The sequence below is a fragment of the Nilaparvata lugens genome, chromosome 3 (genome assembly GCF_014356525.2).
Source record: "Nilaparvata lugens isolate BPH chromosome 3, ASM1435652v1, whole genome shotgun sequence".
NCBI lineage: Eukaryota > Metazoa > Arthropoda > Insecta > Hemiptera > Delphacidae > Nilaparvata > Nilaparvata lugens.
Window position 1 is genome coordinate 79,868,629 of NC_052506.1, and position 121,896 is coordinate 79,990,524.

Here is a 121,896-nt window from a genome sequence, read left to right on the forward strand (position 1 = left end):
CCCCAAAAATTGCTCCCCAATCAAAACAATAGAAAATACATCAATTTCTTAAAAATATATATTTTAACACAATAAATAAAATATACTCCTGAAAATAATAAAAATAACAAAAAAGCAAACTACAAAACTGAATAAAGTTATAAAACTAAGCGTGATAAACTAAAAAAAAAAAAAAATTAACTAATAAACTAAAAACTAATAAAATGAAATAAAAATAATAAAATGATAATCAAAATCTGAATAATATAATGCGAATTTAGATAAAATTAATTGAAAAAAAGAGATGCAAAAATAAAATCATTACTAATAAGAGGAAATTTATATAAATTTTATGAGAGATGAAGATGCTGATGATGATGATGATGATGATGATGCTGGAGATGATTCTGACAATGAAGATGATGATGATGACTATAGAGACCAGGGTGAAGAGAAAAGAAGATTCAAAAAAAAGATAATAACCTACATAGAATTACCGGCGGAAAGATGGTGGGTATAGGGCTGCACAAGCTTTCTTGAACTGCAAAGTTGACAAATGAAATGGATCAAGATGAGCTCCACAAAGATTAAAAAGACACATCATACGATTAACTGGAGAATTATAGTGATTATTGGTTCTGCACTGAGGAAGCTGGAACCTAAAACTGGAACGCCGAGCCACTTGGGGGACATAGATGGTAAGCGAAGAAAGAAGGTAAGAAGAATCAATCCTTCCATTTAAAAGATTATACAGGAATACAAGCAATCTGCAGTTACGCGATGCCCCAAGGGATTGCATTTGAAACATTACTCTCAGATCAGAAGTTGGGTAATTGAAAGGACAAACTGCATTGAAGTGTTTAAAGTACAAAAATCTTAAAAATTTATTCTGGATTTTCTCAATCTCCACACTCTGAGAAACTAGATAAGGATGCCACACCTCGGAGCAATAATTGAGCAAACTTTTAACAAGTGAGTTGTACAACAGAATAAGAACTGAAATTTCATTGAAATGAGAGCAAGTTCTGCGAATAAATCCTATTTGCTGGCACGCCTTGGAGCATAAATTCCTCAAATGAAAATGAAACTTAAGCTCAGAATCAAAATACACTCCAAGGTCCTTAAATTGATCAACACGCTTGACTACTAGATTATTGATAGTATAAACAGGAACCTGGGGGTCTCTCTGCCTTGTGAAAGTTACAGTAGCGCATTTATCAATGTTGATCTTCAGCTGGTTTTCACTGCACCAGCAAAATAAGCCATCCACATCACTCTGAAGCATTCGACAATCATCCTCCGACTCAATCACCTTGTAGATTTTTACATCATCGGCATAGAGAAGGCAAGAAGAATGCTTTAGGACTCCAGGCAAATCATTTATGAATAGCAGGAAGAGTAGAGGACCCAGATTAGAACCCTGCGGAACGCCTGACGAACTAGTATAGAATTTAGACTGGTTACCACCAAAAGAAACAGATTGAACTCGGTCAGACAGATACGAGGAGATAAGCCCAACACTTGGAATGGAAAATCCAAAGAGTGACAATTTATTGCACAACACCTTGTGGCTCAGAGTGTCAAAAGCTTTAGAAAAATCAGTGTACACAGTATCAACACGCAAACCCCTATCAAGATAGGCTGATACCTCACTTCGGAAATGCAACAAATTGGTGATAGTAGATCTCCCAGGCAAAAACCCATGCTGATGTTCAGTCAGTAATGGTTTAACATGACCAAAGATTCTCTTATAAATACATTTTTCAAAAACTTTAGCAAAACAGTTTATTATAGAAATGGGCCTGTAGTTATTGATAGCTTGTCTACTACCAGCTTTGAAAATTGGAATTACTTTGGCCTGCTTCCACAGATCTGGGAACGTAGATGTCTTTAGTGCTAAATTGAAAATGAATTTAAGTGGTTCCAAAAACAATTCACAGCAACCCTTGACAATATAAGGTGGGATACCATACAATGATGAGCTAGTATAAACTACTATGATTCTAGGAAGAATCAATCTACATGCTATGACGTCATTAATTAGTTGTGGGGCCTGATGTAGTAGTAGGTATTGGTAATACAGGGCCTGTATTACAGGACTTATAAATTAAAATTTACAATCCTGTAAAATAATTATGTTTCATAAAAATAATTCTACACTTGTAAAATCACCTGTAATATTCCTAATAATATTGTAATAATACCTGAAAATTGTTTATGAAACACAAACTTCTAAATTTTACACTTCTAATTTTTTTGACTTGTAACTTTTTTGAAACAGGCCCCAGCTCACAAATCTTCTCCCTTAAGGATTGAATGTAAACTTTGATGGACCGTAGGAAAGAATCCTGAAGTCGGATTATAAATTTGATAGGCCATAAACTTGGTCCTGAACATAACCAAAACAACTGAAAAAATCATCAAATTTGGTGCACACATAAAAAAGTTATTGAATGCCAAAATTTGAGGCTCGATTTTTATTTATATAGATTTAGTGGTTTCCATGACACCATGACAGTTTTTCATTGAAAATTTCATGATATGGATCAATATACCTAGAATACAATGTATTCTAGGTACCTTGATATGAATTGAAGCTCCAATCCTAATACGTTGAGATCCCTCGATTCTAGATATTACCAAAGAGAAACAATAGCATAAATTACGCTTTTGTTTCTCTATGATATTACTCTATCACTCTAATAGATATAACACTTTTATCATTGAACACCTTCTTCAGCTAATCCAACATCTACATCCCATAAATTCGTGTATATTTTATTGGTGTGAATGTATATTAACATTGGCGCGTTATCTGTGTGGTCTAATTGCGGGACCAGCGTAGCCTGCTCATATCTTTGAGTGCACACTGGTCCGATGAAATTAAAAATCAACACACAGCAGCCGGAAGTGGAGCAAAAACCGGAAGCGGAGAGCGATCAACGCGACCAGGAATTAGTTTTTGCAGCGTCGCTACGATATTTGCACAAGCGATTTATTTGCGGAGTGGACCGTCGAGATAGCGTCCGCTGATTTTTCGTCCCACTGCTTTCTGCGCGTCGCATCTTGCAAAATCTCCGAAAACAAACGGATGTCTGTAGTAAGCTTCAATTCAAACTGTCAGTATAGCCCGTAAGTGAAATCGATCATCACACATTCAACCCATGCTGACACTTTCTTACTAAACACTTTCTGCTGATAGTCAATGCTTCACTTTTTGTAACATGTTTTTCCTTTTCTCTCTAAAAATGACATTCATGTTATGAAGTCTGTGGAAATGATAGGAGCTCATTGTTACCTCTTTTCTTCCGTTTCCGCCGCCTTCTATAGTACAACATTAGCTGTGATTCAAGCTATCTTATTGGTATATCTGATCTAATATAAATTGTTGATTTTTGTCAATAATGATTAATTCTATTTCAAACTTAATATTATATTCATCGAGAATATATATTATTCATTCATGATGCAATAAAACATTTTTATGGTCAAGATTGAATATTCTGGTGAAATTGTTCATAGCCTGAAACGATTTGACAATATTTTTATCCCTTGAAAAGGATGGAGCTATCTCCTTCGTCTGATGGAAGACAAGGATAGCAAAATTATGTTAATCATTAATAAAACATTATCATAATTCAGTTATTGAGATTGAATTTGTGATCTTCTTCATAGCCTGAAATGATTTGACAATATTTATCCCTTGAAGAGGATGGAGCTATCTCCTTCGTCTGATGAAAGACAAGGATAGCAAACTAATGTTAATCATGTATTTATTTCGAGTTTTTCTCATCCATAAGAGGCTGATCATGAAATGTTTTTCACAATGTAAAATCCACTAGAGCAATAATATTGCTCTATACAACTTGTATGATATGTAAACATAATAAACATATATGTTTCATGTACAGTGACAGTTAAGTTGTAATCTATATGGTATTGTTGATGGACTGCAAATATATTGGTAATTTGATAAGTATAAGGAACTGGTAATTGGATAATTGGATATATTGGTAATTTTGTAGAATTAAACTTGGTATAGTAAGTAATTTTTCGTACTTTACATTCACATTATTTTGTGCTTCATTACTGTTTACATTATTTTATTGTACTGTGTAGTTAACTTGAAAAAATTCTTTCTGTTCCAATTTTGTGAATAGTTTAAGCAATAGTTTTGATCTTCAATTGTTGTTTAAGTTCATATTAATTGATAGATAGAAACTCGAGAATTGATTCATAAAACTGAATTCTTCAAATAATTGTTCAATGTGTAGCTAAGGTACAGATTGCACAGAATAGTATTTTGATTTCATTAATAAATAAATCTTATTATAAAAATAAATTACTTGGAAATTTTCCAAGTAAACTACACAATAGAACAAAATAAAGTAAAGTGTAGTGAAGCACAAATTAATGTAAATTTAAAGAACAAAAAATTACCATACGAAGTTTTATTCAACAGAATTATCAATAAACCCAAAACTTACGGTACCAAATTACCAACATTTGCAGTCCATCAACAATACCATATAGCTCGAAACTTGACTGTCACTGTACATGATAGAATAAATTAATAAATTTGACCTGAGCCAGCCAGGTCACTCGATATTATTATATTATTTATAAATCAGAATTAGTACCTAATGCTTGAAAAGCCACATTAAGATATTGAAATAATAGTGGAAAACGTTATATTACAAGAAAGTTATATCCAAGTTAAGAAAATGTGTATAATGCAAGTAGTAAAAATCTTTGAAATTGTTTGAATAAAGCTTTCATTTTGGTTTAATGCAATATCATATTATTGATAGCTATAACTTATCATACATTCATGTTCAATGGCTACAATATATTTGTAGATGGAAATCTCCAATATCAAAAACAATAAATTGTTACCGTAGTTATTTCTCATGAATTCATGAAACTGTTGTATCAGGAGTTCCTATATACCAGGTAGTATATAGGAGGTCCTGGTTGTATTCAAGGTACCTGTTGTATTCTAGGTACATTGGTTGTATTGATACAGCTGAAGAAAACTTTTCCAAATTTGGAAGAACTCAATATTATTTTTTTAAATGAAAATAAGTAGCCCTGAATTGATAGTTACATTATTTCAAGAAGATTTGGAAGAACTCATTAAGGGCCGTTTCCACAGTGAAAGCTTAAACTGAATTCAATCAGCTGTTGGCTTAAACTCAAAACGAATCACATTAAAACAAATGATACTTGATACGGATTTAACCCAGTTTAAGATGAAATTCAGTTTAAACTGTCACTGTACAAACGGCCCTATGTTGAGTTGAGTTAGCCACAACATGTGAAATAAAACATAATGAATTTTTATTATTAAACCAAAATCCCAATTTCCATCTGTAGACATGATGAATTCCTGCGTTTTATGCTACATAATTAAGGTTGTAATAATATAGGCAACTCTGGATAATATAAGCTTGACCAATATCATTTTTTCACAATTTCCCACTTTAATATTCTTAGTGATTTTAAACATTTACATTTCATGAGAAGATTGAAATCCCGTACAATTCAACAAAACTGATATTTTCTCCAAGTCTCAACTCATTTTTCTCTAGATTTCTTTTATTGATCTCTATAATACTGTAACTCCAATTCCAATGGGAATTATTGCATCGAATTAATGCCAATAGAATGAGAATAATGGGTTGAAGTTTCTTGATATTAATACAAAATTGATACTATTATTCTATTGAATATTGAATCCTGACTGTTACCGGTCAGTGCCGATCAGAAACAAAAAATGATTGTTTAAAATCTAAAAATCTAAACTTCATTCCTTATTGAGAAGGATACTAGAATGCGCTAATGGCTTGCCATTTCCTCAATATAATGCTTTTTCTCTAAAAAGCTTCTCAATAGCCTACTGTACTTGGAGGAAAAATCCAGTGATCCAGAGTCACAACGGATTATGTGATTAGTCTTGAAATTGTAGCTTTCACACGGTGTTAATGTGATTAACTTGGTAGTATTTTTTCTCATTTCCTCTTAATAAACTGAGAGCTTTTAATCTCATTTCCTCTTTGGAAACAGAGTACTCTACATTGCTGGCCAGTAGTGCTTTTATGCTTTTTTGATGTAAATAATATGTTACAGCTAGGATAGCTATGTCCAGCTAGAACAGTAAGTAGGAATGTAGGTCATTTTCAAAAATATCATAAATAGGAAATAGGAATTGATTAGAAAATAGAATAGATCATGGATAATAAAATTGAGCATGAAATAGAGAATAGATAAAATGGAAAATACTTATTATCATCTTTTTATGTTACCTTATCTGTGTATCATCATGATTATTTATTTTCTTTTTAAAGCTCCACATGTGGATCATCTCGGGCTCACATTATATTTATTTTGAGTATTTATTGTATTGTCTCAACAAATATCGGTATAAAAAGTGTGTTTTTATTCAATAAAATTTGAATTTAATTTATTATTCTTTTTTTTTCAAAGCCCCACAAGTGGATCATTTAGGGCTCATTATATTATCTCTTTCGAATATTTCTTGTATTGGATTATTAAATACCGGTATATAAAGTGTGTTTTTATTCAATAAAATGTGAATTTAATTTATTATTCATTTTCTTTTCAAAGCACCACAAGTGGATCATTTAGGGCTCATTATATTATCTCTTTCGAATATTTCTTGTATTGGATTGTTAAATACCGGTATATAAAGTGTGTTTATATTCAATAAAATTTGAATTTGAGTTCTAATATTTGAATAATGAGTTGCAGACAATAGAATAACTTTTTTATTTGATGACTTTGTGTAGTTTACACATTTGTAAAGTGATGTCCACTTCAATAAATATATAGTGAACACGATGATAGATAGTGGAAAAGAACAGCCATATAGATTGACTGGAAACTCTATGTTTTGTTGAAATTTTATTCATTTTATGCAATCATTCAAGATTTTATAGCGGACTAAGAATAGAATAACTTCTTTATTTGATGACTTTGTGTAGTTTACACATTTGTAAAGTGATGTCCACTTCAATAAATATAGTGAACATGATGATAGATAGTGGAAAAGAACAGTCATATAGAATGACTGAAAACTCTTTGTTTTGTTGAAATTCTATTCATTTTATGCAATTATTCAAGACTTTAGCGGACTTTCAACACAGTTTTACTGCTCACAATGTTCCCACAAGTTTTATCCAGGTTGGCGTTGAAGTAGCCTCAGAGACACATCATAAATCAAGTATTCAGTCCTGAAGAAGCAGCATCTTGCTGATTTGAATTTACAATTGACGGGTTTGTGTTTGACTCGGTGGATGTGACTGCTTCCAGTCACTGGTTGAGAGTCTTTGATCTACAAAAGCTCTCTAATTGATATCAGGATGAAAAAAATAATGAGATGAATTAGCATTCCATTAGTCCTATGGCACGGCACCAATATAGACTATGAGATAGCTAACCCAAGTCTCAACAGTTCTTTCCTTCATGAGAAACTCCTTCATTATACAGTTTGAGCTGATCTTGTGAAGAGTTATTAGTTATTATAACTTGTTAATTTGTAAGTTAAGAGCTTTAAAATGAGATTTTATACCGTATTACTTTGACAATTATTATTCTGAACTGCATTCTTTTACTTTCAATAATGTAGGTAGGTTGTGGAAAGTGGAATGATTCTAAAGAAAGAAGTATTTTCTTTTTACAAGAAGCTGTAATTGAATATTCAAGATTCCCTCTTGAAGATGAATAATAATGATCATGGATTATGTTCTATTGAATCATTATCCATTATGAAGAGCTTTTTTATGCTGTTCGATGCTGTTTTCCATGAAGAAACACTATTTATAATATTTTTGTAGTAGATTAGACACTGTGAATCTTTGGGAATATTTAGAAAATACTTACTTGTTGTTATGAGGTGAGGAATGCATTTCATTCATGAGGAGGAAATAATGTTTTTCATGGCTTTTTTCCTAATTTTTTATGGCTGATTTTTATAAATGCTTTTTTTCATATGGGATTGTATAATACCTGACTTTCAATTCAATTCAACTCAATTTATTAAAAACACACAAAACAAGACAAAACAAAATAACAAAGAATTACAATACAAATGAAATACAATGAAATGTTACAAATATAAAAAACTTTGTGATTGGGTGTGTTGGAGAAGAGAAAAAAGAGAGGAAGATACCTAGTCAACTATGGTTTCCCATGTAATAGACAGGCAAAGAAGAGAAGAGAGAAGTGATGAGGAAAAAAGGGAAGGGAGAAATGGTGGGAAGGAAGAAAACAAAGGACTAATGAAACAAAAAAAGAAAGAAATAAAAAAAGAAAGAAAGAAAGAAAAAAGAAAAAAGGAAGAAACAAATAAAGAAACAAAAAATAATGAAAAAACAATGCTGGAGCAGAAATCTCGAGTCATCTATCTAAATGGAAGAAGAAATTACTGTATGTCCAGTTTTTTATATCCAGTTTAATTTTCCGCTGATCTTATTGTCCATGAGAAAGTGATTTGGAATGAGGTTTATTATTTTAGTACCTATGTAAATTAACTGCCTCCTTATACATTTAATATTACACATCATTTTCAGATGGTTCTTATAAGGAATAATTATTATTATATTATTTCTAACTTATTCTATTATTTCAAAATTCACAATTTAATCTATTCAATTTTGAAAACAATCAAATTTCAATACATGAGCTTGTGATACCAATGTAGCAATAGTATAGAATCAAATTTCGAATCGATACCAGTTTCATTTCTGTTGCTGTCATGTTTCTCATGTCTGGTTGTCATGTTAGTGGGTTCAAATAGTCACGCGATGTGATTGATAGCCTTTTTCAAATTCTCATCTCATCTAATCGACGAATTTCAATTTCCCATAAATATTACAGAGCAGCATACATACAAACGTTGTTGATATTGAGTAGTTCTGTAGCTGTATAATATTTTTGAAGATATTGGAACAATAAATATTTATCTACTTAAACTAAAAAGTTAGAGAATATGTTAGAAAATAGAGTTATTAGAATATACATTGGATATCGCAGTGAGAATTTGTGTGTATTTTTGGCTTCAAAATTCATAAAATAACTTAATTAATACAATGTGCAGTGATAATTAAGTGTAATATTTAACTATAATTTGGTGATTTAATTTTTCTAAATTTAAAATTTGCATCTCATATTTATTTTTGGACGAAAGTTGAGCTTAAACTTCTCACAGAAGAAACATAACCTATTTTGCTCGCAATCGACAGATAAGATTAAGCAGGGAACGTTTCTTTTGTATGCATGCGCGAGTGAAACGGATTGCATGAAACAAGTTTCATGAAAGAGGGCTTCACGAAATGCGTTTCTCCGGTTTGCATCCCGCCTAACATTTCATGATCAGCCTCTTATGGATGAGAAAAACTCGAAATAAATTGGATTCAGTGGCGTATCCAGGGGGGAAAAGGGGATGTATCACCCTCCGAAATGAAATCTGATTTTTTGTGGCTGGATCAGCCACAATAATTAGCATCTAGTATCATATTTACGTTATATTGCACTATGTAAGTCGAGAAATATTTAAGGGATGAGAGAATAGCACTGCAATAGCAATGATAATAATAATGAGCTTTTTTCTTATAGACTGTGACGAGTGGTCTAGTGCGTAGGGACTATCTAGTCCCTAGGGGATAGAGAAACTAGAGATAGCACTTCAAAGTTAGATCACTTTTTACCATCTATTATAATAAAGAAATGCAATATATAGCTTATATTGCTATAGTTGATTATAGTTTATTCAGTTCCATGCATATCCTAAAAGAAAGCTCAAGCAGCTTCTTCTAGAGTACACCCGAAAATTTCAGTTATGATGAACGCGAGAGTAGTTTCTGGGAGGTTGACAGGTTTCTTCAGTTGACAGGAGGGACACATCCCTCTAATATTTGAGAAAAAATGTTTATCCTCCCCCAAAACAAATCAAATAAAAATCAGGTACCGTAAATTTAAAAAAAATGTTAATCAAGTTAAAACCAAGCCTACTAGTAGTTCTGTGAACAGTAGACCTCACGCAGTATTCTCATCCACAAGTACCTGATTGAAACTATAGACCTTATGGAAATACATCAATAGACTGGCTTCTCCACACATCTGTGTAATCACTTGTCAGCTGATTTAAGATGAATAATCCTATAGTCTGATTTTTACTCTAATATTGGCGTATGAAGGAGGCTCCTTTTTCCTTTTATATTATTCTTGAAATGCAAAATTTCCAAAAACCTTGTATGTACGTCGACGCGCAATTAAAAAAGGAACATACCTGCCAAATTCCATGAAAATCTATTACCGAATTTCGCCGTAAATGCGCAACATATAAACATATAAACATTAAGAGAAATGCCAAACGGTCGACTTGAATCTTAGACCTTACTTCGCTCGGTCAATAAAGTTGGTTGAAATGATGCTTTGCAACTAATTTACAGAGTATGCTAATCTGTATCATCTGAATAGAGTAATAACAACGTTCTCCTCTGAGGAAATACTCCTGAATGATCTCAGATATTTGAATAAGAAAAAATTGATCTCACATGAGATTGCTGCTTCCAACATTTGAGTTTAGAAATTTTAGAACTGGAGAATCCTCAGCAGAAATTGTTGGGATTTCAACTGCTCTTTTCTCTCTATTATTAACAGATGAAACAAGTAGGATAGCTTTTCTTCAAGACGTCGATACCGGAATTTCAAACCCTCAAGGCTTGCAGTATTAGAACATTCCTCAACCACTGGTGGAAGGACTCTTCAGTTGTTTAAGAGGGCGATCCAAGACAGTTTGTTTTTCATTATTATTGAATTCATTTTTTGATCAGAATGTTCTGTGAACCCTCTGCTTCTAATAATAATATTGATTTTGTACTGTATTTGTACTATTTAGAACATGAACAGAGTTTATTCACTTGGAAATGTACGTTATGATTGTTTGCAAGTCAAACCTCTATTTATTTTGACTTACTTGTTTTATCTTTTCATTAAAATTCAGGAACCAGATAGAATTAATTACTCCCCAATTACTCTCAGCCTTGTTTGATGCTTGTTATGATGTGGAAAAATTATAGTTATCGTACACAATGTTGAAGATCTATTCTTCATTATTTTATCATGACTTGCAGTTAACTTTTCATGAAAACTCAGGAACCAGATAGGAATAACCACTCCCCAATTATTCTCAGCCTTGTTTGATGCCTGTTATGATGTGGAAAAATTATAGGTAGCCTACACTAATGTTGAAGACCTATTCTGATTTAACTGTTGGATAATGAATTTTGTAACAAATCTTCAGAAAGTATTTTACAGTGAGTGCAAATTTTTTTATTATGAGTTGAACAATTGAAAGTGTGTAAAGAATACATCATTACAAGTTAAATAATGATAAAGTGTGTAATAATCAATTACTTATTATAAGGTAAAAAATTGGAAATCTGCATCTCATATTTATTTTTGGACGAAAGTTGAGCTTAAACTTCTCACAGAAGAAACATAACCTATTTTGCTCGCAATCGACAGATAAGATTAAGCAGGGAACGTTTCTTTTGTATGCATGCGCGAGTGAAACGGATTGCATGAAACAAGTTTCATGAAAGAGGGCTTCACGAAATGCGTTTCTCCGGTTTGCATCCCGCCTAACATTTCATGATCAGCCTCTTATGGATGAGAAAAACTCGAAATAAATTGGATTCAGTGGCGTATCCAGGGGGGAAAAGGGGATGTATCACCCCCCGAAATGAAATCTGATTTTTTGTGGCTGGATCAGCCACAAAAATTAGCATCTAGTATCTGTTAATAGGACAAGCATGAGTGTTGATAAATTTGGATGTCATTTGAGTAGAAAACAAGAGGCTGAAGAATTATATTACAGAATATAGTTGAGTTTAGCAAAAATATTTTTATACCACAGAATGCTGATCTAAATAATATGAAACGATGGATGTATTTAACTGATTCAAACTTACTCCACCCTCTTCAACAAATAAATTCAAATTTTGGTATGAATTAAACCGATAAGAGTGTTCAAGAGAATTTTTTACACCTAGGTAAGTCCTACATTCCTTCTGAAATGTATTATCAACTGGAACTGGAAAATTCTCAGATTTGTAATCCAATCAAGAATACAAATTTTTGGTTGAAATTCATTTTCAAATTAATAAAAAACTTGTAAAAAAGTACTGATCTTAATTAGTCATAGTAGTTTACAAAATTATAATACAATTATAAAACAAACATTTTTCCCTACTGGAATCTAAGGTTATAAAGATCAACTGTTAGTTCTTTCTTACCAAGAAAATCAATAAGTTCAGTTTGAATTTTGATGAGTAGTTTTGTTCAACTGTTCAATGAAATTCAGAAGTTGTTTCAAAGAGTCAAAAAACTATTTATACTGTGGGGACTCGAACCTGGAGCTTCAAATTGATAAGCTGCATCAGACCACAAAAACTTGCTTGAGAACATGTTGATCAAAACAAACTCATAAGTTTGCTATCACTAAATCCATCACTTTAAATCATTTTATAAATAATTGGATTGAACTTACAATGAAAATATTATCCAATAACTGCAAACTATTAATAGCAAGCAATGCAATAACAAGCAATTGGTTGGGCCAAGAATGAAGATTTGAAAATAATGAAAACAATATCAAATTCACAATGCCTTATTGGGAGATTAATTTAAAATATCCACATTACTCAAAGTAGCTCTTGGTAATCTATCACAACATAATGATAATTACTAATTTTGGTGAAGTTGTAACTTATTATCTATTCTTGTGAAGCAAATTTATGAGTTCGTTTTGATCAACATTTCCCCAAGCAAATAATAGTGATGTAGTTGATAGCGTTGCAAACTCTAATCTGGAGTCTTGTGTTCATATCCCAGTGATTAGAGAAATTTTTCTGTAACTTGAAAATCCAATATTACACAAATATAATTATGATAAACATAATTATTGTTAAATAATTGAATAGAATACTGATGTAAATAGTTGTTAAATAATTAAATTATAAATAAATCAATTGGTTTTAATCATATTATTATATAAAGTGGAACAATTGAATTAGGCCACACCCCCTGGGGGGGGAATGAATTAAACCACACCTCTTTGGGTGGGGGCGAATTGAATTAGGCCACGCCCCCCCCCTAATAAAAATATTTTCCTCAGTGTTTAATAGAAATTCTTGCTGTAAACATCTCCTCCCTGGCCTATAAATACAGAGCTCATTCCAACAGAGAATTCAGTTGGGGTGGGGTGGCGGTTGAGATAACATCTCTCAACCTTGACCTTAACCTGACCTTGACCTTGAATTTGACCTTGACCTTGGATTCGACCTTAACCTTGAATTTGACCTTGAATTTTACCTTGACCTAGAATTTGACCTTGACCTTGAATTCGACCTTGACCTTGAATTTGACCTTAAATTTGACCTCAATCCTGTTCTGTATAACATTATCAATTAATTTCCACAGACCTGTTCAAACATGTCTGTTATCAATTCTCTCAATTTTCACAGACCTGTTCAAACATGTCTTTTATCAGTTCACTAGATTTTCACAGACCTGTTCAAACATGTTTGTGGAACTGGATAAAATTACTATAAATACTGGGCCCATTCCAACAGAGAATTCAGTGGTTGGGGGGTGGTGGTTGAGATAGCATCTCTCAACCTTGACCTGACCTTGACCTTGACCTGACCTTGACCTTGAATTCGACCTTGACCTTGAATTCGACCTTGACCTTGAATTCGACCTTGAATTTGACCTTGACCTTGAATTTGACCTTGACCTTGAATTTGACCTTGAATTCGACCTTGACCTTGAATTCGACCTTGACCTTGACCTTGACCTTCGTGTTAAATTGATGCTCAATCGGCACAAATACCCTACTACTATGTAAGTCGAGGAATGTATAATAAGGGATGAGAGAATATCACTGTAATAGCAATGATAATAATAATGAGCTATTTTCTTATTGACAGTGACGAGTGGTCTAGTGCGTGGGGACTATCTAGTCTCTAGGGGATAGAGAAACTAAAGATAGCACTTCAAAGATAGATCACTTTTTACCATCTATTGTTATAAAGAAATGCAATATATAGCTTATATTGCTCTAGTTGATTATAGTTTATTCAGTTCCATGCATATCCTAAAACAAAGCTCCAGCAGCTTCTTCTAGAGTACACCCGAAAATTTCAGTTATGATGAACGCGAGAGTAGTTTCTGGGAGGTTGACAGGTTTCTTCAGTTGACAGGAGGGACACATCCCTCTAATATTTGAGAAAAAATGTTTATCCTCCCCCCAAAACAAATCAAATAAAAATCAAGTACCGCAAATTTAAAAAAAATGTTAATCAAGTTAAAACCAAGCCTACTAGTAGTTCTGTGAACAGTAGACCTCACGCAGTACTCTCATCCACAAGTACCTGATTGAAACTATAGACCTTATGGAAATACATCAATAGACTGGCTTCTCCACACATCTGTGTAACCACTTGTCAGCTGATTTATGATGAATAATCCTATAGTCTGATTTTTACTCTAATATTGGCGTATGAAGGAGGCTCCTTTTTCCTTTTATATTATTCTTGAAATGCAAAATTTCCAAAAACCTTGTATGTACGTCGACGCGCAATTAAAAAAAGGAACATACCTGCCAAATTCCATGAAAATCTATTACCGAATTTCGCCGTAAATGCGCAACATATAAACATAAGGAGAAATGCCAAACGGTCGACTTGAATCTTAGACCTCACTTCGCTCGGTCAATAAAGTTGGTTGAAATGATGCTTTGCAACTAAATTTACAGAGTATGCTAATCTGTATCATCTGAAATAGAGTAATAACAACGTTCTCCTCTGAGGAAATACTCCTGGATGATCTCAGATATTTGAATAAGAAAAAATTAATCTCACATGAGATTGCTGCTTTTAACATTTGAGTTTAGAAATTGTAGAACTGGAGAATCCTCAGCAGAAATTGTTGGGATCTCAACTGCTCTCTTCTCTTTATTATTAACAGATGAAACAAGTAGGATAGCTTTTCTTCGAGACGTCGATACCGGAATTTCAAACCCTCAAGGCTTGCAGTATTAGAACATTCCTCAACCACTGGTGAAAGGACTCTTCAGTTGTTTAAAAGGGCGATCCAATACAGTTTGTTTTTCATTATCACTGAATTCATTTTTGGATCAGAATGTTCTGTGAACCTTCTATTTCTAATAATAATAATAATGATTCTGTAATGTATTAGTACTATTTTGAACATGAACAGAGTTTATTTATTTGGAAATGTACTGTTTGGTTGTTTGCAAGTCAAACCTCTATTTATTTTGACTTACATGAGTTATCTTTTCATGAAAATTCAGGAACCAGATAGGAATAATCACTCATCAATCATTCTCAGCTCTATTTGATGCTCGTTATGATGTGAAAAAATTATAGTTACACAATGTTGAAGATCTATTCTTCTTAATTTTATCATGACTTGTTATCTTTTCATGAAAACTCAGGAACCAGATAGGAATAACAACTCCCCAATTATTCTCAGCCTTGTTTGATGCCTGTTATGATGTGGAAAAATTATAGGTAGCCTACACTAATGTTGAAGACCTATTCTGATTTAACTGTTGGATAATGAATTTTGTACTTATATTTTGTAACAAATCTTCAGAAAGTATTTTACAGTGAGTGCAAATTTTTTTTATATGAGTTGAACAATTGAAAGTGTGTAAAGAATACATCATTACAAGTTAAATAATGATAAAGTGTGTAATAATCAATTACTTATTATAAGGTAAAAAATTGGAAATCTGCAAATAATTATTATTGAGTGTGTAATCCAATAATATTGGTTTTGAGAAGTTTTGTAAAATTTCTCATTCATCCAACCAACTTAAAACATGGAATGAATGTTTATTCAATTATGCCTATTTTTGGTTCATGAAGCGTCTATTTAATTAGAACTGATTTGATAATAATTATTGCTCATGTGTAGGCTAATAAGAAGTAATTTTGTCTATCCTTATTAACAATGGGAACCATCTTTATATGGTTCATTACTGTCAAAGCATGGTTGATATTGCATCCTTGTCAAAAAATCTCACCATCACAGTCCAATGTATTGTAGTTATGAGTATTAAGTTCACGTATTTTTTTATAAAATTTGACAGACAGACAATTTCATGTTACATGTCATTAATTATCACAATCCGTGATAAATTTGCAAATTGAAAAGTTATACCCTAATAAATTTTATTGTAGATTAATAATATTATTGTTAAAAAAACATTTAGTTTAAAGGCGGATTCTCATTTTTATCAGTATCAAATACGTGACCGGTACAGTGAGAATATTATTCCCATAAGTTTTAATCGGGCGATTCATACTCGCTCGGCTGGACTGAGTGAGAATAGTCTCATTAGAACTCATGGAAATTATATTTTCACTGTAACGGTGACTGACTCTGATCAAAGAGGATTCTATGCCCATCCTCTTTGAGGCCCAAGAAAAGAGGACAAAAGAGGCCCATCCTCTTTGCCCTGATACTATAGGTTTGTGTAGGAATCCAATTTTAATGTAGTACAGTATCATATTATCCAATTAATATTTATTTATTTATACATTGATAGATTCAATATCATTCTCAACTATGAATGATTGAGAAAGGAACAACAGGCTTAAAGCCCAAAACTGTTCCTTTTCCAAATATGGATAGAAATTTGCACAACTGTAGCACAAAGTATGTGCAATTTTTTTTTATTTCTTGTTGAAATCTGACTCACTCTGGTTCGCTTTCTCCAAAAATTTGAATTCAGATTCTAGTTTGAACCACCTAGACTTAATTGAAACACATTATATTATAAATGCAATTGTTAGAAAATTAGTATGTATATGTCTACAAAGCTGTCATTAGTATTGTCTATTTTACTTCATCTCCACTTTGTACTGTATGCGAAATATTGATGCTATGTTGTATTGTATATCGTTAAAGAAGTCTGTATATTTTATTGTTTTTTCGCCAAAATAGAACTTATTATTATCATTTTCATTTCATCACATTACTATGTGATTTTTTCATGAAAATCGGTCTATGACAAGACTTTGATGAATTATTCTGCTGCTGCGTTTAAAGGTGCGTACAGACTTTCGCTCTGCTCCGCAACCGAACGTCACTCCAGCAGAGCGATTGATGATCGACCGGGGAACGCGAGAAGATCTAACATCTTCCGTAACGTTCATGATGGGTGCGACTGCAGAGCGGGGGCGGAGCGACTGTGGTACGATGGAGGAACGAGGACGGTACGAGGGCGGAGCGTGCTCGGTGTGGGTTGGAAGCGCGTATATGTGTACGCAGCTTCAGAATGCCCTAACCATTGATACAGTGTTGAGCATCACTGCCTTCTGCATCAAGTAGATCTTGTTTCTCGAGGCACCCAGATGACATAGGTTTGCAGTCACTTTTTTTCCCATCAATCCAACTGCAGATATGATTGGAACAATTTCCACTTTCTCTATGATGATGATGATGATGATGATGATGATTATTATTATTATTATTCAATTATTTCATCACTTACAAAGTGAGCATTTTTTATTGTAACCTAAGTCGGCCATTGGCAAGACTTTGGTACATCTCTATTCTGTCAAATTTAAAAAGGATCCAATCATTGATACCGTGCTGAGTACAACCGCCTTTTGAATTCCATGTTTTGCACTCTGAGACACTAAGGCGACTGAGGTTCGCTGAAACCTTCTGCCTGATCACTCCAACAGTAGAGATAATTACAGGGACAGTTAGTTGTAACTTTATTCTGCTTCCAGACATCCCTGATTTCAGCAGCCAGGGGGAGATACTTGGATATTTTCTCATTGTAATATTGTTCCAAGTTGTGGCAACATTATTATTATTATTATGATTTGAATTAAAAATTATTATTCTGGGATCACTGATTGATTATATCAATGTACTATTTCTATGGGGTTTTTTTAATATAATGTAAAACTTGACTCCTCAAGTCAAACCTTCTTTAGAAGGTTTTGGAGAATTTATAATTCGTCTGGTTTATAATATTTGAAATTTTCCACTGAAAAGGAATCTTCTTATCTTTTGTCATTCTTGCTTTTTTATTATTGTTCATTTGTTTTGTTTGTAAGATTTCTTTTTATAAGTTTATTTTTCATTTTTGTTTGTTATATTTTCTAAAATAAACTCCCTTCTACCAGGACGAAGGAAAAAGGAAAAGGAAAGGAAGGATTATTATTATTATATGTATAATGATTAATTCAATTTGTAAAGCCTATCATTCATGTAATGTGAGAGAAATTTGAATAAAAAGAAAATTATTAAATGCAACCATCCATTGATTGAACGGGTTTAATTGTTGAACAATGTTTGGAGGAAGCGAACCTTAGCCTACATACTGTAATGTGGTCGAGAGTTTTCTGCCTTCCCATCAGAAATACTTCAAAACTCTATTTTAATTTTTTCTTAAAGAAACTGTAGCCTACTAAAATGAAGTCAACATCAAACTCACTCATGTTAAATTCCACTCACAACAATACTAAACTGGTTGCTCTGAGTCTCTCATCCAATATAATTTCTCAGTTTCAGTGTTTTCCAATAATTTCACGCTACTCACACATCAACATGTCAGGAGCAGAGTTCTGAAATTGTTATTTCCAAATATCAGTTTTCACTTCACGTAGGCTATAGTAGCAGAGGAAAGGAAACAGGAATTTATGAATGTGAGCTCAGTTGTTTGGTGTTGGGAGTCACGTGTAGTCTCCACCACTACACTACACTACATCAACCCACCCAGCATCCTGATTAAACTAGAGTTTTCATCTAGTGTAGCGCCGAAATTCAAGAGCTGATTTCAGCTGATGATTTATATATTTCAGGAGCTTGAAAGTTCAATGGAAGTAAAAAATTCCAAGTTTCCAACTACTTATTACAATCTACCAATATAATCTACATATTGGTAGATTGTAATAAGTAGCTGGAAACTTGGAATTTTTTACTTCCATTGAACTTTTGAAATGGAAATAGCTGGAATATAGAGTTTAGAGTGAGAAAAAAATAATTGAATGCTTGGAATCTGCTACTGGTTTGAAAGTTGACTTGAGATTGCAAATATAGCCATGATGCTATCACACGTAGTACGGTAAATATTGTAGGAACATAAGAAGTGTTCATAAGCTAAGCCTACTATAATAATCAGTTCAGTTCTCATTTTGCCTTGCAGCTATTCTCTCATCATTCAAAAATGTTTGAGCAGGTTCGTGTTGATGTCTTGAGGAACCCGAGCCATCAATTACGTTTCGAATTGTTTTTTATGACAAATCATATGTACAAATCTCATAATGTATGATTTAGACTTTTCACTTCAAGTAAATTTTTTTGAAGTCAATTATTGAAGCCTGCAAGTCGTCATTTTAGTGTTGAAACTGAATAAAATTTGTTATTTTATTTAATTCATGCTAATTTCTACAAATTTGGCGATTTTGGTAGGTCCTGCTTTATTAGTTCTATTATCATCTAAAAACGTTTATATTCAGGGCTAACTCAATGTTTTATCTGTAAAGTAATATCAGAGTAACCATTTGAAAACGTTTCAATATAAAATAAAAAAATAGAAACGTTCTAAAAGGTATAACTCTGGTATTATTTTACAAATAGTTTTATCATATTTTTGGCAGGGGAAGGTCAATAAATAAATATCAAACTACTTACCAATATGAACCACAGTTCATTTGAATCAATAAAAAACTTTCACCATATATTTATTCACTTTTTTACATTGACATCACATCGAAAATATGCTAATCTCTAGAATAAGACTTTGATATTCATAATAATTTTATTTTAATTTCAATTACAGCTTGAAGAAGATTCTAAACATTTACAGCATGTATTGGGAAGAACATAATTAATTCAGGTAGGTATGGATAGGAATATAATAGTGAAGTTGAATATTGATTGGAGAAATACAATTTTGAGTACCGTAGATCAAAAATGTTGAACAACGTCCAATAGAGCATGATCTAAATTCAGATTGCGAATCAACACAAATTGATTTTATCATTGTTGAGTCGAGTAGGCCTACTAGTAGTATTGATAGTGAAAACAATGTTAGGATAAAATATATTATTATTGGAATGAACATTATTTTCCTTTAGGAATAAAATTGCTTTGTTTGAATTACTTCAGAATGCCAATTCACCTTTTCGAAATAAGTGTATGATTCATTATCAATTTTCATATAAATATTCTAACAAAACAGAGGGAATGAATACAATGCAATAAGTTTATCCCATTATAATAAAGTAGATAGTCAGTTTTCAACAATTTTCCACTGGATCCATCAATTAATAAATTTCAAACATCTATTAATATTGGATGAAGCACATTAATTTCATTACAGTTATGTCAATTTATCGATTTTATTGTATCAAGTTTTTAAAATTTTCGAATAAGCTGTTAAGACACAAGAATTGACAACCGTTAGGATGGCTGGGAGATACAAGTATTGAATATTATCGAATCAATTTCAACAATCTTTTCTTTGATCAGTATTGTAAGAATGGGTGAATTCATAGAACAACAGACAATTTGAATATTCTTGTATGGATGGGAATATCCATTAAAATACAAATAGATAATCAATTTAAATAAAATTCGGTGAAGAATTGAAATGGAGGAGTTGTTGACAGTGAGATTGGAGACAGTGGATATTCAAATAAGAGATCATTTACAGGTACAGATGGATGCATCAGTTAAATTAAAATACCAGTTCAGCAACTGAATTATCATCTTGAAGTTAGTGAATATGAAGGATTAAAGTTGCAATAAATTTGCCAGTTAGAATACAATTTAAGTCTAGCAACTGAAGTATCATCACAAAGATGGTGCATATGAAGGATTAAAGTTGAAATGGATTCATCAATTAAAATAAAAGTTTAGCAACTGAAGTATCATCACGAAGATTGTGGATATGGTAGATTAAAGTTGAAATAGATTCATCAATTAAAATACAATACTAGTTTAGCAACTGAAGTCTCATCACGAAGATTGTGAATATGGAAGATTAAAGTTAAAATAGTTTCATCAATTGGAATACAATACTAGTTTAGCAACTGAAGTATCATCACGAAGATTGTGAATATGGAAGATTAAAGTTAAAATAGATTCATCAATTAAAGGTACAATACAAGTTTAGCAACTGAAATATCAGCACTAAGATAGTGAATATTGTAGGATATTCTTATAAGATATCCTTATTATGTAGGAGAAAAGTTACAATATATGCAAAAATTAAAATACAATACCAGTTCAGCAACAGAATTATCACTAAGATAGTGGTTATGAAGTTAAAATAAATGCATCAATTGGAGCACCATGTTGTGACAATTGAGGGGAGGAAGACAGCAGAGTTGGGTGTTTGTGGGGGACGGGGGGAGAATTGAGGGGTCATTAGCATCAGTCATCATCTTAGTCACGTTATTTAGTTGCAAAGACAATTGAAATATTGTACTATTCTATTGTCTTTCAATAGAAAGTAGTACTATTCTATTGTCATTCAATAGAATACTGTACTACTCCATTGGCTTTCAATAGAAAGTTGTACTATTCTATTGTCATTCAATAGAAAGTTGTACTATTCTATTGTCTTTCAATAGAATATTGTACTATTCTGTTGTCTTTGGGCGTGGTGGTTGCGCATCGTTCACTTGCGACGGCCGAGAAAGCGGATGTTGGTGAAGATTGCGCGCGCAGGTCGACGACGGTTGCAGAAGCTGACTGTGCGCGACAAATTCCCCTCTCTCGCCTCGTGCAGTGCGACCAGTAGCTGAAATTAGATAGAATGTTTTAAAATTTAATAAAAAGTTTATAAGCTGGATAGAATAGAATCATTTCATTGAAATTAATAGTAGGTTAACCCGTTTTTGAAAAAATTTCAACGACACTACAGTCTAACTTTTGAATATTAGTGTTATTAAAACTAGTAGCCTACCTACTCACATGTGGAAAAACTCGAAAGCGCTCCACATGTGAGTACTAGTTAATAACTTATATCCAAAAATTAGACTGTAGTGTCGTTGAAAATTGTTCAAAAACGGATTATTACTTGCATTTTTTCATGGATCTTGAAATAGATGAGAATGAATAAGTTAACATTCAAGTAGTATAGAAATTAAATGGAATGTTAGAAAACAGAGTAAAACTTAATGGATGGTTTTTAAGCAGTAGCTGAATAGAAAATAATGAAACATTCAAGTAGTCCTATCAAAATACTCTGTTGAATTTATTCATTTACAAAGGCAAATTTTTACAATTACTTCCAGCCTAGGTGATGATGAAAGTAAATTCGTCTGACTTTTGTTGATGAAGAGTCCCTTGCGGGAAAGACTCACTTCGCCTGAATATTATGATTCAAGCCATCAGTGGGCCGTTCACGATTGTCATAGTTCAGCCGAGACAATTCAAGGTTTCCATCCGATAACACAGGAGTGAGCTGGTCAAAAACTTTTGGTGATGAGCGGGTTTAAACCCGGGATCTCTAGGCTGCTACGCAATCACTCTATATATAAGCACTCTCACGGATATCAGCACGATCACGGATGCCTCCAATTCGTGCTGATCCGGTTTTCCATCAAGAAACAACGATTAATATTCTATCAGATATACTTAATGCTTTTATTGACTCTTTATCACAAATGACAATTTATTGCCAGGTACGGATGGAATTAAATAGAGAATGCATTTATTCAAATGCTAATTAATATATAACTATTATTCAACGAAAATCCCAAATAAATGCCTCAAATCACCCCGAAGACCTCTGCTTCTGCAGACCTTGACAACAGGGTTAACAGCTAGATGGAAATTCGATGAGAACTACTATCCAAAAATTAGTTGCCAGCCCGGGAATCGAACCCGGTACCTCCCAATTGCCAGTCAGGAATGCTTACCCTTACACCAAACTGACAATCTCTGGATAGCAGCGCTCATTTTATACGAAGCCAAAGCGGTCAACCAGTTACGGATGGAATTAAATAGAGAATGCATTTATTCACTCTAAGAATAGACTAAGAGAAATTAATGTTAATCAAGGAGTTAGACAAGGGTGTAGTTTATCGCCTACTTTATTCAACATTTACATTGACGACATTTTCAGAGAATGGAAATACAGAGTAGATTTAGGTATTAAATTAAGTGAAGACGTTTACCTGAACGCACTATTGTTCGCGGATGACCTTTGGATAATACAAGAAAATGAAGATAGCCTCCAAAAGTCAGTCCATGTACTAAATGAAATATGCAAGGGTTATAATTTCAGGATTTCTCAAAGTAAGACAAAAATTATGGCATTCACTGGCAAGTATCCCACACGATCAAAGATAGTTATTGATAACAAGGTATTAGAGCAAGTGTCACAATACTGCTATCTTGGTTGTGATATCAGTTTCAAAGATGATTTAGATGTTGAAAGGAAAATCGGAAAATTCCAATCGATATGTGGTAACATCAGCAGAACTTTAGGGAAGAAAGCGAGGAAAGAAACTATAATGAAGTTCTACAGAGTGATGGCTGCCCCTGTTCTCCTGTATGGAAGTGAATCATGGATCACCACGAAATCACAGGAGAGCAGGCTGCAGGCAGCAGAAATGAGATTCCTACGCAGAACGAAGGGCTGTGACAGACGAGACCACATAAGAAATGAAGAAATAAGAAGAGAATTGGGTGCCTTCAACATGAATGAAAAAGTTGTATGTCATCGAAACGAGTGGAGGGAACATATTATAAGAATGCCAACGGAAAGAATTCCTTTAAAAATTTTAAATTACCATCCGATAGGAAAAAGAGACATTGGTAGACCTCGGAAAAGATGGCAATAGGGGAAATCAAATAAGAATATAGGAAAAGCTGATAAAGAAATTCAAAATTAATAACATTTTATACTTGTATAAGCTATAAATTTTAGATATAATATATTCCTCAAAAACATTTAGATTTTTTGTAGAATGCTGTTGTGAGTCGGAACAGGCAAAAGCCTAATCCATGAAGGCAAGAAGAAGAAGAAGATGCATTTATTCAAATGCTAATTAATATATAACTATTATTTAACGAAAATCCCAAATGAATGCTGCAAATCACCCCGAAGACCTCTGCTTCTGCAGACATTGACAACAGGGTTAACAGCTAGATGGAAATTCGATGAGAATTAAAAAATTAGTTGCCAGCCCGGGAATCGAACCCGGTACCTCCCAATTGCCAGTCAGGAATGCTTACCCTTACACCAAACTGGCAATCTCTGGATAGCAGCGCTCATTTTATACGAAGCCAAAGCGGCCAACCAGTTACGGATGGAATTAAATAGAGAATGCATTTATTCAAATGCTCATTAATATATAACTATTATTCAACGAAAATCCCAAATAAATGCTGCAAATCACCCCGAAGACCTCTGCTTCTGCAGACATTGACAACAGGGTTAACAGCTAGATGGAAATTCGATGAGAACTACTATCCAAAAATTAGTTGCCAGCCGTATGTTGGATAGTAGTTCTCATCGAATTTCCATCTAGCTGTCAACCCTGTTGTCAATGTATGCAGAAACAGAGGTCTTCGGGGTGATTTGCAGCATTTATTTAGGATTTTCGTTAAATAATAGTTATATATTAATTAGCATTTGAATAAATGCATTCTCTATTTAATTCCATCTGTAACTGGTTGGCCGCTTTGGCTTCGTATAACGATTCCCGGGCTGGCAACTAATTTTTGGATAGTAGTTCTCATCGAATTTCCATCTAGCTGTTAACCCTGTTGTCAATGTCTGCAGAAGCAGAGGTCTTCGGGGTGATTTGCAGCATTTATTTGGGACTTTCGTTAAATAATAGTTATATTATTGGCAGGTCTTGCAAGACCCATATCTACCATAAAAGGCAGTGGAGATATGAAAATTATTAGCCACTTTGTTGTCCTATTATTCTCAATGACTTAATAGCTTGAAGCTCACTGTATAGTTCATTTTTAAGTATAGTGATTATGGATGAGTGTCTGGCAGATGAAGAAACATTAAATAATAGTATCTTATATCATCTCATCTAATCTTATCTTATATTGTCTCATTTTATAAGGAGATGATTTCCTTGTTTTGTTTTAATGTGAATGCATTGAAATTTCATAGGAGGGTTAAGTGGGAGAGAGGGTCAGCTGCACCCTAACTTCTCCATCCAGGTTGAAATAAAGGCAGTCTATCCACCTTATATTATGCTATCTAATCGAATCTTATCTTATCTCACCTGAAATACGTCCTCGCGAGACGGGTTGCAAAGATATCCCTCAGGATCGTAGCCACGGTTCTGGCGTTTCCAGGGGTAGCGTCGGTAGTAGCGTGACCGCTTCCACACCTCCGGTCCGCCGACCGGGACATCGTCCAGGGGTCCGGGACCCTCGATGTAGACCAGGGGCGCTTCGGCCGTCTCGTCCTCTAGGAGCTCCGTCAGGTGGGCCGCCAGTCTGTCGAGGGCCACGTCATCTAGATCTAAAAGAGAACAACAAATTTCAATTAGGTTACAAAATTTGACCGTAGAATATAATAACGAGTGACCTGGCTGGCTCAGGTCTGGTGTTAGAGTTTTCAGGTCGCAACTGATCAATTTCAGGGCCTCTGGCATAACGTAACGACTGCTTTTCAGGCAGCCGACGGAATTAACGTGTGCATCCGACACAAGAAACTCTGTGGCGCACTCACACAACTTTCCTTGCCGTTATGAAAATTTACATTATAATTCAAAAATGATCAGCTGACGAGATTGATTCTGCTATTTCGTCCAGTGAATGATTCTCTCACTGCCTCACTCATTAAGTTTGCATTTGATAATCACATTTTCTCGAATTTCGAGCTTATTTATAATTTTTATATGAAAATGTTACTGGACATTCATGCTCAATTTTTTCCACTTGAAATTTATCGTTTAAATTGTATCTGAAGCCTGATGATTTTTGCCATTCAAAATCAAACTTTGCATAGATGGGGCGGAGCTTCAGAAATTTTTACAGATATAAGACTGGTGGCAGTTGATAGAACTTATCAATGACTATTTTAGGTATGAATTTGATCAAAATCGTTGGAGCCGTTTTCGAGAAAATCGCGAAAAACCCTGTTTTTGACTTATCAATGACTATTTTAGGTATGAATTAGATCAAAATCGTTGGAGCCGTTTTCGAGGAAATCGCGAAAAACCCTGTTTTCGTCATTTTAGCCGCCATCTTGGATTGCATTCAATCGAAATTGTTCGTGTCGGATCCTTATATTGTAAGGACCTTAAATTCCAGATTTCAAGTCATTCCGTTAATTGGGAGATGAGATATCGTGTACACAGACATACATACACTCATACACACACACACATATACAGACCAATACCCAAAAACCACTTTTTTAGACTCAGGGGATCTTTAAACGTATAGAAATTTAGAAATTGGGGTACCTTTTTTACCTTTATACCTATGGTAATAGGGCAAGGAAAGAAAAACAAAGTCAGTCAAAAACGCTACGGGCTGCTCTCTCCAAAAACATTGAACTCAAATTCTCGTATGAACCATTAGCTGACCCAATTGAGACACATTATAATAAATGCAACTGCACATTGATTGAACGGATACATTTTATTAAGGGCGGTTTCCAAGCATGAATTCAGCTAAGTTCTAGACTTGAAAGTTCCGGCTTAAAAGTTAAACAATCTTCCGGATATCCCGATGTACCCTAGAATCAGAATACTTGGGTCTGTCTCCATCTATACGAACTTGCCCACGAAACAACTTGAGTAACCCTACTGTTTGGAGAAGGCAACCTTGAGTCGTCTATAGTGAGATCCACGTTATAAGAAATCTGGTGTGGTACACTCAAACAACTTTCCTTGCTCATATTTGAAACTACGATCAGTCTTCTGTATATGTGTATATATAATTGTTTTCAAAGTACTTTTTCTTTGTGTGAATAATTGAGAAATTCGATGATTTTTTTAGTCGTCATTTTTTTAAAGTCGTCAAAACAGCTGTTCTACAGATGAAATATCTCGACTATGTGTTCTTTTTATGAACTGCGCTACCTACCTACCTCATGCACGAGAAGGAGGTTACTAAGTCCATTTTCCAAGGATGGGGTGGACCCCCCATTAGTTTTCCAGAAACGAGACTCATGCCAGTTGATGGAGCTGATAAATAACTACACAGAGTATGAATTTGAAATAAATCAGTCGAGTAATTTATGAGAAAATCGTGAAAAACATGGTTTTTCAGTAATTATCCGCCATTTTTCTCAAGAATATTACGGAGCTCCTGCAATTTTCTCAGAAAATACCATGGATGCTATCCATGGTATAAATTTGAAGAAAATCTTTAGAGCCGTTTTCGAGAAAACCGTGAAAAACATGGTTTTTTAGTAATTATCCGCCATTTTTCTCGAGAATATTACGCAGCTCCTGCAATTTTCCCAGAAATGAGACTCATTTCAGTCAATGAGGCTTATGAATAGCTATCCATGGTATAAATTTGAAGAAAATCGTTAGAGCCGTTTTCGAGAAAACCGTGAAAAACATGGTTTTTTAGTAATTATCCGCCATTTTTTCCGCCATCTTGAATTGAATTCTATTGAATTTCTTATTGTCGGGTCCTCATGGTATAAGGACCTTAAGTTTAAAATTTCAAGTCAATCGGTTAATTAGGAATGGAGTTATCGTGTTCGCAGACATACACACATATATACACACACACACACACACACACACACACACACACACACACACACACACACACAGACCAACACCCAAAAATCATGTTTTTGGACTCAGGGGACCTTGAAACGTATAGAAAACTTGAAATTGGGGTACCTTAATTTTTTTTGGAAAGCGATACTTTCCTTACCTATGGTAGTAGGGCAAGGAAAGTAAAAACATTGAACTCAAATTCTCGTATGAACCATCAGCTGACCCAATTGAGACACATTATAATAAATGCAACTGCACATTGATTGCACGGATATATTTATGAAAGGCCGGTTTCGAGCTTTGAATTTGACTAAGTTCTAGACTTAAAAGTTCCGGCTTTAAAGTTGAACAATCTTTTGGATATCCCGATGTATCCTAGAATCAGAATACTTGGGTATGTCTCCATCTATAAGAGCTTGCCCACGAAATACCATGAGTAACCCTACTGTTTGGAGAAAGCAACCTTGAGTCGTCTATAGTGAGATTTACCTTATAAAAAAGAACAACATATTTCCATGTGGTTATATAACTTGGAAGTCTGTCAAGGGTGACCTCGTCTACAGTCAGATTCACGTTATAAAGTCAGTGTAAATCATAGGAAGACATTGTTGTCATTCTTCCTCTCCACCGCCTTCTATAGTAGATAGATGTGATTCAAGTTATTTCAGTAAATCTGATCTGCTTTCTCGTAGTTGCTGATTCTTGTTAACAATGGTCATTCTTATCTCAAATAATATTTTATACATCAATAAAATTGCGTTTATCTATCTATATATATAAAAGCGAAATGGCACTCACTCACTGACTGACTGACTGACTGACTGACTCACTCACTTACTCACTCACTCACTCGCAGAACTAAAAATCTACCGGACCAAAAACGTTCAAATTTGGAAGATATGTTCAGTTGGCCCTTTAGAGGCGCACTAAGAAATCTTTTGGCAATATTTTAACTCTAAGTGTTGTTTTTAAGGGTTTAAAGTTCGTCTCTTAGCATGTATATTCTTCTTCTCCAAATCTCTTAATTATAATTGAAATTTCCATATCATATGCTATTATAGAACTATAATCTAGATAGAGTACCTCTTCGAAACAGTTGTTAACTGGCAACTAAATTAATAATTTTGTCAGGTTGGCATTAAGTTGAGTTGACTTTGTTAGGTTGGCACCAAGTTGAAGATTTAAATGCATTTATCGCGGAAAAATTGATTGAGCACTGTTACTTCAATCCTGGGAATATTATATTACTAGCCGTCAGGCTCGCTTCGCTCGCCATATCCGTTTAGCCAGACGTTTAGTCTAGACCCCCGACTGGATTGTCCTAACATTTATGATAAAAATGCTCGAATGAAAAATGCAGGCGAGCGAAGCGAGCCTGCTGATCTCATTCCTGGACAATCCAGTCGGGGGTCCAGGGGGCGGAGCTAGTCTGGTTATATAATTTGGAAGTCTGTCAAGAGCAACCTCGTCTATAGTGAGATTCACGTTATAAAGTCAGTGTAAATGAAAGAGAGGCATTTTTGTCATACTTCCTCTCCACCGCCTTCTATAGTAGTTAGATGTGATTCAAGCTATTTCAGTAAATCTGATCTGCTATCTCGTAGTTGCTGATTCTTGTTAACAATGGTCATTCTTATCTCAAATAATATTTTATACATCAATAAAATGGCGTTAATCTGTAATAGAATAGAGGAAAGAATCGACTTATACATGTAAGGGATAAGAAATTCACGAATGAAGAAGCATTACCACATCTGAACTACTAAACTTGAAATTTTGCATATAGATTAAAAATTTACCAAGGATGGTTATAGCCTTTTCTAAATTCTTCAAGATTCCAGTACCTAGGTCCAGTTTTCAATTGGATCCTTGCGGAGCACGGGTTACCTGCTAGTTCGTCAACAAATTGAAAAACTTAAAACTGTTGTGCGCCTTCATGCCACCTCAGTCGAAGTGATTCAGAGAGCTTTTCAGTTACAAAAATGTAGTTGGGAACAAAGGAAATATTTTACGGAAATCAAAATACTAGGAGAATTACCTAAATATTCAACACTTGATCTAAATTTTTTGTTATTTGATTGTATGGTATGAGATGTTGTGGTATTTCTCCATAATTGAAAGAATAAGAATATTGTGAATTATGAATCAATTTTCGAATAAATAAAAGTGGTATTGACAATATCAAAGTCTTATTCTTTAAATTTTTTGTGTTATGACAAAAGTTTCGAAACATTATTGACACCTATTCAATATTCATTAATCAATCTGAATTCAATGTTGCATTCCATAAAGAATTCCTACTTCTAGTGAATAAATAACAAAACCAGAAATGAATCAAACTAGTTCAATTATTGAATTTAGCTTTTTTAGTTTCGCAAGTTTCTTGGATACCCATCGGCGTATCTCGTAGACTGTACTCGTATCACGATAGGGGTACCTGTTTCAACCCTTACCCTGACCTCCTAAAAGTTTTGGATCACTATGGAAGTGAAATCCACACAAACTACACCAGGATACAGCTAATGTGACCATTTACACCTAATGTGCATGATATACAGTGGTTTAGTGATACACACTTATGTACACTGTAGGCTACATTGTACATTGCACTTTACATTGTACATTGCTCAATGTACACTGTACATTGCACTAATGAGAGTAAAGAAAGATTACACAATGCAGCATTCGTAGCACGTTCTGTAATATTATTCCGTCTAAAAGTAGAGCCCACAATCTGGTATGCAATTTGTACGCATGAATGGCCCAACCAGTAGTAAAAGACAGAGAAGCAACGTCTGATGCTCACTCCTTGCACAAGAAAATTATCTGCTTCTCTCTAAATGAAAAAGTGAAACTCCCACGTGGAAGCAACAAAGTATTCTATAGATATATTCCCGTTACCTAGCTGTAGAAAAAAATCAGGACCTAGAATGCACATCTTTCTATTACCTAACTGCAGAAAATGATTAGGAATCTCGAATGCGCGAGCTCTGTACAGTATTACTTTACTTTACTCTTGTTCGTCATTTATGAAACTGCATCAAGGGAGCAACACTCCCGCATTATATGACACGTCAAAGTGATATCCAATATGTTATATTACTAATATCCTTCATCTTTCAACACAACTGATTTCACATAACATACATTAAGCAAAAATTAACCAAGAGGAAAGTCTGCTAATGTTTGAGGTCACAATACAATAAGGGATTCCCTTATATATTGTATTTATTCCCTAAAAATAAAATGGACAGACAGAGTTACGAATGAGGAGGTATTCCAGAGGGCGGCAGAAAAAAGATCTCTTCTGAATTTTCTCTTCTGAAGGCCAGACGACATTCTTGGATTGGACACATAATAAGACACGACGCATTTACGTCAAGTATTCTGGAAGGTACAGTTGATGGACAAAGGGGTCGTGGGAGACCCCGGCTACAGTACTTAAGACAAATGACGAAGGATCTGGGTGCTATGAGCTATGAACAATGGAAGAGAGTAGCAATGGACAGATTTAGATGGAAGGCTGCCAACCAATCAAACGATTGAGCTGTAAGAAGAAGATTCCCTAAATAAATATTTCCTGTATTTATTCCCTAAATACACTCCCTGAGTGTATTTTTGAGCTCCTTCTTATTATACATCGCATTTTATGTAATACAGTGTACAGTATTCTATACTCTACTGTATTATTGAATGAAAAAGACTAAGAAATTGTCAAACAGAGTTTATCAGAGATTGACAATGGTGTAATAACCGAAACCGGTCTTTCTAATTATCAATAAATCAGTGGTTTTTTGACAATTTCCTAGTCTTTTTCATCCAATATGAATAATTACCACAATATCAACTTCTCAACTACACAAAAAGTCTTACTGTACTGAACTTACTGTATTATGTAGTGAGATACAGCTATGTAGGAGAAAAGATACAACTTCATTTGAAAGTTTTATAGGAATAGATTGAAAAATTCTCAACCCTCTTTACAAGATTCTGAAAGTTCGAAAATTATTATAAAACTCATGAGTCAGGTTGTTATTCTTGAGAAATAACAGTTACTTGACCAATAGTGACTAAATGGTCAAGTTAAATAATTTATTACCGAGTGGGTGTCTAACTGAAACATAGTTTAACAAGTATTGTAAATCATAATTCACTTATATATTATTCTCATTTCATGATCTATTACTCGAAAGTCAGTTACACACACATTGCTTTTTGGACGTTCGAGTTTTTCCATCCTCATGAATTCTATTAGATTAAACAAAACTTGACAAACATAATCTATTCGACATCATCTCTTCAATTCAATACGATAATTTATGAGGACTATGAGGACTGGTTTCATATAATTTATAAGGACAGCAAAAAATCTTAAGTTCAAAAATCGATGTGTCTGTAACTAGCCACAGATTTTTGAATGTATGGTTTTTGGCCGTCATTATAAATTCTACCAGATTGAATGGATCATGATAAACACACATATTGATGTGTTCAGATACACATCATATTTTTATGTGCGCCAAATCATGTTCAATCATAGAGAAAATATACCATAAGCTATGATATCTCTTTCAATCAATCTAAAAGAATCTATGTTTGCCAAGTTATCAACATCAACACATCAACATTGAAGAGTATCATACTTTCATATGTGCCAAGCTATGTTCTATCAAAGAAAAATATAGCATAAGCAAGGGCGAGGCGTGACTTTTTGGCTCAGTCATTACCAGGAACAATTCAGTTGAAAGTTTGAATGAAAGCTGCACCCCCTCCCCTACTTTAAAGATAATGTTTCATTTTGGTCTATTATTTATCGAGAAATATAGTTGATTATAATAATGTTTAGAAATAATAATAATAAATAATGTATAGAAATACATCTAATATAAGATAAGCTTACTATTGAAAATCCTAGAGTTGAAAAGTCTACAACTTGGCTAAATCTCAAGCTCGGAAACTGGTCCTAAAATTAATTTAAAAATTGAAATGAAATTCTTTATTCTTTATTGATTCATAGAACAATTCATAGAACATCATCAAAAATGACAGGCAGAGAAAAAATAAGTTAACCTTTGTGCTATCCTCTGCCAAATTTAGATAAGGTTACACACATAGTCCGAAATAGGTTAGGTCTTCACTAAATTTTCAGTTCTTAATTATTCTCACAATGTAGATTTTTAAATTCAGATGCTTCAAAACCAAACATAGAACAAACAATAATCATAACTATCAATAACAAATTGCAAACAAAATAATTATCGTACGGTTTGCAACACTGGCGCGGAACAGTGGAATCGCAGAAAATAGCGATGTCTTTGACCGTTTACTCTACCATTGTTCACGGGGAGAGGGAGAGCGATGATGCAGAAGAGTGGTGGTAACCAATGCTAAATAGCATAACTGAATCGCATATTTTTGAGAATCACATTGAACGGATGGAACTGCAGTAGTCTACTTTATTCAAGCATGGCGCGCTCGCAAAGAAACGTTTCTCTTTTGGTTTCTTCACCTTTTTTTGTATTTATCTCAAATATTTCCAGTTTAATAATATACACATTACATATCAATTTCTGTCCAGTCATCGGCGAACCCAGAGAACAGAGATGACCGGACGCCTCGCCTCTGAGCATAAGATATGATATCTTTTTCAATTTATCTAATAGAATCTATGTTTGCCAAGTTATGTTCAATCAAATTTTAAAAGACGACAAAAATCTTACGTCCTAAAATCGATGTGTATGTAACTGAACATACACCTCAAACCACTGATCAAACGATCTGGGCTAGGTTTCTACATGATTGCTCGGTAATGTGATTTCACAGTATGATACCAATGTATGTGACATAATTCTATCAAATGCGATTTCATCAGTAGATAAGGAAATAACGATCTGATCTGGTGTGGCAAGAATCCAGCTGAAACGTGTCAGTTTGCGATGGAGCTCAGTGAGCTGTAAAGAATTATTGGTGTACTGGTGTATTAGTGTATTGGTGTATAAGTGTATTGGTGTATTGGTAAAGGATGTATTGGTATGAGCCGGCAGTATCGACTCGATAGAATCAGAGCGTGATGTATGTGGACATTTATTAGTCGAGTAACTGAGGTTAGACCAAAGGAATTGAGGCTCACATACACTCACACGTTGTGGAATTAGATCAGAGTTCAGTGAAACTGAACTGTGATAGTTTCTAATTCAATTACTATATAAAGTAACTCTAGTATCTACTAATTAAATCGTTGCAAATGCATTCAACGTGTGTTCAGAAAGTGTAGTTATGAATACATTGATATGCAATCCCATACTTCTACCTAACATCATTATTAATTTTCAGTGAAGTTAGTTGATATGTTTAGCTCCTGTTCCTTGAATTCAGTATCCAGAATCGAAAAATTATTCTGTATCAAATTGATTCCTGTAGCCAATGTTGGATTATTGTCGATATGATCAGCTCCTGTATCCTGTATCTTAAATCAAGCAAGCTGATATAATTAGATTCTGTATTATCCTGTATCTTAAATCATGTAAGTTATGTAAGTTGATATGATTAGATTCTGTATTATTCTGTATCTCAAATCCTGTATGTCACATGAGCTATTATTATTAGTTTCTGCATCTAGAAATCTGTATTGTGTATCTTGAATCCTTTATCGAACGCTATCTTGAATCCAATAATATCATACTAGTATTGCAGTAAATTGTTCTTGCTCAGTAAAATCTTGGAAATATCTATCTTTCTATTTTTCTACAGCTGTATGGATCATTAACTTGGTAAAAATAAGGAAAATGCCAAAGTTATGATGAACATCATGGGAAGAATAAAATTAGTTCAATTTGATTTTTTAATAGTGCGCCTTGGAAAGGCTGACTATGCAACCCGCTGTACACTACAACAAAGTCAAAGTCAAAGTCAAAATACTTTATTGCAGCAGCTAATTGAGAACATCAATTGCATTACAAATGTCAATGATAGATTGAATCATAATTATTACAATCAGGAAGTCATTACAGTAAATTATAAACATAAAAATATAATTATTTTCATAACAATATAAGTAAAACACACTCATAAGACATAATCATATGAGAGTACCTAGTTGCTAATCAAGCATATTGTCAACTACGTCATAGAACTCTTCTATTTCATAAATTGGATTCGTCAACAGAAATCGTTTAACTCTATTCGTGAATATTTTTAATGGTAATTTTTTATATTCTCAGGCAAGGCATTGAAAAGTTTCAGAGAAACGTAATAGAAAGTTTTCTGAGTATTTGCATAGTGGCAAAGACTAGTTTATTCCTACCTCTAGTATTATAGCTGTGACACATACCCTGCTAAACATAGGAGTTATAATTTACCTTGACATGATTGAGACATCGATAAACAAACACAGCAGGAAGTGTCATAATTTCAATCAATTTGAAGCTATCCCTACAGTGTCCTCTTGAAGGAAGACCACATGTTATTCTCACAGCTTTTTTCTGCAGTCTAAATAATCTAATACTATATTTTTGGGAAGCCCACAATAATGTTCCATAAGATAAATAACTGTGTATATGAGAAAAGTATACTATTCGCAACACTGATAGACTTACTCCTGTTCTCAATTTTCTTAACATAAACAATCCCTTACACAGCTTACCCGCCACTTTATCAATATGGTCTTTCCAATTCAGCCTAGAGTCAACATTAAAATACACTCATCCATATTACAGTAACTATATAACCATAGTTACATAGTTTCTGTAACCGCTATGAACTTGATCACTAATATGAATCGTCAACTTCACCTTGGAGTTGTAGTGGTATTTCAAGTAAATAGCATGGACCTCACTATTCTCTCTCTCGTATTCACTCATTTTCCCCACACTCTTTTCCTACACACTCATATCTTTGTTAAACAGGAGAGGAGGGGAAAATTATGATTCTATTACACCTGCTCTAGAACATGGGTTTCCCATAGTTGAGTAGGTTAATTTCCGAAAAAGTGCAATTTATTTATATTTGCAGTAAATTTCATATATTGTATTTTTGAATATTATGTAAATTTTATTGATAAGATTGTTTATTTGTATATTGATGGGAATAAAATTTATTTGTATTGTATTGTATTGTAGTCTTCATTTTTCCTGATTTTTTCTTGAACTATATTTATTTAGGTTAGTCGCATATTGAGACGTGGCTTCGACTCGATGTGAACATAACAAAATGATCATTATGATATTAACTTATCTAGCAGACTCGGCTCACGTCGTGTCACGACGCGTTGCGTCTCAATATGCAACTAGCCTTATATCTTATGAAGAAGATTGGTATGATATTGAAGGTAGAATAATTCATCTATTTATATATTACAGAACAAAGAAGACTACAGGCATTAAGCCCAAAACACACACTACAATTTACTTCACTACAATTTTCTTCGCTACAATTTACAATCGTATTAAGCAAGTTACTAAAAAAGGAGATACAGTACATGCAATTTTCAAATACATAAGGAAATATGATGATGAAAGCATATTGAAAGTAATCTTGGTATTAGTAATAAATACAGTATGAGGATAATAAGCTATAAAAAGAATACAATTGAGCATAGAAACAGGTTAAGGGGAAACATGCACCACTGCTGGAAAGGAAATTGATGAAAACAGAGGAACAAAGAAAAAAAATGAGTTAATAACAACAAATATTCAAGTATAATAGTTGAGGAGTTTAAATTGTAGGTTTGATTTACTCTATAAAACTGGACATCATATTAAGTGAATCAATTCTACCACTGAATTCTATGAGGGATAGCTCAATGATGCGCCTTCTAACCTCACCAATAGGGCCATGCACATCAACACCTTCACAAACGCTTTTGAATAGTCGAGAGCAGAAGTTATGAAGGGTCCTTTTTTTATTCATTCTTATGGCCTTGATTGACAGAGAGATCCTTTTGGATGTTCCATCTCGTCGCACCAACCAATGTCACTTTCTATTAACACTCAAGTTTATAGGTTATGTATTGGGTTCTTCATGTTTTTTTCACTAAAAAATGAAGGGTCCTTGACCTTGGTACATGAAAGGTTCTAACTCTTCTGACATTGAACGTCATAATGTTAAATAATGTTGTAGAATAATAGTAATAATGTTGTATAATGTTGAAGGTAGAACTATGGAGGAGCTATACGTAGATTGAACTAGATTAGTGTTATTGTATGGTAGAACCAATGTACTTAGAATACATTCTAATCATAATCTAATGCATTCTCATGTACTCTAGAGTATATTCTAGAATGTATTATAGGTAGGGTACATTGGGTACAACCAATAGATGAAATAAATGAATGAGGTGGAATACATAGTGTATCTACTCACCTGGATATTGCCTGAACGAGTCTGATGTGTCAAGTGCCTGATTGATCCCGGCGATAGGAGCTGTCATGGCGGGAGCTGGTGACGACATCACAAGAAACGGAGTCCCAAGTCCTGCCAGCCACAAACCCAAAACAACAGCGGCCATTACTGCAACAAACAACAATAATAAATTATCAATCAGAAACCATCAATTATCGATTAAAAATAAAAACATATTGGATAATTTATCATGTCATTTAGTGTTATCTCCGTAATATTTGTAAATCAAAGTACATAACATTTATTAGACGAGCAAAGCGAGTTCTTACCTACGACTTGAGCCCCGAGTCGTTGTCGTTTGTTAGTTTGCTTGTTTGTTTGACGATTGCTTTCGATTTCTCCCATAAATTGTTTTTCATTGATATAATTCCTTAATATTTGCAATATTATAATCAACATTCATAACATTCATTGATGATCCTAGCGAGTTCTTACTGATTTCTAGAGCCCCGGATCGTTTTCATTTTGTGAGTTTGTTTGACGATTACTCTCAAATGCATTCGTGTATCAAATTGGAATTTTCAACACATATTCTTTGATCCATCATACAGAACCAATCCGTTGGCCAACGAAATTTACCTACTCCTCTGTTCTTTTCGAAGATATGACAGGATAGCTGTCATAGGGTAACACTAATGCTGGGAATCAGTTAAAGAGATAGATAGATATTTTTATTGATAATTGTTACTAGGCTGTTTCCTATGGTAAAATTTACAAAAATTGACAATAAAATTAAATCAAACTTAAGAGATAAATAATAATTATTCAACAGTTCTGTACTAATATTGATCAATTACAAATATCGAAGAAAATAATATAGTATATATTAAGCTATCAACATCTGTTTCAAAGAGTTGGAGAAAGAGGCTGTCTACTGAGTGAAATATAAAATATGTTGATTTATACAACTACAAATATGTTGATGTATTTGATAAATATAATCTTGTACACCTATATAATTGGACTAACTGTAAAATTAGTGTAAACTATCAATGTACTGAATATATCTCTATGGTTAAAAAAAACGCTGTGGCTAGAGTTACGGTAACCGTAGCTCGTATCGAGTTCCGGTAAACATTTGAGCATGCGCGGCTACCGCTATTTACATGTGCATTGTGGTGCTTGTGGTTTTTGGTGACATGGTAATGATTTCTAAGTAACTAACTAACTTCATTATTAGCTAACTTATTTCTAACTAACTTCATTGAAACGATAGGTTATCATAGCCATGTCACCAAAAACCAACAACACCACAATGCAAAAGGAAATAGCGGTAGCCGCGCCTGCGCAAATGTTTACCGGAACGCGAATGGAGTTACGGTTACCGTAACTGTAGCCACAGCGTAAAAAAAACAGTAGACACTAAACTTATCTCTCTCTAAAACCTTGTCTGTGACTTCTTCCTTCCGGTTAGCTTGAGAAGAGAGAGTGTGGGAAATAAAGAGTAAAAAATGACAGAGACAGTAGGTTTAATTAATTTCAAGTTCATGTGTCCATTAAATGATTTCTATCCTCGTCTTCTCACCCTTACAATGTAGACCACATCACACTAATCAAGCACTTTCATGAATCCATCAACCCTTGATAGCACTCATCAAAGTCTTTGATCGCATCAATCAGTGGAGTTCATATTTGGGCACATCCCAGTTTATTCCTGGAGCTCGGTTTAATGGAAGCGTAAAGTGACTGTAGTTGATGGAAATTGAAAAAGTTTAGTTTTCCGTTGAAATCGCTTTTAGTCTGGATTAGATAACACCCACCTCTGAGTGTAACATCCATTTATTTGCTTCGGTTCCAATATTTTACCATTCCACAAAAATCACTCACCCAATCGAATGCATTTGATCGGTTCGGTGAATTGAATTATTCGACCCTGATTGGTGCACTTTGAATGAAGAAATTGTTTCAACAGGAACATCTCGCTTGATAGATTTCAACTTCAGAACAACAGATATGTGAGGAATCATTTAATTTTACAAATTTGAAGCTATTATACATTTTACAATTTATTGTATTTGAGAAAGTATCAATTTAATTTGAAAAGATATAAGTTGTGCTTGAGAATAATCATCTATATTTGAGAAAAATTAGATGCAAATGAGAAAAGTCAATTTTATTCGAGAAGTAGTCAAATGTGATTGAGAATAGTCGGTTGTATTTGGAAAAAATTAGATGCAAACGAGAAAAGTCAATTTTATTCGAGAAATAATCAAACGTAATTGAGAATAGTCAGTTTTATTTAAGAGAATGTCAGATTAAATGAGAACTTATCAATTGAGAAACAGAAAAAAATTCACTTGCGTCATGAGTTCAACCTTATCATCAGCACTGCAGTACATAATTTTAGCGGAAAGCGATCTTGTATTCTGTATTTCAATTTGTGAACAAGAGAGCTAGGTTATTAATTTGATTTCTCAATTACAATATTATTGACGTCTTATCAAATTGAAATGATACTTCTTCAAATACAATTCACTATTCTCAATAATTACAAGTGACAACTCCGCAAATACAATTTAATGTTCTCATTTACATCTTACAACTTCTCAAATACAGAAAAATGACTATTCTCAATTGATACTTTCTCAAATACAAATGGAAAATGTGGAAAAAGAGAGCCCCTCCCCCTGCCAATGGGCTGGAGAAATCGCTGAAACTACCACTGATATTATGTTAGCTGTTCTATTGAAATTTCCAGTTCGAATCGATTTACAATATTCCTTATGATTTTTCCTCTCGTGGTCATTGATTCTGTCTATTGAATACATGATAAACAGTAGTATTGAGCAAGAAATCTCTCTCCCAAGAAATCAAATCAAATCAAATCCCTTTGAGTAAAAAAGAAGAAAAATCAGACTGCTATGTCGTAATTTAAGTATTGAAGAGAAAAAAGTTACAAAATAGTAGTTGATCTTATTGCTCAACGAACTCGATCTGTATAATACTGCTATGAATAAGTGTTGAGAATTTGAAGTTTGTTGATGAAATTATCAACAGTAATCGTCGAACAAACAACCCCACAAACGGACAACAACTCGAGCCTCAATTAAAAATTAGGAACTCGCTACGTTCGTCTAATCATATTTATTTGTCTCAAACAGCGTTGTGACAACTAAGTTCTTCATGTTATTCACATATTCATTTATAATAGATGAGACTAAATTTCGTTAGATAATAGGCGAGCTACAGTATTAATCAATGCAGATTTTTTAAAATTCTATGATAAATAAAATAACTTCAGTTTTTAATTAATGTATACCGAACTCATCAATTTACATTTATTGACGAACACAACAGCATCGTCATTGCACAAATTCCAAAAGAAATCCAAAGCATTCAGGAATATGAACAAACTAGAGTATCCATTTTTGTATAAGAGATAACAGTTAGTATAGATTGTTCAGTAGGGATATAACATATTGATAAGAAGCTTGTAAGGATTACAAGAAGATTAAAGGATTACATGTAAACTTTGAAGGACCGTAGGAAAGAGTCCTGAAGTCGGATTATAAATTTGATGGGCCATAAACCAGGTCCTGAGCATAACGAATACAACCAAAAAAATCATCAAATTCGGTGCAGTTTGTATAGATTGAAATTAATAACAATCCAGGTTGATAACTATAAGCAGAACTATGTATAGCAGATATGATATATAGCATAAATATATAAGGCAGAAGTATAATCTTGAAACAATTATTAGATTGATATTACACATTCGAGCTTATTAATAATCTGCTTAACAGAGTAATAATACTGTTAACGTATTCAATTTCCCTTAATGAAATCCTGACTATATGAAGCCGTACTATGAGAAGCTGATAATTCCTTGGCTTCTATTGTCATTGAGACAATTGCAGCCTCCCATTAAGTCTCAATAGACTTTATATTAAGTCTTCAGCTTACATTGGCTGAAATAGACTAATTTTGTGTAAGAGCATGTAAGTAGATTATTCCATGTACCCTACAAGGCCTTTGAATGTCAACCAAGTGGCTTACAGCAGAATTTGAATAGAATGGGAATGATACAGATCTGACAGCATTGAATGAAACGACTTTGAGTTGTATTTTTTATTTAGCGTAGGACAGATACACAACAAATATACAGCTCATGAGTCTTAACTGCCTAGATATACACTGTATATTTCCAAATCTTTGAGATGACCGCCATCATTTGCTAGTCCAATATTTGAGTTGTCATAATAACCTATTTGTTGGGAATGTATGGAATTAGTTTCGATTGCTACACCATAATCAATTGCTAGTAATCATTAAAAAAGAGCAGCGGAATGCATTGCATCAAATAGAGTCTCATGATTGGCTGTTGAATGATTCATCGTGATGGAAAGCTGTGATTGGTCGAGTCAAGACACGCCGATTGTGGGCGGAGCTTTCATACTACAGCAACTGCTGAATGGTCGGTGTAAACAACATCAGTGATTTAGAATATCACGATATACTTTTTCAATTTGAACATAAAACACGAAACAAATAGATGAAAAACACTTAGAAACTTAAATCATGCGAAAATTTTCCGTGCCTGGGCCAACCTTTCTCAACCGTCTAGTTGTGGACTACATCTATTTGTTTCTTGTTTTTTGTTTAAATTAGTATGATAAAACTTATTAGTATGATATAATTTTTATATAGTTGTTCTTATAAGTGATTGTGCTAATTCAAGTCTTTTTATTCGTTATGGGATAGTATAAATCAAAATACAATCATCTCCACTCCAAGACTACTGGAGTGCAATATTTCTAAAGTTTTTATTTTTTTGTGATACATTCTGTGATTCATTTAGAGTATAAAATCAACCTTCAAAATTCAAAATTTTAAATCATCTTTCCTGGACCGAAAATCAAGTAACGAAGCAGTGTGTGATTACATAGCCTTATCTTTTGGACAACATTAACATTTTATCAAAATTTTTGGAGAGAAATATTTCAGGCTCAGCCTAGTTTTTCCTCCAATGTCATAATTGTATTATGATTATAGTATTTTATACAATAAATGAATAAATAAATACTACCATAGCCACCTCTAATACCTGTATTAGAGGTGGCTATGCTACTACCCAATTTAAAAATTTAAGTTTAATCTTCAGATCTAGAAAGAGATACTTGCTCTCGGCTGCTCGTACCTCTGTTAAATTCAACCTTGGTTAAGTGACAACAACTAATCGATCCAATGCTACAGGATCCAATTATCGAATCGGATGGCAATGCAATAGCGTCATAAATCCACGGTTAATAAAGTACGATTGAATTCAAGAGATATGAGTGTAATCGGAAGGAACTCTTGTTGAAAATAAAATGTTGCACTCAATAAAATTAATGACAACTCAAGAATTATTGAGTTAATTCAAAAGATTAGAAGCCAGAAAATACCTACACATTCATGATTCATTGTTTACAGCTAATCGTTTTTGAACAGGTCTGGTTAATTGAATAAAAACACAAATATGTTGTCAAATTCTACACTGTTTTATTTAGTACACGACCAAGGTTTCATGACCACACCGGTCACATTTTCAAGTTGACTGAAACTGTGACCTGAAAATGTGACTTGAAAATGTGACCGGTGTAGTCACGAAACCTTGGTCGTGTACTAAATAAAACAGTGTAGAATTTGACAACATATTTGTGTTTTTATTCAATTATTATGGAACGGTTCTACAATATTGACAATGACTCAGTCAAGGTCTGATTAAATTAAATTTAATAGAAAGACTCAGAAATTATTGTCAAAAACCACAAAAATCACAGAGAAGAAACCGGTTTCGGTTGTTACACCATTGTCAATCTATGATAAACTAAAACTATATACAAGAACAACAGAATTTATACTAGTAGGTTAGTACTTACTGCTATTGGTCAAGTCATGAACGCCTGCCATTGGCCCAGCTCCCACTTAATGGAGGAGACTGTCCAACTGGGCCAATGGCAGGCATTCATGCCCTTTACCAATAGCAGTAAGTACTCATCTACTAGTATAAATTCTGCTGCTCTTGTATTTAGTTTTAGTTTATCAGAGATTGACAATGGTGTAACCACAGAGGAAAGAAACACTATTACATACACTGTAATAGAAACAGTGTAAACTGAAACACTGTAATAGGAACAGAAATAGTGTATTACATACATTGTATTAGAAACACTACACTGTATGCTTATTCCGTGGTGTAACAATGGAAACCGGTTTCTCTAACTTTCAATAAAATCTGTGGTTTTTGACAATTCCTTAGTCTTCTTATTTGATATAAAATATCGGGGCACCGAGCTTCGCTCGTTATTTTTATTTATTGATGAACAGAACACAATTCTCTAAAATGATCGTGTTTATATTTCACAGCTGCCTATACGTCATCTTATGAATTTCGGGGATGCGATATTTTGATTTTTCACATACTCACAATTTTACTATCCACAGCTGTTTCAGCCAAGGATGAATTATCCTTTTAATGTCGTTTAGCGAGTTTTCTCAAGGATGAGACCTAGTGCAATCGAATCTTTATATCATAAACCTACTATGTTCCAAATTTCGTGAAAATCGCTAGAGCCGTTTTCGAGATCAGTTAAACATAAATAACCAGATAAAAAAATAGCCCGATATAAAAATAACTAGATATAAAAATAACCAGATGTATAAATTCAGAAATTGCTTGCTTAATATAATAGGATATTACCACAATATCAACGTCTCAACTACACAAAAAATCTGGTGTGGCGCACTCACACAACTTTCCTTGCCGTTATGAAAATTGATCACCTGGCGCTAGTGTTCCCGCGCATCTCAAGTCTACTATTCAAAGATCTGAGCCAGCTGGTGACAGGACAATAGCGCTGCAGACACACGAAGTCTGCTATCTCTTCATAGTGAATGATTTAATAGAATCAACAGTTGCCAACAGTTTGCAATTGAATAATCTTATTTTCTCGAATTTCGAGCTTATTTTCAATTTTAGGTGAAAATGTTACTGAACATTAATTGTAGAGATTTTTATGCTAGATCTTTTCCACTTGAAATTTTTGGTTCAAATTGTATCTGAAGCCTGATAATTGGGAATCTAAAATAAAACTTTGCATAGATGGGGCGGTGCTCCTAAAATTTTTACAGATATGAGACTTGTGGCAGTTGATAGAACTTATCAATGACTTTTCAAGGTATGAATTTGATCAAAATCGTTGGAGCCGTTTTCGAGAAAATCATGAAAAACCTTGTTTTTGACAACATTTTTGCAATTTCAGCCGTCATCTTGAATTGCATTAGATCGAAATTCCGTTGATTGGGAGATGAGATATCTTGTACACAGACGCACATACTCATACACACACACACACATACAGACCAATACCCAAAAACCACTTTTTTGGAATCAGGGGACCTTGAAACGAATAGAAATTTAGAAATTGGGGTACCTTAATTTTTTTCGGAAAGCAATACTTTCCTTACCTATGGTAATAGGGCAAGGAAAGAAAAAGTCTGTTTAAAATGAGCTAATCTTTTTTTACGATATCCGAATTCAGAATATTAAGATATTCTAAGCCAGATAAGTAATTCAGTCCGTTTTGATAAGGTCTGATTTAAATGAACTAATCTCTGTTGAGTGACTGCCATAAATATTCGAAAATTGATGACATCGACCTGCGCATGAGTGGTGCGGTCTCCTCATTGCATATTCCCGATCATACTCTCAGGCAATCTTCCACACAAGATAATTCAATTAGAACTTTGAGCTTCGATCAAACTTAGAGCTTGGTCTCAATTACTGAAGCTGCTCTGAATCAATTACTGCAAGGAGTAGCACGACGCGACCCTCCTGACATGACAACAATATTAGTGCTGCCTTTGGCAGGCTTCCTTCAGATGTCTCTGCTGTCAAAAAGTGTAGAACATCGCTTCAAATGTCTTCACTTGCACAAACTGAAGATCTCTGAACTCTGATGCATTCAAATCCGGATGCAGTCACATTCATTCATCCCGCACATCAACGAAATTTGAATCACAAAGGTTTCAATTATAGATAATCCATGTGTGATGTAATTATAATGCTGAATAATAAGGAAGTAGATAATCGAGAATTCAATGTCACTCTCGTCAATCAGGAATCTAGAACTCTTAATGTTTAAATGTTTGAATGTTTGTATGTTTGAATGTTTGAATGTTTGAATGTTTGAATGTTTGAATGTTTGAATGTTTGAATGTTTGAATGTTTGAATGTTTGAATGTTTGAATGTTTGAATGTTTGAATGTTTGAATGTTTATATGTTTATATGTTTATATGCTTATATGTTTATATGTTATATGTTTATTTTATTTATTTATTTATTTATTTATTTATTCCTTGAAAAAGCATTACAATAATTCACAATTTAGAAATATAACAACAAAATGAATCAATAGGAAATACAAATAAACATAAGGAACTACTTCCCCAAAAGAGCAAGCTCGAGCTTGGGGAAGGAGCAGCCGTACTTTGACTACTTACTTATTATTAATTAATACAAATAAACATAAGGAACTACTTCCCCAAAAGAGCAAGCTCGAGCTTGGGGAAGGAGCAGCCGTACTTTGACTACTTACTTATTATTAATTATATGTTTATATGTTTATTTGTTTATATGTTGCGCATTTACGGTGAAACGCGGTAATAGATTTTCATGAAATTTGACAGGTATGTTCCTTTTTAAATTGCGCGTCGACGTATATACAAGGTTTTTGGGAATTTTGCATTTCAAGGATAATATAAAAGGAAAAAGGAGCCTACTTCATACGTCAATATTAGAGTGAAAATCAGACTATAGAATTATTCATCATAAATCAGCTGTCGAGTTGACTATAAAATGCATGCCATGACGCATGCAATTCAATATCTCAATGTAACTTGGTAAAAAATTAGCAGCTGTGTAGACTATGCCTCATTGCATGCCTCATTGAATGCAATTTTTATGCACTATTTAATAGGATGCAAAGAACTTATAACAGCTCGTCTGGGCGCCTAGATGTCTTCTGGTTTTCTCGCGCTAAATTCCGGAAAGCGTTATATGATAATATTAAATCTTCTGTGAGCATGTTCTGATCAAATAAATAGTTAGTGTATCAGTGTGGATGTGCTTATGGTTTGGGACGACGTTATAACTGCGCGAGGTCTACTGTTCACAGAGCTACTAGTTTTTCAAGTTTCAAATTTATTCAAATTCATTCATTATTGTCGTGATTATTTATACAAATACATGGACATCGTCAGGGGGAAGAAAACATCATGAATGGGGAGGGGGAAGAAAACAGTGATAATCTTTCACAGGGGAAATTTCATGGTTAGAGCTTGGGCGTGGGATTAAATGTAATGGCTTTCATTATTTTAATTTACTTTATGGACATCGTCAGGTACATTAGAGCAAATATCAGGGAAAAATAATTACAGTCATTATGTACCTGGAAACCAAGAGATGTGACAGAAGAGATCATTTCAGGAATGAAGATATTAGGAAAGAATTGAAAATCTGCAGCATGAATGAAAGAGTTACGAAGAATCGGCATCAATGTGTGCCTGCACTTTTTTAAAGATGCTAAAGAAGACAATTTTGAATAAAATTTAGAATTTAGAAATAGGCCGACACATCTAGAAAATACCTGAGTCTATACCTAATTCATGCAGGTGAACGGGCTAGAGTCAAGAAAACTTCAATTAATCTTGCCATGCCTGATTTAATAGGTTTATACTATAGAAAATCACTACAATTTGAAATAATTGAAAAATACAAACAGTTTCAATAAACATTGGCAGCTAAAATCGAACAACAGAAACAACAATATCATGTTACTTTGTTGACATTCTTCATCTGATTCGGGGGCGCATTACTATCCCCGTTTAGATAGCAATACGTCACAAAACCAAACAAGATCAGTCATAAAATAACCAATCAATTTCAACATGAAATTACTCAAGAAAGAAAAAACCCGTTGAACCCAAATTTCGTCGATAGTAACCCATATAACCCATTTCATAATAATTTTGAATCCCCACCTTTTATTGACATTCTCGAATGAACCTTTGTTTCACTACACTGCACTTTCGTTGGTTTGTACGTTGCTTTATCGTCGGGGTTACAGTACCTTGTTTTTGGCGGTGAGCTTTTACCGATTGAATTTGGCTTGACGGCGACGTCCTCTTACGTCCCTAGACCTGTCGTCTGAACGGGTGTCTTGAAGCGGTTTTACATAAAGTTGCGGAACCAAAGGGGTGGTAGTACAAGAAGTTGGTTTGGGGACACACATGAACCGCTGTAAATAAATGTATTACAGCATTAATTTCTAACTCTTCCTACAATTCATCAAAAGCTAAAACAGGAGTTATCAATTATTTAATTTAGATTTTATCTTGACGTTCTGATTTCATTCTCAAAATTGAATTAAAACGGATTTACTTGCCAGAGTGTCATTAATATACAAAGCAACTTTATGAAAACACTCGTAATAAATTAATATAATGCTTTTAGAAAAATGAATACTTCATTAATTATGATGTTAACTTTTATGATATTTTTCGTTTGGTTTGCAAAATCAAATATAATTTTTCATATAGTAGCTCGGCTAGTATTGTTGGAAACTTGTGCGCTAGCCAACATTTATATTATTTATTATTTATGAACTTTAGGACGCAATCCAAGTGTAAATAACGGGCATTCGCCCAAAACTGCTCAGAACCTTAATTAAAAATGAACATTCCAGAGTTTATGATTTGATCTACCTACAAATACAAGTCCAAAAACTAGTATCAACTGAAATTATGAATTTATCACCTAATAAAACAAGACACTTTATAACACAATAAAAGAAAAAAAATATTGAAAATTTCACTTTAAGGAAAGATAATGTTTGCCTTATAAGATTCACCTTTAATTAAATAAAATTAGTAGACACATAGAAAATAATTTAAATTGTATTAAAATTTGAACATTCATTAATATTAATTTCCTAGAGAAGAAAAACTTTCTTCTTCATCTATTAAGATTTCTATCATAAAAAATTTACTAAATCATTCAAAAGCCTTAATGACATAAGAAAACAGAGTCTGAAAAATATAAATTAAAAAATGTCATAAACTCAATATGAACAATTCTTAAAAGTTTCATTTCAATTTAAAGGCTATCTTCCTGACTTTCAGCAATACTCTACGATAATATATCTCCAGGAACAATAACTCAAATGTAACGTAACTGAAAACTTTCTATACTTCTGTAGAAAAAAATTTATAATTATCTTCCATCACTAATAAAATCAAAAGGATTATTCTCACTCAATATTATTAACTTGAAAAATAACAGGCTTAATTAATTCAATACTCTTATGGAAGTTTCAATCAATTAAATTATTTTAACCTTATTTTACGTACCTTAGCGGTTATTTGAAGAAACAATTATTCGTACATGATGAAGAAACACAATTAAACCTTTCAGGACATGGCACGACTCGTAAATTTAAACATTAATAAAAAATAAAACTAGCTCCTACATTAACTACAGAAATAAACTTATAAACCTGCCCAAAAAGGGGGAAACATAGTGACTACATCTTTACTCTCGTAGTGCTCCTAGCAAAGTGTCCTCCGGAACGTAATCTGGTCTCTCGACTGGGGAATCCCCACTACTGTATTTAGAAACAGGTCTCCTATTGGGCGAATGGAATCAATTTGACCAATCGTCGCGTGGCTTCTACAGCCTTTGGACCAAATAGTAACTGCAAAATCGGTACTTTGTTATAATTTCAATGCTTGCTGTTTTCCCACTTATCGCACTTTATGTCGCGCCAGGAAGGCTAAGTTTTAGAGATAATTCCATAATCTACATTCCTCGACGACTCGGAGCCACAATTTTTAAATATCTATCATGGGAAACTCGAAGTCATGGCCGTTCATAATAGAGAGAGAAAATAATTTATTTCGCTAACTCACTTACAATAATGGCTCTAGTCTATTGCGTATTAAATTTACTATTATAACTTGGGAAAAGGCCTGAATTAAAGACAGTGCCCGGCACAAATGGAGGGAGCATGTTCAAAGAATGTCAGCTGAAAAAATACAATTTAAAGTCTATAATTATCAGCCAGTAGGCAAAAGAGATGTTGGCAGACCACGCAAGCATTGGCAATAATAGGATTTTTATGTTTATTTGAATAATTGGCTAGATGTGAGTCGGAACAGGTTAAAGCCTAATCCTTGTTTGTAAGAAGAAGAAGAAGAAGAAGATGTACCTGGATATAAGATGCAGTCATACAGATAACTGGATATTAGATATAAGATTACACAAGAGTTTAGTCAATACTACAATTTCAATATTTATGATGAGGCTGCATAATTATAATATAGGTGGTATTTTTTTCCTCAGGGCTACTCTTGAAAATATAAATCCAAGTACCCTTTTAAAATTGTTCAGATCAAATCATTTATTGAATACACCTCTATTATAAATAAAAATTGGAAACCTAAGAACCTTTTTAAAATTCTTCAGATCAAATCATTTATTGAATACACCTCTATTATAAATAAAAATTGGAAACCTAAGAACCTTTTTAAAATTGTTCAATCACGACTAAGTCTTGATAATGGCATTACATAGCCGAAACATGTCGTGATTGAAAAATGTTAAAAGGGTTCTTAAATTTATAATCTTTATTTATAATATAGGAGTATTTTCACATACAGAGAGCACAGGTGATACAGAACGCAACGAAAACGTGAGCGACTGTGGTTTCTTACTTGTTAGGCTAGTTTCACATTCATTCGGTTCGTTTCGTTTTTGGTTCGTTTTCGGCAAATTCCGATAAGTGTGAAACGGTAATTCGGTTTGAATTAGGTATCGAATAGAAACCGCATAGAACCGAACGCCCACTTGACTCTAATAAATTCCATCAGGTTTCAATTCGTTGCTAGCAAGAGGCTCCTTTCACACACTTCCGGTTTGGTTCGGTTCGTTTCGTTTTCGGCAAATTCCGATAAGTGTGAAACGATGATTCGGTTTGAATTCGGTGCCGAATAGCAACCGCACAGCACCGAACGCCCCCTCGACACGAATAGGTTTCATCATATTCGAATTCGTTGTCAGGGAAACAGGGAAAAACAAAGTCTTTTACACATGCTTGCCTTTTTTGTTTTTATTTTAACCTGATATCGTGATTATCTGTTTCAAAATTTTCCAAGTCAAAATAAATGAATAAATGAATAAATGAATAAATGAATATGGTCAATTCATTTCTGTTAGTTCACAGGAACATTTTTTCTCAATGGATAGTTTGCTAAATAAATATGAAAGATATAAATTAAAACTCAGGGAAATTTTTAATTTTTTGTTTATTTTTCAACGAATATTACATGATTTTATCAATGGAGAAAGAGATGAAGTTCATATACCATGTGTCAAAACAAGGAACAAATTTTCAATTAAAAAAAATAATTTCTCTGAAAATTGAAAATAACCTCAAAATAAACATAATCGAAAAGAAACTATTCAAATAATTCACAATTTTTAATTAACTTTAAAATTTTGTTGTTCAAGGAATAACATCTTACAATTTAACACAAGCTGTTATATTTAAATATACCAGCATGAACTGTGAAAATCCAAACACAGCTGTGTTTGAGAAGAAACTACCTAATTAGAACCGTACGAATTAAACACCTGACATGAATGAAAGCCACATTCGTTTTTGGTAACGAATTAAACCGAACCGAAAACGAACCGAGCCGAATGAAACCGAAAGCGTGTGAAGCTAGCCTTACTTGTTAGTCACGTTCCTCTCTATAATATTATATATGAACAAAAAATTTGTATGCCTTGGAATTTCAAAAGCAATTCAAGTCTGCGTCGCGTTGTTATCATCATCATCAGGTTTCTCTCTGCATGATTGAGAGTATAACTACAACATGTGCAGTTCTTCCTAGTGTTTGAATCTTTGCTGTTGTTGTTCAGTATTGTCTAATGTTGTCGTTTGAATCTTTGCTGTAGTTGTTCAGTATTGTCTAATGTTGTCGTTTGAATCTTTGCTGTAGTTGTTCAGTATTGTCTAATGTTGTCGTTTGAATCTTTGCTGTAGTTGTTCAGTATTGTCTAATGTTGTCGTTTGAATCTTTGCTGTTGTTGTTCAGTATTGTCTTATGTTGTCGTTTGAATCTTTGCTGTTGTTGTTCAGTATTGTCTTATGTTGTCGTTTGAATCTTTGCTGTTGTTGTTCAGTATTGTCTAATGTTGTCGTTTGAATCTTTGCTGTTGTTGTTCAGTATTGTCTAATGTTGTCGTTTGAATCTTTGCTGTTGTTGTTCAGTATTGTCTAATGCTGTCGTTTGAATGCTTCATCCACTGTGATCTCAAACTGACAAGAGGAGAATCTTGAGAAGTACCTCGAAAAATCTAATCAATGAAGTACCTCAGTTACAAACTTACAAATCATCAAATTGACAAGAGGAAAACCATCCTCGGTAAATCACGAATCGATATGCATAATTTCAAGTCAATCAGCCCAGTAGTTCAGAAGTTATGATGTGTCATTCGTGAATTTTCCATCTCTTACATCTCGTATATAAGCCGATTCTTCCATTTATTATATTATAGATTGCAATTATTTAGGGATGATTATTCATTTATATTTGGGGATCAAAATTGGATTTGTTTTTTATAGGCAATTGAAAAAAGTTTCATAGTTTCTTCTACAGTCAGATGAAATTATCAATATTACACTTAGAACCGATAGGAGAATGGAATCTTTGCTGGGTGATTTCCAGAATGAATTTAATAAAATTCCCACAGCTTTAACGATGCTCTATAACATCTCCAATCACCGACATTATAAACGATGCGAAAAAGTTTACAACCACGTTTCCCAGTAGGGGAACAAAAAAGATATCGATTCACAAACTCCTCCCATTATTATATCATGGAACAATGATCTAAATATTGCTTTGTCAAAAGCGGCGCTAACTCATGAGAATGGTATAATAAAATGAGACGGTAATAGCTTCGTTAACGGACGAATATAGTGAGGGGGAAGAAAACAATGATGATCTCTCACGAGGGAAATTTCATAGTTGAAGCTTTGGCGTGGGTTTAAATGGCGTTCATTCAGACAAACTTGAACTTCGAGTAACAAAAAAGCTGCGGCCATTCCAGGAAAATATTCCTCTAGAACACAGGTGAAGGATTTTAGCAATACTTTATCTGTGGTTCAGGTCTGTTATATAGGCTGAAACTTTCTTATCCTTTCGAGATGTTGGAAGGAGCTTCTTTAAGACTATCAGATTCCTGGAATCTTTGGTGATAATTCACGGCATTTTATCAAGTCTTTGAGAGCATTGGAAAACTCTAGTTGAAAATTTCTTATGAATTCAGTGATATTAAACTAATTTTTTGAGATTAGTAACATCTTTCTTCATAGTTTATGCAATATTTCATAAGGGGTGGAAGCATTGTATAGGATTATAATATGGAAATTTCGCAGCTTTAAGTCAAACTTATGCTATGAATGAAGAAAATTGTAGGTTTGACTCAAGGTCATTCACAAGCAAATGCTCATAAAATTCTATTACTCGCTATCTTAATTATCACCTTTCAAAATAAAACTTTCAAAACCATCAATGGGAGATGTCAACTAATCATCGGATACTAATCCCATTTCAAATTTAAAGATCAACTGCAAGGAAACTTCCTTCAAATTTTACAATATTTCAATAACCATTGCCCTTTCTTCCTATTTTATGGAATTCTACGAGTAATGAAACAAAGAGTGAACAAAATATCAGTGATTAACCATTCTTAGGGCTATATTCTAACACTAACCTCAACGCTAAACCACGTTCACTTGTAGATATGTTTTGATTTGTCATAATGTGTTTCAAACGGGGTTTAAACGATCAGCTGACATTTCTCCGCTCAATCAGAGTAGCTGCATACAAAAGTTACTAGACAGAAGTTACTGTCTATACTAACGTTGTCTGCATACGGGCTTAAGGCTGAATGAAACACATTAGTCCATAAAAGATACTTTATGAGCTGGATTACCTAGTTAATCAGAATATTAACAGCGAATTCAAATTCAGAACTATCAGGCTATCAAATAATTTCACTTCATTATTCAATGATTACAAAAGGGGGGGAATTTCTACCAAACAGTGAAACATTTGATTTGGGATGGAAAAGTACCAGAAAAGGCAAAGATTATGATGTACAAGATGTATTACGTACCCATCATATTATACGGAGCCGAGACATGGACGATGACGGAAAGAGAGTGGAGTCGAATACAGGCAGGAGAAATGAGGTTCCTCAGGGCAATAAAGGGGAAGACACGAAAAGACAGAGTTAGAAATGAGGATATAAGAAGAGAATTGAACATGGGGAGTATAAGGGAAAAGGTTGAAAGTATGAGACTACCCTGGTTTGGGCACATGAGGAGAATGAGAGAGGATCGGCTGCCAAGGAGAATGGAGGAGATGAGGATTGAAGGGAGGAGACCAAGAGGACGACCGCGACGACGATGGACAGACTCAGTGGCCAACGAAGTGGAGAAGAGAGGACACCGATGGCGGCAGGTGGAGGACGAGCGATGGTGGGAGGACCGAACAAGATGGAGAGGCATTGTAAACACCCAGACCCGGCACTAGCTGGAACGGGACCCGGATATGTATGTATGTATTCAATGAATAATAATAAATTATATCATCTTCCAGTACCTATTTCGAAAATTAGATTCCAGAGTTCTATTTATAATTTTTGATCACTGAAAACAACCCGGTTACACAAAAGCCTGTTAAATTTTAATCATGATTGAATCTACGAAAGCCAATCAGAGAAAACTTTTTCGAAAAGATGGCTTCCTTTATTAGCTCTCGTTGCATTAATTTAATCACGGTTGAATTCTATGCAACCGGGAACTAGAGTTCCAATCAATTATGCGAAAGGAAACTGTTTTACAATAAATAAGTGGGGGAATGAGTTGAATCTTCTTATTTTTTATTAGAAGGATCCTCAAATTTTCATAATAGTTATAATTTGAAAATGCACAGTTACGAAAAGAAAAATTAAACCGAGAGCTGAATTGAATTGGTATATCATTCAACCACCACCATTCATACTGTCATCTCCTGGTTTCCTGGAGAACTTAATTCACTTCAAACTGACAGCTTTTCTCATAAATAAGTACTTATATGATAAACATTTGTATAGCCCTTCTCATAAGAGTAGTGCTGACACTAAGTGCCGCTCCTCATAGCTGTCACCAAGATAATACTAATTAGAACATAGGATGATTTGAGAAAATACAGCGCTGCCATAAATTTCAACCACCTCTCATCACCAGACTCTCATTATTCAGACCATTTTTCCGTTCGCGTTGTGTCCCCATTGTATGTCCACCAATTAGCAGTCGAGCCACACCCATTGTCGCACGAATTTCCATCAGAATGTGAATATTTTTTCAAGAATACGGACATTGTTCGCCTATTGTCACGACATCAACAATCGTCAGTAGGTTAGTACACCCGGAAATTAATTTTTGCACGATCCAAGCGACACAGATTCTCCATTCGGAACACCAGTTTGTTCTCTTTTCCAATTCGGAAGTTGGATTCAGAAAATAATGTTGATCTGGCTTCTTATGAATCGATTGGTATCTAAAGCTGCGTATTGATACGAGTGCCAGCATGAACACGTGCATTTCAATTTTCATCAGCTGATTATATCTGTATTTGTTGACCGAGCGAAGTGAGGTCTAAGATTCAAGTCGACGGTTTGGCATTTCTCTTAATGTTTAAATGTTTATAGACTTTCTTCCTTTTTTTCCCGCGTAAATCGGTTTTATTGAATTAATAGTATTTCTCCCTCAGTATTTCCTTGTAGTATTTTAAACAATTTTGAACTAAATTTAACTTTTGCCTTCATTTGTTACTTTACTGATGCTCAATTTGACTGGTTTTAGAATCAATTGTTAAAAAATTGACTGGTGACAGAGGTTTATTTATTTATTCATTTTTTATTTATTCTTTTTATGTTATATATTTATTGTATAGATGTTTGGGTACTTCAGGAAATTATATTTTATCTCTTTTTTCAGGTTTTATTATCATTTCTTTTTTGTTTTTTACTATTGCTCTAATTCTGTTTGTGTGAAATTGCAAAAAGACTCATTTTTTTTTTAATTCTGGTTACCAAAATCAAGTGACTTTCTCGTTCATATTATAATGTACAATAACAATAGTGTTGAACTTCAACCACAGCTGTTAAGCTACTGGAGTTCTTTTCTTTTTTTCCATCATGATACTGTTTCTTCATAATGATTGCATTGTAAAAATATTTGTAAAATATGTCAGTGTTGTGAATAAATTTCAATTTCAATTTCAATTGTATATGTTTTTATGTTGCGCATTTACGGCGAAACGCGGTAATAGATTTTCATGGGATTTGACAGGTATGTTCCTTTTTAAATTGCGCGTCGACGTATATACAATGTTTTTGGAAATTTTGCATTTCAAGGATAATATAAAAGGAAAAAGGAGCCTCCTTCATACACCAATATTAACGTAAAAATCAGACTATAGAATTATTCATCATAAATCAGCTGTCTAGTGGACAATAATACTACCCGTTCAAAAACATCGAACATCTTGAAAATTTATCTTTCCATCAACGTTAGTAGACAGTTGAATATAATACTACCCGTTCAAAAACATCGAACATCTTGAAAATTGAATCTTTCCATCAACGTTGTAGACAGTTCTGATAACAGCGCTCACACTCACATTCCGGGACGACACGTCACGGTACGATAGGACAGAAAGCTCTATATTTATTTAGGATTTTTTCTAGACATTTTAAATTGATAAATTATTTATTGATTTTTGAGAAAACATAACAACAGGTCAATGTAACTTACTGAGCGCGAGGTCTACTGTTCACAGAACTACTAGTAAAGAAACGGTAAGATACAGATATAATAGAATATAATTGGCATCAGCTGATGTAAAGTGCGCGTGTTCGTGGCGCTCACGTCTGTACGCAGCTTAACAGCGACAGGAGTGATGTTTTAGTGTTGTTTTCCAGGAATGAAGCTACCAGAAAGCACAGAAAAATTAAAATTCGATCAGTTTCTTCAATGCAACGTTTCCATTTTATTTGATTGAACTAGATTTTACCAAAATGTACAAGCGTTTTCTGGACTGTCTATTTCAAATCAAGGTTGAAAGCAGTTTTGGGCGGATGCCTGTTGTTTACACCTTAGTTGAATCTATTCTATATGAATAGTAAATATATAAATAAATTTAAACACAAGTAATGATAGCTGAAATTTTCCACCCCAAGATGAAAGTGTGTCATACACTATATCACTTATTTACATGCATTCTATCACTACAGTACTTCACTATACTTACCATACTATAGTTCACGGTAATCTTTCTACACGTATTGTTCCAAATTACACTCAATTGAAAAAAAATTACATCATTATCCAATAAAATGATGGTGTTATAATTCTAAAATACTTTTTATGTAAATTGAAGTAGCCAGAATTCGTTTTTTTCAACTTAGCAGCAGTTACGTTGTTAAATAGTCCAATGAGCTTGAATGAGAATCATCGATCATTCTCCATTCTATAGCATAACTACTGTTATTCAAATGATCCGAGTTGAATAACCAATTCAATACATTTTTCCCTTCTGAATACAATTTAAAGCAGTTAGATAGAATCTTAAGCAATTAAGTATATATAACTATATATATATATATATATATATATATATATATATATATATATATATATAGCAATTAAGTATAGAATCTTAAGCAATTAAGTATATATAACTTATATATATATATATATATATATATATATATATATATATATATATATATATATATCCTTCAAGAATCAATACAATGTACTGACTAAAATCAAAATAACAAAATATGAAACTGTACTAAACAATGTAACTCTCAAGCTATCACAATTTTATTCTTGCAGATAGGAAAGAGCTTACATAGGCAACAAAGGCCTGTGCGTGAGCTAAACCGATACCCTATCAGTCACCCAACTGACCCAACTAACTCACTAATCTACAGTAACTATATAAACCATAGTTACTGTACACTAACCCAACGTTATCACTAACTGAAAAACTGAGATGATAGACTTTCTTCAACTTACTGTTATTGTGTGTAAAAGACAGTTGTTCCTTTCTGGCTGGCTATCTGACAACACTGTCGCAGGCATGGAGGAGCCTGTCACCATCATCAATGACTGGAGTGTACTTTAGTTACTGTTCAGAAAAAGAGTCCTGAAAAGTGTATCAAGCTGGCCGAGTGTGGGCGAATGTGTGCGTGTTTGAGTATCAAACTCGCTGAGTGTGGTGGGCGAGTGTGTTCGTGCTACTTCTAAAGATTGGGAGAATGGGAGAAAAAAAGGAGTTGAAATGAAGAAAGAAGAGTACGTAGAAGAAAGAAGAGAAGGGGGAAAAGGGAGAGAAATAGAAGAATGAGAAGAAGAGTTAAGAGAAAGAGCACGAAGTAAGCCGAAACTTGGTAGACTTTCCAAGAAGGGAAATACTGAAGGAAAGTGGGTGGAGGCAAAACAAAGTATTTCCAACGCTTACTTCCGTCTCACAGTGATTATTTAAGAACGGGAAGCCGTGGAGTGTGGAATGTGTTGCAATCTTCAACAAAAAGGCATTATTGTGCAATATTTATTTCTTGGAGAATGCTTTCTTGTTGTTCCAGATTGATGGATTCTTGACCTGACTTTGAACCCATCAAATGACTTGTAAGTGTATGCGTATTTACTCATTCATTTATTCATTGGATGAACAATTACAATATCGGAATGAAAAAAACAGGCTATTATGGTAATTCTACTCATATCAGGACGTGGAACTGTTGAACTGAGTCAGCAGTTTCGTGCATTGTGCAACGCGGTTCTGAATGATGATGTCAAACCTCAGGAGCCTCTTTTGGAACGTCATCGATGTATTTACAGCCGTAAATACATATTCATATAACATATCATATACAAATCAATCAATCAATTGATATAAGCATACTCGTATTACTTTCCTTGCCCTATTACCATAGGTAAGGAAAGTATTGCTTCCCGAAAAAAATTAAGGTACCCAAATTTCTAACTTTCTATACGTTTCAAGGTGTGTGTGTGTGTGTGTGTGTGTGTGTGTGTGTGTGTGTGTGTGTGTGTGGTGTGGTGTGTGTGTGTGGTGTGTGTTGTGTGTGTGGTGTGTGTGTGTGTGTGTGTGTGTGGTGTGTGTGTGTGTGTGTGTGTGTGTGTGTGTGTGTGTGTGTGTGTGTGTGTGTGTGTGTGTGTGTGTGTGTGTGTGTGTGTGTGTGTGTGTGTGTGTGTGTGTGTGTGTCTGTGTGTGTGTGTATGAGTGTATGTGCGTCTGTGTACACGATATCTCATCTCCTAATTAAAACGGAATGATTTTCGCGATTTTCTCGAAAACGGCTCCAACGATTTTGATCAAATTCACACGATTTTGATCAAAAGTCATTGATAAGCTCTATCAACTGCCACAAGTCCCATATCTGTAAAAATTTCAGGAGCTCCGCCCCATCAATGCAGATAGAATCCCAATTATCAGGCTTCAGATACAATTGAAACAAAAAAAATCAAGTGGAGTAGATTGAGCATGAAAATTTCTACAATTAATGTTCAGTAACATTTTCACCTAAAATTGAAAATAAGATTTAAATTCGAGAAAATGTTATTATTCAATTGCAAATTATTGTTGATTCTATAAAATCATTCACTATGAAGAGATAGCAGACCTCATGTGTGTCTCCAACGTTATTACCCTGTCACCAGCTGGCTCAAATCACTGAATAGTAGACTTGAGATGCGCGGGAACACTATTAGATGCGCGTCAGGTGATCAATTTTCATAACGGCAAGGAAAGTTGTGTGAGTGCGCCACACCAGATTTTTTTAGGTTTCCGAAGGGGAAATCTGAAGTATTTTGAGGAATTATACCGATGCTATTGCATTTCATAGGACTTTTTACCAGAAACAGAGAAAAGAGCTTTGGATTTGTTCTGTTTCTTGACTCATTCGCGGCTAGTTGATTATTATAAATCCATAACATTTCGCATACATAAGGGGTATTCACAATGTTGTTTTAGCCAGCTAAAGTGCTATTTGATAACTCTGGATTGTGAACGCCCCATCTAAAACCATCTGCTATTAGCTAACTGCAGTAGCGATCCAAGTGGATAATTTGTATAGCTTGAAGTTAGTTTGAAACTTAGACCAGTTATAGAATAGACACGCTGGGAAGTCTAGCCTCTGAAGCCAACATCTACTGCCATATCGCCCTATCGTGACGTCATCATCGCATAGAAAGCTTTTAGATTTTGTCTATTTCAGATGAAAGTAAATTATTATTCATAAAAATGGTAAACTCCCACTGCGCTCCCACTGAAATAGACGCAATCTGCTATGGAAAACAATGTAAACAAACTCTACAGAAAAGTTTTCTATCCGATGCTGATGTCACGATATGGCAGTAGATGTTGGCTTCATCGACTTTCAGTATGAATATACAATGGGGCGTGTCTATTCTATAACTGATCTAAGGTTTGAAAAAGTAATATTATAAACATGTGGCTGCCGTTTTAAAAGAGATAGCTAGAGTTAGCGGACTAAACCTGCGCTATCTGCTATCTCGTCTGTTAATTTTTTACTTTCCTTGCCCTATTACCAAAGGTAAGGAAAGTATTGCTTTCCGAAAAAAATTAAGGTACCCCAATTTCTAAATTTCTATACGTTTCAAGGTCCCCTGAGTCCGAAAAAGTGGTTTTTGGGTATTGGTCTGTATGTGTGTGTGTGTGTGTGTGTGTGTGTGTGTGTGTGTCTGTGAACACGATAGCTCCATTCCCAATTGACTGATTGACTTGAAATTTCAAACTTAAGGTCCTTATACCATGAGGATTCATGAGAAATTCAATAAGAAATCCATTAGAAATAAGAAATATTCAATGTGTGTGTGTGTGTGTGTGTGTGTGTGTGTGTGTGTGTGGTGTGTGTGTGTGTGTGTGTGTGTGTGTGTGTGTGTGGTGTGTGTGTGTGTGTGTGTGTGTGTGTGTGTGTGTGTGTGTGTGTGTGTGTGTTGTGTGTGTGTGTGTGTGGTGTGTGTGTGTTGTGTGTGTGTGTGTTGTGTGTGTGTGTGTGTGTGTGTGTGTGTGTGTGTGTGTGTGTGTGTGTGTGTGTGTGTGTGTGTGTGTGTGGTGTGTGTGTTGTGTTGTGTGTGTGTGTGGTGTGTGTGTGTGTGTGTGTGGTGGTGTGTGTGTGTGTGTGTGTGGTGTGTGTGTGTGTGTGTGTGTGTGTGTGTGTGTGTGTGTGTGTGTGTGTGTGTGTGTGGTGTGTGTGTGTGTGTGTGTGTGTGTGTTGTGTGTGTGTGTGTGTTGTGTGTGTGTGTGTGTGTGTGGTGGTGTGTGTGTGTGTGTGTGTGTGTGTGTGTGTGTGTGTGTGTGTGTGTGTGTGTGTGTGTGTGTGTGTGTGTGGTGTGTGTGGTGTGTTGTGTGTGTGGTGTGTGTGTGTGTGTGTGTGTTGTGTGTGTGTGTGGTGTGTGTGTGTGTGTGTGTGTGTGTGTGTGTGTGTATGAGTGTATGTGCGTCTGTGTACACGATATCTCATCTCCAAATTAACGGAATGACTTGAAATTTGGAACTTAAGGTCCTTACACTATAAGGATCCGACACGAACAGTTTCGATCAAATGCGATTCAAGATGGCGGCTAAAATGGCGTAAATGTTGTCAAAAACAGGGTTTTTCGCGATTTTCTCGAAAACGGCTCCAACGATTTTGATTAAAGTTATACCTAGAATAGTCATCGATAAGCTCTATCAACTGCCACAAGTACCATATCTGTAAAAATTTCAGGAGCCCCATCTATGCAAAGTTTGATTTTAGATTCTCAATTATCAGGCTTCAGATACAATTTAAACAAAAAAATTCGAGTGGAAAAGATTAAGCATGAGAATCTCTACAATTAATGTTCAGTAACATTTTCACCTAAAATTGAAAATAAACTCGAAAATCAAGAAAATGTGATTATCCAATTGCAAACTATTGGCAACTGTTGATTCTATCAAATAATGATTCACTATGAAGAGATAGCAGAGCTCGTGTGTCTCCAGCGTTATTACCCTGTCACCAGCTGGCTCAAATCTTTGAATAGTAGACTTGAGATGCGCGGGAACACTAGCGTCAGGTGATCAATTTTCATAGCGGCAAGGAAAGTTGTGTGAGTGCGCCACACCAGATTTTTTTCTAACGTACCACTGTAGCAATGAGTTAACACATACTTAGCAAATAGCTGGAGATAGCGAATAGCTCGACTTAGCCAGCTAACTCCAACATTGTAATACCCCTATAGTAATTATACAACTGATAAATTAATGTGTATTATATGTCTAGGGTAATCTGTAGAATGGATTAAGGAAAATTGGCAGGGACTTTAGTTTGCTTAGGCCTGTATGCAGATACTAGGTTTAAACGGAGAAATGTCAGCTGTTCGTTTAAACCCCGTATGAAACACATTATGATAAATGCAACCATATCTACAAGTAAACGAGGTTTAGCGTTAAACGTGGATGATGCATATGGCCTTAGTAAGTTCCACGTAATACGTTTAAATTTACATAATCTATATAATTATATAAAAGTGAAATGGCACTCACTCACTGACTGACTGACTCACTCACTCACTCACTCGCAGAACTAAAAATCTACCGGACCAAAAACGTTCAAATTTGGTAGGTATGTTCAGTTGGCCCTTTAGAGGCGCACTAAGAAATCTTTTGGCAATATTTTAACTCTAAGGGTGGTTTTTAAGGGTTTAAAGTTTGTCTTTAAGCATATATATTCTTCTTCTCCCAATCTCTCAATTATAATTGAAATTTCCATATCATATTTTACTATAGAACTATAATCTAGATAGAGTACCTCTTCGAAACAGTTGCTAACTGGCAACAAAATTAATAATTTTGTCAGGTTGGCATTAAGTTGAGTTGACTTTGTTAGGTTGGCATCAAGTTGAAGATTTAAATCCATTTCTCGCGTAGAAATTGATTGGGCTCTTGCTACTTCAATCCTGGGAATATTATATTAATAGCTGTCAGGCTCGCTTCACTCGCCATATCCGTTTAGCCAGACGTTTAGTCTGGACCCCCGACAGGATTGTCCTAACATATGATAAAAAAAACGCTCAAATGAAAAATGCAGGCGAGCGAAGCGAGCCTGCTGATCTCATTCTTGGACGATCCAGTCGGGGGTCCAGGGGGCGGAGCCCCTGGCTAGACGGATATGGCGAGCGAAGCGAGCCTGACGGTTAGTACATTATAAAATAAATAAAGCAGATACATTATTTTATGGAAAGTAAACAAGGAATAACATCAAAGCTTAACTAATCCTTGTCTATCATATTCTTGGTTATTTCCAGAGTTGATCACAAAAAATTCGTAGAAACTATAACGTGTGATGGAGGACGAAGGTAGGTATACGAAGGTATAACGCATTAAAAATACGGTTCAGATGAGAGCCGATTCACGTGGGTGTTGTGTTGGGGAGGGGGCATTGAGGCGAGGAATGACGTCACTGAAGTCGATGTTTGCTTAATTATTGGAAAAGATTCACCAATCAACTCCACACACCGGTCGACACCGATTTAAATTGAGGTAACGCTGCTGTTCGAGAGAATGCTCTCCTGGCTTATGAGATGTCGGAGAGAGAGGAGTTCAATATATCGATGGTTCATGAGAATTAGATTGTAAGAGTATTTGGAGATAGGCCTACACCTCTTGTGACCTGGAAGAGATTTCAAGGATCTTACATACATAGTTAGATTCACGTTTTCAAGTCAAAATCTGATCAACATTGGTTTTCTATCCTTGTTTGCCATAACAAAAAGTAGATAGCTCTCTATCCTTCTCCAACTCAGCACCATTGCCTGATAATTGTTTCTAGCTTTTGACGAATAAAATATATTAATCAGTGTGCTGTTATATGTATCTATCACCCAATAGACACCAATAACAGCACAATAAAATTAGTAGAATTGATGGTGATGTTGTGAAATCTCTCCATAATAAGAAAACAAAGATATTGTCAAATTTCACTGAAAATTTATTAAAAACTTTAAAACAGAACCATGGTTTCACGTAGTTAACCAACGCATCATCAGCTGTACTGAGGAATGTTCCTCTGTACAGCTGATGTTGCGTTGGTTAACTACATGAAACCATGGTTCTGTTTTAAAGTTTTTAATAAATTTTCAGTGAAATTTGACAATATCTTTGTTTTCTTATTGAGCACAATAAAAATTGCCATCCAAATATTGTACTTGTCTATGAGTACAACCATGAACATAGCGCACCTGTCGAAAGATCTCGTTGTCACAGTCGGTGGGTAAATTCATTTATTGTAGAAATTTGACTGCTAGTCGTTTTTTTTACAACGGAAATAGAAATTTAAGGCTGTGCAGAGGCTAAAAATAAACTTTCTACTGGTGATACTTTTCAAAGTTTCTCGATTTGTATACTATCAAGCTATCAAAATGAAAACGTTTTCTCAAGAAAACATTTTTTCCGATCATTACTTTTTGAGATATGAGCGCCTAAAGTTAAAATTTTTGGGGGAAAAACATTTTTAGTTCGGTATGAGATAAATCCATGAGATTTAGAGGATAGATTCTTCATGCTATTGTTGATCTACAAAAATATCAATTATTGAGAAAGTTATTCAATATACCAAAAATTACCCAAAAATAACTCAAATGAAAGTTATTTCTGGTCATTTTTAGTAAATTGAAAAACTTTTTCAAAAAATGATATTTTAGGAAAATATTTGTTTTATTAGATCAACAATACCATGAAGAATCTATCCTCTAAATCTCATGGATTCATCTCTTATCGAACTTGAAATGTTCTGTCCCAAAAATTTAAACTTTAGGCGTTCATATCTCAAAAAGTAATGATCGGAAAAAATGTTTTCTTGAGAAAACGTTTTCATTTTGATAGCTTGATAGTATACAAATCCAAAAACTTCGAAAAGGATCACCAGTAGAAAGTTTATTTTTAGCCTTTGCACAGCCTTAATAGTGAAAATTTCGTGATGGAAAACAATATTGGAGAATTAATATATATATTTGAGATAGAATCGATCGTTATAAACAGGAATTAAAAATTAATTTTAGATCAGAGATATACCGGGATATCTTGCATCACATCTATCTACTATAGAAGACGGTGAAACAGATAAGTGACAATCGTGACTTTCCATTATTTTAACTGAGTTTTAATCGAGATTCTCACTATAGTTGTGATGACTAAATTTCAACAGTGGTTCACAACTTACTGTTTCTTTTTAATCATGATGATACAACTCTCGAGCTTGAAAGTTTTATTATCAAACTATCTAAATTTAAAATGGTTCATTCTATTTCAATTTGCAGTTCCAAGACTTGGTGTAGACATTGGAATGAATATAAACTGCATAATATTTTTGAACAATTTGAGACAAAATTGAGAAATAGAGGAAGTTTTGGGCAATAGCCTGTTTTTCTTTTCTGAATATTGAATTGATTGCTCTAACCAATAAATAAATGAATAGTAATAGAAGCCTTGAATATAATACAAAGTTGACGAGTATCAGATTCAGGATTACATTCGGATTTTGGAGTATCATATCAATATTTGGGGTATTAAATAAAAGACTAAGAAATTGGCAAAAACCACAGATTTACTGATAGTTAGAAAGACCGGTTTCGGAGATTGAAAATGGTGTAACAACCGAAACTGGTCTTTCTAACTATCAATAAATCTGTAGTTTTCGACAATTTCTTAAGTCTTTTTATTTAATACTCCAAACATTGATATGATACTTCAAAATCTAACTGTAATCCTGAATCTGATATTACTCGTATTACTATTTATTTATTTATTAGTATTTTTATTTAATATGGATAATTACCACAATATCAACTTCTCAACTTGGAGTATTTTATCATACGATGTGAAGTTGTGGATTGTAAATCCTTCACAGATAATACGATGTTTCTGATATTTATAAGAGCAGTCTCTAAATTCCCTCTTTTGCGAATAAATTCACAAAAAATTAAGGCCGTCCGGCTCGCAAAATTACTGGGTTCAAACCTCAGCTCTAGCTCAGTGGTAGAAACATGAATTTTATAAATACAAATAATCACCATAAGGTTCAGTGACCGGTGATTGATAATTCTTACCGCTGCTTCTATGAAGTTCTTGAAGAATACCAATACGGAAAATAAAAGAATATTTGATGACTGATTATCAGTAACCATGTACCACTAGAGAATAATAAGGACCAACTATAGTTGTTTCTAGTTGATTCTTAAAACGCTCGTCGTGAATACAAGTATTCACCAATATACCCTTCCAAAATTCCTTAGAACTTACAACGCCAGTTCTGGAAGCTCTCTGGATCCTTATATGATATAACTGGAACCTTATTAATATAATTTCTTAATATACTTGTTCTGGTAGATGAGATGAATATCATCAAAGGATGATAAATATTGAGTGCTCTGAATAAGATTAATATCACTCGATTCAATAATTTTAAGTGCTGCTAAATATTTGTTGATATTAAAACAGCTCAAACTATATAACACAAGATGAGTTAGGATATAATAAAAAATTCTATAAGTTTGTATGCTGACATAAAACACAAAATATATTCCCATAAAAAAGATATGCATAAAATATTCGATATATCTATAATTCACTTAAATAATCTATTTCTAAAATCTGAATAATTATCACAGGCTTTGCTAATACTCACAATAATGAGTTTCAAATTCATAAATATATTATATTTAATACTGGTACTTATACTTCCAATCAATATAAAATTCTGCAAATAAAAACCTGTTCGGTCTATAAGTTTGATATGATATACTTTGTTCAATTAACAAAATTATAATTAATAAATTAATATTCAAACATGAGATCTCAGGGATTTATATGAATTCGGGCTGTGCATGGAAGTAAGCTTCCTACATATATTAAATAAATTTATAAATGTTCTTATGGACTATGTGATATTATTCAACACGTGGTGACTTTTTATTTTAATTCAAATTAATTGGAATAGCGCTTTTTTATTAATTACCCCACTGAACGTAGAAAAAACGAGCTCGTTTGAATTATCACTCACTGAATTAAAGTTCTAGATGGTCTCGTGGATTGAATTAATTATTTCCAATAATTAATTAGGTAGGCTCCTTTTCGTCACTGCTGGGCTAACGCGTGATCCAGATTTTTATAAGTTTCTTTCGAATTAAAGCTATTTTTATGGGAATCTTTACAAATTACGAACTCCTTGACAGCACTGAGTTCACAGATAATTGACATTTAATACAAATACTTTACATTTAAAAAAGGGTTTGGCTTAATAGTTTATTAAAATTTTTAAAAGGAAGAAGAAAGAACCCCAAACTCCATGTGCATCCTCTCAGGTCGGGATCTTAAGCCAGAAGAAGGAGGTTTTTAGAAAAATTTGTCTCTTCCACGAATAATTCTGTAAGCTACTCTCTGATTGGCCTTCAATTTAATAGACTCAATACAATTGGTTGCCTTGGGAATCAGGGCTTCCTCGGCTTTATAATAGAAAAAATTAAATAAAAAAGAATTTTTATACAAATGTATGGAGTGTTTATCTTAAATTGATTTCATAAATAAATCCTAACATGCGATGTTAATACATTCAGTCTTTATATGAGTTTTGTATACTCTTGATTTATCATGCTTTTTTAGATTATAATAAATATTTATACAAAAATAATGGGTGTCCGTATTTCTACACATCGACTTCCTTTAGTATGCATAATATATCCTTTATGAGTAAATTTTATATAATTCAACCTGTCATATGGGTTGATCGAATAATCAGCTGATTCGCTCAGTATTGATTCTAATAATTATCGATTTATCCAAGATCGACTAATTCTTTTCAAAATGTAAACAAGTAACTCTAACCTCAATGTTCATGCATTTTATTTTTTATAATCCGCCAATAATAAGTAAGCCGCTTTATAATTTTTTGATCTTACCAATGGGTTCTCATAATTATTAAATCACAATTATACATGTTTTCTTATCATTGTTGATAATGCTATTACTCCTAATCGCTAATAATACTTGATTTGAGTTGATTTATCCTTTGACAAGGTCTAACCTTCTTTCCAATTTTATAGTTCTATTATATTTCATTGGTTCATTTTAAAATATTTGGTGGTATTAATTTACCACGTGACAACGACTATCGAGATTCTAAAGGGAGACATGAGTACAGCTGTTGAACTTGTCAGGATGGATGAAAATATTCTGATGTGGTTATGAAAATATGAATGTTTGGAGTGGATCCTTTGACTGACAACAACAATAAATTGAAAATAATGATGATCAGAAATTTCACAATAATATAATTATTATCTCATGGTATTAAGTTTACTCTGAAATAATATTTTGAAGCTCGAAAGGGAAAACAGTTTTGGGCTGAGAGCTTGTTGTTTGTTTACGGCTTAAAGTTTGTTTCTTCTCTTTGATCATGATTATTGTAAGCCAGGCAAAATATCATACAATGTCATCAAATTCCATCAATCCTTCATTGTTAGTCTTCAGTTTTGGGAACTAAATTTTGAGGATGCATTCATTCAAACATTTTTTGAACAAGTCCTCTCATTAACAATGAATCGTGTTGATCGGATTTGCGGTCGAGTTATTACTTGATTTGGTGGATGAAAATTCAATTTTTGGAGGTGTATCCTTGATACCCTTCCTGAGAAAGGACATTTAAAGGTCCGAATTTCACTGTTTCATGTGGAAACATTACAGTGATATCTCATCGCATATTTCATCATACTTATGTGATCGATATATTTTCAGTCTGTAGGTTGATATAATTCATCTACTATTTCACCCTTTCTGGTTATTATTCTCAACGCTAGAACGTAAGTTGAATTTTGTTTTGTTAAACACATGGATGAAGGAATTTGAATCTGAATGTAACAATGAAACTTGTTAAGTGCAAATGAAAAATCGGGTGTTGGCCTTAATAACATTCTGGTTAATCTAAAGTTATTAAATAACGTGAATTAAATTATAAGTGAATAACGTAATTAACGTGAATTTTACGGTAATTTATCAACTGGAAATGGAAAAGTATAGAATAATAATTCACATGAGTCCTTTCAGCAAAAATCGGTTTCAACGGTTCAAACGCTCTAGATCCCATTCGAGTCTATCAAGAGAGAAATCGAATTATTGTGGTTCGTGATGGTTTGTGGTTATTCACACTTGTAATTGACAGTGACGGATGCAGAAAACATGCCAATCGTGCTGATCGGTTTTGTGGTCGAGTGATTACTTGATTCGGTGGATGAAAATTCAATTTTTTGAGGTGAATCAGAAGAGATTCTCCCTATATGCTGTGGATTTCCTAGATGTGATGTGATATGGAAATTTCAAACAATCTTGTGGTGTGTAGCCTGTATTTTCAATTCAAATAAGTGGAAAAATTATCCTTATATCATGGATTTTCTAGCCATGATTCTTGTGAGCTTCAAACAATATTTTAGAGTGTAGCCCAGTGGATAAAAATTTGTATTTCCCAGTCGAATCAGTTGAAAAATTCTCCCAGTATAATCGAATCTGTGTAGTCCGAGAGGTATCACTTTTGTGTAAAAAAAGAGAGCTGTGTAAGCTCTCTCTTGAAGACAGAAATAACAGCATTCTTCCTAATTTTGTCTCAGCATCCAATTGTGCACAGCATTCTTACTAATCTCCAATACTCTGTTCATGCTTCAAATATGAACATCTGAAGATGCCATCATGATGAAGATTCATACCTTATTTGTAACTAGAAGGTAACTCGTGATCCGCAAGGGTCTAAATAAAAACTTGATTAACTGAATACTTGACGTAATGAAGTCTTGATGAATTGGCCTATAACCATCCTCGGTAAATAAAGAATCTATATGCTAAATTTCTAGTTAATCAGTCCAGTAGTTCAGACGTGATGATTCGTCATTCGTGAATTTCCTATCCCGTACGTGTATAAGCCAGTTCTTTCCTTTAATATAATTATATTATAATAAATCTTAATATTATATTAAGATTATATTATAATATAAAAACTATATTGGTATTGTTGTTGGTGGATGTACGTACTACAGTATAATTTATTATTACATAGAATAGGATATTCTCGTTCCACCATCATAGTCTATTTCGCCCATAACCTTCTCCTGGTTTTTGAGAATATCCTCATATCCTTCATCCTTTCAATAGATGGATTTTTAATCCCAACTATTTATATTCGACTGGAGCTAGTCATATTTGATTCATGAAGGATATGATAAAAATAATATAATATCGAGTATTATTTTATTTTTATCATATCCTTCATGAATCAAATATGACTAGCTCCAGTCGAATATAAATAGTTGGGATTAAAAATCCATCTATTGAAATAGATATTGGATTTTGTACGAGATGCAGTGGATTGCGAAATCATTCTCATCATTATAATGCACCCGGATCACTGATCTTGTCGGGTTGTGCATGAATTTTGCAGCACAGAAAATAATGATTTTCATGTCTTTATTGTTGTGGGAGTGAAATGTATGTCCTATTGGTACAAGAGAAGGTGTGAGGGGTGTATAGAAACCTTTAGCAAAGTTTTATGAGTGGGAACTTTTTTTTCAGAAGTTTTCATATGATATTTCATGTATGAGTTTGAAATCCAGAATGAATGAGAATTCATTTTGGTATGTGAATCATTGATTAGAAAATAATAGATACGATTGAAAGAGACTAGTGAAAATAATAGAGAGACAAGCTGAAAATCAAAACTACCTAGATTGAACAACAGAGCAAACCCTTGAGCTGGGTTTACACCAAAGTTATTAACAAAATGTTAATATCTTATATTAATCCTAATAGATTCTATTAGATTGAACGGAACTTGACAAACACTTATTTTCATCATGCGTGTGATAAGTTATGTTCAATTCAATAGAATCTATAAGGATTAATATAAGATATTAAAATTTTGTTGATAACTTTGGTATAAACTCAACTTTATACAATGTAATAAGAAGAAACATTCACCAATCTGAAACTATCTTTGTCTTTATTATTTCATAATGGTAAATGATATAATTTATATGAAATAGAAGGTTATTTTAATTAAAGAGTCATCGACTCTCTGTGTTGACATGAAATATCGATTCTCTGGAACATGGAAATTTGAATTAGTGAGACTGCATTTGACAGGATTTGAAGTATAATGGAAGTACAGTGTTAGCTGTTATTATTTGTTGTTATTTTGTGATAAAAACTAATGGTGTAATCCATGTGCGGACCAGGTCAATAAAAATAGGCTTCACCTCTTCCACCTTATCATCAGCTTTTAGACTGGGTAAAAGGTTCACCTAAGTAAAACAAATAATATTATATAATCCATGGGTGGACCAGGTCAATAAAGACCAACGTTAGTAGACAGAACTAACTACTCTGTCTACTAACTTTGAATCTAGACTACACCTCTTCCGCCATATTATCAGATTTTAGATAAAGTAAAGGGAGAATAGTTGAATATAACATTTAAATTGCAATTGAAAGGTACAAACATGTTCCTCTTAAAAAAGTAAAGAAGTAAAACTACATCTAAGTAAAAGGTAAAAATCAATCAATACTGATAATATGGTGGAGTTAATGTTTCACTTCATAACTGTTAAGAAACAGTGTATAATGTGATCCATTTATTGATTCACATTCTATAATCCCTGTCTCACTGGTAGTATATGAATATAGCTGAAACTGACACACTTATAAGCAGGGTACATCGACCTCACAGCTTTCTTAAAGCTCCTGCTGTCTTTTAAAGTTACAGATTCATAACTCAAGTCCAAGAAACGTCTTTCACCTAATACTGAATGCATACAGCTATGAACCTTTCAAAAAGTTTTCTTTATTGAATTAATTCACAAAAGTTCCCCAGTATTGTGCGATCATTGTGGAACTCTTTCAGACTTGAAACAAGACAATGAACTATCTCGATTAATCACATCAACCTCAATTTGATTACAACTTGACTCGGTTTTGATATCACTCTATCACTTTCATTCTGAGATTAATGTCGATAGGAATAATCGCATTTCATCACTTAAATTCTGAAATAGGTATAGGCTTCCAATATTTGTTTCCTTGTTAGTATACACAGGTATCATCATTGTGATATTATATATGTTAATAGGAATAATCAGATTTTTTCAAGTCTATTCTGAAATAAACATGGATGGGAAGGAGGGTGATTGTTGTAAATATACTATTCAAATCAAGCTCGTTCTAGAAAGATCTGACCACTCAGGGCCGGTTTCCGAGCTCGGGATTTAGCTAAGTTCTAGACTTCAAACAGCTGGAGTCAGAAAATTGACTTTCCAAAACGGGGCGTGGTAGCACTTTTTATGATAATCCTCATTTTCTCATTTCTATAATTTGAATAGTTTTCCTTGACGAAATGAAACATTCCTAAATGATTTGAAATAGCTGAGACTTTACACTATTTTCTCTTTATTTTATTTTGTGTTCAATTTTCTAGCTTCTCGAAATTTAATTTAAACGTGGACTGCGACTTCGCCTCTTATCAGGATCATGATAAATTGAAAATACACTTTATTTATTCATTTAATTTCTCAATACAATAACAAATCATTTATCAATTACTGGGAGAGAGCAACAGTCTCAGCCTAAAACTGCTCTTCTCCCAGATTTTGTAAACACATTATTATAGCCCCATTTTCTATTACTCTTTTGAAGATTATTATGATATCCTAGAACAATAATAATTCCCAATCCTGAATTATTGTATTCTATAGTGAGGTCCACGTTATAATGACAGTATTTGATCAACTTTGGTTTTGCTATCCTTGTTACTATTCGACTGCTAGTGACTACTATTCGACAAAGCCGGTGGTACTATCCTTTTCTAGGTCCGCAACGATGCCAATTATGTTTTTGACAGTGTAGAAATATAATTAATTGATGCAGAGAATCGGCATCGCTATTCTTCTATCTTTATCTCTTGCCATTATAACGTGGACCTCACTATAGTTCCGTGATCTTGCCCCTGTTTCATAAAAACTTAGAAGTCCTGTAATACAGGAACAGCTGATTTTATCGGCTATATTGAGCATGTAAATGATGGAATGGTGATTCTCCTGTATTACGTGACTTAAAAGTTAGCCGATAAAATCAGCTGTTCCTGTATTACAGGACTTCTAAGTTTTTTGAAACAGTGGCCAGTTAAGCCCCACACACTCACATAGATTTTTGTTCGTACGATATTTTGCTGTTCTCATGAATTCTATCAAATTGAACGGAACTTGACAAACATAATCTGTTTGAAATCATCTGTTTAATCTGGAAGATTGTATGGGGATGGCAAAATAGCGTAAGAACTGAAATCGACGTGTGTGTGCGGGGCTTTACACACAAATCGATTTTTCGACGTATGTTTTTTACTGTCCTTATAAATTCTATTAGATTAAACAGATGATGTTTTTCAAGTTCTGCTATATTGGTAAAATTTATAAGAATGGCAGAAAAATCGAAAGTCTAAAGATCAATGTGTGTGTGTAACTAGCCTAACTGGCTAACTAATAATAATAATAATAATATCGAGTGACCTGGCTGGCTCAGGTCTGGTGTCAGAGTTGTCAGGTCGTAACTGATCAATTTCAGGGCCTCTGACATGACCTAACGACTGCTTTTTAGGCAGCCGGGACCGACTGATTAACTATAGAAATAAGATGTAGTCTTCTACTCTATTCTTGATATTCTGATGATTCTACTCTATTCGTGATATTTCTAGAAGCCAGATCAACTGATAATATTCTTAAACTATTCATTTTTTTCATTATTACTTGCATGCTCTTGCATCTCTGGCAATTTCGGGTTTGATATTGCAGACGATCTAATAATTGTTGAGAAAATGAGTTTCACAACTCATGTGGAATGAGTCGGCCAACTCGTAATATCCTGTGCCCACTATCGTTCATTGAAAACTGTCAGCGTTCCCTATGAATAACATTGATGCTTCCCATTTAACCAATGCTGACAGTTCACAGTAAATCTCACTCCCAATCTCAAAGCGAAGTAGTATTTGACTCCCAAGTGACTTGTTTCAAGTAAATGACAATGACATACAGGTTAACTACAAAATAAACCATCCAGTTACCAAGTTTTTGATGGGGAAATCCCCACTGCTGATATTCTTTTGAAAACTGTCTATGGAAGAATAGAATATTTATCTACGTAATTCACAAATCATAATAATAATATATAATATGATTGAATGAAAAAGACTAAGAAATTGTCAAAAAACTGTTCATTCAATTTGAATCATCACCACAATATCAACTTCTCAACTACACAAAAAATATAATATGATTGTAAGAAGACAACAGGCATAGCACAAAACTGTCCCAGCTTTTCCTCCCAAATTTTTATAAATAAAAGTTTCAAAAGAGAATGAGGTCAAGATTTCACTTTTCACTTCAAAAAGTCCAATTTCCACTTCAAAACTAATGACTAAACTGAAAATTTGAAATGTTGATATTTAAAAACTAATTAAAAACAAAAATATTTCACTCAAATCTCTTAATAGAATGACTACCTTTATTTTCCCTAGAGAGCGAAGTTAGGGTGCAGTCGTCCCTCTCTTACACTCAACTCTGATATAGTGGATTGTTGAAAATTATGAGACTTGATTATTGGAGTATTATTTCTACCAATATTATAAAGAACTGTGAACACAGACGAATTGTAATTTGAACTTTAATTATACGATAGGAAAGAAGGTGAAATATCATCACATTCACTAATTCCGAAAAAGAAACAGTAGGATGGATTTCTCTTTCAATCTTCGAGAAATACAATCGTCCTGATTAATTTAGATTTCGGGGTGAAAGTGATATCTCACCAAATCCACACTCTATGAAACCTTTCCTTCGAGGAACCAATATCGTCACAATAAAACTGACTCGACTTGTAATCGAATTTGGGATGGAATGAATCATTGTTCGAGAGCTTTCGGTGTATTGTTTTGGGTCTGAAAGGCTTCTTCTTCAGTGAAAAACACAGTGAAACTTTTGTGATCAATTTATTCAATAAAGAAAACTCGGATATTGGTGAAAAGCGCGGTTCGGTGATATTGTCATGATAGTTGGAAGTGACTTTTCAAAGTTTGGATTCAACAGAATACTCTACCACCAAATACAATATAATACTAAATTGTAATAAAACGATATCCCATGTTAATCAAGTATGTTATATCAGCCTACATACAATAGATACGATACTCAAATAGTAAATAGATGTATTGTATTGTCTCTGATAACATTCATCTTCTTCCAATAAATTATACGACTTAACCAACATTTTATTACTGAAGAGAGTCATGTTCTACTAGTTTACGTAAAAATATAGATTCTATACAATCCAAGCAGACAATAGATTTGGATCACTCCATCATCTGGCATTCAAAATTGCAATTAGCAATAAGAATTGAGTAATAACTGATAGAAACTATACAGTCTATGTAGAAAGGAGAGGCTATAGAAGAAAAAGATCTTTTATCGGATTCTTGTTAATTTTTCATCTTTAGCAGTTGAAAATTGTATCAAATTGTTTCCTCTTCACTCATTGAAATCACATCAAAGTACTACAAATTCAAATCAAACGTTTTACAATATACAGAAGAATCCTATTCCTAGGATTAGTTATTTTTAAAAACTTACAAAGTACAATCATAGAGAAACAACAGCATAAGTAGATATCCCATGGTATTGGGCGTTTATGTCGCAACTTTCACTGTTATCTCAAGCTGATAGTTTATGTAATTATTTCCCGTGAAGCTGTGTGACACTGGTAGTCTCTCATACTGTGCCGTTCATACACTCTCACCCCAACAAAACAGTAAAATTCGACAACAGTCAACAGTAATCGGCTTGAGATATTAGTAAAGGTTGCGACATAAACGCCCTATACCATGGGATATGTACTCACGCTATTGTTTCTCTATGGTACAATATTGTACAAAAGCGAAATGGTATATAAAAAATCGAAATGGCTCTGATTCATTCACTCACTTACTCATAATAGTTTTCAAATGTCAGCCAGATTTCCCTCCTTGTCAAGCATCTATAGAAGTAGCAGTGTGTGAATTTTTATGAATACTTTTTTCATAACCTTCATTTGATTCTATAACTTCTATCTGACAATATAGGAATATAAGGAACACGGTCAGTGGAGTTTTTCAAACCCTAAACAAGACAATTCGTCCGATCAACCCAGTTTGATTACATCTCGAATAACTTTCAATATTGGTTGCAATATAAATGTGCAACGCTAACAATATAATTTGTTACAATTGACCGAGTGAAGAGAGGTCTAAGATTGAAGTCGACGATTTTTGCATTTCTCTTTATATTATATGCTGCGCATTTACGGCGAAACGCGGTAATAGATTTTCATGAAATTTGACAGGTATGTTCCTTTTTGAATTGCGCATCGACGTATATACAACGTTTTTGAAAATTTATAAATATGAAAGGAAAAAGGAGCCTTCATCATACGCCAATATCAGAGTAAAAATCAGACTATAGAATTATTCATTATAAATCAGCTGTCGAGTGTATTATAAATTGCATGCAGTGACGCATGCAATTCAATATCTCAATGTAACTTAGTGAAAGAACAGCAGTTGTGTGGACTATTAATTGTATGCAGTGAGGCATGCAATTGATAATTTGAAGTAGCATAGTATTTTCTCCTTACTTTTCTCTGCTTTCAACTCGGTAAGCTTTTGATGATACTGTAGTAGCATAGTTGTGTACAACAAACTATTAGCATTCTAATGATAATAAATAATTAATATTAAAAATCAGGTGTGGCGCACTCACACAACTTTCCTTGCCGTTATGAAAATTGATCAACTGGCGCTAGTGTTCTCGCGCATATCAAATCTACTATTCTAAGATCTGAGACAGCTGGTGACAGGACAATAGCGCTCCAGACACACGGAGTCTGCTATCTCTCCATAGTGAATGATTTAATAGAATCAACAGTTGCCAACAGTTTGCAATTAAATAATCTTATTTTCTTGCATTTCGAGCTTATTTTCAATTTTAGGTGAAAATGTTACTGAACATAAATTGTAGAAATATTCATGCTGAATCTTTTCCACTGATTTTTTTTTATTTAAATTGTATCTGAAGCCTGATAATTGAGAATCTAAAATCAAACTTTGCATAGATGGGGCGGTGCTCCTGAAATTTTCACAGATATGGGACTTGTGGCAGTCAATAGAGCTTATCAATGACTTCTTTTAGGTATGAATTTGATCAAAATCGTTGGAGTCGTTTTCGAGAAAATCGCGAAAAACCCTGTTTTTTACAACATTTTCGCCATTTTAGCCGCCATCTTGAATTGCATTTGATCGAAATGGTTCGTGTCGGATCCTTATAGTGTAAGGACCTTAAGTTCCAAATTTCAAGTCATTCCGTTCATTGGAAGATGAGATATCGTGTACACAGACGCACATACACTCATACACACACACACACACACACACACACACACACACAACACACACACACACACACACCACACACACACACACACACACACATACAGACCATACATAAAAACCATTTTTTTGGACGCAGGGGACCTTGTAACGTATAGAAATTTAGAAATTGGGTACCTTAATTTTTTTCGGAAAGCAATACTTTCCTTACCTATGGTAATAGGGCAAGGAAAGTAATAATATTAATGTCGATACAACATTTGAAACAGCCATAAGGACAGGACATAATTCACTCTGATGGAGGCTGTAGTTTTTAATTGCGCGAGGTCTACTGTTCACAGAACTACTAGTAGTAATTATTTTTCGAATACTTTCGAAAAAATATTAGAAATCTCGAATTAAAAATTTCATGAACTCCCATTTCACATACTATCCAATGTACCATTGACTACCATTGATTGTGATCGGGTTCATTCATTTTTTTCACAAATACTGTCGTTACAAGATGAATTTACTCTGCATCTTTCAAGGAAACGATAAATCTTCAGAGATGACGTAGGCGTAGCCTTTGTAACGCTAAGAGAGGCGAGACCCTATCCCTTCCAAAAATCTGTTATAATTCTAACAATATATTCTACACCATAAATGAAAAAAGGTCCTGTCATAGTATCTGAATAGGTTGATGGTTTGAATTCAATCTCATATCAAAGATTTTGAATAGCTGTAGATTTCTATGGAATGTAGATTATTACTGTTTCTACCTACAATCCCCAATAAATTTAATAGAATCGACCATTTTTATTAAATCTATCCTTGTATCATGGTTGGGTGGTAGAGAGGATTTGAAAGAAAGTCTCAGATCACACCAATAAAGAATATTTTTCACTTCATTCCAATTCTGTCGTTTTTCTTATTCAGTATGAATAACGTAATTATTGATTTTTCATTCTCCATCGATTCCAACAACAAGTACATCATCAGAAATAATAGGGAGAGAAAGAATAAGGTGCAATTCCTCTTCTAAAGTTAGATAAGGTCACACATAGCCCAAAATAGGTTAAGTCTTGTAGTTGTTCACTTCACAAAATTTTCAGTTCCTAATTCTGCTTCTTAAGATTATTGAGAAGTTAACTGTGAAAAATGATCTGAATTTGGTTTCTGAAGTAACTGTGTTCTCTGAATGATTACAGAAGTGAACAGTAACAGTTAATTAGAAGGTGATAAAAAAAATCTGGTGTGGTGCACTCACACAACTTTCCTTGCCGTTAAGAAAATTGATCACCTGACGCTAGTGTACTCGCGCATCTCAAGTCTACTATTCAAAGATATGAGACAGCTGGTGATAGGTCAATAACGCTGGAGACACACGAGGTCTGCTATCTCTTCGTAGTGAATGATTTAATAGAACCAACAGTTGCCAACAGTTTGCAATTTAATAATCACATTTTCTCGGATTTCAAGCTTATTTTCAATTAATTAGGTAGAAATTTTAATGGACATTAATTGCAGAGAGTTTCTTGCTCAATCTTTTCCACTTGAAATTATTTGTTAAAATTGTATATGAAGGCTGATAATTGAGAATATAAAATCCAACTTTGCATAGATGGAGCGGAGCTCCTGAAATTTTTACAGATATGGGACTTGTGGCAGTTGATAGAGCTTATCGATGACTATTTCAGGTATAACTTTAATCAAAATCGTTGGAGCCGTTTTCGAGTAAATCGCGAAAAACCCTGTTTTTGACAACATTTTCGCAATTTTAGCCGCCATCTTGAATCGCATTTGATCGAAATTGTTCGTGTCTGATCCTTATATTGTAAGGACCTTACGTTCTAAATTTCAAATCATTCCGTTAATTGGGAGATGAGATATCGTGTACACAGACGCACATACACTCATACACACACACACACACACACAGATCAAAATCACTTTTTTGTACTCAGGGGACCTTGAAACGTATAGAAATTTAGAAATTGGGGTACCTTAATTTTTTTCGAAAAGCAATACTTTCCTTACCTATGGTAATAGGGCAAGGAAAGTAAAAATACACATGTTGAAAGAATATCTATAATATGGAGATCATATAATTCATAATATGATAAGCTCTCAGTTTATGATAGCAATGTAATGATGAGCCATGAATCGATACTGTAATAGAAGCACCGTTATTCCCAGCAGAACACTACTTGAATACGAGTACTTCTCCATAGAAATGAACTCACTTGACACAGGCTAATGGCAGATAATGCATTCTCTACCCTTCTCATCTTTATCAATAACCTCGTAGTCCTTGAGTTAGGCTGCGCATATCATAAGCATATTAATACCAACTTGAAATCACAAATTATCTTGAATCACCCTACGAAATAGAGTATTTATTCACAATTTCCCGGACTTGTAACAATGTGAAACAAATTAATTATTCCTTGTGTTTATTCTACTCATGTCTCGCTTTTCTCAGCCCAATATACCTCCATTCTTGGAAGATAATTTGTAACTTTAAAAAGCCTAAAGGTAAGTACAGATACACGCCGCGAACATGAGAAATTCACTTTTAATCAGCTGATTATATCTGTATTTTTACAGAAACGGTAAGATACAGATATAAATGGCTTGGCATCAGCTGATTAAAAGTGAATTGCTCATGTTCGCGGCGCGTATATATGTACGCACCTTTAGATGGATTATTTCTCAACAGTTCTTTGAAATTTTCACCGGGAGAGAGTTTTGTATCATGATATCAAACTTGATTTATTTAATAGTTTTCATGAGAATCAAATCATGATAGTGAACTATTTGGATATTAATTACCAGTCATTGAAAATTTGGACGGAACCCTTTAAAAGCTACCTATGAAACCTGTAGATGTCCAAGCATTGTAGAGGCATTGTGAAAAAATAGTATGTAAAGAATAATTTTTTACTTACTATTTTGTCACAATGCCTCTGCAACTATAAAATAATAATTATTTTTGTTCAGTTTGGTTTTTTATATCCATTGATATCCATCTACTTAACCAAGTTATTCATTTAGAGTATGGCAGATACACAAAATATATATAGCTAATGAGTCTCAAATACCTAGATGTACACTGTATATTAAATTTCCAAATTCTTTGAGATGTTGTGTAGTTTTCGGTCAGGAGAACATAAGTTTGTCTGACCGCCATTATTTGCTAGTCCACTCAGCGTTACCCAATGTGCACCATGGAGGCGAACTAGCCTCCAAGTATAACCAACTTATACTAGATTGGAACTACTCTTGTTTAACAGTGATTTCCACAAAGTTTAGGAGTTGAATAACTCAGCCACTGATCTCATAAATGTCACTTTTGAAGAGCTCGTTTTTGAATAGCCTAGTGTATTATTGTATGCCATCAGTAATACTTATTGAGGCGGCTCAAATGTTGGCATTGATGAACCGCATAAACTGTCACCCTTCCTACTTTTTTGAGAAGTTTTCGGCTCTTGAAAAACTTGGGCTATTCACTTCGCTACTACCGTAACTAAAAAGTCAGCACAACAGGAAAGTCTGAAGTATTTCTCCGGGATAAAAAGTTTGGATCTTTAGGATCCTTCTATACGAATTGCTCAACTCAATAGTAACATAGAGTAAATATACCGTTTAATCATTGTAGTATCATTTGTCTCTGATAGTATTGAACAATACCATAGTCACCTCTAATACAAGGCCCCGGCCTACGATATTGCAACGTCACAGCGTAGGCCTAGAATCTAATACATGATTGGTGAAAAAGATAAGCTGGTATTTTTTTAAATCTTTTACACCAATTCTAGGCCTACACTGCGACGTTGCAATATCGTAGGCCGGGGCCTTGTATTAGAGGTGGCTATGACAATACCCATCATTTAGATGAGGAAATTGCAGTTTTTTATCCCAAGATAGTTTTTTCCATACTGGAACGTCTAGCAATCAGTGGCTGAAATTGTAGTTTTCCGATGGGTCTAATCACTACCTCCGTTAACAAAGCCATAGTGCATTCTGGTGACGTCAGCACAGGTAGGGCTCCTACACCAATAAAAGTTTGTTGATTTCAGGTGATCTATATCAGCTTGTGTTTCTATTGGTGTAGGAGCCCCAACGTTAGTAGACAGATAACTTTGTACTCTACTAACTTTGTAGGAGCCCTACCTGTGCTGACTTTACCATCAACCACCTGTCATGCACTATGGCTTTGTTTACGGAGGTAATGGTCTAATTCGCATATATTCTTCTGGAGTCACACCTCTATTTTATAGCTGTAAATAAACTGATTACACTGCATTCCACTGCATTTATTCCACAGAATATGAAATAAAACTCAGGAAGTGAAGTTCAGTTTAGTTTTAGTTTATCAGAGATTGGCAATGGTGTAACAACCGAAACCGGTCTTTCTAACTTAATAAAATATGTGGCTTTGACGAAAAAAACTCAGGAAAGTGAAAGTGTGTAATTTTAGTGATGGAATTTGAAGAACCCAATATATAACTTATAAACTTGAGTGTTAATAGGAAATGACATTGGGTAATACGTCAAGGTAGAACATCCAAAAGGATCTCGATGCCGATAAAAGCCATATGAATAAATAAATTATGCATACATAGTCTGTATAATAAGTAACCGGACTGACCTCAGGAAATTTTTTAACGTTATTTAAAAAATTTTTAAAGTTTCATTTTTTTTAACTTTAAGAGTGAATAATTTATTTTCCTCATTTAGTATATATTTGGTCTCCTTATTCAGTATTCAGTATATACAGGGTCTGTATAATAAGTAACCGGGCTGACCTCAGGAAATTTTTTATGGGCAAAATATGTACAATTTTTCATTAGATATCTTCAAAGTGGAGTCGATAACACGCTGATACCGGATTTTCAAATCCCTGAACGCTCCCTGGAAGTCGGCAACTTATATGCCGTTCACAAAGAGTTTGTACCACCCGGCCAAACTGTAAAAGACCAGTAATACAGAGAGGTGCCGGGCGACTAACCGCCCAGATTCATCGAGTCCGTCCGGCGATTGCCGATTCGTGAATCCTCCATCACAACAATGCTCCGTCGCACACTTGCCTGCTCGTCACCGAGCAGTTGGCCAAACAGTCGAGGGTAACGTTGCCACATCCTCCTTACAGCCCGGATATGGCACCACCGGATTTATTTTTGTTCCCCAAGATCAAGAGACAACTTAAGGGGACGCGGTTCGGGACTCTGGAAAACGTTTAACGTGCTACGACGAGGGCTCTAGACAGCATATAGGTTGACGACTTCCAGGGAGTGTTGAGGAATTTGAAAATCCGGTATCAGCGTGTTATCGACTCCAATAGGGACTACTTTGAAGATATCTAATGAAAAAGTGTACATATTTTGCCCATAAAAAATTTCCTGAGGTCAGTCCGGTTACTTATTATACAGACCCTGTATATACTGAATACTGTATAAGGACACCAAATATATACTAAATAAGGAAAATGAATTATTCACTCTTAAAGTTTTAATTATTGGTTGAATAAACATTTTTTCTAGATATTTTCCTTATATCATCAAGAAAATGTAAGAGAGGATTCAAAAGCTTTCAAAATTGAATCCAAAGCGTAATCTAGGTGTGTAAAATAGTAAACTATACGTTCTCACCTTTCTCAGGATCGGTTCTACCGGTCGAGTAAGAAAGGATGAATATTCAATGGCTGGCTATTTCCGAGAGTAAGCTTAATTAATGAATCTGAAGGCTGAGAATTGGATATCGATTGAAGCTCACTTCCGAGGGATGCAGCTCGAACTGTCAGCATTCCTTGAAAATTGCATCAATGGTTCACATTAACCCAATGCTGCAAGGAGTGGAGTGAATTAGATTATAGTTAATATTGTTCCGGGAATTTAGATGGGTGCATGTGCGTGTGGGGATGATTGTTGGAAGGTGTGACATCGAATCTCTTGGTTCAGTTAGTGAGCATGTCTCAACTTTATAACTTCAAAAATGGAATCTTGTTAATGATTTGATGTGAAATATGATAAGGAAGCTCATCAATGAATTATCCCAAATTGATCTTTCATAATTATTATTGAACGAAATATATTTATTTATTCAAATTTAGCATTTGAATAAATGCAATATCTCAGTAATTTCCATCTGTTGATGATTCATACTGGTTAAAAATCGTGTTAATTTAGAATAATCCATTCAAATGAAACTCAGCGATCACATGATATTATTTTTTCTTCCCACTTATGTTGTGTTGAAGGGCATTGGCAAAATCAATCAGTGCTATGAAACACGCACTACGAAATACTTGGAACGAAATCAAATCATGGAACACTGTCTATTTTCCCTGTATCATATTCCAGTTTTATGTTCTATGTTTAGCTCTACAAGTTCATTATTCAACAGAGATTACAAATGGCTTTTTCGTATCATATAAGTACAGTTCAATAATCATTTTCTTAGTCTATATTATGTAAATTCATCTATAATTTTGCTATATTGTAAGCTATTTTATATAAGTGTATAGGCCAGTATATATCGTAATCTATATAAATAAAGTAGTCAATCAATCAATCAACTGTTTAATAGAATACGAGCTAGTTGGAGTTGCACAATAACTCAATCAAAATAGACCACCGTTAAACGTCGACAAGTATAGGAATAAATCTTGTGAGAATCAAGGAATAATAATTCTGGAGTCATTGATGGTGCAAATCTATTGAATTTTCTTATTACTGACCATGATACATTTCTCGCTTTCTTCAAATATCCGAATATCCCCTCCATTGACATTATGAAGCAAGGAAAGAGAATTATGAAGACTTTCACATAAAATTATTTGAAGATTTTGGAATTTTTGAATATGTATGTCATAAATATGTAGAATATACAATCTTCACACATCTGAACGGTGGAGCAATGATTCAATTATGTATTATGCTATAACGCTTCTGAATTCTGCGAAATATTCTGCTGTTGAATTCATTCATTCATTCAGTCATATGGTACGACGCCAACACCAGCCTTGAAATTCTTCTCAGGGAATAAAATAATAATCAGGTCTTAGACCCTCGTCTCCAAAGCATAAAATATCAGTTTCAGGCCTAGCCTAAAAATAAATATATTCAGTTCTTCTTCCAGAGTCACTCTTAGCTGCTTTAACCAGTCTACAGCTCTGTTTGTGGCTTCATGCAGCTCTCTTAGGTCTTCCTCAAAAGAATGGATTGGACACTCAGCAGTTATGTGGCTCATGGTTTGTGTTTGGCCACACTCATACAAATCTGTCTGCTGTAGGCTCCATCTCTTTTGCTCCTGAGCGCATCGCCCTTTCCCCCCACGGATCCGATTGAGAGCACTCCACTTTTTCCTCTGAAGATCAAATCCATGCACTCTTTCAGTTGGATCATCAACTAGGAAGTTATTTGTGGGTGCATCTTGTGCCCACTTTGATTTCCACCTCTCTTTCATGTTACCACGCTCCATAATCTTTGGGTACATCGCTGTTGAATTGAAAATTGCATTGTAATATACTATTAGTTCCAGTGTAGATAACACTGCATCCTTATAAAATGTGGTTCACGTTGAATTCAAGGGGAACAATTAACCCATTATCAATTATTCACAGAAGCAAATCTTTTCGGCCGATGAGAGTAGCCAATATTTTTCGTTGGAAGTAAAACCGTTAATGAACACAGCATATCATGCAGCCACCACTGCATCCTCATAAAATGTAGTCTACGTATAGTGTGACGGGAAACAATTAATTCTTTATTAATCAACAGAGTACCAACTCTTTTGAGTAGCCAATCTTTTTTGTTGGAAGTAGAAATGTTAATGAACACAGCAGCCAGGAAATCGTATCGCTTCCCCTGTGAGTACGATTGCTGGTTGCAGAAAAGTGCTGACGCAGCAGCCGTTTTTCAAACAGGTTGGATTGCACAAGACGTGTGAGTGTTTCCAATTGAAAGCTATTTGGATTGTGGAGCTGCATACATTACCAGCATTAGGATTCCACTCAGACCCCAGAACAAATCGCTGTCTCTATTCACTTCAAACTGTCAGCATTTCTTCCAAATAACATCCATGCTTTCCATTCTGCCGATACTGACAGCTAGCACTTCACCGCACTCGCCCACGAATCAAAGTGAGCTCATAAAATTTTCAGGAAGAAAGAAATCGACGCCCTATTTCCAACGCATGAAGATATTCATTAATGATTCGCGGGAGGAACTGCGCCTCCAAATCCTGTTTGAATTTGATTTCAGTAGTGTTACTATTATCAGCTAGTTAACTTATGGGGATAGAAGATTTAAATACGAGATAAAAGCTGTTTGGAATCTTCTTTCTACACATATAAGCGAGTTTATTTTACAGCTCCAGCCGTTTCTCGCATCCCATCTGCCATTTATTGCGAGCGATTATTCCAGTCTTTCCGGACCAGATTTCTACTCATCATACAAATATACACCTGTTTGTTGCACAGTTCGGGCGGTCTACCTCTCCTTCTTTTCCCAGGTGGATATCAATTCAGTATCCTTTTGGGCCATCTCTCATCTCTCATCCTCTGCGTATGTCCAAACAATAAATTTCTTTCTAGTAGCACTTTACTTTTTCTTTTTCTAATTACTTTCTTTCTAGTAGCGAGTTGTTTTTCATTAGAACTCTTTCCCCACACACAGACTTGTCTATGTGGGGAAAATTCACAAATGTTTGGTATTTTTTATACATGTGTACTGTATTAATTGTGATTATTTTGTGAATAAACTCAATTTGAATTGAATTGAAATGAATAGATAAATAAATTATTCATTCAAGGCGCTTCTTTTCAATCTGCTCCACTGTTGTGTCCAGCTTACCTATTCTGCTCCTTATTTACTTTACTAATATATAATGTTTTTTGATTTATAAACATTATTCACCCAATGTTTCACCCAAACTTCATAGTTAATGTACAGTGTGAATTGGGTTTTCAAATAATTTATTAAAAATTTCACGTTTGTTTACCAACAAAGTGAAGAACAAATTACTTATTCGAATAAGTAAAAGAAATTAAGAGTACTTCTTTATTTTGTGGTTCACCTACTTTTTTTCACAGTAGACGAACTATTACAATGTAACTAAATAACTGATATAACTAAGTCACAATGAGAGAGCACCCACTCAATTATCACATATGTTAACAAGTTTGTTAGTAGTTACTTCTTTTTTACAGTGGCCGAACTATTACAATGTAAATAAATAACTGATACAACTAAGTAACAATGAGACAGTACCCACTCAATTATCACATATGTTAACAAGTTTGTTAGTAGTTAACCCATCAATAGGAGAACCCATAATTATTGATTCTGGTGAAATCGTTAACCAACAAGGGAATTCATTGTTTCGTTTGTTGAAAACAGACATCAATTAGACCAACTGTTGTTATTTCTGTTGGATTTTGTTCCTGCCGATACTCGTTTGTTTGAAATCCATTTCCTCGCCATCAGATTGGATTTTAATTACAAGCAACAGCAACAACCTCGGCTAAACTACAAATAATATGTCAAATTAAAACAACTGAACTTCTGGTGGCAATCGTTATCCGGCAGAGTTGAAATATTTGTGAGAGCTCGGCTCCATCAGCGAGGAAATCGGCAGCTGGGTTGTGAAATTGTCAGAGCTGAGATAAATCTCGAAATTTGTGTTAGTTCAGATAAGAGCTCAGACAGGATTCGAGCGAGGTATGTATATAAGTAGACCTATTACAAGATAAATCTGTGAACCTTTTGATCTAAGTACTTTACTAATTGACCGAGCGAAGTGAGGTCTAAGATTCAAGTCGACGGTTTGGCATTTCTCTTAATGTTTAAATGTTTATATGTTGCGCATTTTCGGCGAAACGCGGTAATAGATTCTCATGAAATTTGACAGGTATGTTCCTTTTTGAATTGCGCGTCGACGTATATACAAGGTTTTTGGAAATTATGCATTTCAAGTATAATATAAAAGAAAAAAGGAGCCTCCTTCATACGCCAATATTACCGTAAAAATCAGACTATAGAATTATTCATCATAAATCAGCTGTCTAGTGGACTATAATACTACCCGTTCAAAAACATCGAATATCATGAAAATTTATCTCTCCATCAACGTTAGTAGACGGTTGACTATAATACTACCCGTTCAAGAACATCGAACATCTTGAAAATTGTATCTTTCCATCAACGTTGTAGACAGTTGCAGCTAGACCTGATAACAGCGCTCACACTCACATTCCGGGACGACACGCCACGGTACGATATGACAGAAAGCTCTATATTTATTTAGGATTTTTTCTAGTCATTTTAAATTGATAAATCATCTATTAATTTTTGAGAAAACATAACAACAGGTCAATGTAACTTACTGAGCGCGAGGTCTACTGTTCACAGAACTACTAGTAATTTGAAACGAAAGAAAATTGTTATAACAATTGTACAAGTAGTTCAATATCATACAACATGAAAATCTTTATTCTTCATTCATTCATGCAATGAGTACACCATCAAAATGATAGGGAGAGAAAAAAAAAGGTAGCCTTGTGCTATTCCTCTCCCAAATTTAGATAAGGTTACACATAGTCCGCGATAGGTTAAGTCTTGTAGTTGTTCATTTCACAAAATTTTCAGTCCTCAATTTTTTTCTCGAAGTAGATTCTCAAACTTAGATGCTTCAAAACCATACAGAATAGTATATTTCGCACCATAGAAAAATATTGAGAGCCGGAAACACATTTTTGCCCATGGTGCGAACGCTATTTTTCGCCACACAGAAAAATAAAACAATATACATATATGAGAATAATTGTTTATTAGGCACTTCCGAAAGCAAAACTGGAAGGTCATAGCTCTAGCAAATCTGAGGTTATCTGAATATCAGGAAATTGTCCAAGTATTTTTATTTTTTATTCTGATTCGTCTAAATAACCTACACAATTATGTTTAAATGTGGGAGGTTGAGTTTATAATTTTTATTCTTCCAAATGACAATAAGATGATATTATTATAAATGTTTTGATTCTTGATTAATGAACACAAACAATGAAAAGTTTTTTGATCAGCTGTTTTAGCACACTTGTATTTGGCCAATCTGAATGTCAACGGCAATTTAGGTTAGAAGCTCTATCCTACTCTGAAAATCTAATTTGAATCGTTTATAATATATATCTTATCTGTATCCAAATGAAATGATAGTATATTAATACAGAATAGTTTATTCAATTTTAGAAGCATGAACTGATTCCATTTATCCACCTACCAGGTTTCGTGATGAACGCAGTACTAGGAGGTTTGAGGTTAGATTCTATTATACTCTGAAAATTGAATTTGAATAGTTTATAATATCTCATTTGTATTTCATTCATCCAAATAAAAAAATAGTATCTTATTGCAAGATAATTTATTCAATTCTAGAAGCATAAACTGATTCCGTTTCATAAACTATTTTGTAAACACGTTCACATCAAATCAGAATCAGCTGACTTCAAGGCTATTTTACAGCCCTAGGGCCATAAAAATTTTACCGGCCTGGTCGAAAAACAATCATTTTCGGCTTCCATATGACGCACGAAAACCAGCTCATTACATCCAAGTGGGGAGAAAAAAATATTCCACACTATTATCACTAAAAAAGGAGATATTCACATATTAAAGAAATAATATTTTGAAGAACGACCGGAAATATCACTTATCAAATTATATTAGCATAGACGAATCAATTACTGTAAGTTAGAAGTTCTTCAATACATTGACTAGTATCGTAGACATAACAACTCTCTGAATATCATAATGTATAGGTAGATACGAAAACCAATGTTAGCTGAGAGATCTGATTCGTCGATCAACTTCGACCAATCACGAGCGATTAGGCCTTCAGTTGCTTAGTACAAGGCCACGCCCCCAACGCGCTCTCATTGGCTGCTGCCTCTACGTCACTATATCGACTCCATTTTGATGAACAAAGCCATTCAAAACCCGCGATTATTTAGTATTACCATCGAAATTTGATGTTTTATAATTGAAATGGTGATTCAGCCTTGATTATTAGAAGGTTTTATAATTAGAAAGTGGTTATGATGATAAATATCCATTTATTTGGATGAAAATTATTGAAATAAATCTGTAGAGCTGGAGTGGATGTTGTGGAACCTTCTCATAATAATTCCAATGGATGATTAGATTGTCATTTTGAGGGTAATAATTTCCAATGATACGCTATTTAATGAAGAAGGGAACATAGAATTATTGAAAGGCAAATGTAAAGAATCAATGAATTAGGGATTCCAAGTATGAATTCCTGTTGTTATGTGTGGGTTTGGAGTATGACGATAAGGATGAATTTGATGCAATCATTCGATATTATTGAAGTTTCTTACACTCAGTCGGGAAGTGATTTCAAAGATTCTCTACTGAAACCAGTAAAGCTCGTCTTAAGCGATCACCTGTCTGACAGTTGTACCAGGCGTTCGTCATGTAATTTATTTATTTATTTATAAGGTTAGCAAAAAAATACAAGAATCGGAAAAGAAAAAAAATATCATCCATGTAATCTCAAATATTACATGACACGCCAATTGTCTACGGTGAAAATAGAAGAGTTACGACATAATGTGATGGGATTGAAAGATTTAGATACTGGTTTTGGTGAGATATAGTGATATTTATCTATATCTGAAGGAAAGAACTGGCTTATACACGTACGGGATAGGAAAATTATGTTTTCCTCCACCTACTAGCTAAAGTACTTACTTTACTCCCTGAAACCTGATACTAAAGTGTCACTTTTTCGCTCTCGGTAGTAAAAAACAGAAAAACTCCCTAGGGAGTAAAAGTGACTCCATTTAAATAACATGGGGAGCATCTCTATTTTGAAACTTACATTGTAATAGGTTAGAAGGTCTAAGCTCAGATGAGAAAGCATAATAGAGGTGTCTGTCATTGAGTCAACTGAATTCAATACCGCAACCAGAAATTTGATTAACTCATGAAATATATGTTTGTATGATAATTATTATACTCCTTATATTTGTAGACGATAAAAATTTATACAATTTTAAAAATATTTTATTCTATTCAAAATACCAGCCAACAAGTATTTTTGATCTGCAATTCAAATCTGAACCGCGTGATCTGGAGTCAGCCATTTTTGGTAGCTGCTCAGCTGATATAATTGTTATAACTATTGCCGATAGATAGCGCAATCGGCAGTGCCAATCAGACGACCGGTTTTTAGGTTTTAGATTTAGGTTATGTTGTTAGGAATCATTGTCACCAATTCGTAAATTATTAGAATGATTTTATTTGCAGTTTATATAAAAAAATGTAGACTAGATGGAGGAAAATGTTGTGTACATCACGAGCGAAAAATACTTTTTCTCCCTCAGGAAAATTGCTGCCCTCGGCTTCGCCTCGGGCTTCAAACTTTTTCCCACAGGGAGAAAAAGTCGTACTTTTCACTCTAGATATACAAATAACTATTGACGCATCATCACTGGACTGATTAACCTGAAATTTTGCATATAGATTCTTAATTTAACGAGCATGGTTATAGGCCTATTTTTAATTCTTGAAGATTTCAGAAGGTCAAGTTCTCAGTTTGTCAAGTTTTTAATTAGTTCCATGCAGAGCACGGGTTATATGCTAGTTCATAATTAAACACTGGAATATTGTCTAGAAATATTACGGATTTATTAAAAAGCTACAAAGATGTTTCAAAATTTATGGTTTCATCAGTTGCAAGTTTTGAATTGTCACACTGTAGATGAAGATGTGTTAAAACATGTTTGTAACTTTTTAATAAATCCGTAATATTTCTAGACAATTTTCTAGTGTTCTATCATAATTGAAAGATTTGATGGAATCTTAATAGAGGTGGAATCATAGAGAATGAGAAAAAAAACCCTAGTCGAGCAAGAAGTCAACGACATTTCTATTATTGGGCTGTGATGAATATTGATTTTATCAAAATACTCACGTACGAGGTTTACCGACTTTTTTCCTCATCCGAAAGACACTTCGGCGATACATTGCACAAGAAAGACATCTCCTGGGTATCAGTGGGGGGGGGGGGGGTAAGTGTGCTGCTGAGCTGGAAAGTTATTCTTTAAGAAACCTCGTTTTTTTGTGAGCCAGGAAGGATAATCCAATCCTATGTTGTGTGCGAAAATGTACTGATCATCCATCCAGCTGGCAAGATGCTACTTTGAGACACTTCCAGCATTCGTTTTTCCTTTCTATTCTTCTTCTTCTTCTTCTCCTTCTTCTTTTTCTTCCTCTTCTTCTTCTCCTTCCATCTTCTTTTACTCGCCTCCATCAGGCTGAACTTCCTACACGCCGCCACATTCAGTTAAATTCGCCTCAAGAGACCTTCTGCTGGAGAAATACTCTGCACTGGACACTATTTCAACTACTCACCTAATCACCCTCTCACTCACTCACACACTCACTCACTCACTCACTCCCACTCACGTTAGTGCTCGTGTGTGACACTTTAACCTGATTATATAATCAACTGCCCTTCATTCCCTCTTTTTAAAAGCGGTCATGATGTTCATAATGTGACTAGTCCATTTGGGACTAGTTTGTCGAAAACCAGCCCAGTTTGTCGTCAGCCCACTTTGTCGCCAGCCCAGTTTGACCCGGTCCCGTCCATTTCGAAGCCTAATGGTTTCATAGATAGTGGTTGATGTACGAATTGTGGCGTTGTTCAAAATGTTAGTGATTAATTGATAAAATTAACGGTAAGATGTGAATTTACAAAATGTGATTCTAGAGTAAGCTTAGTTATGATGACTATAATCATAATCCGAGAGATATTACTTTTTACACGGCACTCTCTCGAAGTCAGAGAGGCCCAGTGCTCTTTCCTCCATTAATTACTCTCACTACCTTACAGCATCCTAATTATTATTAAATGATTATTATCAAACAAAAATCCCTTTTTGGATACATTTATAAATAAAGAATGGAATTTGGATGGATAGCGAAACGACTAGAGTGAGTTGACAAAACTGAGGAGTTGATACCGTACGAAACGATTTTTCCATGCATAATTTTTTGGTATAATAACATAATAATTCTCATAATACTGATGAAAGGGTATGAGAGTAAGATCTATCTATATATATAAAAGCGAAATGGCACTCACTCACTGACTAACTGACTCACTCACTCACTCACTCACTCGCATAACTAAAAATCTACCGGACCAAAAACGTTCAAATTTGGTAGGTATGTTCAGTTGGCCCTTTAGAGGCGCACTAAGAAATCTTTTGGCAATATTTTAACTCTAAGGGTTGTTTTTGAGGGTTTAAAGTTCGTCTTTTAGCATGTATATTCTTCTTCTCCCAATCTCTTAATTATAATTGAAATTTCCATATCATATGTTACTATAGAACTATAATATAGATAGAGTACCTCTTCGAAACTGTTGTTGACTGGCAACTAAATTAATAATTTTGTCAGGTTGGCATTAAGTTGAGTAGACTTTGTTAGGTTGGCACCAAGTTGAAGATTTAAATGCATTTATCGCGGAAAAATTGATTGGGCACTGCTACTTCAATCCTGGGAATATTATATTACTAGCAGTAAGGCTCGCTTCGCTCGCCATATCCGTTTAGCCAGCCGTTTAGTCTGGACCCCCGACTGGATTGTCCTAACATACCGGTATGATAAAAATGCCCAAATGAAAAATGCAGGCGAGCGAAGCGAGCCTGCTGATCTCATTCTTGGACGATCCAGTCGGAGGTCCAAGGGGCGGAGCCCCCTGGCTAGACGGATATGGCGAGCGAAGCGAGCCTGACGGCTAGTTTCTCATAAATTAATAAAAAGAGTTCTATCTGTTGCACCTTTATACGATAAAAATACACAAATTTGAAGAGATATAAGGAATTTCAATAGTTGAAATGCAACCAGTGTCCACTAGAATAGAGTTATTCAACACTGTCTCTTTCCCAACTCTTCTTTATGGAGGTGAAAATTGGATTCATACAAGAAAAGTGGATAGCAAGATTCGAGCTGCAGAGATGGGGTTTCTCATTTCTCATCCTGAAATGACAAGTGCGTATGGTTTCACCAAAACTGATGTATTCCGAAATGTTGAAATACGAAGAGTTCTCTCAATTACACCTTCATAGATAAAATAACATAAAATAGAAGAAACTTGCGCCAGCATTTGAAAAGAATTCGAAAGAATTCCTCTAGAAGTTCAATATTACAAACCCACAGGTAAAAGAGACTCGGGAAGGCCGAAGATGAGATGACTACTGGAACAGGTTATTTAGAAAAAAACTTATCCTTGAAGTAAAGATGATGATTAAAAGCTGGCCAATTCTTGACATGATCAAAGAAAACGTCTCTATCAAAGAGAATGAACACTTCGATATAGTTGGAAGTTTGTCATTCACGAAAGTTGGGATGCTTTGAATGGTTGCATCCGATATCCTGATTACTTCTTGGGTGATACTCTCGCATTTCACTTTCTATAGCCATGCATGATCCGAAGCCTTTGATTAATATGAGAGTTACTTGATAGTGAGATCTGAAGATCATTGGAACCATTCATTTGAATCATAATGTCAGCTGTCAGCTGAGCTTTAGTGTTTACAAGTTTGTGTTTCTTGAATTGTTCCGAATTTTCTTAAATAACTCAATATTATTGAATAATATAACAAATTTTGTTACATGTGGCAATTGAGTGGAATATTTCTAAGTACATAATTAATTCAAGCCATCTGAATTCAAAATTTATACTTCTAATGTTTATTTTGGACTAAAATTTTATAAAAATTGTATACGTGGAATTCTAACTTCTAACCTAATCTTGGACTTTGTCACTCATAAATTTGGAAGAAAATAGCACAAGGACTACCTTATTATTTCATTTTTTAATGTTATTACATTAGTGTCATTTGCATTGTAAATAGATAAAATTGAAAAAAAATGAAGGGATGCTCAAAAATCAGGCTAAATATTCCTCACAAGTGGTAATTGAGTGGAATATTTCTAATCAATTTCTTAATTTCAGTCATCTAAATTCAAAACTTTTAGTTTTCATGTTCATTTTAAAAGTAAAATTCTATAAAAATTGTAGACGTGAAATTCTAACCTTATCTTGGACTTTGACACCTATTAATTTGGAAGAAAAATAACACAAGGACTATCTCTCTCCTGTATAGGGCTACTTGTAATATAAATGTAGAGAAAATAAAAATCTCAGTACCTTTTTTTTAAAATATTTTATCACAACATGTTTCGGACATTGATGCCATTTTCAAGTGATATGAATTAAATAAATACTACTTGAAGATTCTTATTTTGATCATATGTTAGTGTATTCATATGTTTTTATGAACTAGGACTGTAAATTTTGGGGTTGTGATACATGTTGTGATAAAATATTTAAAAAAAAGGTTACTGAGATTTTTATGTTCTTTATATTTATAGCACAAGGACTACCTTATTATTTTTTCTACCAATGTTATTACATTAGTTTCATTTGCAAATTCTCAGAATCCTGTCGTTTCCACCCGATATTAAGATGTTTCCGACCTAATTATTCATGATGATGAGTAAAATTATCTAGGATGATGAATAAAAAGAAATGGAAGTAGAAGACAGGTTGAGGCTATGCTGGCTAACATTTAAAGCTATTCAAGAATTTCGAGACTGGAAAAGTTTTTTTTTGGCAAGGAAAACTTTCGCTGAGGTTTAATCGTATCGTAAATGTTTTATATTTTGTTAAATCTGATGCACTTTGATAATGAGTTGTCAATTCCATGGTTTCAAAAATTACGATTTGGAACTGAATCATGTACTTCTAAAATATTTATACTTTTCATACAAAATTGGAATTATAATGAGAAAATATAAATATCTTCTCTTAAGGCTGTTAAGTACACTTTTTTTATTTAAATTGGATAATCTTTCTCAATTATTGTTAAGATCATTACAAGAGTGAGAAAAAGTGGCAACTGAATTTTTAAGTAGTCCAATAAGCGAGTTATGGGTTGTTGAAAGTGCTAACTCCATTTTCTTCCCAGGTCATAAACGGTTTCGAATTTTCCATTGGTGTTTTTTTAATACATTAAGTATTAAACTTTGGCTTTGTTTCAATATGCGTTTTTTCGCGATTTAAGCCAAAATAAACAAATTATCGAATTTAAAAAAATGCTACTTTTTATTTATGAACGATATGGGGAATAGAGTGTTTTAATTTGGAAAGATACATTTTTTGAATTTTTAAGAGAAGCTCTGTATAGTTGAAACCGTTTCATGATCTGGAAAGAAAACGGAGTTAGCACTTCAACGACCGTTAATATAGTTGAAACCGTTTATGATCTGGAAAGAAAACGGAGTTAGCACTTCAACGACCGTTAATATAGTTGAAACCGTTTATGATCTGGAAAGAAAACGGAGTTAGCACTTCAACAACCCATAACTCGCTTATTAGACCACTTAAAAATTTCAGTTGCCACTTTTTCTCACTCTTATAATGATCTTAACAATTATATTGGAAAAGATCATCCAATTTAAATAAAAAAAGTGTACTGTACAGCCTTAATGCTATTGATTGATTAATTGAGCCACTCATCTCAATCTTATCATATATTGAGTTGAAATTCGAATGAAAAGAGATAAATGGAAATCTTATCATCAGTTTAATATTTGATGAATGAATGGTGAATCTTCTAATTCTACCTTGATTTCTCTCGCAGCTTGAATTAGGATTCAAACACTTCAGGAGTTAAACACCAATAATGGCAAATTAAACTAATTGGTGGTTTTCCAACTAACTACTGCTTTCTGAGTGAAGTCACGTAGTCTGATGTGAGCAGTAAGCCATCAAATGAAGATCTAACGATTGAATGAATTAGTAGGTCCGCTACTCAAAGCTTTCAGGTTCCTCTAAGGCTTGAGGTAAAACAAACTCATTAGTCAAACTTCCCCACGAACTTTCCATTCATATGTTTGTCATTGATGTGAAAAGTAGACTGAACTTTCTGATTTTTTGGAGCGTAGAATAAAAAATATGAGTACGAATTCATTTTTCAAAGCGTGGAATGCGGAATACGGGAGATGAATTCATTTTCACGAACTCTGCTATAATTGGATTATATTGTTGACGTACACATAGGTTTTGTTGAAAACAAAACTAGAAATTGCTGAATAGATAAAAGAATAGTTGCTCGAGTTAATTCTAGAATTCTCAGCAGAGTGCTGTTCCGTGTTGATAAATGCAGTTTGAAAGCATTCAAGTTAGCAGGATCAAAGTGCTACATGAAATATATCAAATTACAGATCAAATTTTGCAATTTACAGTGAATTACATAGATCACTCACAATTTTTTTCTATTTGAAGATTATGTCATCCAAATTTCTCAACCTTCAAAATTCTCAGTTTTAGTTGTTTTTGAGTGAAAAAGAACTAAATTTCAGAAAAGTGGAATCATATCCTCATTTCGGACTTTTAAATAATTATCTAAATTTGGGAGACAAATAGTACAAGGAGTATCTCTGTTTATATCTTAGTTTTTCTCTGCCATTCAGAGCTTCTTGTTAAAATCATAATAATAAAATAAATAAATGTTTTCTGTTACATTGCACACAATCACTTAAGCTAATTCTAGAATTTGTCATTGCTCACTCAATCATCACTAGTGGAATTACTTCAATTTCTTGTTGAATGACTTCCTAAAGTTCTGTGGATTATTGGCTGCCAAAAAACGGTAATTTTGTTAATTGACAAATCCCGACAAATGAAAATGTGCCTCGTCACTTGAAAGAATAATGGCATCCTGGTGGACATTTTTGAGAATGATCTCGCATAGAGAAACAATAGTGTCAGTAGATATCCCATGGTAAAGGGCGTTTATGTCGCAACTTTTACTGTTATCTCAAGCCGATTACTGTCGATTATTGTCAATTTTTACTGTTTTGTTGGGGTGAGTGTGAGAACGGCACAATTTGAGAGACTATCAGCATCACACAGCTGCATAGGAAAGAACTACGTGAACTATCGGCTTGGGATAACAGTAAAAGTTGCGACATAAACGCCCTATACCATGGGATATCTACTTATGCTATCGTTTCTCTATGGATCTCGTAAGCGGCGTGGCGATGTGCCCAATCATTTGCATTGAGTTGTTGCACTAACATTATCTTATAAGTTACAGATGGAATTTTAGGTCGGAATGAAGAATAATTCTTCGTACACTTTGGTCAGAAATGGCTAGCGCAACAGCATGTTTCGCTGCTGATCGTCATGGAGACCGTGTTAAGGTGCGTACAGATTTACGCGCCGCGAACATGAGCAATTCACTTTTAATCAGCTGATGCCAAGCTTTTTATATCTGTATCTTACCGTTTCTGTAAAAATACAGATATAATCTGCTGATTAAAAGTTGATTGCTCATGTTCGCGGCGCGTATATCTGTACGCACCTTAACAGCTACTCTTACCGTGTAAGGCCCGGTTGCACAACAGCTGGTTAAATTTTAACCGTGATTAATTTCACGAGAACCAATCCGAGAAGGCGTTTTCGAAAAGAGGGCTTCTCTGATTGGTTCTCGTGAAATTAATCACGGTTAATATTGAACCGGCTGTTGTGCAACCGGCACTTAGTGTTTAATGTTTTCAGGCGTTCACACAGTCTGTTTTCGTCCTGTTGGGTTTGTTTATGAAGCAGAGACGATGTGTTCCTAAAATTCTAAAATCACCCACAACAAGATCGTATTCCTACTGGGAACAGGCGCGTGTTGATTTAAATTGAAATGTATACGAAATAAACGCTGTGTTGAAATAACTGAGCTTCTTTTAAAATAAGCTTCAATCACAATCGCTTGATGTTCACTTGACCACGACATACTGGCTACTAAAATGGCATGAATAGACCTGTCGATGTACAACATTCCCGCCTTTTCAATGACAGTGGTGTCAACACAACAATCACTACAAAATCGTCAGATTAATATGTCGCGGTCCCTGTATTTTCATCAGCTTGAAAAATCTGTTAAGCTCTTTCTACTTACTCTACTGAGTTTTACCATAGAGAAACAATAGCGTAAGTAGATATCCCATGGTATAGGGCGTTTATGTCGCAGCTTCTACTGTTATCTCAAGTCGATTATTGTAGGTTTTTACTATTTTGGCCGGGTGAGATTTTATGAACAGCACAATATGAAAGACTGCCAGCGTCACATAGCTTTATGGGAAAGAACTACGTGGACTATCGGCTCGAGATAACAGAAAAAGTTACCATACATAAACACCCTATACCATGGGATATCTACTTACGCTATTGTTTCTCTATGGTAAAACTCAGTAGAGTAAGTAGAAAGAGCTCAACAGATTTTTCAAGCTGATGAAAATACAGGGACCGGCATATTAATCTGACGATTTTGTAGTGATTGTTGTGTTGACACCACTGTCATTGGAAAGGCGGGAATGTTGTACATCGATAGGTCTATTCATGCCATTTCAGTAGTCAGTATGTCGTGGTCAAGTGAACATCGAGTGTTTGTGATTGAAGCTCATTTTAAAAGAAGCCCAGTTATTTTAACACAGCATTTATTTCGCATACATTTCGATTTAACTCGACACGAAAAAATGCAATTGTTTCTCTATGGTTTTACTGACTCTTCTAGTCAATAAAATTTTTCCAGAAGGATTTTCGAGGTCCAGTCGGGTGATTCTTTAGATACGTCGTCGGCCCTCGGAGGCTGTGTTGAATGAACACACATTGAGGACCCAACGATGGATTCAGAAAGAATCAAGCACCAAATGTTGACTTTAAACTGTGAGCTTTGTTCGAATGTGAATCATATACGGAGACAGTTTTATGTGAATTACAGTGGTGTGGTCTGGCCCCTGTGCAAACAGCTTCCTTGCTGCATAGAACAAAACGCCTCGCAGCGTTCCGGTTGTCTGTTTGCTATGACACGACTGATAACACCTTGACGAACTGCTTCGTCATTATTCTCCTCTGATTTCTCTCTCTCTTCTCACCCCTGTTCATCCTTGTTCCACCAATTCCATTTTCATCCTTTTGGTGTTCTCCTTCATCTCCTTTTACTGCCTTCTTCTTTTTCTTCTCCACCACCTCAATCATCTTCCTATCCTCCCGCCTTCCCATGATCGTCTCCAGCTATCATTGCTATTCTCATCCGCTCTACTTGCTTGTTGCGCCAGTTTTTCCTTCTTTTTCTCAAGTTTCCCTAAATAGTATGTCTTCATAACCTTTTTCATTCCACTTTCCCTATCATCATCCCTCGCCCCATGTCATGATTCCTCCCTGGTTTCCCTTGTTATTCTTCTTCCCTGCATGAATGAAGAAATGTAATCTGATAAACTATTCCAATAGGGCTACTTGGATGTTTTACTATAAAAAATAGCTAGTACTCTCGCAATATTTTCGGACTTGAAAAATAACACATGGATTCAAATATACTACAAGTTCACTAGTTTTATTTTCTATATTCAGATCTAATTCTTATCTACCTTCTGCTATGTTCTATAAACCCTTCTCAGTTTGTTGTGATCTGAAAATTATCTTATCCAGTTTAATTTAAAGCACAGCTATTTCACTCCCTAGTATGTCTTTCTCCTTCCCATGTTCATGTTTATTTATACATTTAATCATACACAAATCTTACAGCTCTCTCACAAAACTGTTTGATTTCTCTCTCTCTCTCTCTCTAGTCGAATATTCTTCACAATTCTTCTTCAAACATGTCTCTTCACTCTTCTCTTCCTTCTTCTTGTGCTTCTTCTTTTCTCCAATATTCTTCTTCTTCACCATCAAAACTTCTTCTCCCCTCTTCTTCTAACATTTCTCTCGACTATCATCCTTCTTCTACTGCTTCCCATCCATATTCTTCTTCCTCTTTCTCTCCTTCACCATATTTTTCTTTTTCTCCTTCTACTTCTTCTTCTAATTTTTCTTGATGTTGTTGAGGTTCTTCTTCTTCCTCAACACTTCTTCCCACCTCTTGTTGAAACGTTCCTCTACAATAATTTTACTTCCTCTGCTTCCATCCCATTCTTCGTCTATTTCTCTTCTTCTTATTCACCTTCTTTCTTCACCTGTTTTCACAGTTCTCACCCTTTTCAGTCCGCACCTGTTGTTATTAGTCATCGTTATCTCCCTTTCCTTTTCAGCCCACACTCATTCAAATGCATTGTTAGAATAGTGTTGTAGTGAGGTGGTAGTAATCTTGTTCCATTGTCTGCCGGGTGACGTCATTATTGTCTACAACTGAAGGCCTACAACGGAGACCTACTGGAAACTAGGATACGTCACTCTGTTTCTGTTTTCCCATTATTTTTTTCGTTGTTCAGCTATGACGGAGGTCGGCAATGTGTCAAAAAATGACAGAACGAAAACAACTTCCTGGTCTATTGACATACTTCTATGGTTTCCATTCAATTGTGACAGAAAACATCCTATTCTGTCTGACCCAGAGCTTCCAAATTAGTCCAGTCAAGGAAATGCTATAAAGGGAAAAGTTTGGTAGACAATTTTTGACCCCGCAGTTCTGTTTAGGGTAGTAAGGAGGTAAACATGTTCATAAAATACATAGTTTTCAAGTTATATGTGAGAAACCAAAAAATGGTAATATGAACCACCCCCACCCTAATAAACACAGGGGAAAGAGGTAGGGATTCTTGTTATGTTCACCTCCTTTCCACCCCAAACAGAACTGCAGGGTCAAAAATTGTCTTACAAACTTTTCCCTCTATACCCTTTCTTGAGCATTCGTTTCCTGGACTAGATTGCTGATATTTTTTCTTGCAGTTTAATTATTGTGCTTGGTGGAATCAGGTAAGGTTCACGAGCGTTCTGGAACATAATAAATTTGTACTATGGCGATTTCAGCAAAGCGTATCCGGGTTGACCATGTTCAAATGTCTTGATTGAGCTTGTTGAAATCAGGCATAATCAAGTAGCTAATATTGTTCTCATGATGAACCTCAAATGAATATCTAACTTGGAATAGAGAAAAAAGGTGTAGAAGAGAAAGGCGAAGAAGTATTAGAAGGAAAATAAATATATAAAATAAAATAAATATTATATATATATAATATATATATATATATATAATAATATATATATATATAATATATATATATACCCACCTCCTGGTTCATGGGTTCGAATCCTGTTGATAGCATGGACGTTTGTTCATATCATCAATTCACGCACAATTAAAGCAAAAAGCTCATGTGATCATCATTCGCAATAGAAAATAAGATGGAATTTCTTTTCTAATTACATTCATACGTGACATATCCGATTAATTATATTGATATATATATATATATATAGAGAAGTATTTTCCCTGACCATTGAAATTAGCTCCAGAATCAATATAGAATATCAATGAGTTGTACATGATGTCATGAACCACAAGGTTTGACATACCCCCAAACATCAGTTCCTTCTTTAAGAAGAGAAATAATTTTTTCCAACTTCAATCAATTTAATGTACAAATGGTTCCTAAGTTGCCATGGTCTGAATGGAGAACCAGGGGATGCTACCCGGCGCCTCCACCATTTGTAACATTAAATTGATTGAACATTGGTATCCATCATTTGTAATAAATGATTGGTGACCTGTTTGGTAAGAGTAATAAAAGGGGGCGATCCACCAGTTCCCAGACGGGAACACTGTAAATTGTTGTTGCGTAGCATTTGATGATAGAGCAAAAGCAGTTGGTTTTTTTTTATATTATCAACTAGATGTTTTTTGGAATTTGAAAGAAAAACATTTTTTATTAGGAGTCAGATTTTTTTTATTTAAAAGAAGAAGTTTCTGTGAGATTTAAATGTGAATTTCAACATATTTTGGTTTTATAAAATTAGTTATGCTACAACTATTCTAATACAGAACAATTAAGGAAGGTTATGAAATTTTGAGCATTTAATCAATTTAAAAAAAATCAAAATAAACTTGTTGCCAATGATTTTACAAAACGTTAGACAGAATTGTGTTGGACAGATTTTTGTGTTTTTTATCTAAACAAGTTATTTGACAGTATAATATAATTAATTTGGAATTTCCAGAATCAAAACAATATGGAAAAAAATAAAATGGATGTGGAACGATACCGTTATACAGTTGATGTCCATCCTAAGTTGCCATGGGGATGTCCAGCCACGGGGCAGCTCGGTCTGACTCAGGAGGTAGGCGATGAAAAAGTGTGTGTGCAATTATTCAGAAGAAAAGTGTAAAGATTTTTCCACTAGCTGGCTGGAGGGGAGACTAGAATGCTAGCCCCACTTCTACCTCTTCTCAGCGTTTTTAGTCTGTCAGCCAAAACTGTCTGATCAGCTTTTAGTTTTTAAAGTTGGAAAAAATTATTTCTCTTCTTAAAGAAGGAACTGATGTTTGGGGGTATGTCAAACCTTGTGGTTCATGACAATTCAAAAATTCTTTATTGGTTCTTCAACAACAATAGATATACAAAAAACAAAACTTTCAGCAAAAATAAAAGAAACCAAGCACCTGCAAGGAAAATTCTGTGCGCAGTTGAGAGCTGCTAATACAAATCCAATAAGAGTCATTAAGAAGTTACAAAAGATGAAATAAGAAATTATATAATATAATATTTATATAGCAATATAATACAATATGATAAGCACTCGTTCAATTCGATATATTCATCTCAATCTGGTACCAATAATACTTTATCCCACTAAAAATAAAAGAGTATCTCCTTTCAAATCCCCAGCAACAAGTAGTATCTTATTTTCTCCACCCTAGAGAACTGGCAAGTATTTTCCCCAACAGCTAACAAAGCGACTGTGATCAATCTTGTTGCTCCCCTCACACAGAAATTCACTTCTAACTGGCAGCATTCTTTAAAAACAACACCAATGTTCCTTATTCTGCTAATGCTCACCATTTGAAGTGATCTTTCCATAGAGAGCAATTGAATCGGTAGTGGGTCAACAGTTATCTGATTCTTTGTTCTTCCAAGAGAACAGTTTCTGTATCGAACACTATTATTGGAAAAAAGGGTTTCCAGGTTTCTGGTGTTACTACAGGAGTAAAACGTTTAGCGATAAGTTGTAAAACTAAGTTTACAAATTTTCTGCACTACAAAAAGTTATATTTGATTCACAGATTTGTTTTTAAAACTAGTGAATTGAGTCAATCACATAACAGATGTGAGACTAGTTAATTTATTACTTTACAATATCGGGGGACCGAGCGTCGCTCTGGAGTGTAAAAGCATAGAAAATTTGTAACGAAAGATAAAATTACAGCTTATATTTATTTTGAATAAAAAATACTAAGAAATTGGCAAAACCCACAGATTTATTGATACTTAGAGAGACCGGTTTCGGCTGTTGCATCATTGTCAATCTCTGATAAACGAGAGAGAGAAATTCAGATTCCTTTATTCATGTGTTTAACAAAACATAATTCAACTTACGTTCTAGCGTTAAAAATAAATACCAGTAGCGGTAAAATGACATGGTGAATCATATTGAACTAATGAGTTCTACAATAATATTGAGCAAGAAAAATGATGAAAAATGCAAAAGTTAAGGTACTACTGTAATGTTTTCACATGAAACGCTGAAGTTTGGACCTTAAGAAGTACATTCTCAGAGAGGGTATCAAGGATACCCTCCCCTTCAGCACTTGACCGTAAAAAAAATAAAGTTAAAAATTCAAACGAAATGTTATGTCTCAGCGAAACAAATTAAGACTAAAAATATCAATAAGTAAAAACCAAATCATAGAAACGATAAATCATTTAGAGTTAAATCAATTAACAGAGAAGAGTAAATAATAATAAGGATAAAAATAAAGAAAAGAGAGAGAGAGTTGAGAGTTTATCAGAGATTGACAATGATCAAGTATCAATAAATCTGTGGTTTTTGACAATTTCTTAGTATTTTTTGTTTTTATTCAATATGAATAATCACCACAACATCAACTTCTCAACTACACATAACGTTATATTTATTCATTCATTTTTTCAGTCGTACAATTATTTTTACAGTTATCTGAGGAGGCACAACAGGCTCATGCCAGAAACTGTCCCTTTTCAAATTTAAACTGCAGTCCAAATCAAAATCTAGGTTAAGCTTCCATCACTCATCAAAATAACAATTTATTCAAAGTTAAAAACAAACACATCCTTAATTACAAATAGGATATACTATGAATATTTGGTTTAGAATGATATACTATGTTTGGTACAATATTTGATAATATACTATGTACTATTCTACACTAACAGCATCTAGTTATTATTTTGGACTTTCTGAAGTCAACATGTTCCCTAAAAAAAGATAAATAAACCCAAAAAAATGTTTTTCTTGCTGGATCATTCTTCTCGAAATCAGTTGAGGAATAAGCCACACGGTATCGACAGACGACAAATTTCCAGCTTTTCATCCACGTATTTATCCTTTTAATGTCCTTCAGGGAGTTATCTCAGGGTTGAGACCTAGTGCGATCGAATTTTTATATCATAAACCTACTTTCTACAAATTTCGTGAGAATCCTTAGAGCCGTTTTTGAGATCCGTTCACATACAGACATATAAACATCTAAACAGAAATTGCTCGTTTAATAGTATAGGATGGAGATGTGGGAATTCATCCATGGATAATTATAGTATACAGATTGAATGTGATGCCTTAAGACCACAATTCACAGAATTCAACACACTTTGCGTATGTTTGCGTATAATCTTTATCTCACTCTTGAATATTGTAGATCATTATACGCGTAGTTGCACCTTATTGCTACTAATATTAATTAACAGTTAATTGAATAGGAATATTGATATTGTGCTGTTGAATAAGAAATTGCCACTTTTAAATATGGATTGATATTGTAGGCTACTGATGAAGGGATTGTAAAATGTGGATGAGACGAGAATGAAACTTCATTTTTTCAATTATTGTATTTAATCATTATTGGTGATCATCAGAATAATTATTTCCATTGATGGACTAATTTCTACCATTTATAAGGAGTCAGAAAGAAAACTCATAATCCTGATTTCATAATATCAACCAACTTATTAACTTCCTGTTGTTTCTCCCTCAATTATTGTTTTGATTTTGTGCATGTGTGAATAAAGTGGAAAAAGTATGTATTTTCTCAAATATTTCAAATAATATTGATTCAAATACCGTTATTTCAAACGTTAATCGGTATTTCCTTAAATCTGTCCTCCTTATAAACTTCACATTTCCCAGCTTGACTTATTAAATAGCTTAACAAGATGAATTTTGCTTCCTCATATCATGCTTCTCATTTCTGGAATAACTCAATAATATATCGACGTGAAGAATCGATAGATAATTAGGAGAGTAATAACATGTCATCAATTTTAAACTCATCTCTGGTCTGATTTTATTGGACGTGGAAGATTCTATACACTTCAACATTTCCCTCGTTTTCCCTTCTTGTTACTTTCCTTGCCCTACTACCATAGGTAAGGAAAGTATTGCTTTCCAAAAAAAAAATTAAGGTACCCCAATTTCAAGTTTTCTATACGTTTCAAGGTCCCCTTGAAAAAACATGATTTTTGGGTATTGGTCTGTGTGTGTGTATGTGTATGTGTGTGTGTGTATGTGTGTGTGTGTGTGTGTATGTGTGTGTGTGTATGTGTGTATGTGTGGTGTGTGTGTGTGTGTGTGTGTGTGTATGTGTGTATGTGTGTGTGTGTGTATGTGTGTGTGTGTATGCGTGTGTATGCGTGCGTGTGTGTATGTGTGTATATCTGTGAACACGATAACTCCATTCCTAATTAACCGATTGACTTAAATTTTGAACTTAAGGTCCTTATACCATGAGGACCCGACAATAAGAAATTCAATAAAATTCAATTCAAGATGGCGGAAAAAATGGCGGATAATTACTAAAAAACCATGTTTTTCACGTTTTTCTCGAAAATGGCTCTAACGATTTTTTTCAAATTTATACAATAGATAGCTATTTATAAGCCCTATCAACTGGCATAAGTCTCATTTCAGGGAAAATTTCAGCAGCTCCGTAATATTCTTGAGAAAAATGGCGGATAATGACTAAAATACCATGTTTTTCATGGTTTTCTCGAAAACGGCTCCAACGATTTCCTTCAAATTCATACCATGGATAGCTATTCATAAGCCCTATCAACTGGCATAAGTCTTATTTCAGGGAAAATTTCAGGAGCTCCGTAATATTCTTGAGAAAAATGGCGGATAATGACTAAAAAACCATGTTTTTCACGGTTTTCTCGAAAAAGGCTCCAACGATTCTCTTCAAATTCATACCATGGATAGCCATAAGCCCTATCAACTGGCATGAGTCTCATTTCTGGGAAAATTCCAAGAGCTCCGTAATATTCTTGAGAAAAATGGCGGATAATGACTAAAAAGTCATGTTTTTCACGGCTTTCTCGAAAACGGCTCTAACGATTCTCTGCAAATTTATACCATGGATAGCTATTTATAAGCCCTATCAACTGACATGAGTCTCATTTCTGAGAAAATTGCAGGAGCTCCGTAATATTCTTGAGAAAAGTGACAGTTACTAAAAAACCATGTTTTTCAAGATTTTCTCAAAAACGGCTCTAACGATTTTTTTCAAATCTATACCCTGTATAGCTATTTATTAGCTCTATCAACTGACATGAGTCTTTTTCCTGGGGTACTAATGGGGGGTCCACCCAATCCTTGAGAAATGGACTTTGAAACCTCCTTCTCGTGCATGAGATAGGTAGGTACACGGTTTTTACTTTTTCTTCTTCCATATACCGTGGGTACGGTAGGTAGAGCAGTTTATAAAAAGAACACAGTCATAGTCAAGATATTTCATCTGTAGAACAGCTGTTTTGACGAATTTCAAAAAAAAAAATCATCGAATTTCACAATTTACATAAAGGAAAAAGTACTCTGAAAACAATTGTATATACACATATACAGTAGTCTGATCGTAGTTGCAAATATGTTGCCGTCAATCGTCATTATGTTATTCCCCTAAATTATTCTCGTTTGATAATGAGGCTTATAGTTCAATGAGCAAGGAAAGTTGTGTGAGTGTACCACACCAGATTTTTTTTCAAAATGTAACTACATTAGTTAAACAAGAAGTTAAATATTTCACTCATTCTTCAATATATTCATACTCGCTCCTCAACATTTCATTCCTAGTTCTTCAACATATTCATTGATATTGTTCATTTTTATTATTCATTTATTTCATTCATTGTACAAAACACAATAATTATAATACAGGGTGTTAACGAACTCCCAACACCCTAGGGCATTGTTCCTGGGTAAAAACATATCTAAATATCATATTTAAATTGTCCGGAAGTCTTCAGTTACTCACACAGCGGCCATTTTGCTTTTTCACTTATTTTTTTTCTCTAAATAATGGTTGAACATATGGAAATGCAAAATCATTTATAACAGCTAGACAAAGCTACATGAAATCATGATAATTTTTCAAATTCATAAAACAAAATGGCGGCCATTTAAAATTCTGTTTCCTTAATAACTCAGAAACCGATGGTTTTACAAAGATTTCAGAGGAATAACGTTTTTTAGTACATCCAATAACCTATCGATTGGCATAAAATTTTTCAAGATTGGACCAATATTAACTGAGATATGGCAGCCTTAGTGATAGGTGACCAATGAGAGTTTGTTGCAGTACAAACCAAGGCATGCTAATAGAGTCGCCTCAATGATGACTGACTTCACTTCATATCTTTAGATGTATGTGTGTTTGGTATTGAATTTGAATATAGAGTTTGTTGTGTGTTGAATTAGAATTAGAATATGATGTTGTCTTTAACTATGATCAGTTCAATGACATTAAATTAAATCGTCGTCGTCTTCCTACAAGGATTAGGCAATTTTCCTGTTCCGACTTCAAACTCACCATCACATCCATCTTTTACGGGGTCTGCCCACACTTCTCCTTCCAACCGGGTTATACAACATGACTGCCCTGGGAATCCTGTCGCTCTCCATCCTTTCAACATGCTCTTTCCAGTTTTGCCGATTTTCTTCAATCTTCTGCCATATGGAGATTATGTTGAGCTCGCTTCTTATATCAACATTATGAAGCCTATCTTCCCTTGTGCACCCTTTTACTGCTCTTAAAAACCTCATTTCAGCAGCCTGTAACCTACTCCATTCTTTCTTCCTAGGTATCCAAGATTCAGAGCCATATAAGAGCGTTGGAATAGCCATAACCTTATAGAATTTAAGTTTTGTCTCTCTCCTGGCTCTGTTTCTCAAAGTCCTATTTATTGTTCCACAAATGGATTGGAACCTATTCAATTTTACACTCATTAAATTAATTTTTTTTTATTTATTTTATGCAACAATCTCTCTTTGCATTGCATGTTAATAGTGAGCGATTTTACGTCATATCAAACAATAAAATAACCCTCTAAAGGTGGGTCACCAACCACTAAAGCTGCAATATCTCAGTTAATATTTTTCTAATCTTTAAATATCTATAATCGATATGCAATTAAATTCACTAAAAAAAGTTATTCCTCTAAAGTTATTGAAAAATCATCAGTTTCTGAGTTATTGATGAAACAAAATTTCAAATGGCCGCCATTTTGTTTCATGAATTTGAAAAATTTATCATAATTCCACTGTAGCTTTGTCTAGTTGTTATGAATGGTTGTGCATAGTTTCAATTTCGTATATTCAACCATCATTTAGAAACAAAATAATAAGTGAAAAAAGCAAAATGGCCGCCGTGTAAGTCTTCTGAAGACTTCCGGACAATTTAAATATGATATTTAGATATGTTTTTTACCCAGGAATAATGCCCTAGAGTTTAGGGAGTTCGTTAACACCCTGTATTATATTTATAGTGTTTTGTACAATAAATAAAGTGAATAAATAATAAAAATGAACAATATCAATGTATATGTTGAAGACTTCTGGAGACTTCCGGACAATTTAAATATGATATTTAGATATGTTTTTTACCCAGAAACAATGCCCTAGAGTTTAGGGAGTTCGTTAACACCCTGTATTATATTTATAGTGTTTTGTACAAAGAATGAAGTGAATAAATAATAAAAATGAACAATATCAATGTATATGTTGAAGACTTCTGAAGACTACCGGACAGTTTGAAAATGATATTTAGATATGTTTTTTACCCAGGAACAATGCCCTAGAGTATTGGTAGGGAGTTCGTTAACACTCTGTATATTTATAACCTTGAAGGAAAAACTGTGCTTAGCATGTACCATTTCTCTCCATATTTTTTATAGAATGCTAATGGTGTAGAAAGTATTATTAAATATTATCCTTATTGTTTTTCAAAATAAGAACACAATCTTTTCCCTTGTTCTGGAATAAGTTTCTCTTCTCGTTGAATGTACAAATGAAAATCCTTCCTCCAGTCTCCTTTTAGAACAGTCATATATGAAAAAAGGCATTGAATACTCGTTGAAAAACGTTTATTCATTCACTTGGAATCCAGTTCATATGGATCTTTTTTAATCCGATTCAAATCTATTTTCATGATAGCAAATAATATTGATAAAAAGGAAAGACGGGCGCTGTTTGAACGCTACACAGTATAATTTGTCTTGACTCAATCGAAATGAAAAAACGACAATTTGCTTCGGAAAGGAGCCTTCTTTTTCCGGTTCCGTTTTTAGATAGATGGATGTGAGCTAATAGAATATTCATCGTATGTTTATCCATGCTTTTATCATATTCTCCAGATATTCAGAGCATTCCCTTGATACAAAATGTGTGCTTTCTTTCTTTAATGGAACACTCTTTTAGGAGTTCAGATTGAATATCTGGACAGTATATTTCTAAAATGTTTTCCAGTTATACTTCACTAACATTCAATATATGAATCATTACTCTGGGGCGAACATAATGTGATTGAGGCATTCTCACTATCATTATTATTTGTTAAGGTTGAGGATGATTAGGACACACATTAAGTCTGATGGACCATTAAACATATAGATTAAATGAATTCAATGTTCCATTCAGGTGCGTACAGATATACGCGCCGCGAATATGAGCAATTCACTTCTTATCAGCTGACAATATCTGTATTTTTACAGAAAAGGTAAGATACAGATATGAAAAGCTTGGCATCATCTGATAAAGAGTGAATTTCTCAAGTTCGCGGCGCGTAAATCTGTACGCACTTTTAGATTTAAGAGGTGTCCAAGAAGTCGGGTCCTAGGCTTAGAGGGACAGTTATAAGTGAATTCCAAAATTAATTTTAGAACGTTTTCAGTTTCTGCTCTCTATTTTAAAGTTCCTGAAAATTGTTGATTTGTTAAGCATCATCCATTCATGAGTTGTATAATTACTTCCCAGTGGTTCGGAGCCCACCTGATACTATAGGTCCATCCATCTCTTATTATCATCCCCATAATTACCCATACACAAACCTAGAGATCGTGTGGGCATGATCCTGAGAAAAAATTACTTTTTTGTCATAGTCATTCAATTTTAGCTGTTTTCCATGCATGAAATCAATTCGGTAAACAGCAGTTTACAGAACAAATAAACATATTCTCATTACAGCATACACTACTGGAATGAAACCATATGTTTTCTTTACAGTCGAGTATGTTTTCTATTTCCGGAATAGGAACAGCAAAACTGCTACAAAAAACCACCTTCAGCGCTCCAGGTGGAAGTTTAGTCGACTTCCACAAAATTCATGAATCGGAATTTGTAAACTAGGTTATGTTTATAGAATGTATGTAGTAACGTCAGCACAAGCAGGTAGTATTTTCTATTTCTCAATTATTCTTCTTTAGATTATTATGACAAAAAATAGTGTACGTTACTTGGACGTGAATGTCTTTTGCAGTGCTCGAATGAAAATCTAGTCTCGGCTAACGCCTCGACTAGGAACATTATTCTCGCCTGCAAAAGGCACCTTCCCATCCTTGTTGAGTAAGATACTATTACAGTGAGTTACAGGTTGGTTCCAATCCTCCAGAAACGTTTCAACACCTCACAACAACTGTTGGATATGCATCAAGCATTTTTCTGTCAAACGGGAGAGCATGTGACGTATTAATTTCTTACCATGCAATACCACGCTAACCATTGGCTCCATTTAAATTGAATCAATTATTTTCTTCCAAAGAATATCCTTTTTTATTTATTCATGTATTTATACATCGTCGCAAGTAGTCATGCTACATCAATATAATAGAATGTTCTATTTGAACTTTGTATGTTGATATAATCTTACAATAAAGAAAAAAATAGAGCATAATATGGATTGATCCATATAATCTCACAATTGAGACATAACAATAGATTATAATAAGGATTGATCAATTCAATTATAGTGTGCTAAGATGAGTACAGACTCGAGAGCCATGAACACGCTTATCTTCAGCTGATGCTGAAGATAATATTATTAATCATCATATCTGTATATTTGTACAGAAACAGTGAAGGTGCATTTTTGTTTGTGCGTAAATTTCCGCAGTAGACGACGCCAAGCATTGTTGACATTCATATTGTCCCAATTTCAAGTGTGCTAAAACAGCTGATCAAATAACTTTGACGACGACAAGCATTGTTGACATTCATATTGTCCAAATTTCAAGTGTGCTAAAACAGCTTATCAAATAACTTTGACGACGACAAGCATCGTTGACATTCATATTGTCCAGATTTCAAGTGTGCTAGAACAGCTCATCAAATAACTTTGACGACGACAAGCATTGTTGACATTCATATTGTCCAAATTTCAAGCGTGCAAAACAGCTGATCAAATAACTTTTAATTATTTGGGTTATTTATTTAAGAATCAAACATTTCTAATAATATCAAGGTATTGCTATTTAAAAGTATAAACTCAACCTCCCCCATTAAAACATTTCATTTCATAATTTCTTTATTCACAAATTTATATAGTGTATAGAATGAATACTGTCAAAAATATATATCTTTGTTTAGATACAATTTAAAATAAAATACATAACAAATAAAACATCTACAGAATACAACAATACAAATATACAATACAATTCAACTCATAGGAGCTGATCTCAGATATTCTTCGATATTATAAAGAGCTCTTTCAGTTAAATATCTCTTTAATTCCAATTTGAATTTGTTGGGATTCGGCTCTAGTTGGATTCGCGTCGGTATCTTGTTATAGAACTTGGCTCCAATGTATGTGGGTTTGTTCTTGTAGAACTCAAGTCTATGGCTTTGCAAATGTAAAAGTTTATCTCTGTTTCGAGTGCTGTACCTATGATTATGTCCTAACGTCAAAATATTCCAAGATTTTCTCTCACACATGTAATTGTCTCAAAGATGTAAAGACTGTAATAGTATATTTCACACCTAGGGCCGAAAAATATTTTTGCCCATGGAGAGAACGTTATTTTTCGCCACACAGAAAAATAAACAATATAAATATGAGAATAATTGTTTATTAGGCACTTCCGAAAGCAAAACAGGAAGGTCATAGCTCTAGCAATCTGAGGTAATCTGAAAATCATTAAATTGTCCAAGTATTTTTATTTTTTATTCTGATTTGTATAAATAACCTAAGAGATTATGTTCAATTATGTAAGAGGTTGAGTTTATACTCTTTATTCTTCCAAATGACAATAAGATGATATTATCATAAATGTTTTGATTCTTGAATAATAAACACAAATAATGAAAAGTTTTTTGATCAGCTGTTTTAGCACACTTGAAATTTGGCCAATCTGAATGTCAACGTCAACAATGCTTGTTGTCGTTGACTTCGGAAGTTTAGGTTAGAAGTTCTATCCTACTCTGAAAATCGAATTTGAATAGTTTATAATATATATCTTATCTGTATTTTATTCATCCAAATAAAATGATAGTATCTTATTGCATAATACTATTCAATTCTAGAAGCATAAACTGATTCCGTTTCATGAACCATTTTGTAAACACGTTCACATCAAATCAGAATCAGCTCACTTCAAGGCTATTTTACAGCCCTAGGGCCGTAAAACTTTTACCGGCCTGGTCAGAAAACCATCATTTTCGGCCTCCATGTGACGCACGAAAACCAGCTCATTACATCCAAGTGGGGCGAAAACTGTCATTATATTGAAGTGGGCGAAATGTTCTTTAACTGATGCTATGGGGTCTAGGTGAACATATTGAACATATTTGAAAATAATCTTTTAGGTTATTTAGACAAATTGAAATCTATCCAATTCGAGATCCTCAGCCTGTCGTAGTCGACGACGACCCAGCTTAAGATAAAGATATAAAAATCATAGAATCAGCTGATGAAAAGCGGAATAAGCGTGTTCGTGGCTCATGAGTCTGTACACCTTTAAATTCATGACAGAATCGCTAGAAGTAACTTTTCGCTTTGGAATACTGAATCCTAGCGGAAATGTGAGATAAGAGAAAGGGTTGTAAAAATTTGGCTTGTTCACTAGTAAAAAGTCACGGAATATTCATAGGCAGCATGAATATTCATCGGCTGATATTTGTTCACTTACGCCCATACTACAGGAGTCAGCGGTGATATTCTGCTGTTATGAATAAGTATACAAAAACCTTAGCCAATCCCGAGGCCGCATTATTGCTACCCAGTTCCGAGAAGTGGATGGCGCAAAAAATGAGCCGACTTTTCATAAACAAGCCATGGAAATTCAATCTTTTGGCGGCGCCAGGAAATTGAATTCTTGTTTTACAAGCTCATCGCCTGCTATGTTGTTGGTAAATGATCAACGATACTGTATACCTGTAATGTACATCCCTGTATAACCTGTGTAATAGAATCCTGGAATAACATAATCAACTCCTTTCTATCAACTACAAAAGGCTAGAAAATTGAATGGGTACTATGTGGGTAGATAGATAAGGATGAAGTCATTCTGTAATTTCTTTATATTGTAGAGTTTAGTACTCCCTCGAACATATCAAAAGTCTCACCAGCTCTTGATAGCCTACTCTCCATCATCGATTAGTTTGAATAATTGAAAATTCAATCTACATCTTCATAAAATCTACTATTTGATATAATCTCCCATAAAACCAACTGAGCAGTATCCTCTTGATTATCTATTTTAATACAAACAGACAGGCCCGGATGCAAAAGAGCTGGTTAAATTTCAACGATGATTGAATGACGGTTGAATGCCGTGAGAATCAATCGAAAATTGGAAACCGTCTCCAATTAGCACTTAAACACATTTGAAGATTAAGGCTATTTGGTACATTTTTTATGATTCAAATTGGATAATCTTTTTCAATATAATTATATATATGCATATGCATCCATATGCCCAAGTTAGAAAAAACATAGTTTTACACTTGATATGTTGAATACTAATGGAATCTAGTAAGTTGTGGAGCCACTGAGAAGCCTCTTCTCCAGCATCATGAACTTCTGTCAGCCCTCCATGATAGGAGTGTTGTGGACACTCAGATATTAGGTGATTCAATATAATTGTTGAGATCATTATAAGAGTGGGAAAAAGTGGCAACTGAAATTTTTAAGTGGTCTAATAAGCGAATTATGGGTTGTTGAAGTGCTAACTTTCCAGATTCCATTTCCTTTCCAGATCATAAACGGTCTCGACTATATTATTAGTACTTCTCTTGAAAATTCAAGAAATGTGTCTCTCCAAACTGTAAATAGGCCTATAACCATCCTAGGTGAATTGAGTATCTATATGCAAAAATAAAAGTTAATCAGTCCAGTAGTTCAGACGTATTGATGTGTCTTTCGTGAATTTCCTATTCCGTACGTGTATAAGCCGATTCTTTCCTTTATTATATTATTGATATAATAAAGTAACATTTTATTCTCCATATCGTTCATAAATAAAAAAGTAACGTTTTTTGTAAATTTGATAACTTGTTTATTTTGGCATTAATCGCGAAAAAACGCATATTAGAACAAAGCCAATGATATACTGAATGTATTAAAAAAATCCAATGGAAAATTCGAAACCGTTTATGATCTGGAAAGAAAACGGAGTTTTGCACTTCAACAACCCATAACTCGCTTATTAGACCACTTAAAAATTTCAGTTGCCACTTTTTCTCACTCTTATAATGATCTTAACAATTATATTAAAAAAAGAAAAATCTAATCAAATAAAAAATAGAAAGGTGTACTGAACAGCTTTAACAGACTCTTATGCAACCGGGTAAAACGGCAATAAAATGAATGTCGTCTGGAATATCAGAGCTACGAACAAACTACAAATATACTGAAATATACAAACTACAAGCTTCAAGCTTGTTCTTTGAGTCAAACCAATGCTTGGAGTTCGAGCGAAGTTTAACAATTAAAAGTTATCAAAAGATCCAATCTCAACCAATTATTAATTCAATGACATCTTTAGTTTGAAAGTGAATAACATAAAGTTTTATTGTATGGTCCTAACCAAACTTTCTCCATATTATATTCCAATAGATGATATTAAATGGTATTATCGTTAGGTAATAATAGCGTTTTGAAGTAATAGTGTGATGAACAACTATTCTAGATGGAGAAGTTAGATAATGAAATCGAAGAAAGAAATCTCATCTTCATAAAATGAGAGATTCGCAGCGGTTCAATGGATCGTCTCACACATATACAAGAATAAGATGTCATAAATATTCATAGCGACTCATTCCTGCCCTCATGTTTTTAAACCTCTGCAGGGATTTTTCTTCTTCTTCTCATAGTTACTTAATTATAAAAATAGGAAGAAAAATTAAAATCTCAGTACCCTTTTTGAATTATTTAAAACATGTTTTTTATATCATCGAGGAACAACTTTAATAATGGATGGAAAATTATCGTTCAATGATAATTACCTCAAACTTATTGATGCATCTCTCCTTTGACCTTCAACTTCCATATCTACTATAGTTTTCGAGGTATCTGCTTGAAGGTATGAGAAGACAACAAAGTCATCTGAGGATATTTCCACACATTAATATTAGGATATCGAAGGAAGCGTTGATGACTCTTCTACAGGGAGATAAAACTGACATAAAATATTCTCTAAGATGTTCCTTATCAAAGACCCAAGATGATAGACAAAATCCATTCCTTCAGGGTACGAGAATGGATTATCTTCCATTAAAATGTGATCGTTATTTGACAAGTCGATCAGATTACTAGTAACGCTCCCACTCATTTCTATAGTTTTAACAGAGTATTGATCGGCCCTGAAAGTCTGTACTCATCGGGACTGTTAGTTGAAACAATCGGCTGTCAATCTAATTCAACATGTTCTCATCAAAAATAACATGTGTGTGCCAGACATTCAATCTATCGGGAAGTTTTAATCAAGAGCAAATAATAGAAAAACAGATTCCTCATTCCATTTTGGGTTGATTACTCCTCATCATTGTCATCCAAATTCCTGCATATGTTTTCAAATCCGAGCATATTGTAATTCAGGAATGAATTGCTCCCTAAATTGCTCGTGAAATGGAAAATTGTGCTTGAAACATGTTTAGGTGACATGTGTGTCAAGTGAGTGTGACGTAACTGCTTTCCTAAATACTCGAAATAATTTTTCAGTGAGGGAAAGTAAGGTATGGATATCAATTTATTTATTTATATCGAAAATTTTATTCATCAAAATTTGGGAAAAAGACAGTTTTGGGATAGTCCTGTTGTCTTCTCCTAATCATATTATATATTGTATTGATGATTTGTGATTGTCAATGAAAAAAATCTGGTGTGGCGCACTCACACAACTTTCCTTGCCGTTATGAAAATTGATCACCTGACGCTAGTGTTCCCGCGCATCTCAATTCAAAGATTTGAGCCAGCTGGTGACAGGGCAATAACGCTGGAGACACACTTGAGGTCGGCTATCTCTCCATAGTGAATGATTTGATAGAATCAACAATAATTTGCAATTGAATAATCACATTTTCTCGAATTTAAAGCTTATTTTCAATTTCAGGTGAAAATGTTACTGAAGATTAATTGTAGAGATTTTAATGCTCAATCTACTCCACTTGATTTTTTTTGTTTCAATTGTATCTGAAGCCTGATAATTGGGAATCTATCTGCTTTGATGGGGCGGAGCTCCTGAAATTTTTACAGATATGAGACTTGTGGCAGTTGATAGAGCTTATCAATGACTATTTTAGGTATGAATTTGATCAAAATCGTTGGAGCCGTTTCCGAGAAAATCGCGAAAACCCCAGTTTGTGTCAACATTTCCGCCATTTTAGCCGCCATCTTGAATTGCATTCGATCGAAATTGTTCGTGTCGGATCCTTATAGTGGAAGGACCTTGAGTTCCAAATTTCAAGTCATTCCGTTAATTGGGAGATGAGATATCGTGTACACAGACGCACATACACTCATACACACACACACACACACACACACTTACACACACACACTCACACACACACTCACACATACAGACCAATACCAAAAACCAATTTTTTGGACTTAAGGGACCTTGAAACGTATAGAAATTGGGGTACCTTAATTTTTTTCGGAAAGCAATACTTTCCTTACCTATGGTAATAGGGCAAGGAAAGTAAAAATTAATAAATTTACTCATTCCAATAAAGTCTCATGGTCTAACGTTCATGATAATACATCATTGAGTCGATATTTTATCACAGTATGTGATAACCAATATGTGATTTACCAATATTATCTTTTACTCAAACAGTGGCTTTGAGAGTGGAAATTGAAATTTTATTCAATTTGAGAAAGCTCTCGGATGAATCACACCAACACTTATGAAAACTTTTAAGCTAAGTGAAATTTTATTTCATTTCCCGAGTGATTGATAATACTTTCGAATACAATAAAGGCTTACAGCACTATTTTTATGTGGTAAGTCAACATTGATGTTAAAAATCCCTAATTTTTATTCCATTCCAGTATACTTGGAGTAGCAACTCGTCATTTAATTAGCAAATTTCTGAAGAATTCCAACAACCTTGATTAATTTTTTTGTTAATAAGTCACGTTTATGGCTCTATCCTATACTTCGAGACTGATGCATGAACCTTTCATTTGAAAATTGATTCTATTCATAATGAGTGATTATCATTGAAATTAAGTGAAGCTGATTGATGAAGCTAGAGTATTAGCTTCAGCTGAACTGAAATTATTATTATTCAGAATATTATTATTCTGAATTATTATTAAACTATTATTATTCAGCTGAACTGAAACAATCCAGTTGTCTATCATATTGGTAGATGCTTATTAACTTTCCACAAATCAAGTATACTGTGTATTCAAAACGAGTTGTTTTCAAAATCGCTTCGAACTACACTTTACCAACAGTACTAATCCAGGATATATCTGACAATATCTGATGACTCATGCGATTTAATCTATGAGTGAACTTGGTTATAGTATTCTTGGAACAACTGTTCAATTCTCAGTAGGTTATGTCTACAGGAAAACCTTTTTCCGCCCATCGCATGTCAGTCTAAAACTGATAGGAAACAAAGTGGAAAAGTGATTGGTTGATCCATTTTCCTCACTTTATTTCCCAGTAGGTGGATACTCACTTCCTTTCGCAACAGTCAATCGGAAAGGTCAACCAGGTGTAGAGAAAGAGACAGGTGTGAATCCCCGGGAGTTTTTCATCAAAAAGGGAGTTTACTTCAAATTTGCACTGGAGAGAATAACATTTTCTCGAATTTCGAGCTAATTTCAAATTTTAGGTGAAAATGTTACTGAACATTCATTGTAGAGATTCTTATGATCAATCTTTTCCATTTGGAATTCTTTGTTTAAATTGTATCTGAAGCCTGAGAATTGGGAATCCAAAATCAAACTTTGCATAGATGAGGTGGAGCCCCTGGAATTTTTACAGATATGTGACTAGTGGCATTTGATAGAGCTTATCAATGACTATTTTTGGTATAAATTTGATCAAAATCGTTGGAGCCATTTTCGAGAAAATCGCGAAAAACCCTGTTTTTGACAACATTTTCACCATTTTAGCCGCCATCTTAAATCGCATTTGATCGAAATTGTTTTTGTCGGATCCTTATATTGTAAGGACCTTAAGTTCCAAATTTCAAGTCATTCCGTTAATTGGGAGATGAGATATCGTGTACACAGACGCACATACACTCATACACACACACACACACACACACACACACACACACACACACACACACCACACACACACACACACACCACACACACACACACACACACACACACACACACACACACACATACAGACCAATACCCAAAAACCACTTTTTTGGACTCAGGGGACCTTGAAACGTGAAGAAATTTAGTTCACAAATATTGATCTAACGTATTTATTCACGATTGATGAGAAGTACTTGACCAAGCACAAGAACAGGACCCAATTAAAACTATTATATCTGATTGAGTTTTTCTGATTGATTCATGTGACTGATTTTCAGAGAACTTTATAGTAATACTATAAAGTAACTTTAGTTACTTTAGTTTTAATTGAAGTTACTTTATAGTAAAAAAGAACTTTGAAGTAATTTGCAGAGAACGTTATAAAACGTCTCGAATCTCTGCTCTGGAAAATAATGATTTATGATAAGGACAAGCCGAACAAGCGGTTCATTCTATTTCAAGTTATATGATTTCGCAGCACCTCAATTATTTCGAAGAGATCGACTGTTGACTTCTCAAGAATCGTAGTCCATCAAGTATTGTGGTTACGTTTTACTAAGAAACACTCATCAAAAACAACATTTTTCAATAAAAACAAGAGAAGTGGACTCATGAGCTTTCAATCTCAATAGATATTTTACTTTATCCTGAGTCTGATATTGGTTTATTAGTTTTTAAAAATATGCTTCTCAAAGTAAAATTACATTTTGGTCTGTCTCACTACATTTTTAGACTCTCGAGAGAAAGTAAAGCTAGTCACTCATCAAAAACAAGAGTATTCATTAACAAGAGTATTCATTAATAACAAGAGTATCTATTAATAACAAGAATATTTATTAATAACAAGAGAAGCGAGCTCATAAGCATCCAATCTCAATAGATATTTCACCTTATCCTGAGTTTGTGTTGGTTTATTATTGGGAAAAATCTGCTTCTCTGAGCAGAAATACATTCTGGTCACTTATCCGTCTTACTACACTCAGATTCTCGAGTAAAATGGAAGCGAACTTTTATTTGTTGAATCATGAGGATACGATGACTCCCGATCCTGATTGGAGGAACGAAGTTGTATTTTCCTGTATTCGCCACCAGGTTACATATTTTTCGTGTATAGCTGTGGAAGATCTTGATAACATTATCGTTTTTGATAATTGAAATACGGAAATGACCGTTTTTCATCAGTCTCAGAAGTGATTGATCATTGAATTGACTAGAAAAAAACGTGACTATGTCTTTGGAATAGTAATGTTATATTATATAGCCTTCCCAATATTACTCAAATAGATAAATTTGGAATGTGGTTAGTTTTTCGATTGTTAGTAGCCTACTTTCCTGCACCTAGAGTTCTGTGTTAGATAATAATGTTCATAGAAGTTGAAAATTTCAATAAACTTACTACAAAGGAAACTTTTAATGAGAGTATTGCTCTCCTATCTAGTATCGATTCGTTAGTAACTAGTCAGTATTTTTCATGGATTATAGAAATCATATCCTTCATTCAATAGAGTATTCAATGTATGACGTTGAAATCTTATGCCTACAAGACGATTGTTGATTATAAATATTTTCTAGAGATGAATAGTCCAAGTAATGTTTCTGAGTATTTTGATCACAGACCATCACTGTTTATCTAATGATTCATTGCGTTCAACAGAAAACTTCAGTTCAATGTTCGGAATACTGGATAAAATTGATTTGATTATGTGATCAGGTTTATCAATTATTTTTCAGTTAAGATCTCAAATGTATACTATCACTAGACAGTCATACATTTAGTTTCTCGATCATTTATACAATCACCAATCATAAATATAGTTTTCTGTTCTATGTTCTTCCCCGAATTCCATGAGATAACTTCATCAGAGTTTCCTGAAACTATAAGGAGAATGAAATCTGTATTACTGAGGGGATCTCTGTATCCAACTGAAGAATTTATTGAATTATAGGAAAGGGAGAACAAGTTTTCCTTTGCATTTTTTGGTTCCACTTTAGGATTTTTATTACTATCCATATAGTAAAGTATATCTGGACTGATGAAATTACTGATGAGGAAGTATTTCAAAGGGTTAAGGAAAAACTATATATTTCGCGTATTTGAAAGAACAGACAGCATTCTTGGCTTTGCCATGTATTTAGACACAACGAATTTACGTTGAGAATACTGGAAGGTATAATAATTGGACAAAGGGCTCGTGGGAGACACTGGCTACAATATCTGAAGCAAGTTACCAAAATCTAGGGATCCTCATTCAACTGAAAAGTGGGATCTAGGGATCTACCAGAGCTACATTCAACTGAAAAGTACAGCTCTGTACAGAAAATGATGGAAAGCTGCCTACCAATCGAATGATTGAAGCTAAAAAAGACAGTAAAGTGTAACTTATTCGACTATTTTAATGTTGTCGAGTGTAGGCAACTAGTTGAATAAAGTATAATTTATGTTATCTACAACCGTTCCATATTATAAACATCACAAGATCACAATCAATTCCATAACGGGGGTCTTTTATTTGATTTGAGAAGTATGATTATGACAAGTTGTGACCATATTATCAGCACTCACCGATCTCGGTTAAGGCGTCTCGTCGAGAAGGGGCGTAAGGGTAGGAGGTTGACGAGCGTAGTAACACAGCGTTGGCCAATACTCACTTGTTGCTTTGCCGTTGCTAGCGAGTCGAATGAGCGCTCGCGAGAGTAGAGCGCCGTTATAAGTGGTGTGCGGCGGGTAGCATCATCTGACTTTGCAGGCGGCGTAGACTGCGCACAGTACTCTGACACAGCCAAGCCCCCGCATTAAATTATGCCGCCTTGCCGTTGTAATAGCCTCCTACAGTGATACTCTAACACAATTCTCCATCAGCTACATCAACATCAACCCATTCAAGCTGTGCTGACAGTTTGAAGTGTTTCACACGCACCCACCAGTGTGGTTTAG

General features: G+C 34.2%; 1 protein-coding gene across 2 annotated transcripts; it reads right to left on the reverse strand.

The window, feature by feature from the left end:
- Positions 1-21,502: 21,502 nt before the first annotated feature.
- Positions 21,503-121,675, reverse strand: LOC111052589. 2 transcript variants are annotated; one of them, XM_039424749.1, is made up of 4 exons: positions 121,525-121,675; positions 37,149-37,295; positions 25,320-25,561; positions 21,503-21,862 (listed from the first exon to the last, which is right to left on the reverse strand). In XM_039424749.1, exons 2-4 carry the CDS (start codon positions 37,291-37,293, stop codon positions 21,740-21,742), a joined length of 510 nt encoding a protein of 169 aa, XP_039280683.1. In that variant the 5' UTR covers positions 37,294-37,295; positions 121,525-121,675; the 3' UTR covers positions 21,503-21,739. The 2 variants fall into 2 exon arrangements, with proteins under 2 accessions (XP_039280683.1, XP_039280684.1); XM_039424750.1 differs by lacking the exon at positions 121,525-121,675 and adding an exon at positions 57,375-57,508.
- Between the last annotated feature and the right edge of the window lie 221 nt (positions 121,676-121,896).

Bases quoted from the DNA above. Each gene is read 5' to 3' on its own strand.
- LOC111052589 (XM_039424749.1), bottom strand. From the start codon at position 37,293: ATGGCCGCTGTTGTTTTGGGTTTGTGGCTGGCAGGACTTGGGACTCCG. The intron at 25,562-37,148 runs GTGAGTAGATAC...GTTCTCTTTTAG, and splicing joins CTCGTTCAGGCAATATCCAG to ATCTAGATGACGTGGCCCTC. The intron at 21,863-25,319 runs GTGAGATAAGAT...ATCTAATTTCAG, and splicing joins CTCGCGAGGACGTATTTCAG to CTACTGGTCGCACTGCACGA.